The sequence below is a fragment of the Chaetodon trifascialis genome, chromosome 21 (assembly GCF_039877785.1).
Source record: "Chaetodon trifascialis isolate fChaTrf1 chromosome 21, fChaTrf1.hap1, whole genome shotgun sequence".
Classification (NCBI taxonomy): domain Eukaryota; kingdom Metazoa; phylum Chordata; class Actinopteri; order Chaetodontiformes; family Chaetodontidae; genus Chaetodon; species Chaetodon trifascialis.
In genome coordinates this window covers 16448659-16559654 of record NC_092076.1, presented here as the reverse complement: position 1 = coordinate 16559654, position 110996 = coordinate 16448659, and the positions used below count along the sequence as shown (strand labels likewise).

General features: G+C 43.8%; 10 protein-coding genes and 1 non-coding gene across 15 annotated transcripts; 10 read left to right on the top strand and 1 right to left on the bottom strand.

Moving 5' to 3' along the window:
• The first annotated feature begins 977 nt into the window (after nt 1-977).
• On the top strand, nt 978-12087 carry csnk1e (casein kinase 1, epsilon). 2 transcript variants are annotated; one of them, XM_070990578.1, is made up of 11 exons: nt 978-1316; nt 2676-2773; nt 2941-3051; nt 4318-4466; nt 6435-6663; nt 6908-7078; nt 7172-7320; nt 7423-7621; nt 7721-7866; nt 9660-9725; nt 10656-12087. In XM_070990578.1, the coding sequence occupies exons 2-10, from the start codon at nt 2698-2700 to the stop codon at nt 9690-9692; spliced, it is 1263 nt and encodes a 420-aa protein (XP_070846679.1). In that variant the 5' UTR covers nt 978-1316; nt 2676-2697; the 3' UTR covers nt 9693-9725; nt 10656-12087. The 2 variants fall into 2 exon arrangements, with proteins under 2 accessions (XP_070846679.1, XP_070846680.1); XM_070990579.1 differs by having other exon boundaries at nt 10659-11000.
• Nucleotides 12088-13499: 1412 nt separating this feature from the next.
• Nucleotides 13500-26773, top strand: tmem184ba (transmembrane protein 184ba). Of its 2 annotated transcripts, XM_070990971.1 has the most exons (10): nt 13712-13826; nt 13917-13963; nt 15902-16135; nt 17077-17242; nt 21288-21378; nt 21480-21647; nt 21962-22131; nt 22219-22413; nt 22724-22750; nt 23459-26773. In XM_070990971.1, the coding sequence occupies exons 3-10, from the start codon at nt 15902-15904 to the stop codon at nt 23686-23688; spliced, it is 1281 nt and encodes a 426-aa protein (XP_070847072.1). In that variant the 5' UTR covers nt 13712-13826; nt 13917-13963; the 3' UTR covers nt 23689-26773. The 2 variants fall into 2 exon arrangements, with proteins under 2 accessions (XP_070847073.1, XP_070847072.1); XM_070990972.1 differs by lacking the exon at nt 22724-22750 and having other exon boundaries at nt 13500-13826.
• Nucleotides 26774-27761: 988 nt separating this feature from the next.
• maff (v-maf avian musculoaponeurotic fibrosarcoma oncogene homolog F) lies at nt 27762-33963 on the bottom strand. The gene is made up of 3 exons (XM_070991170.1): nt 33875-33963; nt 30864-30957; nt 27762-30673 (listed from the first exon to the last, which is right to left on the bottom strand). The coding sequence occupies exons 1-3, from the start codon at nt 33961-33963 to the stop codon at nt 30230-30232; spliced, it is 627 nt and encodes a 208-aa protein (XP_070847271.1). The 3' UTR covers nt 27762-30229.
• A 1160-nt stretch (nt 33964-35123) lies between these two features.
• Nucleotides 35124-36967, top strand: tomm22 (translocase of outer mitochondrial membrane 22 homolog (yeast)). Its single transcript, XM_070990442.1, has 4 exons — nt 35124-35452; nt 35928-36046; nt 36300-36417; nt 36588-36967. Exons 1-4 carry the CDS (start codon nt 35363-35365, stop codon nt 36660-36662), a joined length of 402 nt encoding a protein of 133 aa, XP_070846543.1. The 5' UTR covers nt 35124-35362; the 3' UTR covers nt 36663-36967.
• A 1782-nt stretch (nt 36968-38749) lies between these two features.
• Nucleotides 38750-43080, top strand: dmc1 (DNA meiotic recombinase 1). Its single transcript, XM_070990072.1, has 13 exons — nt 38750-38806; nt 39323-39367; nt 39539-39685; nt 39809-39891; nt 40135-40187; nt 40277-40318; nt 40403-40475; nt 40621-40712; nt 40824-40897; nt 41129-41243; nt 41772-41832; nt 41923-42039; nt 42956-43080. Exons 1-13 carry the CDS (start codon nt 38750-38752, stop codon nt 43023-43025), a joined length of 1029 nt encoding a protein of 342 aa, XP_070846173.1. The 3' UTR covers nt 43026-43080.
• Nucleotides 43081-43696: 616 nt separating this feature from the next.
• gspt1 (G1 to S phase transition 1) lies at nt 43697-51446 on the top strand. The gene is made up of 14 exons (XM_070990070.1): nt 43697-44107; nt 44391-44435; nt 46334-46600; nt 46689-46722; nt 47036-47113; nt 47294-47474; nt 47684-47838; nt 48075-48215; nt 48671-48764; nt 49985-50065; nt 50302-50475; nt 50711-50800; nt 50905-51073; nt 51225-51446. Exons 1-14 carry the CDS (start codon nt 43912-43914, stop codon nt 51275-51277), a joined length of 1758 nt encoding a protein of 585 aa, XP_070846171.1. The 5' UTR covers nt 43697-43911; the 3' UTR covers nt 51278-51446.
• Nucleotides 51447-52248: 802 nt separating this feature from the next.
• Nucleotides 52249-55217, top strand: rsl1d1 (ribosomal L1 domain containing 1). Its single transcript, XM_070990071.1, has 9 exons — nt 52249-52327; nt 52597-52736; nt 52836-52974; nt 53180-53328; nt 53436-53537; nt 53850-53943; nt 54428-54559; nt 54641-54805; nt 54934-55217. The coding sequence occupies exons 1-9, from the start codon at nt 52289-52291 to the stop codon at nt 55069-55071; spliced, it is 1098 nt and encodes a 365-aa protein (XP_070846172.1). The 5' UTR covers nt 52249-52288; the 3' UTR covers nt 55072-55217.
• Nucleotides 53615-53746, top strand: LOC139350251 (small nucleolar RNA SNORA55). The gene has a single exon (XR_011603501.1). It is a non-coding gene; the product is annotated as a small nucleolar RNA SNORA55 (small nucleolar RNA).
• A 2093-nt stretch (nt 55218-57310) lies between the features above and the next one.
• Nucleotides 57311-58308, top strand: LOC139350051 (transmembrane protein 238-like). Its single transcript, XM_070991144.1, has one exon. The coding sequence runs from the start codon at nt 57406-57408 to the stop codon at nt 57913-57915; it is 510 nt and encodes a 169-aa protein (XP_070847245.1). The 5' UTR covers nt 57311-57405; the 3' UTR covers nt 57916-58308.
• Nucleotides 58309-71128: 12820 nt separating this feature from the next.
• galk1 (galactokinase 1) lies at nt 71129-80950 on the top strand. Of its 2 annotated transcripts, none has more exons than XM_070991283.1 (8): nt 71129-71471; nt 71876-72065; nt 72323-72442; nt 72633-72768; nt 72860-73041; nt 73154-73304; nt 73402-73564; nt 80766-80950. In XM_070991283.1, exons 1-8 carry the CDS (start codon nt 71307-71309, stop codon nt 80838-80840), a joined length of 1182 nt encoding a protein of 393 aa, XP_070847384.1. In that variant the 5' UTR covers nt 71129-71306; the 3' UTR covers nt 80841-80950. The 2 variants fall into 2 exon arrangements, with proteins under 2 accessions (XP_070847384.1, XP_070847383.1); XM_070991282.1 differs by lacking the exon at nt 80766-80950 and adding an exon at nt 78227-78813 and having other exon boundaries at nt 71177-71471.
• Nucleotides 80951-82204: 1254 nt separating this feature from the next.
• llgl2 (LLGL scribble cell polarity complex component 2) lies at nt 82205-107015 on the top strand. 2 transcript variants are annotated; one of them, XM_070990775.1, is made up of 27 exons: nt 82205-82513; nt 93212-93331; nt 94305-94402; nt 95568-95649; nt 95818-95933; nt 96173-96331; nt 97214-97376; nt 97486-97618; nt 97708-97762; nt 97963-98117; nt 99041-99252; nt 100042-100109; nt 100205-100358; nt 100509-100613; nt 100861-100956; nt 101164-101360; nt 102071-102218; nt 102345-102492; nt 102587-102703; nt 102796-102962; nt 103042-103306; nt 104532-104682; nt 104768-104796; nt 105078-105125; nt 105487-105529; nt 106431-106492; nt 106592-107015. In XM_070990775.1, exons 2-26 carry the CDS (start codon nt 93257-93259, stop codon nt 106468-106470), a joined length of 3024 nt encoding a protein of 1007 aa, XP_070846876.1. In that variant the 5' UTR covers nt 82205-82513; nt 93212-93256; the 3' UTR covers nt 106471-106492; nt 106592-107015. The 2 variants fall into 2 exon arrangements, with proteins under 2 accessions (XP_070846876.1, XP_070846875.1); XM_070990774.1 differs by having other exon boundaries at nt 106431-106505.
• The last annotated feature ends 3981 nt before the right edge of the window (nt 107016-110996 follow it).

Below are 110996 nucleotides of genomic sequence, written 5' to 3'. Positions count from 1 at the left end.
AGAACACACGGGTGCAAAATTCGGATGAGAACCTCTTAAAATACACAATGAAACTTTTTTTTTTCTGGTGAATGTTTTAATAAATTAAGCTAGCTGTCAGGCTAGGAAAGCAGTGTTTTTGGTTGCACGGCAGGCAGCAAGTTAGCCTATTAGCCATCACACGTCACTAATGCTCTGTGAAATTGTCATTTTGGCTGTAGCTTTGCAAAAACTAATGTATGCTGGCAAAAAATGTCTCTGGGTGCTACTTTTTATCTAGTCATACCAGTAGTTTTTAGTCCAACACGTGAAATAAATTTTTTAGCTAACGAAGGTCCCACTTTGACATCCAATTTGTAGCCATAAGAAAGCGCCTTAAAGTTGCCCCCTGGTGGTAAATTTGCACAGAAATGCAGCTTCCACGTATTGTTGGCAGACATTTCCCATGTATTCACCATTCAGTTATTTAATTGTTACTCCCCAGTTGTGACACTGAAAATGATTGAACTGTTCTTTCCTTGAGTTGTCCAGTCACAAACAACAAAACTGTTATCTGTCGTTTTTATCGTGGGGCTGCAGTTTGTTGGTCATCCTGAATAATACAAAAAATCTGCAGCTACTGTGCAAACAGGTTATCAAATGTTAACATTAAATAAAAAGTGTCAGGTAAAAAAGGCATATTTTTATAGGAACCACCACTAGAGGGCGTTGACACTTTCCCTAAACACACCGGTTAATCCATGCACATCATGCATCCCCTATGAATCAATGATCGTGCTGTAAGAATCTAATCTTACATTATACATTATGTGACCTTACATTATGTTTGCTTATATTATATTGGCGTAAAGACAAGGAGCAGCTGTGAGGGCAGAGGGCTGCAGCTGCTGGCTTAGCGCGCTTCATTCATGCCTGCAGAAAGCAGCAGCAGCACCGCGGCGGCTTTAAGACAATCCGGGCATCTCTTCAAGTCTGCGGATGACATCATTGATATTGTCAATGGTGTAAACTGAGAGAGGGCTGGGTGGGGGTGTGTGAGGGGGGAGAGAGAGACGAGCAGCCACAGAGGAGAGAGAGAAGGACCCCGGTGTCTGGTTTCGGCGTTTTTCCTCCCCAAAAAAGAAAAAAAACGTGACTGTGGATCTTCCAGAGACGGATCTAACTCGGGTCGACTCGGATCAGCTGTGTTTTTGTTTTGTTTTTTTCCGGGGGGGTGGGGGGGTTCGGGTCACAGATCTGCGAGGTTATGAGCCGTCCTAAGCCGCGTCGGTGCGTCGCTGTCCAGGGTCCTGAGTGAGACAGAGCCAACGGGCGGCCACGGAGCCTGACACAACCCGGTGAGGAGGAGGAGGGGAAGGAGGAGGAGGAGGTGGGGTGTGTGTGTGGGGGGGGGTGTATGTCGGCTAGTCAAGGTGTCTGGAGGCTTGTGTGTGTGATGATGTGTGTGAGGTGGTTCGGGTTGGGCTAATCGAGTCCACATAGAGTCGTATTTGCGGCGGGGGGGTGCGCCTATTCAGAGGTCCTACCTGTGTGTGGAGGGTGCGGTTGTGGGAATTATTACCACATTTGATGGCCAGTGAGGGGTGGACGGTGTGTTGTTTGCATTCAGCGCCCTCCTCACTTCCTCTCCTGTGGTGTCACGGGCCACTGCATGAAGAATCCTTTCTGAAAATGGAACGTCTTGCCTGTTTTTGCGGTCCTTTGCAGCTGTGGAGGGTCTCAGTTTTGTAACACTGGCCCTGTGGCAGCTCTGGGGAGGCTGTGAGAGGTGGTGATGGTGAAGGCTTTGGTAATGTGCAGCAGTGGCTTGCTCTGCCTCATTTTCCCTGCACCGTGTATGTGGATGGGGTGTATGTAGGTCTACAGAGCAGAAAAATGAACTTAGTCAGCGTTTAGTGCAACGTCAGACTGGCTTTTAAAGCTCAGCCTGTGCCGAAAAAAAGCCCTCAGTCATTTCCTACTTTTAAGTCCCCTATTTCATGGCTGTTCAGACAGACAGGGCTTGGGTGAGGACAACATGACTCATTCGAATTTAGTCAGGGGACTCCAGTCAGAAATTGGGAGTTTATGCAAATCTCTTGTACAGAGAACCAGACCTCCCTTGAAGTGCTATGGGAAGAGTGTGTGAGATGCTCATCCAGCCACCACCACCACCACCAGCACCACCCGCAGCTCTGAATAAATCCCATTATACAACTACACACTCTGCTCGTCATCGCTCTCACCTTTTCCCCATGCACTTTCTAAACACTTCTCTGGCCTACATTGTCGTCCTCTGAGACACCAGAATTTATTAGCGCGTCCTCTTAAGGTGTGACAGCTCTAACTCAACAAAACATGGCGGGTTACATGAGATCATGTGCACTGAAAAATGTTTTGCTTCCACAGTGGGTTTGGTCACACAAAGTCACTTTATAGCAGCAAGTGAGGAACACTGTCTGTCCCAGTTCCAGTGGTTCACCTCAGGCTGCACTACGTCACTGTTGTGGCTCAGTCATTTGCACCTCTTTCTCATCTCCCCTGTCCATTTGTCCCAAGCTTCCGGTTTCATTTTCTTTCATGATGCAGCAGCCCCAGGGCTCATAGATTTGACTTCAAAGTCTGCATCTTTGCACCACTGTCCTTGCACTCTATTGATCACCAGTGATTGATGACAGCTTTGCGTGTGCTTGTATCTGCGTGTGTTCCCCCTTCAGTGAGTTAAAAAGCTCAGGAGCCATGGAGTTGAGGGTGGGGAACAAGTACCGCCTCGGGAGGAAGATAGGGAGCGGATCCTTTGGAGATATTTACCTCGGTAAGTAAGAACCTCGGTTCTGAAGTAGCCAGAAGCAGATAATGTACTGTGCATATTGCAGTTTTTTGAACTGTGTTGAATAAATCTCCCTCACAGGTCAAAAGAGACTTTCAGTGTTGGAAATCACTGGTATGTTGTGACTGCATCTCTGGTATTTCTCCCATCAGGTTCTAACATCGCTACAGGAGAGGAAGTAGCCATCAAACTGGAATGTGTGAAGACCAAACATCCACAGCTCCACATCGAGAGCAAATTTTACAAGATGATGCAGGGCGGAGGTGAGCACCAAGAAGTATTTCAAGCTTTACTAGGGGGCACTGAGAGGCAGTGAAGAGCGTGAGGGGCACTGAGGGGTATTTAAGACTGCTGAGGGGTGTTACAATGATTACAGTCATTTAAGAGCCATTGCAGTGTATTTAGAGACATTTCAGGACATTGAAGGGCATTTGAGGTGCATTTAGGGTCACGCGGGGACAGCGAGAGGCATTTTTTTTGCTGGAATGAAGGAGCACTGCAGTCAGTTTAGGGTTGTTGAGAGATATTAATGGTCATTCAGTAGCACTCAGGTGTCATGGCTGTTGATGGGTGCTGAAGCTTTACATGTTCATGACAATATAAGACTTTAGACAGGCTAAGGTTACAAAACCAGGAAATTACTATTTGAATGAAATAAATAAAAAAAAAGAAATGGTGATGATTTGTGAAACATTAAAATCTGTATGTGTACTGTACATTACAATACAACTTCAGTAAAATTTACCAGGCTTGCCATAAAGGTCGGTTTGTGCCGCGAGATGTTTGTAGTGAAACATCTTGACCTGAGCATGAAGGGCAGAGTGGCACTTTGCTCAGGACGTCAATCAGTTTTTATCACTGATGAATACGTGTACGAGCATTTTAATGTTGTAGTTCGTCAGCATGGAGCCAAGTTTGGATTCTTTATATACTAGTAGGTAGGTTAGCAGTTTAGTACTGCGTCATATTATATAGAAGAGTATTGTGTGTGTTTTTTAATATATAAAGTAACTTAGTGTAAACAAAAGTAGTAGAGTGAAAAGTGCTATATTTACCTCTGAAATGTTGTGCATTAGATGTATACAGTTGCATAGAATAGAACAAGTCAAGCAAAGTACAAAGTATATCAAAAATGTACTCAAGTAGGCTGCAAAACGAGTAAATGTACTTACTGACTTTACACAACAGTAATTTGGAAATGGATAAATAGTCAATGTATGTTAAAAGGATGAACGATTAAAATACTTATCTTAAAGTAATGGAAAAACGACTGAAATAGCTAAAAGTAGTGAATGAATGGTAGAAATCGTTAGCTAAGATTAATGAATAAACGCTGATAAACCTGAAAGTGATGTTCATGTTTATCTCCTGTTACAGCAGTGGCAGGAGGACAAACGTACCCAGCAAGTGAAGTCAGATAAAGCAGTGAACACTGATGGATTATTACCAGTGTATCCACTAGTTTCTGTGTTATTACTCATTATTCTGTTTCCTAACCCTTGTTCCTCCTCTTCCTCCCTTCCCAACAGTGGGAATCCCGTCTATTAAGTGGTGTGGTGCAGAGGGTGACTACAATGTTATGGTAATGGAGCTGCTGGGCCCCAGTCTGGAGGACCTGTTCAACTTCTGCTCCCGCAAGTTCAGCCTGAAAACAGTCCTGCTGCTGGCAGACCAGATGGTGAGACAGACTGACTGACTCCTGTTCACACTGTAAAACATGGTAGTTCACTGGGGACGTTTCCTGAGAGCCACAGCCAATAATTGACACACAGTCCCAACGTTGAAACAAAGAGCTCGTTGAAGAACACTGCTATGTTTATAAAGAGGTCTCTCATTGCATCTAAGGCTGAGAAACAACACATAAACAGTCAGAGTTATGGATAAATATATGAAATCGGGCAATTCCAATCAGATAATGCACTGAAGTCAACCTCAAGATGACAAGTTACACAGATTTCAACAAATGGATGCAGCTATTTTTAGAGCGGAACGAAATGGATCATTTGAAATCGGAGAATAATTCTCATCTAAACCTCTGAAACTCGTTTCTTGGCTCGAGACAAAGCTTATCCCCTCGCTATCTTCGACCGTGCGGCTCTTCCATAAAAGTCACTTCCAATCCAGGACGTGGAAACTCGGCAAGATGTCCTAATCCTTGTCGCAGGGGTCGGCCCGCGGTGTCTTTTCTGAGCCTCTTTAATCCCTCATATGTCATCCTTTAGTCTACGGCTGGCACGTTCCTTCTTTTCATCCCATTTTCTCTCGGCCACTTTGACCTCCTTCCTTGAACGCTCTTTCTGCTGTCGTTGGAGCGTCTGTCCTCTCCTGTCCTCTCCTCTCCTCTAAAGGAGCAATAACTAAGATTTTAACTGTCCCATAACATAAAACGACCTCTATATATCTGCACACAAGCTGACAGGATTATTGATCAATACCAATGACTCGACTAGTATTTCACCGGCCAATGAGGCTTTAAAACTTACTTTCAGTTTTGGACCAAACACTCTGTAACTGAGGGAATATACAGACTCCAGGCAGTGTGACCCCACCAATCACGACCAGCAAAGCTAATTCCTTATCTGAAAAGGAGTAACTGTTGGGCAAGCGTTCAGCCTGAAGTACTCAACTGAACTGGAAACCTGAGGAAAGATGGATTCCAAACAAAACTTCAGATTAGTCAGATTTTCAGTTTAATTTCCCACTTTTTTTCTGGGTTGAGCAGCATCCCTTTGCTTTGGGGCAATGCAGAAAAGATCAATCCTGCACTGAATAGATGATTTAAAGGACCATACCCTGCAATCGCATTAGATTGGATTAATTCTCCACTTTATAGGCGTCCATTGACCTCCTCTTCTTTTAATACGCTGTGGAGAGATGTGAACGGTGATCCATCACTGTAAAGATTTCGCTGTGCTCCTTTTTTTATGTTAAAGTTTGTGATTGGTTGTGCAGTTGTGAGCGCAGAGTGTTTTTCTCCTTGTTGGTGCATTCAAGGACACTATGACATTATAGCTATTATAGTTGCCTGCAAGATGCAACGCAAGAAGCACCCAGAGCACACACAGTTTGGTCCTTTTACATTGTCCATGTGTTATTTTTGTCTGCTGGCTTTGATTTCATAAAACTTTTGGATTTTAGAGTTTTTTAAAATGGGCACTCCACTGATTTTGCACGTGAAGATTAGTACACTTGTCACAAGTTTAACTCAGCCTGTGAACACAGCTGTGTAATGTCCTCTGAAGGTTAGAGAAAATAACCCTGATGATGTCATCAGTGTATCTCAAAGTGGACTTTAGAGTCTGATTTTTAAAAGACTGCAGTACAAACTTGATCTTTAAAACTCTGCATTTACTCAGCAGGGAAAATATCCTGTTGAGTCTTTTGAGCTTAAACCATACTCAGCACAAATAGTCAATACATTTTGTGCTCTGCTGCTTCGATTTGACCATTTCTCTCTAAAATCTGTCATTTTTGACTCCTCCAATTTTATGTCAGTGCAGTGCTAAAATGCTGGATGATTCATTTTGTGGCTCGAGCCAGGTTCACGTCTCTGTAAACCCGCTGTCAGAGCGTACTGACGTGGCTTCCTGGAAGATCTAAACCGAAAAACTCAAAGTAAGAAATGTTCTCCGTCTCTGCACTCCAGATTAGCAGGATTGAATACATCCACTCCAAGAACTTCATCCACAGAGATGTGAAGCCTGACAACTTCCTGATGGGGCTCGGCAAGAAGGGCAACCTGGTCTACATCATAGACTTTGGCCTGGCCAAGAAATACCGTGACGCCCGAACGCACCAGCACATCCCCTACCGTGAGAATAAGAACCTCACAGGCACCGCCCGCTACGCCTCCATCAACACCCATCTGGGCATCGGTAAGCCAGCGTACAGGCAGAGGCTGGCCTAGATATCTGTGTGAATGTGTGTGTTCCACAAACCCCGCTGTGGTTTCTGTGTGTGTTCACAGCAGAATGTCAGCAGAATGTGCTGCAATATGCATGTTTATTGATCAGGGCTGGATCCTCTGAACTGCAGCTTCCTGTCATTCCCCCTTCTTCTCCGTTTCCCTTCCCTTTCCTCCTCTCCCTCACTCTCCCCGCTCTCTGTTTTCTGCCACAGAGCAGTCGAGGCGAGACGACCTGGAGTCTCTGGGCTACGTTCTCATGTACTTCAACCTGGGCTCTCTGCCCTGGCAGGGGCTCAAGGCTGCCACCAAGAGGCAGAAGTATGAACGCATCAGTGAGAAGAAAATGTCCACCCCCATTGAGGTGCTCTGCAAGGGATACCCCTGTGAGTGAAAAGGCAGTGTTAACAGACGTTAGCCTCTCGACACCTCGCCTGTTTGCTTAAAATCCACTTCCTTTTCTCTCCTCTGTGTCCCAGCTGAGTTCTCCACTTATTTGAATTTGTGTCGCTCGCTGCGGTTCGATGACAAGCCGGACTACTCGTATCTGAGGCAGCTCTTCAGGAACCTTTTCCACCGACAGGGCTTCTCCTATGACTACGTCTTTGACTGGAACATGCTGAAGTTTGTGAGTCGTCCGGAGTTCATACCCGTCACACTAACAGCCGCAAACTGCTTCCAGCTTAGGGGTTTAAAAAACTTTTCCACTCGTATCTGCACTGTGTTTCAGGGGGCCAGCAGGACCACCGAGGATGGAGAGAGGGAGAGGAGGGAGGGAAAAGAGGGCGAGGAGCGGGCAGGAGGAGGCCAAAGAGGAGCCGGAGGCCGAGCTTTGCCGCCTGGTCCGAACCCTTCAGCAGCCAACAGGGTGAGGAACGAGGCAGATGCTGCTCCGTCGAACCCGGCCACGCGTGGGGTCCAGCAGTCAGGTCAGGAAGTGCTTCTGGGTGTCTGGAAGTCACTGTGAGATACAGCCGGAGCAGAATTAGAGCTTTTCCATTCATACATGAATCTTTGCGTGAGCGCAGGCAACCGCTCTCCTCAGGCGGGGAGAGCAGAGCGAGCCGAGCGAGAGAGGAAGGTGGCCATGAGGCTTCATCGCGGGGCCCCCGCCAACGTCTCCTCCTCCGACCTCACTGCACGCCTCGACCAATCACGCATCACTGCATCACAGGTAGGAGGATTGTGGCTTTACAGGTTCAGCGAGACTTTGTCGTGAAGGGAGTTGCTGCGTGTTTTATGCGCATCCGTTGCTTCAGATGAGAGCGTTTGCATTTTTTTTCATTCAGATTAAGGTGGAGGTTCATAGAAGACACTGCTAGCAAACAGTCCCACCCTGTCACGACCGGCTGCAGCTTCAAAATACATGTTTTAGATTTCATACTGCGTGCACCTAAGATTTAGAGAGGGCCATGACATCTCGTTGTTGAAGGATCAAAGACTTTGTGTGTTTCCTGAATCATTTTAAGCTATGCTAGCAGCCATGCTAATCGGTTGGTCTCATTAACTGTTTGACAGATTGTTATGAAATTTACTGACTTTGGTGATCCTTACGTTTCCTTTAGAGCCATTAGCAGTTCAGACTTGTTACTTATCCTATAAAATATCATCACATCTACTGGATGGATTGACATGAAATCATTTGATGCACATTCATGGTTCCCACATGCTGTATCTTAATGACTCCCCAAATTTTCCACAATGAAATTCACAGTTGTGTTTTTTAATTTATCCACTACTTTGATTTATGACCAAGTGTTGCAAAACTAATAGCATGTCCATCAACCTCAAGTGCTTATTCCTATTTAGCAAATGTTAGCATGCTAACGTGCTAAACTAAGATGGCGAACATGGTAAATCTTCAATCTGCTTCGCTTCAGCATGTTGACATTGTCATTGTGAGCATGTTAGTAAGCTAGCATTTAGCTCAGAGCATCGCTGTGCCTGCGTTGGCTGTGGATTCGACCATAAATAAACTGCAGCAGACATTATTCTCTTCTCCGATGTAGCATTAATAGCTTTTCTTGTGAATGAAATGCTTCAGAAGGAATCTCATTACCTTGTTTTGCTACCACTGCCGGATTCTCTTTCATGCTTGCCACTCATATTGATACAAATTCATAATTCATGATGCCATCTTGGACATATTGGGGCTGGGAAAATATTCAGACATAATCTAGTCATAATTACCACCACCAATATATTGATGTGAAGAGTTTTGGTTATTGTGCAGTTTAAGTCTGACATGATACAAGCACAGAATAGACTAATCCACCAAGGCTGGCTCCTTGTGTCCCAAAGCCTCATTATAATTTGTAATTGGAGTCTTTCCAGTGCTCTTTCATTTAGTAGGGATCATGTCTGCATCCTGCAGAAATGGCAGCAGCTATTCTAAATATCCAGACTCACTGTGCTGCATCTTTATGTCACCATTTAAGAATCTTACATGCAGCTAGAATAATTTGGTGGAGCAGATGTTCTAAATTCAAATAGATACAAACTCAATTTACAGTGTACAGTCTGAAATTGCATAATTTAACTCTGATGGTTACAAAACAAGGGCATTGGCGTATCATCCTCCCGTGATCTTGACAGTTATAAATAGTTCAGATGCTGTTCATTAGCCACTGATTGCACCAGTGAATACAATTACTCAGTGATGTTCTGATTTGGCCTCTGCTCCAATTTGTGTGCTTGTGTTTCTTTGTGTGTCGACCTGTCATTTGATTTTTTTCTATGAACGTAGCAGCTTTTATGAGAGGAAAACAAACCTGGTGAAACTGCTAACAGATCACGAACAGCCATATTCTGCCCATAGAGCCCAAAGAACTCAATGAGGAAGTAAATCGAGAGATAAGTGAGCTCACTGGTTTGTCCTTGGAAGAGCTCAAATGTTAAATACAGTGTTTTCCTCAGGCCTCTGTCCTCGGTCTGCTTCAAGCTTCTCATATTTCTCTCCGCTCTCAGGTCAGTGTGCCGTTTGAACATCTGGCAAAGTGAGTTCCTCCTGGCTGGCTGGCAGGTCAGTGGCAGGTATGGGCATGTCACACACACACACACACACACACACACACACACACACACACACACACACACACACACACACACACACACACACACACACACACACACAGGCTTTAACAGCTATCCGTGTCTTTTGTCCTTGATGACCCCGGACCCCCCACAACACACCCTCCCCCCACACCATATCCTGGTGGAAAAAGAAATAGAATAAAAAGAGAGATGGTCAGAGATGACATGTTCTTTTTTAAAATGTCAAGTGAAAAAAACATTTAACGTCGTCCTCTCACAGGTTTATAATGAAACGACTTTTCATTATAAAAAAAAGCTGACATTTTTCCTGAAGAGTGAACGCCACTTATCCTCTTGCTGGCGCAATTTAGAGCAATGCAGCCACAAAACATGGTTTTCACTGTGGAAGAAATGCATGCGTGATCATGAACTCAGTGTTCACAAACTACAGGTAGGCTAGGCAGGCTATATTTTGATTAAGTCATTCGGGAAAATGTAGAAAATCCAAATAAATTACAATACAATGAACTGTCAGATAAACATCATGGAACTTTCACAGTGTATTTGAGGATAGATGCAACAATCGTGGCATTAAAAAGTGTCCTTTTTGTAACCCTGTGTATTTAAAGGATATGTCTGATGAGATTCTATATTTTCCTTATTGTTTGCCAAAAACTACCAGCTGTTTTAGCCTTTTTCAAAGATATATTTGTGAACTATTCTTAAAGATTAATGTCTTCAGTAGGAGCCAAGGCTTCAGGCCACAGACAGGGTAAAGAGGCTAGACAGTACTGGTACAGGCTAATGCCTGGTTTGGATCTTTTCATGGGCTTTGTTGACATAATAAAAACATGGAAAATGTCCAGTTTTATCCTTTCATCAACCCAAAAAGTGACATTTCTCTTCCTCGTTCTGTTCCTTGTGCTTCAGCAGCTGCAGGGTATCAAATACCCCTTACTTTTCAAATGGATGAATGAAAACATGAATGAGTGGAGGAGGGCAAGAGGAGCGGGAGGAGGCGTTGCAGGCCCTTAAGAGGGGGATCAGGGCCATCCGTGAATCTGTCAGAATGCTGTGTGAACACTGGTGACCAGGAAGAGCCGATGGAAACGCTGTGATGAGAGACAAATGAACTCTTGGAACGCTGGAACTGGTTGGGACTGCTTTTCGGGTTGGGGCCGGAGAGGGAAGGAGGTGAAACAAACCAGAGGTCCCACCCCTTCTTTATCATACTCACCTGCCCATCGACTCAGAGGCTCAACTTGAAAAAACAAACAAACAAAAAAAAACATCAAAGTGCACAAAAAGGACTAAATTTCAGATATTCTGTGGTTTACACCTGTGATGAATTTAAAAAAAAAAAAAAATCAGCTATCAACCTGCTAACATTTGAGATCTACATCCGCTGCTTCTGGTGTTCTTGATTATAACTAAATATGTAAACAGCTGTGGAGACGAACACAAAACAAAAGTGTATTCAGGCCTAAAACAGACCGGAGAGGGCTTGAACCTGGAGCAGGAAGGTGTGGAGGGACTGTGAGAGTGTGCAGTTTGTGGATGGGAGTGAGGCTGCTTTTTGTCAATAAATGTCAGCGTCTGTCTGTGTGTTGTCTTCAGTGTTTGTTTTTGCCTTTAGCTCTGCTTCAGAGAGTCTGAGGAGAGGAGGGACGGAGGAGCGAGACGTGACTGTCGATGAATTACCCCTGAATGCAACGGAAAGCTCGTCCCCGATAGAAACTCCCTCTTCCTCCACACACTTTCTTACCTATGAGAGACTGATGTGGGAAACATTGAATGTGAAGGAAGGCCGCTTTGAGTAGAATAGAGTAGTAAAGCTAAAAGGGAAAGCCATGAGGATTGTATGATATGATTAAAGCCTTAGTCCAGCTTGTAACTCCAAGTGTGAAAAGACTTGAGAAAGTTAGACGATCTTGGTGGTGAACAGGTCTGGTGTAACGTTTGCTGTTTGTTCTTTTGCCCTTTTCCTTTGTTTTATGATACATGTAAAATGTGTACATAACCAGAATGTGACAGAGTGTTTAAAGATGAGGCTGGAGGGAAGAGTACTGTTTACTTCCTGGCAGCCCTGGGGAAAAAGTGAAGCAGAATTTTTTACCAGTAACCTTTAGAGTCTGCCAGAAGTGTGTGTGTTTTGGTTTCCACTGTGGCAGGCAATGACAGAGAGGTTCTTGTTAATGTTTCAAGGAGGCGTTTTGACCCGGGACTGCCAGGACGGACAGGTGTCACTGAGGGGAGTGAGCTGTCTGATGTCCTGTACATTTCTTTGCCACGCTTCAACTTTACTACTATGATATTTGTGAATATTTTCTGAATCAATAAAAATATACACAGCTTACACAGACTTCTAATCGCACGTTTCATTTGATATATTAACCCCTTGAAATTTCATTTTACACATTTTTGGCATTTGGTCTTCCTTGGGCTGTGGAGTGTGACAGGAAACAGGAGGGCGAGGGGCAACATACATCATACTGTAGGACCCATGTCAGAATCTAACATGCATCTTAGACCCCTAGGCACATTGTTTGTCTGTTGGTTTATTGATTATGTCTTTACGTATTTGTTGCAGTATGGAGTTCACCACAACTCCCATTACTCCAATTACATGTGGCAGAAATACATTAAAGGGCCCCTTTAATAACAGATATTGGACAAGTCATAGCAAGAGGCTGCAGGTGTACAGTAATTAATAACAATAACAAATATTGGACACACTCCATTTAATTTTACTAGTTCCAGGGCCCGGATATTGTTCTTGCTAGCTTAGCATAGCTCACTATGGCACTTTAATTGGACCTTGCTGTCATTAATGAAGTACTTTTCAGCTTTATTTTTGTGTTACACCTTTAAACAAGACAATTTAAAGTGCTTAATGAGAGAGAAAAAAAATCACAAAATTTTATGTGATTCATTCATTCATTCCACTGGTGATGTAAATTTATCTGGTCTAAATGTTCTCATTGACCAGTACAATGCATGTACTTCTGGTGGAGAATGCTTTATTTATTTATTTTATTGCCTACAACTGTCAATTGGAATTGTGATGGACTGCGCTTACGAGAGGAAAAGGACAACTGTGCTGAGGTAAGAACGATGAATAAATCATCAAATGAATAAGACAAGGAACTCAACAGATAATATGACTCATTGCTCGTATTTATCACTACACTGCTGACTTAGCTGTCCCAGTGGCCTAAATTGTTACATGCCTCATGAGAATTATGGCCTAATCTGGTTCACATCTGGTAAAAATGGTTTGTCTCATGAAAGTCTGACTATTTTCTCGCTTTCAAAATGTATTTTCTGTGAGTCCTGCAGCTTTATGGAAATGCCATACTAAATTGCTGGAGTGAATGCTCTTTAATGTCATCAGGCCTCAAACTGCCCTCAAGAGTAGCTATGACCTTGATGAAAAAAATCTGGGGAGACTTCCTCAAAACTTAGAAAGGACAATAAAAAATAACAAAAGTACCCACTATTACTGTGGTGAGTATTTTTTACCCGCACACTGAATACACAGAACAAATAATTCATCACTGAGTGTGTGGGAGCAGCTCTCTACAGTAGTCACTGTCCCACTACTGCGGGACCCGAGAATAGACCTGCGCATGCTCAGTGTTCAATAATCAAACCACGCCTTTTTCCGGGTTATTAATGGTCCTCTGTGTGTGATTGGCCGAACGGACTCGTCCTCGCGGAGTGGGCGGAGCTCGTGCGATCTGCCGTTAATCCGACAGGGATTGGTATGAAGTCAGCGGAGTGGAGAAAGAAGAGCGGCGAGGAATGACGGGGTTCACTTTTTTAACTCTAAAAACACCGACTTAAGACGAAGTTAATGCACAGACTGGAGCACTAAAATGATTGTGTAGAAGGAGTTTAACATGAGTGACAAACTTTAGAGGTGAGTTTTTGGGGGAGACGCAGAAATTGACGGGGCAGTCCGCCGTGGGCTCAACATGGATGTCCGGGGAGCAACGGTGCGGCTCTGAGGAGGAATTAAGGCCGTTTCTGATTTATTTCTGGTCGTGACTTTGTGTGACGGTGTTGAGGAGGATTTTAAAGCAGCACGTTATTTACCAGGTGAGCCTGGCTGTAAAACATGTCGGAAATACTTTGCCTTTCTATAACTCCTTTTACCCTACTCATAAAGTGTCTCCTTCGTCATTCCAGGTTTACAGTTCGGGTCAATCAGTGGATTGCTGAGGCTACTAGCTAAGGTAAGTCTCCAAGCTTTGCTACCTGTGGTCCATTTGTTTGAATTTACTCAAACTTCTTTGGTCAGACTGACCGGCAGTAATAAATTACAATAAAGCCACTGTTATGGAAGTATTAGTGCCCAAATGTTTTAGTGGATTTCTGCTGAATAAATAAACGCCAGTGTTATTGTTGTTGTTGCTTCAGTCAGTATGATAATCCAGCCTGGCTGTCACCCCATAGCTCTACTTCTTGTGAATTATAAACACAGTCAGTCTGGGCCCCATCACCCCTTTCCATCTGTTGCTTTATTGCTGACCCCCTGCCTGTCTGATATATTATTCCTGTGTGTGTGTGTGTGTGTGTGTGTGTGTGTGTGAGAGAGAGAGAGAGAGAGAGAGAGAGTGCTTCTTCACAGACTGACCTTTTTTGCCTTTCAAATGAAACACACAGATGTCCCTTTACTCCAGCACAGCATTTCACTGCCACTGGTATTGTGTGGATGCTGATGCCTTCACTTCTCCTTGTTGACATGTGGATCTGCTGATCACTGGCAAACCAATACAAATGACCTGCTGTCTGACACACACACACACACACACACACACACACACTAACAGCAAAACCATAACTCCTCTCAGTCTGTCTCACATTTAAAAGCAGCCTAATTCATTATGTCAAAGCACCAAATTCGATCACTTGATTTTAACGTAATTAAAGTAAATGGTGTTGTGTGCGTGTGTTTGTGTGTGTGTAACATTATGGCAGCCTATCATTGTCCTCGCTGGCTGTTTAATGTGCTATGTGACTTCTGGTTGCCATGCTACGCTGGCAGATGATGACACGATTGGTCAGAATAAAGGATTCCCTCTCTTTCTCATCCAGTGACCTTTTTTAGCATTTATGTCCACTCTTTTATAATTCATTTTCTCTGTTTGTGTCTGAAAATATGTCTGTGTGCTCTTGTGTCAGCCCCCACACCGCCTCCATAAAATCAAGGTCTCTGTCTCCCCCAAGCTTGGTCCTCTATGACGACTGTCTGTCGGTGTGCTAGAACAAATGCACCCTGAAAACATGTATGTGTCACGATGGAGACAGTGGCAAGCTGCTGCTTATGTAATGTGTCTTCTGGCCACTTCAAGTCCACTCATCTCCTGTTCATCTCCACCTAAATGTGGTCAGGTTGTCAGATATGTGAATATCAGAGATGGGAAAACATGCCAAAATGTGACAATTTCACATCATCTCCAGGTTTTGAGAGCACGTATGTGATGGAGTTTGATTGCAGAAAAATGTCAGTGATTGAAAACATTTGCTTTAAATGCCAGGTTGTGTTGTCAGTCCTGCAAAACAAAGAGCATTTTCTTACAGTTCTCATTGTTTTTTCCCAGTCCTCAATTAACATAAAAGGAGGAATCAATGGAGCTTCAAAATACCAGTATGCCTTGCAACTCAATGACATGTTGCTTTTTGTAAACTTGAAAAAGACAGTATGTCATCAAGCTTGCACGCTCAGCTGAAGAGTTGATGTTTGGGCACGTTATCTGGGAACGAACACAAATTTGTTTTCTTCTCCATGAAGCCCAACACAGATACCATTGTACAAATGACACGCACACATCCTTTGCTCGTTGTGAAATGTTAACCTGCAGTGGATCAGTGTTTACTCTCTCTCTGCCTTCCTGTCTCAGATTATACATTACACTGATGACACAGAGAGTGTGATCTATAGTCTAAGTTGATGATTACTAGTTGAGGTTTATGTTCATACCTTATGAATGATGTCACAGTATAGTCACTGTTTGAGTTTCACTTCACTGGGTTCCATATTGATACACACACACACAAACACACACACACACACACACACACACACACACACACACACACACACACGCACACAGACTAACAGATATGTCACCTTCTCCTGACTGACAGCCTCTCTATTGTGTCACTTCCAGATGTTGAGGTTGTGGAGGCGAGATGTGCCTCTCTCAGAGAGGCTGGGTGAGGACGCTCCTCTGGCTGCAGCACCCGGCCCCTCGCCAACAGCAGCCCCGACGGGCCCCAACATTTCATGGCTCCCTGAAGCCCCGCTGCTGAACACAGACCAGCCCATCTTCCTCATGACCCCGGCGGCGCAGGCTGTGTCTGGCTTTTTTGTCTGGACGGCACTCATCCTCACCTGCCACCAGGTAACGGCCTTCACACACCGTATGGGGGGGTGTTACATCATCTGGGCTTTAATTTTTCTTGTTCTGCTATGTGTTATTGCTGGAGATAGAAACTGAGCAGAGTGCTCACAAAGTGCATGTGTGTGTTTACATGAATTACACACGTTATGGACTTAAACCACATTGTGGGCTAACCATAGGTTTAAGTTAAGGGTAGGGTAAGAGTAAGTCTCCGGGAAATGAATGTAAATTAATATCATTTCCTCTGACGTGATCGAAAGCACGTGCGTGCGTGCGTGTCTGTGTGTGTGTTGGTTAATGCACAGGTGACATGATCCTGTAAACATACACATCTGCTCAGGCCCAGAGAAGGGCAGGGGTTGCTTGGCAACATCCCTCAGCAGGTGTTTGTGATACAGAGCATGAATGCACACAAACACACACACACACACACACACACACACACACACACACACACACACACACACACACACACACACACACAAAGGTGAAACTTGATGCGGGTGGATGAAAAGGCTGTATGAAATGTGGCTGAAAAAGACAAACAAAAGCTGAATGGAGTCAGAGTTTGTTTTCTTTCATATGTTCCTGTGAGAGGATGTCAGGTAGCACATTGACTGTCAGGTCAGTGACTGAGACATTATTAATACACAGCAGAAAGATCTGAATATTATCAGGAATCTATATAATTAAAGCTCAGAAATCTTTTTATTTTGACATTTTCTTAAGCCTCGGAACAGCTCAGCACCAGCCTGACTCGACTTATCTCCCTTCAGCCCTTTGATACAGGCTCACTTGTCGACAGCCGTCCACTTTATTTTATTCTGACAAAGTGCTGATGTTTTAAACATTTTACAGAAGTTCTAAATAGTCTGTTAGAGAAGACCAGTTTTCCATATTTGATCTGTGAATATTTACAGCATCTCTTCTGTCTGTCCCAGATCTACATGCACCTGCGTTTCTACAGCTCGCCTCGGGAGCAGCGCCACATCGTACGGATCCTCTTCATTGTCCCAATCTACGCCTTCGATTCATGGCTCAGCCTCCTCTTCTTCACCAACGACCAGTACTACGTGTACTTCGACACCGTCAGGGACTGCTATGAGGGTAAATACATGCTTTCGCCTTCATCCTGTGGCGTTCAGTCTGTGACTTGCAGTTTTGTCAATGCCACCGATTTAGCAGACGATGGCAAAGGCAAAAAAAAAGAAAAATCAATAAGCTGCAGGCAGTTGTGGGCAACTTTTCCAGCTGGGTTGTTGAAACACGTTGTGATCAAATCAGACTAGAGATCAGCAGTCTTTCCCTAACAGATTATTCCCCCCACATGCTCAGTGTTTATTTTGCAAAGTGCTCTCTCACTCTGACTAGATTCCCATATTTTTTGTCGTATACTGAACTAAATTTTTACACTATTCTTGGACAGAGAGGCTTGCAACCTTGGAGGATGTTGGCAATTGATGTGAGACTAGGCGTTCACCTTCTGAAGCTTGATGTTCTGCATTTGTAGATAAGCCAAAAGGAACGTCCTCTCACTGAAATGACCAGCGATTGGCCGCAGTCTTCCATTCCAGGCTAGATTTTCTAAAACCTGAAAACAGAGCCAAAAAAGAGGTGCAGAGATCTAGTTTTCTCTCAGACAACTTGAATTGCAATATGCTGAACGGTTATAGGCACAACCTGCCACAGCCTTAATTTGCTCTTTAACTGTGAGTTTGTGTGGGTTTTGTTTATTCATGTCAGGTCAGAAAAGTCGAATTTGGTGGTGAGCTGGCTGAGCGGATGCATGACGCAAATAAAACAAATGCCGCCTGATGCTTGGATTATTCATAAACTCTTGAATTGGCAGAACGTGGTGAAAGGCAGCAGACTGCCCACGCTCCTTTTTCTCCAGAGTCAGCTGTGACGATCAGGATGGAAATAGTCTGCTCACTCTGACACTTAGCTCGGGCGTCACTTTCTGCGTTGGCGAATTGGTGATCACGCATGCGTTCGAACGTGTATCGGGGGGCACTCTATGTATGGCTCTGCTTGTGGCAGGAAGTATTGTGACGCTCCCCCAGACAAATGACTCTCCGCCTCCTTTCTTCTGACATGATCCTCGTCCCTCCACTGTTTTTTTCCACTCTTCTACGTCACTCTCAACCAATTCTTTTCCAGTACCTTTCCTCCTTCTCCCCCTCATATTATTGTCTGCTCCTTCCCCTCTTCCTCTTCGCTTCCTTCCGTTTGCCTTCCCCTCCTCACAATGCTCCTGAGCCCTGCCCAGGTCTTCTCCTGAGCGAGCTTGTTCCGACCTGTTGCATGGCAACTGCGCTCACAAATCTTCCTCATCAGCCAGAATGGCTGCGTCAGATAATGAGTTTCTGTCAGCCGAACTTCCTGCAAAGTTCCCGTTCTCATTGTGTGTAAGCCTACTGTATCACCGTGGCAACTAGCACTGCTGATGGAGGTCCTTGGAGAGAAGTGAGAGAGCATGATGGTAAACAGCTGAGACACAGACAGAGCTGCTCACAGCAGATCAGCCAGCTCTCATCACTCAGCTCTGTATGCTAGCATACCTCTTTACATTAGACAGTAAACTGGCATCATGGTTTTTAATTCCTGAGTACTGACTGACAAGCATCTGACATCACACTGGAGACCACAAAAGGTAGTGATGAAGTTGAAGTGTGTGTGTGTGGGGGGGGGGGGGTAGAGCTGAGCTGAGGTCAGAGCAAGAGAAAGAGAATCTATTAGCTCAGCTGATGTAACAAGAATTACTGCCAGCAGTGCAGCTGCTTTGAGATCAGTGTTGTGACAAAACAGTGCAACATACACACACACACACACACACACACACACACACACAGACACTCAGACACTCACTCTCCTGAACTTACCTCCCACACACCCACTATGGCACACACCCAACATACACCGCATTTTCACACTTTCATGGTTAGCTGATACACACCCGTCACGCTCACCTTATTTTACCTCACATGCACACTCACACAAACACTTCCCCCCTCTGAGAGAATGTGTGTGTGTGTGTGTGTGTGTGTGTGTGTGTGTGTGTGTGTGTGTGTGTGTGTGTGTGTGTGTGTGTGTGTGTGTGTGTGTGTGTGTGTTAACAGGATTAGCCTGGCTGTGTTTTTATGAGCTCCTTGGTCGTCATCGCCCTCTCACTGAAGCGGCACAGAGGAGAGATAATCCACTGGTCACAAGAGACAGTCAGGTGGATATCAGTCACACAGGGAGAGGGGTGTGTGTGTGTGTGTGTGTGTGTGTGTGTGTGTGTGTGTGTGTGTGTGTGTGTGTGTGTGTGTGTGTGTGTGTGTGTGTGTGTGTGTGTGTGTGTGTGTGTGTGTGTGTGTGTGTGTGTGTGTGTGTAGGTTTTGATCCATCCTCGTGAGAACCAGCTTTGAGATAGTCACCCAGTGATGATTCTGCGGCTTGTTGTTCTAGTGTACTATATAAACATATTAGTGTTTATAGTGAAGGGAAGATTCATGGTGAGGCTCTGAGTAACAATCTTGAAGATTTTCATTTAACTAAATGTCTGTTAAGTCACTTTCTATTGAATGAGGAAATGGTGACTGAGTCTATGGCTCACTCAGAAAAGCCCTTACATTCGCAGTATTATGAACTGGTTGTATGTGGCAACATTTCCACAAAAAAAAACGAACAAACCGAACATTTCCTGCTTCATAACTTCACATTAAGAGCATTTAACTGGTGGAACAAGAGTTGACTTTTATTATGCAGTCGTCGCAGGAAATGCAATGTTTGTCGATAAGCTTGCACTGGCCTCTATTGTTCATCAAAAACGTGTCGACAAAACAAGACAGCTGTGATTTTCAGCATTTTTGGACAGCGGATCAGTTTGGAACACTGCAGGGAGGGATGAAAGAAGAAGGAGCAGCCACAGTGAGCTGTTAGAGCTGTAGGCAGCACACCTTCAACTGCTCATTTCTGTGTGCCTGGCTGTTCCACACTCAACTTGATGTTCAAGAACTGAAACTATACGTTTTATCAGGTTCTAAACGAATAGGACTTGACTGAAATCATGTATTATTTGCAGAATTATGTTCCCAACATGTGCTGGCCCAGTGTGTGGCAGCATAGAAGTAGCACAATGAAACTTGGTTGAAGCGTGGTTCAATAATAACTCGGTCAGTCATGAACCTTTTGTGATGCTGCTGGAGGTCAATAATAAAACAGATCAAAGACTATAGTAAACTGATCTCATATTGCTTTAGGAACACTGTTCAGTACTTGTCTTGACTACTTGCTGTTGGCGTTGCAAATGTGTGAAGATAGTGATAGTGATGTGTTTTAACACTGCATCAAGCGATGGTGTGTAAACTGATTTCAGACTTTGAGGTCGTGCCTTCCCGTCAAACCATGTGTGACAGGAAGTGATTTTGGGCTTGTTTGATTGCTGGGGGGGCAGGGGGTCTGTGGGTGACTGAATGATTCACTGTGCTGTACTTTTGACTTTGTGGTTTTTAAACAGTTTTCTCACACTTACTGTCAGCGACCATTTGGAGTTGCCGTTGTGTAAAGTTTCTCGGTGCAGCTTGAATATTTCATTCATAACACATGTTATTAAACCTGTTTTCACGGGTTACAAAAAGTATAAACATGTTTTCAATAATAATTCATGTGACAATTTGAGGATTATAGCTTAAATCTACAATACAGAGAACAGGCTTCATTGTAACCATGTGACGCGACACAGTGGGTGAAGCACAGATAGAAGCTGTAAAATTAGTAATGGCTGATTTCTGTTGAGTTGCTTCATTTTCAGGGTCCTGGTCTTGTGCTGCTGGCTCACTGTCACACTGTCGTGGCGTACGGGGACACTTGAACACAACATCGTTAATGTTATTCATAATATTTTCCACAGTGACAAGTCAAAGTGTCTGCTCTGCTGTGAGAAGGGCTTAAACAGTTATTATAGAATTATAAGTAGCAGTGTTTTTTTCCTCTGGTATGTTTTGTCAAGACCAATAAATAGAAAACAACAAATTAAAAGGCCACTGGAAAAAAATTGTACTGCTTTAAACATCTTGGCAGCCTGTGCAGGGCTAATGATTAGCAGAGTAAGTCAATAATGGCTGCATAGAGATCACAACCAACCCTTTCTCTCCTTGTTTCTCCCCAGCATTTGTCATTTACAACTTCCTGAGCCTGTGCTACGAATACCTGGGTGGAGAGAGCGCCATCATGGCTGAGATCAGAGGGAAACCCATCGAGTAAGTCTCAAATTACCCTCCAAGTTTTGCAGCTAAAACACATAATTCCCCTCCAGTGTCAGAGCCAACGTGAAGTGTGAAACCGTGTTTTGTCTTGCCAGGTCCAGCTGTATGTACGGCACCTGCTGCCTGAGGGGAAAGGCCTACTCCATCGGCTTCCTGCGCTTCTGTAAGCAGGCCACTCTGCAGTTCTGTGTGGTCAAACCGCTCATGGCCATCATCACCGTCATCCTGCAGGCCTACGGCAAATACAAGGACGGGGACTTCAAGTAAGTGTCGCAAACATGGTTGACTTTCAGGGTAAAACGTTGCTTCTGACTGGTGGAGCTGGTAATGAGAACAGGAGGCGTTACCCTTCCTCAGTACAGAGAAAGTGTTAACAAAGATGCTGCTAGATTACTCCTTTCATTTTCAGATTAATTGAACGTCCCAGATTCATCACCACCTCCTCCCTTTGTCGCTTGGTTCATCTCTAATGGGAGATTGAGGCTTTGAGCGTGACCTGAAACAATAGTAATCTGAACAAAACCCACCTCTAAACGGACGCTAACATCCGCCTCTCTGACTTCTTCTCTCTCCGCAGTGTCGCCAGCGGTTACCTGTACGTGACCATCATCTACAACATCTCGGTCAGCTTGTCTTTGTACGCCCTCTTCCTGTTTTACTTCTCCACCCGGGAGCTGCTCAGCCCTTACAGCCCCATGCTCAAGTTCCTGATGGTCAAGTCGGTCATCTTCCTGTCGTTCTGGCAGGGTAGGCGCACTGCACGGTTTTTTATCAGTGTGAGTATGCAAGGATAGTTTTATCTTCATTAAGCACCGTCTTATCATTCGTGGTCAGGCATGTTGCTCGCCATCCTGGAGAAGTGCGGGGCCATCCCTCAGATTAACTCAGTGGAGGTGTCCGTCGGCGAGGGGACAGTGGCCGCCGGTTACCAGAACTTCATCATTTGCATCGAGATGTTTTTCGCGGCGCTTGCTCTGCGCCACGCCTTCACGTACAGGGTCTACATGGACAAGAGTCTGGACTCCCAAGGTGAGAGCGAGACGAGAGAAGGAGTGATGCGGCGAGTGTGATGACCTCTAACACCACGCCACAGTTGACTGCATGTGCACTCACACGTTTGATGTGTTACAAAAGGACAATCTTCTGCAGTAGAAAATAGAAAAAAAATCGTTTAATTTCCGTCTCTTCACACCTCTTCTTCTTCTCATTTATTCTTTTCTTCATTTTTCACCTTTTACGTCTGGCGCTCTTCTGTCCCTCCCTCATGTTTTGGTCTGGGTCGTCCTGTTTCTACACCTCCATCTTTACTTGTCTCTTTCCTCTCTGCTGCGTCATAAAGGACCTGTTCCTACATATGGAGAGTTTGGTAGGTTAAACACTGACAATGTTTACTCTATAACCACCCCCCCCCCCCAGCTCCAGCTCCTCCACGGTTTGATGATGATTTCACTCTGTTCACCTGGAACTCTTCTTCCTCCTGTCCCTAAAATCGTTCCCATCCTCCTTAACTTTTCCTTTTTTTTTACTTCTTTTTTCTTTTCGTCTTGTATCTCTCTCCATCCTGTGAACCCTTTTTCCCTTTCCGTTCCACCAGCCCTCCTTTCTCTTTCGCCCCTTGCCTCCTATAAAGGTTTACCACCCTTTAAATCACTGATCCCCCATTCTTCTCTCTTCCCCATTTTTCATCCCTTCTTTTCTTCTCTCACCCTTTCTTCCTTCCACTAAATCACTTTTCTTCTCACTCTCCTCTGACTTTATTCTCTCTTATCCTTCCCCTTTTTCCTCCTCCTCCTTTCCTCTTCATTTGATTTGCTCCCACAGCCCTCCTTGAATCACCATAAATCCACCCTTCCTTAATGTTTCTCCCCCTTTTATTCTTTTTATTTTCACCCATTTCCTTCCTCTTCATACTCTCCCCTCCTTTAAATCACTCCTGCACCTTTCTACATCCTTTATTTCCTCTCCCCACTGTCCTTTTTTTTACCCCTCTTCCGCTCTTCCTTTAGACCCCATTGATTTCTCTTTCACATGCCCTCCTGACCTCTAACTCTCTCGTCTCACCCGCCTCCCACAGGCCGCTGTGCCCCCATGAAGAGCATCTCCAGCAGCCTGAAGGAGACCATGAACCCGGGCGACATGGTCCAGGACGCCATCCACAACTTCTCCCCCGCCTACCAGCAGTACACCCAGCAGTCCACGCTGGAGCAGGGGGCGCCACCGCCCGTCTCCCGCACCCACAGCACCGTCAGCGGGCGCGGGGACACGGAGAAGACCCTCCTGCTCAGCTCCGATGACGAATTCTAGAGCAGGAAAAGTGACGCTTGCAGCTGAATCAGATTCAGACTGATGTAATGGAGGATGGCGCTTCATCCTCCTGTGCAGCTGGCCTTCTTCACTGCGTGAATGATCAGAGGGGCGTTTGTTTTTCCTGTTTTTGAGACTGATCGTGAACGCGAGGACCTTCCTGCTGAAACATCTCCAGGCATCTTAGGAACGCTGATTTGGTGCTCAGACCTTTGGGCAGAAAGTGAACAGAGTTGACTGTTTTTGGAAAGTTTGTGAGTCACACTTGTACATACTGAATCATACTCGACTTCTGGAATGCAAGTTTTCCAGCTCGGATTGAAGCCTCGTTTCAGATTTAAGCTCAGTCATGTTTGCTTCGTCCTAATGGATGTTGTTGTTTTGTTGTGGTTTGGGATCGGTTTTATTTTGAAGGTCTCGTTGTTTTCAGATGATCATTGGCTGTGTTCATTAAGGTTTCCTTAATTTGAACTTTTAATCTTTTGACCGGAAATAGAAAATATCCTCAAAACATTAATAAAAGTTTTAATTTTCTGAGCTTGAAACAAATATTTAGATGTTAATTTTGCAACAGTTTAACAAATTAGTTGGTCTGCACCTACATTAATGTGCTGCTTCCAGTATCATAGCAGTCACGTCTGGTGTATTGTGGGATTTTAAGGGACACCTTTCACTGCAGTGGATGGATTTAAAGGGAAGCCAAGTCAGAAAACTTGAGCTAATGTGAGTTATATGGATCAATGTTGTTATTGATAGGACTGGGGCGGATGAGAGCGAGACAGAGCAGATTATAGATTATACAGTATGTGGTCCAGTAGCAGCAGAGCCGCGCAGGATTACACTGGTGTAATTGGGGCGCTGTTTGAATGGATGGGATTAAAGCTCGAGCTGGTTCACACTGGCAGAAGACCTCTGCAGACCACAATGTAGGTTAACTGGATTGAGGTAAAAACAGAAGAGGAATATAGGTTAAAGCTAACTTTAGATGGCTGATCTCAGTAGAGGAGCTCAATCATAAACCTTCTTCTGTTCAGGCGAGTGTTTAAAGTCAAACTGATTTAAGGCCTCTTGCTTTTTACACAAGGAAATAATTGAGCAATTGTTCCGAATTTTCTGTTTTTCAAAAGAATGAACTCATTTTTGGACTCGCGGGTGGAAATAGCATCTCAGCTTCAAGCCTTTGGGTGGGCGTGTCCCTTTGCAGCAGGCGACTGACATCCGAGACGCCCTGTCGGCTTCAGCTGACTGGAGCCCGGCATAACTCAGTGATAAGTGTCTGTTTTCCAACTCTTTCAGCAAGCACTGATTATCAATAGTGCTGGACCAATAGATAACGATCAGGCTTAAAAAAGAAGTTCACACATTAAAACCAGCACAGAGGGTAAACAAACACACTGATGTCTTAGCAAAACTGAACTTAGAGCTACAACAATTAATCGATTAATTATCAACTATGATAGTCAGTGAGGTCTCTGATTCCAGCCTCTTAAATGTGAATATTCTCTGGTTTCTTCACTCCTCCATGACAGGAAATTGAATATCTTTAGGTTGTGGTCAGAATAAGATATTTGCAGACGTCATCTTGGGCTTTAGGAAACACTGATTGACAGTTTTCATAATTTTCTGACATTTTATAGACCAAACTATTCAATTAATCGAGAAAATAATCGTAATTTCAGTAATAATAATAATTTGAATTTCCTGCGCTGGCCCTGACGCCCTCACTGGAGGGCCGAATTCTTCAGCTGAACTACATTTCTCACACATCACACAGTTGTTATGCTGAGCCGCGGTACATTTGAAAGCTTAGAAAAGCTGAATATTAGGACAATAACATGAGAAGAAACACCCTGTGCATCACCTTTTCATCCTCTGAAAGTTAAAAAGAACATGTAAAGCAGAAACGTGACATTGTTTCTTTAACCTGGATGCTCCTCTGTTCTTCCAGGCAGTCTTTTTTTGTGTTTGTTGTTGTTGTTTTTTTTTTTGTTGGATTTAACTCCACCGCAGCCAGAGCTGCTTATTTTGTCCACATAATTGAAGTTCTTGAGTCATCCGAATGAGTCATAGTGAGTCTGCCAGCGTGTTTACTGTAAGTGCTTTCACTGCTCTGCTGTAGCAGCGTGTGAACAGCAGGGGGCCGTGTGGAGGGGCCGTGAACACATCGCCGCTCTTATCTACAAGCAGACAGGCAGTTATCACACGCTTTAAGCTTGGCCTGTGTGTAACAGAAGAAACGCTTTGTCTGAGCAGCAGTCTGTCACTTTTTTTTTTTCATCCTCTCATTACTCTGTGTTTTCATCGGAAAATTGGAGGCGAGCCCCAGCCTCAGACGGTGGTCAGGGGTGTTTATTTCTGCTTCTGCCCGACATAATATTGCTTTTTAAACAGGAGAGAAGCCATGTCTGTGCACAGGAGCGCTGGCTTATTTTTAGACGTTGCTGAGAGTTGTCTGGGTAATTGGTTTGCCACACAGATACAAACTGGATTATTCTGACCATGACTGAGCTCCCTCCAGCTCCAAATGCAAGCCTGTATTCCTTTATAAGAGCAGCGGTCAGTTCATTGTGTTGCACTTACACTACACTGTATGTACATACAGTATTCAGTGCTGATGTCTTCTGCAGGTGTGCGTTTTTGGTGAATTACAGCTCCTGAAGAGAGATGTCGCTAACTGATATTCCAATAATTTACGATTGAAAGTCAGGGTAGACGGTGTGTCGGTCATACCGCACTTTGAATGTCATAAATCGAGCTGAGGACACTCTTCATCCTTTGTGAGACACGTTCTCGTCAGATGTATGTGAACATAGCTGAGGAACTGCTGTAGACTAATGTAAGTACAGCTTTAAGTGCTGTCCGCACGAGGAGCAGAAGTGATGTATGTTGAAATAGTCATGTGTGCTGTGAAGGTGGAGCACGGCAGAAAAATAAGACCTAGTTTTCTATTTTTCATTCATAACTGTCTTTTTTTTTTATTTCAGTGGCTGTTCTGGTTTACTGTTCTTTGTATATTATAAAGCTCCTCATGATGCTACTATTTCATGTCAAATGGATCTTAAGAAATAAAGGATATTTAGTCTGATATGTAGATTAAAGTGTATTTTTGGTGAAGTAGAAGTTCTCACTGTATTAACATGCATGATTCCAGTGAATAATGTCCAGAGAAACATGCTGTCTTCACTCTGAGACTGTTCTTCCAGAGGAGGACAGAGGACTGACAGAGAGCTTCATCACATGGTGCAACGACTATCACCTCAAGCTCAATATCAGCTAAACCAGTGAGTTTGTGGTGACTACAATGCTTCAAATATGGATGTTGCTGCACAAAAGCTACAAACTGTAAAACATGGATGCTTCACACACATCTTAAACCAGCAGCACAGAAGATCTAAACAATCAGCACAGTTTGAAGACCAATTCAGTATCACCAATCTGCTCTTCTGTTCCTGAGCTGCGGTGATGAATAATGGCCAGAAAAGTCACAGTGAAGTTGACCTTTGATCTCTGAGATATAAAATGTCATCACTTCTTTTTTCATCCTGTGAGACATGTGTGGGAAATCTTGTCATAATTCGTGAATGAGTTCTTGCGTTATGGTCAAAAAATGTAATGTCTAATGTAAGGTTTGTAAGGTCACAGCGACCTTTGACCTCCAAAATCTAATCAATTCATCCTTGAGTCCAGTCCAAGGTGTGCCTGAGATACTGTGATCACAAGAATGGACAGAGGGATGGACGGACAGACTGAAAACATGCCTCTGTGTGTGGCCACAGCTGAAGCAGCGCCGGTGTATGAGTCAGCAGTATTTAGCATTGTTTGTACGGTGTAACAGCCTGACTCACACTTTATTTGCTCTGAATGTCCCAATATGAGGAGAAATATTGCCTCTGACATTCAGAAGATGAACATGGTCATGTCAACCTTGGTCAAAAAGTCTATTTATACCCAACCTTAAAGTTATCTTCTGATCTGCAGAGATAACTTGTGCAACACATCCTGTAGATCCACTTCCTGTCTCTGTTGCGTGTGCATCAACTGTTCCAATCCAGCCCACGACCACAAACACGCCATTTTATGTACAATATGTACAACATTTATTATAATTAATATATAAAATAGACAATGTACTTAAATTTTCACAATAGAAAAAATACAAGTAATAAATACAAAAACCATTTTTGTTTTGCAAGTATTACAAAACATCCAGCACAGTTTGACAGATGTGAGACGTTAAAATATTGAGAATAAATGCTTTTCCACATTGATATTCATATAGCTAAATATATGCCTCATATCTTTAAGAGTTATTTGTCAACACAGTCTAATACATGACAACGCCTGCTTATGGATGACACTGCTAGCACTACTCGGCGGCCTCGGCTCCACGAGGTCCAAGCCCGCCCGAGCACGTCTTGGCTGAAACGTGCATGTGACTGATGGAGGTTTTCAAGCGAATAAAAGCACCACCTCTTTCCACCTTCTTTCCCAGTCCGCCTCACTTTCTTTCTCCGTCGTTCAACTCCTCGCCGACCTTCTTATCTCCTCCTCATCACCATCTCTCTTTCCATGTCCCACTTCCTTTAACATCCCCTTGGTCTTCCCATCCCACCAATTCAGAAGTGACCTTAATTCTTCACACAAACAACATAGAAGTCATCATAGAAAAATAATATCCCTCCAAGAATCCACTATGACAAGCCAGTACAAACATGGCAAAAACACACACACAGAAATCATCATACAGCAATATGGCCATTGGCTTTGAGCATATTTCTACATAGCTAATAATTAACATTTTGTAAAGTAATCATCGTCGCCACATAACACAATAATTAGACGTGAGAATATCCCCGGACTAGTCATATGTAAGTACTTCTGAAAACATATAGAACATCACAGCACTCGTTAGCTTGTCTTTTCATAATATCTACCTTTAAATACAAATAAAATATAGAATATATCTCTGATAAATGTCACTCAACATTTTCGTCTCTCAACGGCACGTACAAACATTACAAATAAGAACATGGAACGGGAATGTATGCAGAGGATTTGCATCGACTTGAGTGTAATTCCTACCAGATGCGTCTCTGCTTTTACACGTTTTTAGCAAAATGACCAACATCTGTTGTTGGGAGTCGACCAGATGTGAGAAACAAAAAAAAAAAAAAGGGAAGCCACAGCAGACTGCAGCGAAGTTACTGCACAGTAGGAATTGTGAAATGAGCAGTGAGGGATTAGAGCACAGAAAACAGGAGGATCCCAAACAAAGAAATGTGCGGTCGTGAACAGTCAAGTAGGAGCGATTACAGTCTGCTCTGAGCCTTTTCCCTCTTAGGTTTGCATTCTCTTAACTCCAACAGACGCTGAAGGCACTGCATTAATGTGAGAAATGTGTGCACGAGCAGTAGAAAACTGCCCCCCCCCATGTGGAGGGGTAGAATTGGGAGGGAGTAGTGGCAGGTGAAGACATTTCACTGAATGGACAGCTTAAAGGAATTCATGACCCACAAATGCAGCGTTTCTCAACCTTTTTCCAGACTGTGTGACCGTTTCTGTAAGTGAATGTGAGCGTGGCCTAGTGTTAGCAGAAAATCCAGAGATGATCCTGCTGAGTCTATGAAACACAGACCCACAAATATGTCACTACATCAGCCTCTCCTGTGAACACCCAGGTTGAGAAACTCTTCATTAATGGCTAACGGTGACTCACGCTTTGGGACGCTTCCTAGCGCAGCAGGAGGCACGCGTGCGCCCAGGCTGGTATAAGGAACAGCTTGTGGCTGCAGACTACAACTGTACCAGGAAGGGAAGACGTTGCAGAGCTGGAGGAAGCTGCACACACGTTTGCGCCACCCTGGCATGCTGTTGTTGGTCAGGTGCCATTAACCGATGCTGAGGGAAGCCCCGGTCTTTTTGTAGTCCAATCAGAGAGCTGTATTTGTCGAGCAGTGAGGATGTACAGTAACTCTGGGTCGGTCTGGCTTCAGTCAAATTAGTCAATGTCTACACCCCACATGGATTGGGGAATGAGGGTTTGGTGTGTGTATGTGTGTGTGTGTGATGACCGAGTGCGTTAGTACTCCAACACCTCGTTCACATTAAATCTGCTGCATCTTTCTCGTCCTGATTCTAAACTTTGACAGCTTCTAAACAAACGCGCTTTGCTAAGTTTCAGTCAACTAAACTGCAGTGTCACAAAAGAGCATTGAGTGGAGGACACGTGCCACCGTCCTTCGTGATGTTTCAACTGTTCCTGGCCCCTGCTTTGGAAAGCGGGGCGTAGCTGTTGTTTGTTCGGTGACGTTACACACCGCTCCGTCAACACCGTATCACACAGGAATGAATGACTCCTGCGTATATGATGCAGCAGAATGTGGACATGTGAACGAGGCATAACTCGAACAAGTGTTTAGTATTTTCCTTCTAATATTCCTGTTCTCGGCATGTGTGTGTATGGTATATGTATGCATGTGTGTGTGTTTGCATTGCAGGTTGTGCGTCCCCCCCACCCCCAGTCTGGTTCCAGCAGCTCCTTCTAAGACGGCTCCTGTTCTCTCTGTGGCTGAGGCTGTGGTGGACTCTTCACGATGGTGATCACTGAGGCGGTGTTGAGGCGCGGGGCCGTAGCCAGCAGGTGGCCCCCTCCGGCCTCCAGGCCCCTGGCAAACCTCTGAAGCGCTGCCAGGCGCGCGCCCAACCCCTCCAGCTCTTTCCTCATGCCGGCGTTCTCTGCCCCGAGCCTCTCCACCTCCCTCTGGAGCTCCATTTTCTGCTGCTCCAGGGCTTCGCGCTGGGACACTCGTTTGACCCGGCAACTGGCAGCGTAGCCTCTGTTCTTCAGCGTGCGGCGGCGCTGCTTCAGCTTCTGGATCTCGTCACGGGACAGGCCGCGCAGGTGGAGATTCAGCTCTCGCACCGAGAGGGACATGAGATCGCTGTCCGACAGGATGGGCACGTTCTCGCCACATTCCTGCTTGATCTGAAGAGGAAGGAAGAGAGGGGGAAATAGGATAGGAAGGGAGGAAGCATTTGTGAGGAAGGGAAGAAAAATAAAATGACCGGTGATGTTAAAAATTAACTAATTGTGAGAGTCAGACTTCTCTTCAGCATTGTCGTTCCCTCTTGTAAAAATCAAGATAATAAAGCCGTTTTGTTTCTGGGTTTGTTACCTTCAGGGCTTTGCTGCTTCTTTCTGTCGTCATGATGCGACTATCTTCAGCTCTCTTCCCCCCCAAAACACCAGCCGACACAGATACAGACACTCTGGAAGAGAAAACGGGACACAAAACAAAAAAGGTATGTTATCACATGTGACTCAGGACATCATGCTGTTCAGGCCTAAGTCTGGCTTGACATTTACCATCTGCTCACAAGACAACCAGTCATGCACGACAAAGCAAAGGAGAAGCCACAGATCTTTCATGCTTCTCCAAATGTGCTCTCTCATTAAGCTCTGTGGTTTGATATGAAAGGAAGGGGAGGTTTTGAAAGCAACGTGCCTTTCTCTGTTAGCTGGAATAGTGAGGAGGAAGTTATCATGTGTCTGCCCTTTGGTTGCTCAAAGCAGGTGTCCCAACTAACACTTCCTCTTGTCAACACAACACCAACGGTTCAAAACTTTCATTGTGGAAAAAGTAACTATTTTTATGGGGCCTGTTTCTCACCATTTCAAGTCATATTTAAGTGAGGAAGGAACACAGCTATGTCACAATAGCTTCTATGTGTAAAATGCTTTTTTTAACTGAACCTAAAATGAAATGCTATTAAATCCTTTGCTGTGCTCTGACATTAAACCAACACGGGAGACTAAAACAGCGAAATTAGGTAACTTTACACTCTTAAATTGGTGCTTCCAGTAACAAGCTGTAATAACAGCAGTAAGCGTGTTTCTTTAAGTCTGTGCTGTCTTCACACTACTGTATTAGGAAGTTTTCTCCCATTCTTCGTGCTGAACAGTTCACACAGACTGTGTGGGGACTTCCTACACTCCTCTTAAGGTCAGCTCACAAATGTTGTTGCGTGGGATTAAAGTCCAACACCAGAGTGGCCCAACTTGAACTGCTTTTCCCCCCTAGTCACTTCTTTGTTGGTTTGGCTGCGCTCTTCAGATCGCTGCCGTGTTGATAAAAATGACTCTGCACTTCAGCTTGAGGACATTTTAGCTGCATCAGGTTCACCTCCATCCTGACCAGAGCGCACCAGCCGTCAGCATGCTGATGAGAAGCCACGCTGTGTTGACTGCACAGCAAAAATATTGGCATTAACAGTGAATTGAGGCTGGCGAGTTCTACCTTGACATCACCAAACCACGGGGTGTTTTCCCCACACAGCTTTTGGAGAGTCAATGTGTTCACTGTTTCAGCATTGGATTTTCTTTTCAGAGTGAACGGGCTTTCATTAAGTTAATTTGTGGCCCGTGTAGAAAAGAACATGACAAAACTACAGTCCAGTGGCTGCTGTTGACCTCTGGGCAGCTTCACTGATGAGCTAACTGCTGAGTAACAGACAGATCTAGACAGGATCATGCTGCAGTTGAATTTCACCACTTCTTGATTACAGTCTTTGCTGGATTCCAGCGTGTATTTATGATCCCTGACACTTTTTTCATCTCTTCCCTCTTGTGAATATATCAACAACAAAATCTTAAGGGTGAGATCGCGCTCTCTAAAAGTAGTGTGTGGCAGAGCCTGTGGGGAAATCTGCTGTTGTCAGGATCTTTGTGTCCAACTGACTTAACGTGAATTACTCAACATGATCTAAAGTTAAGGCAGGTTGGCGTTCTGCTTTTCATTTTCAGTGTTACTTCTCTGGGACTGAACACCTGTTTACTTTTTACCTCAGTTTGCTTGATAAAGTTTACTCTGATGGCCTTTTCTTCCAGGGCTCAAAACGTGTGTAGACAAGAGGAACCTAAAGAACCAGTGGATATACACAGAAGACTTCATTTGTACTGAACATTTCAGAGAACAAACCGGACTCCCAACAAGCTAACCATGCAGCCGGGCAAGAGGAGGAACAACACGAGCAAAAGGAGCCATTTAAGTCACAATATCGTATTTCCTCAGCTCCATTTTTCGTGACCGCCAGGCGATTTGGATTTGGATTTTGGTCTACGAACCAAAATGCAACTGTCGCGAAACACTTGACTTCATGACAGTACAAATGGGCTTAAAGGGCACATGTAGGCCTACAACGCGTGTACAGCGGGTGTAGATCCATGTCAGCTAAATAAAACACCTGTTAAAGCGGTTTGCAGTCTGCTGACAACCAACTGCATTTCCCGAAACGCGTGGGAAGTGAAGGCAGCAGCGGCCGTGGTTGTCCAACCAGCCGGTGGACTCCGGCTGTAAACCGACGAGACCGCCGCCGTTTCGTAAAGTCATGGTGATTCAGCAATAAACTGTATGCTGAGCTCCGCCAAGGCTGCCAGTCAGTCCAAACCCAGGCAAAATAGCTGTGACCACTCTGTCTGTATTTATCCAAACAGCACAGGGTATCCACGTTTGTACTTTCCTATAAATATCACTTTAGAGGACGTAGTTGTTCCGGAATATCGCCACCTCAGTAGAACGCAACAAGTGAACGCAACACCGCCGTACGCAAGCTACTAGTTAACCGGGCTTATAACGTTAAAACAGCCTAATATCTACTCTGTTTAATGTGTAATGGCTAAATAACAAATAGGTAACACAGACCACTCCTGGAAACCGTATTTATTCATCTAGCTACATCCAGAATCCACCCTTATCCTTATAGGGAGAGGAGCTGGACAGCTTGGGGTAAAGGCGCTGCTGCTATAGTAAACAGCCATCACGAGTGCCTTCGACATCCATTTTAGTAAGACTTTAAATAAGCAATTTAAATTGTATTACAGCATACAGTTAAACAAGGAAGTGAGAACAGCCCTCTGTCTGTCAAATGTTACGAGTATGGAGGCATAAATATGAAGAGCTGGGCCAAAATATCCACATCATCCTAATCATGCTAGTAATGTTAACTGTTAGCGTTTAGCATCAACGGTTCTGACCAGCTAACAGAGATTAAAGCAAACAGCTGCCTTGTCCTTGGTTAGTTGGCAAATCCCCGGTGGATACAAATCCTCCAGTGTTCGGCTGTTATCAAGGAATTCCAGCTAAATATTTAAACGTTTAATATATTGTATAAAATAGACAGAATTTACCTGCAGGGTCGAAGCGACTCTGGCGACAAAATGTCAGTCCGCCTTTTCCCGGAATTACTCCGCTGCTCTCTGAGGTTGGATTCCTTCATTCATAAAAAACACAAGCGACAATGACGTCAGGGCGAAAGAATGAGGGCGGAGCTAACCCCGCCCCCGCGGCGTACTCCGGGAGGATGTAAACAAGGAATCCCTGCGTCCCAGAACTTTTCCATTACCAGCCCCCTATTCGCTATTCCCAGCAACAGCAATTTCTCTGGAAAAAGATTAAGAAAAGAAAAAAACAAAAAAACAGCTATGGCTCACACTTTACTGACACTATCAATTTTCGGAGCCATATGACTGTGAAGTAAAAAATCAAACAGAGAACACAACATTCAACAAATACTGTAGCTAAAACCCTCAGACCCACGCAAACACATATTCACTTCCACTGTAAGTGCTGTATATGCTGAAATAGTGTATTTCACTGCTGCACCATAGATACCTATGTGGAGGTTGTACATTATGTGCCTGCTGGTGGCTATTCCATTTTAATTAGTTACAAGTTATACACTGTATACAGCATGACCTTGTGACCTGACCTGAAACCTTATGGGGCTGACAATAATAATAAAAAAAATTAAAAAAGAAAAAAAGTACACAATTGAAAATCCACAGGGGAAAAACATGAAATGACCAAAATGATGAGGAGCAAAAGCTCCACTTTGTACCTATTTGAATAAATGCTTTCATTGGTTTGTCCTAGGTGGCTAGTAGGCTCCCATTGAAAAGACTCCTCATTGACCCATAAGGGAATATTTATAGTTATATTTCCTGGCAGTTGTCCTGCTCCCTTCAGTGGCAAAACACTGACAAATTTTGTGATGTCATGTACAAAATAGAACATATAATAATACAACCAAAAATGTGATCGCCTTCCTTTTATGTTGTGCTTAATTATTGTTAGAACAATGTAGTGGTGGACATTAACTACACTCCATTAACTATTTTATGGTGTTACACCAAGCCTTTATAAGTGCTGGAACTATGGATTAGAATTCAAACAATATAAAGGTGCTTAATTAGTGATATATCAATATATACTGGTACACTGTTGTCATTTTTTCAAGTGACCGTTTTGTAAGAAAGCAGTTGTAGCTGTAATTAAAATAAGATTTTCACATCTAAGTTCAGAGAAATGCTGTGTCCGCAGTCTATTGAATACTTGCTGTTAGACCGTCGCTGCGGCAGGGGGCGCAGTTTACTTTTTAGTGAGCTAGAAGCTGACCCCTGCCCTACTACCGTCATCCGTCCCTGACCAGCCTCACGTTTTCCCACTGTGACCTCAGATTGTCGTTGCATCGAAAGAACGCCTTCAAGCATTAACTTTAATGAAAACCGGTTGGAAATCACCAGAAATACAATAAACTGACCGCGTTTTCCAGCAACCTGCTCGACGCGCGCACAGCTGATCCACCTCGACAAAGAAGAGCGGGCTAACTAGGAGACATGGCCGGAATCGAGGAGCTATCCCCCGCTGCGGGCCCGGTGTCTACCCGGCCTCCGGAGGACGAGATTGACGACGATGAAGATGAAGACGTAAGTGGCTAGTCATTCTGGGTTACTTCCAAAATGTGGTTGAGAGCAGAAAATCAATGTAGGTGGCGATGTCTCGCTTTCAGCATGTTCCTTTCTTGGATAACATGGCTGGCTAATATGGCTGTACCAATGCTAACTAGCTAAATACCTACCTGAGTTGTGTGCTCTGGGTTTGACAAACCCTGTCTGAGTCCGTGGTCTGTTGTAAGCATCAGATAAAAGGTAACTAAAATTGTTATTTCATCTGACAAGGGGTTAATTGCAGCATCGTGTTATTATCTTGAATGTTATGACAGCAACAAGAGAATTCCTGACCGTTAATACCAGCTGTTGCGTAATTCAGGATGGACAAACTGTATTTGCCAAAATTCAAAAACGAATGTGGGTTTGTTTTTTCTGCATGCTTTTAATTAGTAGAGATGCTGCTTGATTCCTTACCCACAGCCATGTCTGATCTGTATCTTGTCCCCTTTAGCTGGATGAGACCCTGATGGAGAGGTTGTGGGGCCTGACAGAGATGTTTCCTGACACAGTTCGCTCTGCTGCTGAGGTGTCTGCACAGTGCTCTGTCTCACTGGCCAAGAAGTTTTACAGGTATCCTTTACGTGTTTTCATCCCACCTTATTGTTGCATTTATGCAGTGTGTCATGGTAGCCCAGGAGATAAAGGGATTAACTGCTCATTTGCAGGTTTGATCCCAGCAGCAGCCATTAGTCCAGGCTTTGTTTTCTTGAGTTAGATGCACTTCTCAAACTGTAAATCATTGGAAAATTATTTTCCTTGGTCCATACCTTGTACTGGCGTATCTACAACAACAGAAACTAATCAAGTTGTCATCCTGTTTCAGCTTTTCCCGCTCAGCACTCTGGGTGGGAACTACCTCCTTCATGATCCTGGTGCTGCCTGTTGTGTTTGAGACAGAAAGACTACAGTTGGAGCAGCAGCAGCTACAACAGCAGAGGCAGGTGGGTGTTCATGTGCGCTGAGCAACAGCTGAGAGACTCAGGAGGCATTTCAGGTTTGGAAGCACATATTGACATGAGCTGAGGAGCGAATGCAGTATGAACAGAAAAATGTGCTGTACCTGAAAAGTACATCAATGAACAACCTGTATGATTGACTCTTTCCTTTCTAGATCCTGTTGGGCCCCAACACTGGAATGTCTGGGGGGATGCCAGGCATGATGCCTCCCGCACCTGGCAAGATGTGATAGATAGGAAGGGCTAACATCAACCTGAGATCGTCCACTGGCAACACAGCGTGGCCGGTTGCAAGGAGAGACAGAGGGACCATGGAGAAGGGCAAAGAACTGCAGTTAAAATAAAAGAAGCAAAAGCTGTATTCCAGCAGCGTGACATTAGGCTCACTCCAAGGTTTCGGATTGGCTGATCGGACTGGAGGAGGAGGATGTGATGCGTTTCTAACACTTCTCTCTCGCTGTCTCTCCTTACTCCAACATCGTGCAGAGACTTTTTCCAGGAGCACTGCTTCTAGCTTCTGTCTCTGTCTTTTTTTTTAAAATAAATACTTCTATCAACATTAATGATGTGTTCTTTAGGGGATAGCAGGCACAGGTGGACAAATCTGGAAAATCTGGAGGTTACCAAATGTATGTCTTGGTGTTTGCGGTCTGAAGAACGTTGCAGTGCTTGCAGCATGTTGGCAGTTTTGTCCATCGTCATGTGTTTGCTGGTTACACCTCTGTGGAGAGTTTTGGGAATAAAATATCTGACAGACTGGTCCACGTCCTGGAGGGTACTGTAGATAATAACTGATCGGAATGTGGTCTGCGGAATGGCCTCTGTAGACTCTGTCATAGTTCATTGTTGTACTATGGATGTACTTTATGTCATAGTGCAATGCCTCTCATGTCAAATTGGTTTTAGTACACTTTTCTGGTTTTAAGCAATTGATTGTATAATGCAGCAACACCAGATTCTGTGTTGTTCAATCATCCAAAGATTGCTGTGTCCTTTTCCATAGAAAGCATGTGAAGTGCAAAATTGTTCATTTAAGACAGGAATCCCGTCATGAGTTTTGGACAAATGTTTTCGTGGTGGTTGATAAAGTTATGATGCTAAATGCCTCAATATTACTGTGACGTGTCCTGTCTTAAGAGAATGGTCTTTTCTCTTGTTATCCATGTGATAATTTAGAATCTCTTCACACAGTTCAGCAAGCAACCTCATGTGTCTGTTTTGAGTTCCACATGACTTCAGAAATTAAAACACCAAATCAAATGGCAAGTCAAGTGCTTCCTGTCAGAATGTTGGCCGTGTGCTTGCAATTATAAAACTGCCCATAAAGCGAATGAAAGTCCAGACGAAAAGATTGTATTAGTAATGATAAGTTAGCAATAGAATTATAATCTCTAATCTTAAGAAGGAAAAGCACAGGTGCAGCTAATAACATTAATGATCCTAATTACTTGACAGCTGGAACTGGAGTGTCAACAACACCTCATGTGTCTGCAGTGAAAAACATCCATTATTGTAGTGATGATGCTGAAGTTTTGTTTTGTCATTGTGTCATGCATACAACTATGCCCAGCCCCCATGGGCTTACAAGACACCACCAATTAATATAAACCAAATCCGGGATGCTGCATATGCATTTTTAAACAGTACTGCAGACACTGACATTTTTTAAGAATGTCAGTGTCTGGTGCTGCATTCACTGCTCTTTTTTGGCACCTGGGGTGCAGAGGGTTTAAATGAGAACATGTTCCCATACTCATAGCAGCACCTAATGAGCCTTTTTGGAAAATTCAGACCTGCTACATATCTTTGGAGATGTTGAAGTTCGTTAAGGTTACTAAGTCCGACATTAACGCCTCCACGCGAAAGCGGTAAACATTACACATGGGTAGTCATGTTCATGTCATGATACATCCATTTTTTTTTCCGCTCAACTAATACGTAATAATTTCCTACTGCACTTGAATGGAACATAAATCGCGTTTTCCCGCCAGTCGCTGCTCGTAGCACTTCACAAACCAAGCGCTTTCCTTTTTAACTGAAAGGTACATTTATTCAACCAGTATCTCAAAAGTACTCTCCGTTTCTGCCAAAAGTAATTTGCAATGCCAGTGTTCTAGTCTTTATATTTTAGTAACCGTCTAGTTTATATCAGAACAGTTGAAAGACCAGAATATTGCTAGCTAAGTTAAGCTAGCAATGTATGCTATGCAAGCTAACTGAACTGACCTTGGCTAAAGACCCTTATTGATTGACAGGAGCTAACTGGACCAGCAAAATCCATCTTAGTCTTCGACATTTAGCTTTTACTACCCTGAAAATGAAAACAGCAGAGGATCAGGTTGTTGAAGTTGATACTGGTTTCCAGGATGACGAGGTAAGATAATAGTGAAGCAGGGTTCAGCTTGGGGGGGGGGGGTTGGAGTTCAGTGTGACATCTTGGCGAAGGCTGCGGGGGGCTTTGATATGACAAATGGCACATAAATTCGCGACCTACACATCACTTATTCCTCTACCTGTTCCACTGTTATAACAAATAGCGGCGCAACTTGGTGGGCGTTATCCCGGTCATTTCTCTGCGAGAGAAATACAATGTGTGGCGTGAGTGCGTGAGAAAAGACAGAAAAGCATGACTGTCACCGTCAATGCGTGAGACTTGAGAGCCCTGGTGAAGCATTTCAGTTCAGCTTGGTTTTACCCTACAGGTATATGAAATGTGAATAAGCTGCTAGCAGTGTCAGATATGATGTCATGTCTAAACACAAGTTATAAAGCTAGTGTGACAGGCTTACAGGCTTAATACGTTATACCACGGATGTTTTTCACATAAAAGCTGTATTCATCTCTTCATTGACCTTCTCATGTAGATTTTCTTTGTCCCTGGTCCAAACAGGAGTCCTTCTTCCAAGACATTGACCTCCTGCAGAAACATGGGATTGTGAGTAAACAGCACTGCTGAAGGACACATAGCACATCTTGAACCCTCACCGTGTTGTGAACCACCATACGACATGACACATGCAGTTTGGTTGGTGTTTAAATCGCCTGTATCCCGTCAGATGGACAGTCAGTTGTCTGTTTGAGTGTCCCTCTCCATCTGTGACCACAGAACATGGCAGACATCAAAAAGTTGAGGTCGGTGGGTATCTGCACTGTGAAGGGGATCCAGATGACAACTCGCAAGGCTTTGTGCAACATCAAGGGCCTGACTGAGGCAAAAGTGGAAAAAATCAAGGAGGCTGCTGGGAAAATGCTGGTAAGGCTGGATATGCTGCTGTGAAGTGAAGTGCAGGTCATTCTTCAACCTGCACTACTTCATCTTTGTGGCATTAGGCCAAAATAACATTTTATGTATCAGCTGGTTTTCTTTTCATTATAGACTGTCGGTTTCCAGACCGCCTTCGAGTACAGTGTGAAGAGGAAGCTGGTGTTCCACATCACAACTGGGAGCCAGGAGTTTGAGCTAAGATTTACTTTGATTGTTGATACCATGTAGACTGTATGAATTACCCCACTGAACATATTCCAGTGGTTTGCATTTTGACCATTTGCAATTGCATATAGCGTATACTGGAGGTGGTAAAATGGTAAAGTGACTGGCAAACATTAAGGTCAGTGGCTAGTAAGTTTCTCTGATGGTACATTTCTTTAAATATTCCTAATTCACAGCACAGATGTTACAACATATATCTTTTATCTCTGCAGTAAACTTTTGGGTGGAGGTATGCAGAGTATGGCTATCACAGAGGCCTTTGGAGGTGAGGAGTTGTTTACCTGCGGTTAAATATAATATGGTTGTTTAAATATCACTCAATTTTGCAGCTCCCGACATTATTTCATCTTACAGAGTTTCGCACAGGAAAAACCCAGCTGTCTCACACACTCTGCGGTGAGTAAGGAGCCTTTTGAAAATGGCAGCAATGCGTAAGTCAGATAAACTGAATAAAACAGATTCTGTGTTGTTTTTGTCCAGTCACTGCTCAGCTGCCGGGCGAGGACGGCTACTCAGGCGGGAAAGTCATCTTCATCGACACAGAGAACACCTTGTATCCTCACATCGATCAACATTTGACATGCAGTTTTAAACTGACTGTATCTCAGACTTACCTGACGTATCCTGTGCATGTGTGTATCAGTATGTTTCCCTCTTGTTTGTTTGTTTCACATCATCCTTGACTTGTCTGCTTCCAGTCGTCCAGACAGACTGAGAGACATAGCTGAGAGGTTTAATGTGGACCAGGATGCTGTGCTGGACAACGTGCTCTACGCCCGGGCCTATACCAGTGCGCACATACAGTTCATTTAGACCAGAGCATGCTGACACGTGGAACGCTGTCTCCTGGCAAAGTTAGAATATTTTGATGGCTTCGTCTTTTGTCTTGCTGGCTGATCAGGTGAACACCAGATGGAGCTGTTGGACTTTGTTGCAGCCAAATTCCACGAGGAAGGAGGAGTGTTCAAACTGCTGGTGAGGAAAAGAATGAAAACTAAAACATGCTTTCACATATTCATCATTTCTTTGGTTTCTTCCCCGTCTATTTGAGACACTGACTGTGTGAAGCTATTTGACAGTGAGAATGAACGCTTGTTTTTTTCAAGGGAATGTCTGTGTTGAACATCAGGCATACTTTTTTAAAGTAGCAATTCCATCCTGACTGTCAGCCCATCACTCTCCTTGTCTGCACCTCCCTGTTGTCAGATCATCGACTCCATCATGGCTCTGTTCAGAGTAGACTTTTCTGGTCGAGGTGAGCTGGCTGAGCGGCAGCAGAAACTGGCCCAGATGCTCTCCAGGCTGCAGAAGATCTCTGAAGGTCTGAACCAGGAGTGTCCTTATGTGCATTTATGTGAAATCTACAAACATCAGCCCTACATCTTACCTGGTGTTTACACATGGTGACCTCAAAGTATGAAAGAGAATAACTTTAGCATTTTGCCCTTGTCTGCACGGTGGCGCAGCAAGTAGTGCGCGTGCCTCACAGCAAGGTCACCAGTTCAATTCCCGGGTCAGGCCTTTCTGTGTGAAGTTTGCATGTTCTTCCCGTGCATGCGTGGGTTCTCTCCAGGCACTCCGGCTTCCTCCCACAGACCAAAAACATGCTCATTAGGTTAATTGGTGACTCTAAATTGCCCCTAGGTGTGAGTGTGAGTGTGAATGGTTGTTTGTCTTGTGTGTTGCCCTGCGATCGACTGGTCCAGGGTGTACCCCGCCTCTCGCCCGTTGACAGCTGGGATAGGCTCCAGCCCCCCCGTGACCCCGAAAGGGAAAAGCGGTATAGAAAATGGATGGATGGATGGATTTTGCCCATGTGTCTTACTGGCTTTTATTTATGTTTTCTTAGAGTACAACGTAGCAGTGTTTGTCACCAACCAAATGACAGCTGATCCCGGAGCAGGAATGACGTAAGAGTTGAAAATCTGTCTTGATACTGACACATCAGGTGCAACATTTTTTCTAGCTTTGATGAGATTTTTTTGTTGTTGTTATTTTAGGTTTCAAGCTGATCCCAAGAAGCCAATTGGTGGGCATATCCTGGCCCATGCCTCCACCACACGGATCAGCCTGAGGAAGGGGCGTGGAGAGATAAGGATTGCCAAAATATTTGACAGGTGAGTCGCAGTATTTGTTTATGATAGTCATAATGCAGCATTTTTCAATTTAATGAGTCATAGTACACAATTTGGACAGCCGAGATAGGCTCCGGCCCCCCCGTGACCCCAAAGGGATGAGCGGCATAGAAAATGGATGGATGGATGGATGGATGGATGGAGGACACAATTTGTTGTCTAAAATGATGACACAAAGCAGAATACTTGAGAAAGTTGGCTGCAAATGACACTTGAAGTTTTACTTCCTATAACCGTGGTCAGATGAGATAAACATCAGCCAAGCACACTGACGAGTGATTTTCCACATCCGAACAGATGCGATATTACAACAAGGTCTTCCTACCTGTCAAGTTATTTTTGTTTTCCAATGGTCATATTGTAGATATTATATTGATCCATAGGTCATTCTCAATTTTCAGTTTTCAATTTCTGCGTCTTGATTTGCAGTACTTGCCTTCATCTGTATTTTTTCATACTTGTATGTGAAAAACCTACCTGATCCTGATATCACCAAACTCAAAGCATGAAAGCATCTTGTTTAACACTTTTTTTGTGTCATAAAATGATATTCCACCTCAAATTACTCCTATAATTGGAGTATTGAACACACTTTCAAGATGAAGCTATCTTCCCGCTCATCATCAGCATAGGCCTACTTGTAGATATGCTGAGGTGAAAATGTATATTTAACACACTTTAAGTAGGGTGATTTGACATAGTGGTGAGCACGCAGCGCATGGTGAAGGAGTGGATTTCATATTAACTGGCAGGAGAAGCTGCAAAATGTATAACATGCCAAAAAAACCACTGAAAATGTTCCAGCGTGTATCAGTACAGCTAAAAATGGTTGCTTAGATTTGATTGTTGAGGACTTGAATCTGGGCAAGACACACATTTATCTGTTGATTTCCTCTAGTCCCGACATGCCTGAGAACGAGGCCACGTTCGCCATCTCTGCTGGAGGAGTTACTGATGCCAAAGAGTGAAGGACAAAAGGAAGAGATCAGCATGTTGTCACAGTTCCCTGATCCTGTCCATTCAATGTTATTTAACATATTTAATTAATTTATTTAATGAATTTTTATAACTTCTTGTACTGTTGTACTTTTGATATATTTATTCTATTGACATGCTTTGTGGCATTTTTCCTGTGGTTCAGAGATGTTAAAATAAACAACAGCAGACAGCAGATTGTTTATCCTGATGATAGTGAGGTTGCTCACATTCAGTGGACGAATGGAAAGATGAAAACAGGGCTGCTGCTCTGAGCTCATGAAAAGTTTATTTTTTAAGAAATAAGTGTTTCTCACAGGACGTAACAAACATGATCTTATAGAATATGACACATTGCTGTAGATTAAACTACCCAACAGTATATAAAGTAGTTAAAATGAGATCAGTCTTAAATATATACAGCAGTAAAATACAATATACACATTAATGCAGAAGTAATACTAATCCAAAATCAGCTATAACAGTAAAGCACTGCCAGGGAACATTTATTGCACAATGAGGACTTTTCATACTTTTTGAATGCAAGACTTCTACTTCAGAAGTACTTGTCTGCTCAGATGACCTGCAGAGATGAGGAGGAAAGTGAAGTTCATGGCAACACGATGGTACAGTAAGCGGCAGCTCGGTGCTGCCCTCTAGCGGTGCTCGCCGGACGTGCAGCTGCTGAACGCCACTTCTCGTCGAATACGCGATCCATATGCTTGCCAAAGCAAGGCTTAACAAAGCGATGGGAACTTCACTCAATGTGCTGCTAAGAGTCTTAAAACACACCAGCAACTAAACGCGTTTTAACAGAAGTGTACAGATCATCCACCTTCTCCGGCAGTGGACAGCTTGTCAACTCAGGAAAAAGGAGCGATGGACCCGAGAGACACAGCCCCGGATTCGTGGGAGCTGGAGGAGGATGCCGAGGCCCCGGCTGCCGCGGCGGGGCTCCCGTCAGCCTTCGCCGCCCTCAACGTCAATGCCAAGCCGTTTGTCCCCAACGTAAACGCCCCGGTGTTTGTTCCGAGCTTCCTTCAAGCCAGCGTTGAGGAAATGCCGGCTTCCTACGGTAGGTGTGTGCCAGACAGTCAGCTGGATGGAAGTTAGCTTAACTTGCTAGCTTGCCTGCTAATCCAGCTAAGTTAACTGTTAGCATGCTGACTGGAGCCCAGCCTGTGCCACAGTGATCCACTAACTAATCAACAAGTCGGTTTGAGTGTTACTCGTGTGGTGTAATAGTGCAATATCTTGTTAATGACGCCGTAACAGTTGCAACAAATCGTAAAACGTGACCATCCTTGGCTAATAAATATGTATGGAAGTTTGACATGCTGTGTTTTTTCTCCTCAAAGGTGCCCCTGATCCGGTTGCCAGCATGGAGGTGGCAGAAACAGTCGGTATGCACCCATAGACTACTGCAGACTCTGCATGCTCAGGTTATTAAATGACTAATCTGGCTGTCAGGCTGGATGTCACCTCGGGACAGGTGTGGTTGTCGGCTCAGGTGTGCACATGCACCTGAGATTTGAAATGTCAGGCCAAACCTCATGCAGACTACGGAAGCCTGGATGCTCACTTTGGAGTTCCTGCTTGTATGTTCACTTACTGAGCCATATTTGGATTGCTGGCATGGGTGCACCCATGTGCATGGGCTTTCGTTTAATATGATGCAACCTCACTTGACCATGCCTGAAATAGACGTCCCGTTGGCTGTGTTATGTTTCCAGTGCTGAATGTCCAAGGCCTTGGCCAGCTGCGTGTCAGAGCAGTGTGAATGTATGTGATTACTCCAGTAAACCACAGACAGCTTGTGCTGACTAGTTACAGATTGCCTGAGTCCGATTCATTCACACTTACGGGCTGACCCTGGAGGCCGTTTGCCTTGACTCAAGTTACAGGGAACCGATGGTGTTTTTGTTTTTTGACAGAGCGGCTGAGCGCTGCAGCTGGAGCAGAGTGAGTGACAAAGGGAGGAAAGCAAAATAAACAGATGTAGTGCATGTAGAGGACAAGACAGTGAGTGTGGTCACATTCCCTCCGGTCTGCGTGTTCATGGAGATGCTCGCTCTGATACTTCAGATCGCTCTGATCATTTCTGATAGACATATTCTGAGCAAGATGAGACTGTTGACAGAGCCAAGGCAGGACTGAGCTTCCAGCAGCAGTAACTCACAGGCTGATTACAAACTGAGAGGGCTGAAATGAAAATAGGCTCTGTAAATGACTGCTGGCCTGCATAATGTCATAGTTATGGAAATGGGAGGCTTATTTGTGTGTTACCATGGGAAGACGCTCCTTCTGCCGGACTCAGCAGATTTCACTGCGCTTGCCTTACTGCTTTTTGTTGTTCGTGTGTCGGGTCTGTTTGCTCGGCAGAACGTCGCCTTGATCGTGTTTCTAACAAGTGAATGAGCCCGATGAACGATGAACTGCAGACCACACAATCCTGTTTAGATGATCTCTGAAGGCTGCCCTCCAGGTCTTTGTGTGACCCGCGTGACATTTATCTACAGCTGCAATGATTGATTGATTAGTTTTCTGACTATTAAATCAGTTGCCAGCTATTTTGATAGTTGATCAATTGGTGTGAGTCATTTTTTAAGATGAAAAAGTTTCTTAAATGTGAACATTTTCTGGTTTCTGTAACAAGAAACTGAATGTCTTTGGGTTGTGGACAAAACAAGACACCAGAGGACGTCATCTTGGGCTTTGGGAAACACAGATCAACGCTTTTTACCATTTTATAGTCCAAAAAATTCATTAATTAAAGGAGAAAACAATCATCAAGATGAATTGACAGACTGGGTGTTGATGTCACAGTTGGTAAAAACTGGTAAAGGTCGTTTTACAGCAGGTTCCCTAAAATCAAGATCACATTACAGTAGAATAAAATGACATAATGAGACCTGCATGATTCACAGTCATTAGTAATTATCATGTGAATGATAACGGTGTAAGATATCATGATAATGTGGGAATAAGAGGACTTCACTCAGGGCAGTTTCCGTGTGTGTTTGAAGTTTGCAGGAGAAATTTCTGTGCAAATGTGGTAAAAGGATTTAAGTTCGGTACAAACATAAAACTGGCAGAAAATGTCGCAGCTTGAACGAAGTCCAGGGTTTAGAATCAATCAGGGCTCGTGATGAGGGAATCGTGGTGAGGCTGCAGGTTTTCATTCCACCCAAAAAGCCTGTTATATCACGGAGGAGCTGCTCCTCCCTCCAAGCTGTGGGTTGTCTGTAGCATCCAGACATTACAGAGAAATAACAGGTGGAGTAAATGTCATTGGTTCCAGCTCCGGTGGAGAATGGAAGCACAGAGGCAGACATGACCACAGAGGAAGAGACGTGGGAGCAGAAGGAGGAGCCGGGGGGAGGCGGAGGAGGTGGAGGACAGGAGGACCTGGGTTCAGGAGGAGCCTGCGAGGAGGGCGCCGTGAGGAAGGAGGACGAGGAGATGATGGAGGAGGAAGAGGAGGAGATGCCCTTGCCCAAAGTGGCTCCGGCACCGCCCGATGCACCCAAGAAAGAGCACGTGAACGTGGTCTTCATCGGTCACGTGGGTGCGTCTCATTCGCGTGTGTGAACGTCATTTTATCTCAGATGATTAGAAAGCTGTCTCATAATGCTTGTGGCTGTTTTGTCCCTCAGATGCCGGTAAATCAACCATCGGAGGACAGATCATGTGAGTAATCTGTTTTTCTTCCTGTGTGGTGGCTCATCACCGCGCACACACGTCTCTTAACCTTAAGCTTTGCTCAGTCCCAGAAAACCAAAAACAAAAAAACTCAGAAAAGCATGTATGTGCGCTGTAAAAACAATGCCTCTGCGTCTGCCCGCTGCACTGCAACAGGTTGCCTCGTGCACAGAGGTGTTTTTCAGTTCGAGCCTCCGCTTCACTCCTGCTCCCATGATGCCGCAGGAAACAATACATATAAGGTCATTTGCGTGGCCGACTGTTTTGTCAGCTCTCCCTCTCCGTGTCTTCTCCTTGCTAGGTACTTAACTGGAATGGTTGACAAGCGAACCCTGGAGAAGTATGAAAGAGAAGCGAAGGAAAAGAACAGGGAGACGTGGTGAGGACGGCTTGTCCGACAGTTGTCCACAGCGGCTGATTTCATGGAGCCGTCCCCTGGCGTTCCTTTGCTAATCACCAAATCAGATACTGCAATTACAAGATACTTGTTTTGTCCCACATACAGTCAATTGAAGCGCTTTGCGGAACTGAAATGAGAAGACTGACGTGCTCGTTGCAGGTATCTGTCGTGGGCTCTGGACACAAACCAGGAGGAGAGAGACAAGGGGAAGACAGTGGAGGTCGGGAGAGCTTACTTTGAGACTGAGAAGAAACATTTCACCATCCTGGATGCCCCCGGTCACAAGAGCTTTGTCCCCAACATGATTGGTGGAGCATCACAAGCCGACCTGGCCGTCCTGGTGAGATGGACAGCCCTAATCCTCAGACACACAGATTAAGTCGTGCACTGGCACATTTTTTTTAAAACAACGTCCATGAAAACGTCCCTCACACCTCTTTACATCTTCAGTATGCATGTCTTAGAAGTACGTTGACAGACAGCGATTTCTCCAAACCTCGGTCACTGAACGTGGAATGACTCCCGTCTCCCTCTGTTGGTTTGGATCAGGTGATTTCAGCGAGGAAGGGCGAGTTCGAGACGGGCTTCGAGAAGGGCGGACAGACGCGGGAGCACGCCATGCTGGCTAAAACAGCAGGAGTCAAGCATCTCATCGTCCTCATCAACAAGATGGACGACCCCACTGTCAACTGGAGCCTCGAGAGGTGAAAATAGATCTGCCTTTACACGCTTTTTTTTTGAGTGTTAAAGTAGTTGATTGTGAAGATGTGGCAGATCGGTGCCAAAACACTGCCTGTCAGCAGTAGTAATCAGCCGTCTGTTTTATTCAGATGTTCACAACAAATGTTCCTTTCGGGTCCCGTGTGACTGCTCCGTCTTCAAAATCCACGCTGTTACACATCAAAGTAAATAAACCCGCTGTTTCTTCACCGCTCTGCAGGTATGAAGAGTGTAAGGAGAAGCTTGTGCCATTTCTGAAGAAGGTGGGATTCAACCCCAAGAAGGACATCCACTTTATGCCTTGCTCCGGACTCACAGGTGCCAACCTCAAGGACCCCGTACCTGAATGCCCCTGGTACACGTAAGTGGGCTCTGTGTTGTCAGCTTGTCTGAGCCGCAGGGACAATCTTAGATGGACCTCTGAAGCCTTTATTTACCGCACACGCTCAGCTTTATGTTCCAGTCGAGTCATAGAATAGAAAATCCTCATCCTTCATGCTACAGCACAGTCAGGATAGCTGCTTCACCTGCAAGCAGCGGCGCCATTTATTTCTTTCAGCACAGTTTTAATAATGTTTCCCTCTGATGTGTCTCTTTTGCACATTAGTGGCACTGACACAATGTCGGTGTCTGTCTTCATGATGGGACATCTCTGCTGCCAGCAGCAGCAGCATCAGCATCATCTGTATACTCAGCTGTGTGCGCTCGATCAGAAGTTTAATAAAGACGTCTGACTCACAGGCTGTCACACGTCACAAGGAGCAGGCGTGTGCACTGCGTGGTGATGGACGGTTTTTCCTTTTTGTTCTTTACCAGGGGTTTGCCATTTATTGCCCATCTGGACAGTTTGCCAAACTTCACCAGATCCAGCGACGGACCAGTCAGACTACCTATTGTAGACAAGTACAAGGTGAGCAGCCGGAGGCCGTCCATTCTCTTTCCAAAGACAGGAGCACAGATCTGTTGCAGCTCTTCTCCGCTGCTCTGTCCTCGGTGGATGAGTGGGCGTTAAATTTCTTTTGGTTTTTGTTCACTTGGCTTCCTTCTTTTTTTTTTTCTTTTTTTTTTCTTTTTTCTTTTTTTTGTTCCGGCCTCTCCGGTTTGTCATTCTCCTTCCTTGCGGGAGGGTTTCCAAGAGCACACCAGCATGCTTACGCACACGCTGCAGCCACTGCGTAGTCATTCTTCTTTAGGATAATTCAGCTTCTTGGCACTCGCCTCAGTATAGATGTTGGAAGCAGTTCAACACACAAGTGTTGGTGGGATTGAGTTATTTTGGAGCTCTCTCTCTCTCTCTCTCTCTCTCTCTCTCTCAGTCGTCCCTACATTAATCATCGCCTTTCTTCACATCACTCATCTTTTCTCTTTATCCTCGTGTCTTTAAGTTGTTTAAATGCTCCTCTCTGGCAGAGATTGCATAAGAGCCTTATGTAGTGGTTATATGATTAAGTCCTCCCAACTGGTGTTCTCCTGATGTAAGGGGATTATGGCTCAGCTAGCTGGGTGCTGCATACTAATATCCCAGCCAAGGCTTCCATACAGCTGTCTGCAGATCCACACCACTGTGGATAAAACAACTGTTATTATTTTGGTTTTAATTAACCAAGCAGCAATGTCAAAGTGCCAAAAACTGCAGTTCCTTGAATGGCCACTGGAGGCTGGCTCCAAAAGTGAGTCAATCCCCGTAGACGTCCATATCATAATGCCCAAAGTTACAACCAAAATCAACATGTTTGGTCTGTATAGCTAATTTTCCTGTTTCTGACGACAGCACGGGCTGAATTCTTATCAAACCTTTTTGCTTTCTTTGCTGAGATCGATGTCCTCTTCATGTCTGTCAGTTGTCTGTCTGAAGCCAACTCCAGCAGCTTGTTCGCTTAGCTTAGCTCAAAGAAAAGAAACTGGCATGTTAATGAAATTACTTCAGCTGCTGGGCATGTGATGGTGCTGGTTGGCAGATTTTTCTTATATTTAGAGAGAATCTGGCTAGTTGATGATTTTTTTTGATGAGCCAATTAGTCATTTACTCCATAAAAGTAATGATTAATATGCATCAGAGGTTACTGCCAACACTGCATTGCTCTGATCCTTCTCAACATGTGTGTGCATGTGGTGTGTGTGCGCTTGCAGGACATGGGCACAGTTATCCTCGGAAAGCTGGAGTCTGGATCCATCAGCAAAGCCCAGCAGCTGGTCATGATGCCAAACCGGGTGAGATCTCCTCTGTGTGACTTTGCTCCTTCTCACAAGGGACCAATAAACCCTGTCCTAGAAATAACTTCAAGGCCTCATTCTTGTATTAAGCAGATCCTGGATCCAGAAGGGTTGAGTCTCAGTTGTAACACCAGCCATGCATCCTGTTTCCATACAGCAATGACGTTTTTATTGAAAGCTTTTATTTCAAATATGTACAAATTGCTGTGTGTGTGTGTGTGTGTGTGTTGCAGCACACAGTGGAAGTATTGAGCCTGCTGAGCGACGACGTGGAGACGGACGACGCAAGCCCCGGAGAGAATCTGAAGCTGAGGCTGAAGGGCATCGAGGAGGAAGAAATCCTCCCTGGTTTCATCCTCTGTAGTCCCGACAACCTCTGCCACTCCGGCCGCACCTTTGATGCACAGGTAATGTCGACCAAAGACAGTGCGTGCTGCCGTCAGAGGTCTCTGTACAGTGCTTCTGACTTCCAGGATAAACCCTCCACCACACACTCCTGTATTTAATCCATTGAGTGAGTAATGAACTAACCTGTGAAGTCATACATGCTGCTTCGTTTAAATACATGCATATTATGAATCAACTGTTTCTAAAAGGACTCTCTGAACTTCGCATGTCGCTCATTTGCTCCTTTTATTTCAGATCGTCATCATTGAGCACAAATCAATTATTTGTCCTGGTTACAACGCGGTCCTTCACATCCACACCTGCATCGAAGAAGTGCAAATCACAGTAAGTTTGACTTTTTTTTTACTCTTTATCGTATTTGTTCAACCAGCGTTAGTTTGTGGGCGGCCTGCTGGACTCTGCTTCAACTTTTAAAAATCCGACTGCAGGCCTTAATCTGTCTTGTGGACAAGAAGACGGGGGAGAAAAGCAAAACTCGACCACGCTTTGTTAAGCAGGACCAGGTGTGTATCGCCAGGCTGCGGGCAGCGGGTGTCATCTGCTTAGAGACGTTCAAGGACTTCCCTCAGATGGGACGATTCACGCTGAGAGACGAAGGTGAGGGAGAGTTTGAGTATGTCTCACTAGTAGATCTTACACCGCTTGTTTTATGGACACAGATGTTATAGCAGAGTCTGTCTGTCTTATTTTTCCTCTGATCCAACCAAAAATCTTGAATCGCTCTTTTGTCTCTCACTTCTCTCCTCAGGGAAAACTATCGCCATCGGCAAAGTGCTGAAGCTGGTGCCAGAAAAGGACTAAATGCAACAGTGGCAGCATGCATGGAGTTCTTCCACTCGTTACCAGAGGAGAAACGCTGCTAGAGCCGACCCAAACAGCTACTCTCTCTTTACACACAACTATGCTGAAGAGGAGAAACATGAAAAGGAGGAAAGAAAGAGAATAAAATTGCAACAAATGAAGAAAATAAGACTGAATCAGTTTTTATGATGAACAATATGAAGTGAGAGACCAAGTCCAGTGTGTCAGCTTTCTCATATTGAGAGCTCAGCTATGCCACTAATGTAGCTACATGTTCCCCCCTCTGTACTCCCACGGCTAACCGCGCTGTCGGCTGGCCACGCCATTTGTTTTTAGAATGGAGATGGATGCAGTGTTACTGAGATTGGGGAAGAAAAACAAAAAACTACGGAAAGATTTCATATCCTGCAAAAGACCAGAGTTATCCTATAATTATAATTTGAAAGTGCGTCTCCCTTTCTAAGAGTGGGATTAAGAATCCAATGGACAGCTATTTGGTTTTAAGGATTGCTGTACCAAAATTTTTAGTTTGGTCTCTCTCCACATGAGATGGTTTAATTGGATTGAGCTCACCTACTTCTCTGATGAACCATGGATAAACACACTCACACAAACAGACAGACACACAGCTGTTACATAATCTAAAATGAAAATAAATGATCAAGCTGCAAAAGAAAGGTGTACTTGTTTTTCTTTTAATGTGGGCAATGCCAAATCCTGACATTTCCTGTTCATTATTGTAGTGTCAAAATATGTCTGTACAAATGCTTTGTTGATTTATGCATTTTAATATTTTTATATTTTAAAAGGTATTGATTTTCAGAGCTTTACGTTACTTTATTATTAAGATTAAAATATCTGAATCCATTATTTGAACTTAAATTCCTGTCAGGAGACTTTTATTCACGAGTGTTCAAAGATGGTGTACAAATAAAGTTTGTTTTGTAGTGTGTGACGTAGAAGATGCCAAATGCGCATGCGTGGCTGCAGATAACACGTGAAGCAGACAGCATGGCTGAGGAAAGAAGAGTCGTGTTAGAGCGAGTTCAGGTAAAAACTGTCTTTATGCTGCAAAACATTTCAACTCTGTGTAGATATATTGTCTGCTAATAGAGGTTCCCGTGACCGTAACAAATTATTTTGTTATGAATCGGCCGGAGGTATGAAATAGCCTTAGCTAGCTTGTTAGGTTTAGCAACGGAGCTAATTCTCAGTGTAACAGCGACAAGTTTTATAGCCTGGAAAAAATGGAAGGAAATTAGAGCTTGTCGGTGAGTTTCTATTGTCTGTTATAACTGTTGACTTAATGCACCTGTCAGGTGAAAAAGGCCGTCCAAGCCTTGCAGGCTTTCCTGAAAACCAAGTCGACCAGTGACTCCCTGTTCCTGGACGACACTCAGCACATCAGCCTGCTCTTCACCCTCTGGAAGATCCCCAAAGAGGCACAGACCATCCGCATGTGAGTCCTCCACACAGGAGCATAAAGCTGCTTTCACGCCTGACCTGCACTTTTTCTGTAGCAGTTGTTGTTGATACTGACTTTTCGTTTCGCCCTCAGTCCTCTGCCCCATGGCCAGCGGACTGACACAGACGAGGTTTGCCTCTTCACCAGAGATGAGCCCAAAATGACCCCAGAACAGACCCAGAGGTTTTATCAGAAGCTGCTGGAGGTGAAGGGAGTCAAAAATGTCACCCAGGTATCTACCAGCATGGATAAATCTACATTGGATTATAACAAATATTATATACATTCATGACCATGAAGTTGGTTGACTCGCCACAGTGATCTGACAAGTCTTAAATCTAACAAAGTGATTTACCAGCCAGCAAGGTTTTTGGTCTACATGAAGGCCTCCTATTTATGCTAACCGTAGTCACAATGTGTCCCTGTGTCCGGAACAGATCATCCCTTACAAGGTCCTAAAGACAGAGTACAAACCGTATGAAGCTAAGCGCCGTCTGCTGGGGAACTTTGACATGTTCCTTTCTGACGAGCGTGTCCGCCGCCTTCTGCCATCCCACCTCGGAAAACATTTCTACGAGAGGAAAAAGTAAGAATTTTCCTCTATGCCATTGGAGTTTTTGCCTGGATCTGCATCATCTTGGTGGTTCTGTAGCTGCAGTAGATGCCTCCTTAACCCCATTTCTGTTTTTCCAGAGAGCCACTATGTGTGAACCTGCAGAGCAAGCATCTGGCCAGAGACATCCAGCGCATTATCCAGGGCACCAGCTTGAAGGTGAACAACAAGGGCTGCTGCTGGTGAGATTCACTCTCGTGCTCTGAAACCACAACAAAACAATTAGAGAATGTTTTCATGTCTTGTGGCAAAACAAACGGCACCTCTCAGCAACCCTGTCAATTCTGTGAAGTGTTTGATACGGGCAGCAGCTGGTGCTATAGAGATTCAATGTAAATCCAGATGGACCTCCTCTTCCTGTGGAGCCTGTCTCTACAACTTTGATACACAATGTCATGTTCACGTGAAATACAAAAAATACTTGCTTTTACGTTACTTGTGCTGATGCTGTTTGCTTTGTTGCCTTTATCTCACGTGATTGGCCTGTTTTGTAGCATGGCACGTGTTGGTCACTCCGGCATGACTGCAGATGAGGTGACAGAGAACATCGAGGCTGCTGTCCAAACAGTGGTGGCCAAACTACGTATGGTGAGTGTAGCTCCCCAGAAAGTTGTCTGGTGTTCTCAGGGTTGGTTTAGTGAGTTTGACCAATTCACCACAGATGATTACTGCGGTGTTTCCCAGCCTTTTTGAGCCCTGGCACATATTTTACATTAGAAAAATCACAAGGCACACCACCAAACAAAACCGTCAAAAAGTATATTTATTGAAATATAATAAAAAAACTACTCTCAATTTACTTACTCAGTGTGAAACCTGGGCCTCTTTAGTTGAACACAAAGCTGATATTCTTGCAGGAATTGGAGAAAGACACACAGGAAGATTTCACCTAATTGGCGCTCTAAGCCTTGGAGCACCAATCAGGTGAAACTGATAATCCTCCATGGCACACTTGATGATTTCTCACAGCACAGTGGTTGGGAAACACTGATTACATTCTCTGGGCAACTTTAAATCCTTGATCTTTGGCAGTTAAATAGGTTCTTTGTCATATTTGTATTACTGTTTACAGAAAGGACCAGTGATGAAGCTCATCCACTTAAAGAGTCAGACGTCAGTGGCCCTGCCCATCTACACGTCAGACCTGGGCCACCTCGCTGTGCTGGAGGAGGCAGAGAAACAAGCTCAGACTCCCAAGAAGAAGGTGAGAGCAAGTTCGTGCTTGAATGTTCCTCAAGTGTCGGAGCCAGATTCACGTGTAAAATAACAGCTTGTGTGTTCTCAGGGAGCCGCAGACAAAAAAAAGGCAAAGAAGAACAAGACGGAGGACGTAAAAGAAACAGATACCACTGTAAAAGAAGAGGAGAAAAAGGTGGAGAAGGAAGAAGAGGATGAAGAAATCCCACAGCTGGTTCCCATAGCAACACCGAGCAAACAGCCCAAACTGGAGGTCAGTACGTCTCACAGCTGCCAGATTGAAATGCTTGAACTAATTTAAATATTTCAGCTGGCAGAAGAAATCAGGCAGTGCTGTGCCTTAGTTGAGCCGCAGACCCTCATTGTCTTTCTTTTTCGCAGAAACCATCAAAAAAGAAGCAGCTGGAGAAAGCACCCAAATCTTCTGTAGCGAAGGAGAAAAAAACAGCAAGCAGACGGACCAAGAACGCCGGCAAGACTGACGCCAAAGTCAAACGAAAAGTGCCTAAAGTGAAGTGATTCTCAGCAGAGCGTCTTCACACATTTCCCTCTCACCATGGACATTTTACACCGCACACAGGACTTGATCGTTCACAGAATGGTCAACATGTTCAGTCTGTTTTGTTTCCTTGATTGAAGCGGATTATAAACATTGTTATATGAAATTAATTGTGGCTTTGTTGTGTTCTCTAAATGTAAATATATCCATACAAGGCTTCTAATAGCTAGACTGTTCATATATAGTAAAAGTGGTGATTTATATAATGTCTTGCTTACTTCTGATGCAGGTATTATTCTTAAGAAAAGAAAATATTTCTTAAATCTTTACTGTAGTGACTTGATTTTCTACAAAACAAAAAACCACTGAGGGGCTGCTATCGGGAATTACTAGTTGACACGTCATCTGTGGTGGCTCCAATGAATAAACCAGAGTCCATGCAGTTGTGCTCAAACGCAGGCAATTTATTACAACAATTGGTTCACATAGCCTGTCGATCTACATAAACTTACATGCAAAACAAACAAAAGGCTCAAAGTTAAGCCACTAAACAGCAGTCAAAAAACTGCTTCTCCCCAGTAAGCAGCACACCTCTTCCTCTACTTGTAGGTTACCTGCAGACACCACTGCATGTGCGCCACCTACTGTGGAAACCAGTAACCAACACGTCATTGCACATAACTACAAAACACAAAAATGGCTCTAACATTTACCCTGACCTTTTATTATTTTAGGATAGTCAGGCGGTCCTTGGGTTAGCTAATTCTTGTCAGAATCCAAGTGATCATACATATGTATTAAATAACTGATTCAAGCAAAGGTAAAGTAACATCTGCTGTCTTTTAGATGCTCTAAGAATTAATTTCTCGGAAGGCGAGTGAGCACATGGAGACATTGCAAAACGCCCGCATTGAACCTAAGTAGGCAATTAGCTTTTGTGACTGAAGAATTTGTACCATCAATTTTTTTAAACACTTCCATAAACTGTTCTGCACTTTCCCATCTGCCACACTAGCTTTGAAGTCAGCATTACCATCAGGCGATACAGAATACTGCTTTCATACACTTTATTTTTTGCTGTTTAACATCTGAAGTGCATTAGCCTTGAGAACTGCAGAGCCATCAGAGCTGTGCATGTATAGCTGCCAGCTGTATCAGATGACATGCCTATTGTCAGTGAGATTATACTCAGGCTTGTACAGCTGCTGCTCGCATACAATAATACTACATGGGCACGACTATCCACGACAAGGCTTTGCATCTTCACAACATCCTTCTGTTTTTTGTATTGTTGATGCCAAACACACATTCTACACGCAATCCGATCCATGACATTGAAATACAGGTTTTCCTGCACTTCAATAGACACTATATTTGTTTTAGAAGAACAAGATAATCACTTAGTGGCCAGCCAATCAGTGGTGATGATATTGTTGTCAACAGGTGGGCTGGGTCTGTCTATTCATCCAAGACCTCCCTCTGCTGTGTGGGTGCGGTGGGCCATCTGGAATTACAGTGTGTTCACGGGTTACTGGGCAGGAGAATGAGAGATGCATCACGCAGACACTCTCTGATCATACAGATAGAACTCCTTCATACGGCTGTTGGGAGGTGGTTGCATTGGTTTCAGTAGGGACTGGCCGAGCGGACTGGACGGCTCACGGACAAAGTTGGGGAGCTGTGGATGTTCAGTTCTCAGAGGGGAGATACAAAGCAGTGACGTAATTTTTCTGCAGAGCCATGGAGGCAACTGGAGAAACTTCACTTCCAGATGACTCTGGGAGTCAAAGCCTGTGTCCAGACCCTGACACCGGCGCTGCAGTGGCACCAGGCTGGGCATACCTCCACAAACCCATCACGGTGATGGTGATGGGATCTCTGATGTCTGCTGTAGGTGGACTCCTCTTCCTGCTCCAGTCACGGGGGGTGACTGAAGGATCCCGCTCTGTGGCCTCGGCCTGCCTGTCCATAGGCCTGATGTTTGTTGTGATGGGGCTGGTGTGGATCCCCATACTGAAAGAGAAGCAGAGGCGGAAACGGTACAGCCAGGGGGCTTGAACTGAGGATGGAAATGACCCTTTAATGTGAAAGTGGAAACACTATTTCTGTCAGTGATGATGCAGCTGCTTCCTTTGAAACATCTAATACAGCCACAAAGCTGGCGTGGTTGTTGCTGATAACCGCTTGTGTACATTGCACTTTGACCAGAGTCACCGCAGGCTGTTTCATGTGTTTCTGACAGTCAGTGAGGATTACACTTCACTGTCCTGCAGCTCCATCAGCTGTGAGCACCTGTTGCTTTTTCCACATCTGGATTCACTCTTGGAAAGGACGGACTGTTTCTGGTTTGGAGAATGTCCACTGCGCCCGTGTCTACATTTGTGCAGGTGGAGCCAGTCATGGAGACTAGGCATGGAGGAGTCGGCCGCTGCAAGTGCTCATTCTGGTTCGCAGTGGCCCATGACATACTGGGCGTCTTCATCATGATGGTGGGGGTGTTCGGAGGCCTGGTCATCCACGACTTGTTCGTCTACGCCGGGGCTATCATCATCTTCCTCAGCCTGATCTGGTGGGTGTTCTGGTACACCGGGAACATCGACGTGCCACCCGAGGAGCTGGAGGACGACGTGGGCATGATCAAGCTGAGGAACCGCAGACTCAGCCAGGCGGTGAGGCGCATGTCCGACCGCCTCTCCAGCAGGATCAGGAACTCTTTCAGAAAGACTGGCCAGTCCATCAGCGAGGCCCCCGCAGGCAACAACAGATCTTCAAACAATGGTACAGATGTGTCGCTCTTCACCATCTTTGATAACCCCCTCACCTCCTCACCTAAGGATCCCGTGAGAGAGTCTTTGTCATTGTGAACGAAACCATCACAGACTGTCAGTGACATCAAGAGACGCTGAACTTGGATCTCTATGTTTGTTTCCTTTGCTTGTTTATTCTAATGAAAGGGATTTTGTGTATGCTCTGCTTCACTGTGCTGCTAATGATTAGACAACTCTGAAGTCTCATCAACAGTAGATAAGGTCCACATGTTCTTATCTAACTGATAAGATTTAAACTTTGCACACTACAACACAGTGTCGCAAATGGCTCTGAGCACAGACTTTCCATCAGTCACTATTTTGTTATCAGTCATGTTTGGTTGATTGACAGATTTTGCAGAGTAAGGATGTGGTGGTTGTAAATACACAAATAAAAGGTGTAATGAGAGATTTGTTATGATGAGGATGAATCTTATAGCTGATTTTTTTTTTTTTTTTTTGCAAAAAGACATCAGTAGAAATTCACCAAATGCAGCCAGAAGGATAAGTTGCACAGTTTTTACTTATTTATTTTATGTATAAAGGTAAATTTAAACTTTTCGATGTCTATTGTGTCACCCGTCTTACAGATAAAGTGCACCGAAACATGCCAGTCATTTAAAGGATGTTTGTATTTTATTTCAACAAATGCTTCCTATTAGAAATGTAAAACCTGAACTCTCTCCTGATTCTGGTGCCTTCATAAACACCAGAAAGCTGTGAGCTTCATCGTCTGTCAGGTTGCTTGATGCCACCTGTCTCCAGTTCCAGGGGGTTTCAACTCTCGCTATATGCTTGTGTATGTTGAATGTATTGAAATATTGGACCATGATTGGCTTTTGCAATATTTGTGATGTCATTAATTGTATGTCAGGAAGTTCAGATAAATCTTCCTCCTCCTGCAAAGGCGCGTGAAACAGCCTTGTGGTTACAGCTTGTGTACAAACCAGTCTGTATCAAGGGGAAGTAAACAAAACAGAAGCATATTTTTTAATAAAGCGGTGTTTAAGTGTTTGACAGAAACACTCCTACATTTAGTTGTTAAATAAAGTTCCAATGCTTCTGTGTCATAAATAAATATACAGGACATGTTTGTGTTTGAAACCATGACACCACCACACCTCTGGGAAATATTTGATGAGCCATTAAAGCCTCTAAAACAACTGTAAAATATTCTTATTGATGAAGTTTTTCAAACATTTTGTTTCATTTAACTGTTCAATTCTATTTTCTGAAAATGCATCTCAATATGTATTGTTTTAAAGGTTGTTTCATAGCCATAATACCAAATCCCTTCATGCAATACCTTTCCTGAATTCACCAAAACACTTTTTGAATAGGATACAAACACTTACAGCAGTGTAATACACAAATTATTCTCTATCAAGCAGTGTGAAAAAAGAGTTAAGCGATTCTTCCTTTGTCTTCCTCTAGTTCAGCCAATGTTTTAACATTAAGAGCTGTGTAGCTGAAATCACGTGCTGTTTCAATTGTCTTCAAAGGCCCACATCAGCAGCAGGTCACATTCACAGTATGCGCTTCAAATGTGTAAGTCCTCCAACAGATGAACAACGACAGATCTAACCATTTAAAAGCCTAAAAGTCTGTTCAAGTGTCCGAAACGTAGCCTCCAGTGAAAACAGAGTTGTCTGAATCACAGAGAATCTCTTCAGCTCTGGTCTGACAATATCGAATAAAACTACCAACACACATTGCGCATATGAATATACGCAGACAATAAAAACCTTAGACTGGATGTGACCGGACCGATCAGAGTGCAGATTTCAGCAGACTGTGATGAACTCATCAGGTCATCTGATTATCGCTGATCAGGTTATGTGATACCAGCAATTCTGTGGTTTAGCTCTGAGGGAAGAAAATGAACTGTCACACACACTTTAGCTTTATGTATTACATACACTGCAAGGCTCTGCTGGAATGGAGGCTCTGTCTGAGCTTACAGAAGGATGTGTTTTCACAGGGGCCAAAGGCGTGGAGGAGACCGACGAGGAGGCTCACAATGAGTCTTGCTTCTGCTGTTTATTCGTCACTTAAGCCTTGGCTAATCCTAAATGCCACTGTAAAAAGTCTGGCATTGGTATTTAAACACGACTAAGTGAGTCTACAGCCACATGCGATCAGCCCTGTGTGGCTGTACTGAGGCACAGTGACTCTTTGAGGGAAATGCTAACACATCTGTTTCATTTGTTAGCATGCTAACATTTGGGGATTAGCAGTAACCCCAAAGTACAGCCAAAGATGATGATGATGATGATGATGATGATGATGTCAGTGTAATTTGGTCGTAAAGCAATTCAATTTTGCAATTCAATATTCCTTTATTGTCCCGCGGGGGGAAATTCCAAAATGTTGGATGGACTGAAATTTGACCTGATGAGATTAAAAAAAAAGTATTATCATCAAAGTGATGACAATTCATCTTGAGCCTGATTAAAATAAAGAAAAGAAGAAGAAGAAAGTTGTGTAAATAAATTAAAATGCCAGACTTCAAATAGACAGCAATTATGTCATTGGATATTGATTTATCTTGGATATATATTTGATATACTTGTTTATTTAGTTATTTAGGTGGTATTTGATTTTATAATTCCATATTCATTTATTAATTTTGTGTAATTTTGTCTTGTAATATCACAGAGACCATTAATCTGTCGCTGAACCTAAAATTAGAACAGGAACATCTGTCAGGTTCTACCTCAAGTTTTGCTTAATGCTGATAAATAATAATAATAATAATAATAATAATAATAATAATAATAATAATAATAATAACACTAAATCCAGTTACAATATTTTAAAATGAGAGAGGAGATAATGAGTGAAATTATTATACAACGTTTTACATTTTACATTATGTTTTCATTATTATCATTATTGTTATTGTTATTATTTAATTTATTGTTATTTTTTAAAGCCAGGAGGATTCTCTGGCCGCCGTGTTATCGAGGAATTCGCGCGCGATAGGCACCATTTCACGACCTGCGCGTGGAGAGAGACACAGACAGCGAGCGAGCGAGCGAGCGACAAGTGACAGAGAAAAGTTGAGCGAGCAGCGACAGGAAGAAGCAGCGACCAGAGAGGACAGCGAAGCAGCAGCGATACTCCTGAATAACAGTTTGGGCACGAAAAAGGTAAGAATATGAATCCTTTCAAATCACTGAAAATCATTTTATTCCTTCTCCATTGGTTTTGTAGCTTGTTAGCTAACGTTAATATTAGCCGACGAGGGTAGCAAGTTCAAATTCAGGACTTTCGTGTAAAGTTAAATCATGAAAAAAATCGACAACAGTAACACTAGTTCTGTAAAGTAGTATTTCTGAGGCTTTTTTTGGACACCGTGAGTACATTTGAAGCTCAAAATGAATGAATTTGGTGTAACTTAACTAACATTTGGTGTAACTTAGCTAACATTAATGTTAGCTTAATGACAAAGATTTCAGTGTAACTGTTAAGTAAATAATTGAAATTTGACAAAGACAGAAATAAGCATGCAACATAATGAGTGAACAAGCAAACTGACAATGTTTTATCTTTTAAACACTGTTTGGCGCAAGTAAAATATTGCATACTGCACATAATCGTGTACTTTTTACAAGTGCTTTTCAGTGCAGCATGAAATGGCGAATTAAGAACTCCTTGTATTTAATTTCTCTTTGTTAGGAATTGAAACTGTTTACTTAACTGTTTTAATGTGAGGTATTTGGAGAGTATTTGCCTTGCAGTGTCTGTTGAGGACCAGAGGCAGCTGTTAAGAGCAGAGCCTTTGAATGTGTCAAGTCCTGACGGCATTTCTGTACATAATCCGCACTAAGCAAAGATTTGAACGCATCATTTCCAGGTAAGTCATATTTCATGTGGATTTCTGCAGAAGAGACAAATTCACCAGAGACTGGACAGGTGGTTTGTGTTGAGATCTGTCAGAGTTTTTAATGTTAAAAAGAGTCAATGCCCTTGAGTCTGTTAGGTGAAAAGAATCAGAAGTTAAAGTTTTTAAAGTTCATAAGGTAACAAAGGTTTGCAAAATTCATTTTTCATTTTATTGTGATAGCAGATAATGTCTCAATTAAAAAGACAAATCCAAAAAGTTTGCTGAAAAAACATTGTTCTTCAAGAAAGGGATTTTATTTTGGATTTTAAGTACCAAAAAAAAAAGAAAGCTGTAGAAAGCATCTCATGACAGATAATATGAATTGTATAAACAACAAGGAAGTAGGTGCTTTTTCCCCCAAACATGATGTGAAAGTGTATCCTGAACAGAGGATTTCCTTTTCTGGAGGTTGTTTAAAGTGCTTCTGGGAAATGTAGGAAATCCCCATCAGAGTAATCAGACTAGACAAAGTGAGGGAGTGTGGGTAAACCTCAGAAGTAACTTGTGGAAGGCAGTGAACATTACAAATGGATGATATTAATCTGTGCGCTGTCCTATCAGGATCTTACATTGGGTTTGATGCCAGACATAGATTTATCCAACTGTACAACATCAGTCAGAGAGAGACTGAACTGAACACACTTCCTAATTCCATCTTTGTTGCCCTCTGTCCATTTCTGTGACAGGAACCCATGAAGAGGAGGAGAGAGGAGGAGAGCAGCCCCCAGCCCTCCACCTCTGGCTCGCAGGTGGTCCCTGTCCAGCCAGAGAGGAGTGGCAGCCCCCTGCCCTCTACCTCTGGCTCGCAGGTGATCCCTGTCCAGCCAGAGAGGAGCTCCAGGCCCCGGCCGTCCACCAGTGGCGCACGGCGAAGATTGCTGGAGATGACCGAGCGGCGGGTAAGCAGTCCACCCCAAACACTCTGCTGACATGTAGACACACAGAGAGCTGCTTTCTGGAGAGGTGACCTCTAGTCATGAGTGACCTCCAGGCTCTCTCTCCACCCAAATGACTTGTCTCTGTCTTCTTACTGAGGAAGTTTGACCTGTTTCTTTTTTTCTCCTCTGTCCATCTCTCTAACAGGCTCGGGAGAGGAGGAGGAGGAGGAGGCAGAGGGAGCGGCAGGCGAGAGCCCGCAGACTGAGAGATGGCTACTTCGACGTGGAGGTTGTCTTCAGCGGGCCCAGACCCTCCGTCCGCATGCCCCCCTGGGTTCCACCAGCCACTGCACGGGAGGTGCTGGCAGAGGTAAGCGCGTGGTGGAACGATTCTCCGCTCAACCCGGAGATGTAGGACCCTCACAGGTAAAGTGCCGGGCTGAGCTGGAGGAGCAGGTAGGTATCATTCTTGGCAGTTCCACCGCCACTCACTCACTCATATTCTCCATCTTTCTGTCCAACTCTTTACTTTCCTCCTTTACAAAAAAAAAAAAAAAAAAAAAAATTAAGTGTTGTTTGGTGAATATATAAGTTTCAGTTATTCTTAAGTGTTGTTTTGTGAATGTGTAATTTTCAGATATTTATAAGTGTTGTTTGGTGAATATATAAGTTTCAGTTATTTATAAGTGTTGTTTGGTGAATATATAAGTTTCAGTTATTTATAAGTGTTGTTTGGTGAATATATAAGTTTCAGTTATTTATAAGTGTTGTTTGGTGAATATATAAGTTTCAGTTATTTATAAGTGTTGTTTGATGAATATATAAGTTTCAGTTATTTATAAGTGTTGTTTGGTGAATGTGATAAAAAAGTAAAGGGCTTCAAGAGGGTCTCAAGGAAATGTTCAATTCAAATTCTTTATTCCTTTTGTGTTTCGGTTTAACGGCTCAAGAACAAGAGAAATCAAATGTGTTAGCATGATTTCTCTATTTGACTCATATCTCAGTGTATTCACTGACCAGCATCTTAATGAACTGGAAGACATCATTGGCCAGTGTCTTCTTTCTTGTTAAATTAGTCTCGTTCTGTCATTGCACTGCAGTCTGAGCAGCAGGAAGTGTGTGTTTGGATGGAACGTTTCCAAAGGGTTAGGGTCAGGGTGGGTGAGACCCTCTTGAAGCCCTTTACCTCTCTCAAGGTTTCTTTTCCTGTGTTACAACAGCATGGTTAATCACAAATTTATTGAAGATTATTCTGTTACATAGATATATTAGCACTATTCAAAACTGCAGGAAGTGCATAGTCACCACATTGTATGACCTAATGAGATAAAATTATTGAATAATAAGTACCCTGGCCACAAACGTGCTGTTGCTAATGCAGGTTTTGCTTTACCTTCAATGTAGCACTAAAAGCAAAAGGCACTGGTAATGGTACTCCTGGTTATACTGGGATGGGGTTCGATTCCCTGCAGTGTCCTGCTGATTATTTTGGCATGTACATGAAGGCATCTTTAATTACTACTCCATATCACTTTTCACGTCAGTGTTTTAAATATTGTTACATAAAGGTGTATGTCATACGTTAATACTGAATTCCTGCTCAGTAAAATGTACATTCAATGGCAATCCATTGTCCATTAGCTGGCCCTAAAAAACACATTCTTTATGTATTAGCTTTATGTCCATTGGCTGTAAACCACATTGTATACAGAACACAAACCACACTGTGCATTGAACAAACTTGCGTCTGATCAATCTTTTACAGATTTGTACAGCTCTGCTCATGTCGACCACACTTATAGCAAGTACTTGGGCTGCCAACAGGGGTCGCTATGATTGCTCTTATATATATATATATACATATATATATAATTTTTTTTAGATCTAATATGTATACTGTCTATAGGATTACATTTATATGTGTCTGGACAGTGAAACCCATCCACCAGAATGATGACTGTCTTGAAGGACTGTGAGCCTAACAACAGAACACTAGTATTTAAAGTTAGCAGTCAGCCTACATTAATTCATTAGAATAAATTTGTGATTGGCCTCATGCTGCACTGTCCTATCTTGTGGACTGTCTCTCCCCCTTTTGAGGAGTGTGAAGGACAGATCAGCCAACCTCAGAAGGGCTTACCCCCTCCACCCCTCCCCTTTGTTGTTTTCACACCTCCTTATAAGGCAACTGCATCAGAGTGAATGGCTGAAAAATACATCGTCTTCTATCAATCATTTCTCAATAACCGCTCAAGCTATTCGCATGCCCTTCGACAGAATTTACCACGGACTCTCAGGCAACATGCTCATTCATTTTGGTTGAATTTGAAGCAAGACTTTGGGAAATATTAATATTTGATGAATATGAACATAATTTGAAAAATTTAGAGTGACGGACTTCAAAATAGACCATGGGTTGCAGTGTATGAAAGTTTGGCCTTGGCCTGGTGGTTAACTTGAGAAAATTTCAGGTCATTTGGATGTTCTGGTGAATTTTGGGAATTATTTTTTCATCCACTTCCTGTGTCACGGCATGACCTAAAATGAATTGGACAGCTGGATCCAAAACCGTTTCACGAAATCTCAGAATTCTCACAGGGGTTCATCATCAAGGTCTGAACTCTAGTCATGTCAACTTTGAGGATGATACAATCAACCATCTTGGAAATATGTCTGCAAATACTGGAACAGTAAATCAAAGCCGACAACATGTCATTTCCTGTCACCAGCGTGTAGCGCTGTGACTTTTACTGAATTTTGACATACAGACGTCTTCAGGGCAAGACCCTCATCATACCTGTGAAGTTTCAGGCAGATTCGATCATGTATAGCAGAGTTATAACAACTTACGTGTCATGGCGAACATCAAAGTTCGCCACGCCACCACGGCCACGCCCTTCCACTGTCGCGAAAGCTTTTGATAACTTTTGCTCTCAAAGGTCTTATGATGACACAGACCAAATTGGAAGTTGATCAGATTAATGCTGTAGGAGGAGTTCCTTCAAATACGACACATGGAAATTGCCATAAAATTACCACTAAATTCAAAATGGCCGACTTCCTGTTGGGTTTACGATATGGCACCAAGAGACTTTTTTGTAGAAATTGATAAAATACACATGGGTGGCAAATTTCATACGTCTAGGTGAAACGTACAGCTGGAGCTGCTTACAAAACAGAAGTTGAAAAGTTCAAGGGGGCGCTATAGAGACTCATTGCCACACCCATGGGCCAGTTGCCCCATAGATGTGTTCAGGCCATGACTCTTGGTAATCATGTAAAATTTGCAAGTGATTCAACAAAGTATGATGGAGTTATGACAACAAAAAGTTGTCATAACTTGTTGTTGTTGTGGCGAAGGATGGAAGTTTGTCGTGCCGGTGCGACCACGCCCCTCAGTGAAGCCTAACCATATTCACCACAGTGCTTCAACAAGGTGTTATCGATCAACTGAGTGACTTTGAAGGACATCGGAGTAGTCGTCACTGAAAACGGCTTGATACCGTGAAACATGTCATTTCCTGTCACCAGTAGGGGGCACTATGACAATTCCAAAATTTCTGCATATAGATGTGTTCAGGGTGGGACTACTATCCATCATGTGAAGTTTGGTGCAGATCGGACCTTTAACCCCAAAGTTATAGCAATTTCATGTTTTATGGCGAGACATCAAAACTCAACCTCAGTGTGCGATTGTATACTTTGGAATACGCACATTCTTTTGATAACTTTTGATCACAAGGTAGTTGAGCTCGCACAAACCAATTTTGAAGTCAATTCGATGAAATCTGTAGGAGGAGTTCATCCAAACACAACACGTGGACACGGCCAACAATGGCCGCCAAATTCAAAATGGCTGACTTCCTGTTGGGTTTAGCCAATGGCTCCAAGAGACTTTTTTGTGCGTCTAGATTTGATACACATGTGTGCCAAATTTCATACACCTCAGTAGAACCTGCTGGCGGGGCTGTTGTTTAGGGGGCGCTAGGGAGCCAATTTGACACGCCCATATTCGAAAGCATTAATATACGTAAATTTTCACCATGACTGATATGCGTGCAAAAGTCTGTGAGTTTTTGAGTATGTTAAAGCCCCCAAATAAGCGATTTACTATTGCTCGTAAAAATAACGGAGAAGAAAAATTCCTGCGGATGCAATAGGGTCCTCGCAGCAGTTGCTGCTCGGGCCCTAACAAGCAGAAGTGTTGAGCTCGGCGGTAGCTGAAGTGCTCTGTTCCTGACACTTTTCTCTTTCCAGTTATCCTCAGCGGTCGGGAGGACGCTGTGGCATCCAACCAGGAAAACACCAGTAACTCCAGTAACAGAAACACTGGAGCGCTTGGACAATTGGGACTCAGCCCACTTGGACGTGGACCCTCACACACTGACCAGCAGGGCTCAGACTGCTCAGACGTGGACCAGGGGGACTCAGACTCCTCGTCTAACAGCGCTGTTAGTTTGAATCAGCATATTGAATTTAACTTTGACTTAAATCACAATACATTGAATTTGAGCTGTTTTGCTCTGTGTTGTATTCGAGAATAAATGCACTCATCATCTTTGAAAAGCTCATTCTGGTCATGTGACAAAGGCAACAACTACATGTAGAAAATAAGTGCTACGACCTGATGAAGCTCCAGAGGACGTTCAGTCAGGAAGACTCTTCTTTTACAAGCTCAGGCCTGAAGTTTCTTCCTCAAACCATCCGACATTCACTCCTCTCACACATGCTCATTCAGAATTTCTTTGCCTTCATCGTCTGCAGCAGTCAATTAAGACATCAGCTGTTCTCGTCAGCTTTAGTCAAGAAAACTGGGCAATCCTTTGCTGGTGTATGAACAATAACTGCAGGAATGAGTACATGGCATTTCAGTGTGACAGCATGAAACTCAGATGAAGTAAAAATGTGAAAAGAAATATCCCTCGGGCTCATAAAATCAGTACATATGTCAGTATCTTGTCTGATGGAGGAGGAAAAAATATAATTTTGTGGGGCAGTTTCAATTAGAGCAGCAGGTCCGACTTCTGCTGCTGTTGTTCATGTTTCTTCCAGCTCAGGTTAATCTCTAAAATTTGGTCATACGAATCAAATGTTGTTTTCAAAAAGTTGTCCATGGTTTTATCTATTGTTGTCCTGATTACTGTTATGCACTTAATTGGGGATCAGCAAGGGCTCCCAACACCGTCTGCAGTCGGTTCAAAATGCTGTCACACTGTAAGAAGAGCACTCAGAAATGAAATAAGACCTTGCAAACGACAGTGGATAACACTGTGGATTACTGACCCTCTGTCATCTGTAAGAATACAGCTCTTTAGACAGTCAGCCGTCAGTTCTGTTGCTCTAATCGCAGTTGTTTGGTTTATTTTTCATTTGTTCGACACTGTCTTTTTTTTTCTGGTATAGTTTCTTCTCTCTGCATTCTTTGTTATAATTTACTGTAAACAGCATAAGTGTGATTCTCAACACACCAAAGCAACCACTGGAATATTAAATAGTCACATGTTTAACCTTTTTCTTCCTTCTCAATAATGAGACACACACTGAAAAAACAACAAAAGACAACAATAAGTTAAAATCAGACAAAAAAATCTTCAAATTAACAATATATATAGAGAATGGCGAGGCAGTAAACAATAAACACAACTGTAAAAATCCAACACAACTGGATGTTTTGTGGGTAGAAGTGGTCTTTGTGTCTGGTTGTTTTGGCATTGACCTGTGGCTCCTCTCACAGGGGAGAAGATGGAACATGTTGTGTCCAGGATGTGAAGCGTCTGCAGCGATGCTTCCTGCCTGTTTCCTCCATCTGGAGGCGTGTCGGTCCTAAATGGAGGGCAGGGTGGCACCAATGATTTTCTCAGCAGTCCTTCCAGTCAGCTATAACTGAGACGAGGCTGAGACAGTGATGAGTGCACGCAGACTCGTTACTATTGCATCGTAACAGGCAGTCAAACATTCTGCTGTAGACTGACTGAATCAGTTTGAGCCATCATATACAGGTGTCACATTCCCTCGCTCACCTGCTCAGTCTGTAGCTTTCCACTCCCCTGTCCAGCCACGCCTACCTGCCCCCTCACCTGATCACACACCTCAGATTCATTCCCAGGTGTCCAGTATTTAAGCTGCTGTCCCACATTCACTCAATGCCAGATGGTTCTTCACATCATGGAGGACTCTGCAGCGTTCATGTTTGGACTGATCTCTCGTTACCGGACCTGCCTGCCTGTGACTTCACCTGATCTTCTGTTCTCCGGTAAATACCTCTGTCTTCAGTATCTCATTCAGTGTTTTGCCCTGCACTTCCTGGATCTCTGCCAGTCTGTGACTGCTGAATGTTTGGCTCATGCCTGAGATCGAAGTCAGTGAAAGTGACTTCTGTGCACCGGTGGTACTGCAACTGGATCCTAAAGCAACCAGTTACAACATGTGTCTGATGACTGTATTAGAGCCTGAAGAAAATGGCATTGGTATGATATTTAATCTGGGGAAATTAAATCTGAGGTTACAAGTCTCTGTGTTATCTTAGACTCAGATCTAAGCTTCAGGTCCCACATCAACAAGGTGACTAAAACTTCATTTTTTCACCTTTAGAAACAGCTAAAGTACAATTTCTAAACAAGAAGATGCTGAAAAACTGATTCATGCCTTTATTTCAAGCCAACTTGATTACTGTAACACAATATTTACCAGAAAAAAACCACTGAGACTTCAGCTCATTCAAAACTCTGCAGCTTGGCTCGAGAAGCAAGAGGATAGAGCACATTAGTCCAGTTCAAGCTGCTCTGCACTGGTTTCCTGTGACACTCAGGATTGATTTTAAGGTCCTCCTCCTCGTATACAAAGCCCTTAATGGACTGGGACCAAGCTTCATCACTAACTCGTTTCCAGCAACAGTTCAAAGAAAATCAGGGATGCAGCCTTTGTCCATTATGCCTCAAAGCTTTGGAACACACTACCCACAGATATCAGAGAATATTTTCAGGAGAAAGCTAAAAACTTATCTCTTCACTTCACCCTTCAACCAGGTCTGAACCTTTAGTGCTTTGCCTCGCTCTTATCCACGGCTGCACTTCTTTTAAAATGATGTTTGTCTTTATTCCATCTTATTCTACATTCACTTTTTATCTGTTTTTTTGTTTTTTTAATGTCCATCCTGTTACCCTTATTCTCCTCTGTTTTTACCCAGATTATGATATTTTACTGTGTGGTTTTATGCATTGTCTTTATTTTCAACATTATTTCAATCGTATTTTGCATGATCTGTTTCTATGTCCATTCTGTCTTTTCTGCATGTGGTTCCTTTCATGTAAAGCACTTTGAGCTGCAACTCCTGTATTAAAGCTGCTGTCACTCATGTCTTTTAGTTTAGTGTATCCAAAAACAGTGTTTTAAAAGAAAAGTTTGAAGCAAAAATGACCATGGACAAAAAGCCCACCAACAGAGAAACATGCTGATACCTTTTATATGGTTTGGCTGTTTAATATCAAACCCATGTGATTTGGTTTTTACCATCATGACCTTGAATATAGAATAGCAGCAGCAGCAGCAGCAGCAGCAGCAGCAGCAGCAGCAGCAGCTACAAGCATCAAGGATTAAAACACATTGAAGCCCTAAAAGCCTTGTTGCCTCTGTGGTTCTCCATCAAACAAAACAACAACAACATGACTTCCTCTTCTCTTTATAAAGGCAGACATTCTTTATAGACAAACCCGATAAATGTAGTTTCAGGTCAATTTCCTTTTAAGGAAACTCAAAATAGAAAAAAACAAACAAACACCAAAATATTACTTGAGTATTGAAATGATGGCACAACTAAGCAGAGGTCTTCACATTTGCTCCTCTGGTGGCTCCATGGAGGGTAAAGGGCCCTCAGCAGCTGCTGAGTTTGATTATTCCTCTATTAATGAGAAGTACTGCTGATGTCTGGAGATGTTCCATCCTGCATGTGAAGGTTCCTCGGTGCAAATAAAGCTGTGCGTAACGAACATCTGACTAACTTTTACGCATGGGGCAAATAACAGTAAACAATGATACTGTCAACAAATTATTATTATTATTCTTTTCTTCTATCACCCAGTCTGAACAGATAATACATGGTTTAACAGCTCCTTAAAGAGGTGCTTGAACACATCGGCCACCAGGTGCCACCATCACACTACTTTTCCCAACCACAGGCTGAGAGACGATGCTGCTGCACGGAGAGCGCCACCCATAGCGTCCAGGCCTGCGGAGGCTTTGAGTCCTCCACCTTTCCTCTTCAGTGCAAAGGCAGCTGCTCCATTAATGCAAAGGCAAAGAGGAGTTAATTTTATTATTAAGGAGAGGAAACTGAGGCAAGTGAAAAAAGTGCCATGGCTGAGCCAGAAAAAGTCTATCCTGATCTCTGCTCGGCTCATATGGACCACTCTGGCCCCACTCAGCAAATAATCGAGCTGAAGTTGCGAAGTGATGTGTCATGTGACGTCTTTTCACCAATCAAACCCTCACAACAAACTCTTTAGCCACACAACCAGGAAATAAAAATCACCTGACATGTCAAACGCCCCAGCCGTCGATTACACGAGTTAAAGCGTTTTGACAGAAGTTGTCAGGATCATTAAGGCGGATTTTGCGCGCATGTTTCATTCTGTCGTTGCCATAATTTGCGTTAGAAGTAGCGGTTTAAATCTGTGTGTTGCTCAATGGCCAGTTCCTTTCCATCTGTGTCCGAGCTGGTGGGGCAGGCTCGCCGTCTGTATGGCCAGGTGTTCGGCGAAGAGGCTCCTCAGACGGCGGTCTGTGCTCCTGGAAGAGTCAACCTGATAGGGGAGCACACTGACTACAACCAGGGATTTGTGCTTCCGATGGTAATTTTATGACTGGGTGAAGGGAAACAGTACTGTTTGTCCCACCAAATGTCATTCAAAAATCTGTCACTTAAATGTTCCCTTGCTTGTTGGCTTGTTGTTCTTTCATGACATAACTGTAAGCCTCTTCAGAAGTATAGAAGCAGTCTCTCTCTGCTGTTCGGCATGCATGAGTGCACCCAGGAACAATAAGTTCATGCAAAAATACAACTTTCCTCCCAGTTCTGCGGTGTTACACTAATCACAGCGCTGCGGTTCAAAACCTCGAGATTTCCTCTAATGTTTGGTGGGTCACGTGCATGTCGAATAACCAAGGATTGGCACATGTACTGCACTTCTGTAGACCATCAATAAGAATGAAACTGATTTGAGCTGTGTGGGCCTTTTTGTGTTCGGTGACCCAGGCTCTGCCCCTGGTGACTGTGGTGGTCGGGAGGCAAACCTCTGGCCGGGATGTTACCGTGGTAACAGCAGCGAAGGATGCTGACGAGCCTGAGAGGGTGGACTTCAGCCTGCCCAGTGATGGATCACCGCTGTCTCCAGGGTTACCCAGCTGGGCAAACTATGTAAAGGGTGTTATACAGCATTACAGAGGTAAACAAGAGAGCAATACACAGCTACAAAAAAGCAAGCCGGGATTTATTGTAATTGGGTTTTATAATTTAAAAACATAAATATTAGTTGGAAAACCCCTTTTTATTTTTCACTTCATATATGAATCATGTTCTGTTAAAATGAAGGAGAACAGATGTAAAGCATAAGCTTGTTAATCTTACAAATATATTATCCTTGCTTGTTTGGACACCACAAGATATTTCATGAGTACGCTCTCTGTGGCTGGCATGCTTCAGCTCCTCCTGTCCCAGGATTCAGGGCGGTAATAGCCAGCAGTGTCCCCCTGGGAGGAGGTCTGTCCAGCTCTGCCTCTCTGGAGGTGGCTTTCTACACATTCCTGCAGCAGCTCAAGCCAGGTCAGAATCTGATTACAGAGACTACAATGTGTGTATCAGTGTGATTTACATTCAGTTAGTGCAGTCAGTCCAGTGATCTTCACAGAAAGATTAATTGGACACACCAGCAAACTGATGTATCGGTGATAACATAAACTGATATTGATATTGTGCTGCAGCTGATGTATCCATCTTTGTCTTTTTCCCACAGATGATGGTGACAAGGTATCTAAAGCAGTAGCCTGTCAGCAGGCAGAACACACTCATGCTGGCGTGCCCTGTGGCATTATGGATCAGTTTGTGTCTGTCCTCGGCAGGGAGGGCCATGCTTTGCTCATTGACTGCAGGTATATTTTACCAAAACATTTACAAACGCAGGAAATTCTGCGTATGTACATCCACCGTTATCAGCCGTGTACTTCTGGTGGTTTCATTCAGGTCCCTGGAAGCCACCCCTGTCCCTCTGTCAGACCCCAGCCTGGTCATTCTCATCACCAACTCCAATGTGAAGCACTCTCTGACCGGCAGTGAGTACCCCATGAGACGCAGGCAGTGTGAGGAGGCTGCCTCCATCCTGGGAAAGGACAGTCTCAGAGATGCCTCCATGAAGGACCTGGAGGGTGTGAAGTTTAGTTTTTACACACAACATTTAATATACAGAGCAGATCTTTAGAGTGTAAAATTATTACAGTTTAATTCCAGGGGCTATAACATCAAATGCTTTCGTTTCAGAGGCGAGGGGCAGACTGGATGATGTAACCTATCGAAGAGCTCGTCATGTGATTGAGGAGATAGACAGAACTGTCCAGGCTGCTGAGGCCCTGAAGAGAGGAGCCTACAAAGACTTTGGCAAGCTGATGGTGGAGAGCCACAACTCCCTGAGGTACAATTAAAGCAGCTGTATCACATCTGTTTGCCCGAGAGTCACTGTTTAGGGCAGACTGGGGCAGGTGTGTGATAACTTGATGTCCCGGTGTCAGAGACTTGTATGAGGTGAGCTGCAGGGAGCTGGATGAGCTGGTGTCTGCAGCCATGGAGGTGGAGGGGGTGTTCGGCAGCCGGATGACAGGTGGAGGCTTCGGCGGATGTACTGTGACTTTGCTCCAGGCCCACACCATTGACAGGACGATACTCCACATACAGGTTAGAAAAAATGCTCACACACGTGCACACATACATCATATACTGTATGTAGATTATTATCATCAGTAAAGTATTTTTAAATCTGTATGTGGGAAGCTTGTACAGATATGCTGATATCAGGCAAAAGCTAACTTTATTAAAGGTCCATTTCTCTGCTAATGTAGTTAAAGCTGCAGTCGGTAAGACCAAGAAGAGAGCAGACTTAGCCTGACAATTTGAACCAACACAAGTTCACGTCACTCCCCCTCCCTCTCCGCTGCACTCATGCCCTGCCTCCAAGCCCCTCCTCCCTGCAGTGTCTGCGCGGCTGCCGTGACAACTAGTGACGTTAGCCTTAGCATCGAAAACAAGCTAACTCTGCCCAGCTGCTACATCACAGTCGCTAACATACTGTACTTGCTGTGGAGTGTTACTGTAACAATCACCTCATTAGCTTTATGGTTATTTGTTGTCTTAGCTGTATCTGCCGTTGTTGGCAGCGATGGTATGAGCAGTTTCTCCTTTGCGGGTGGCTGTTGCTCCACCGTAGCTTTCACTCGCCTCCTGACGCCGCTCACAGAGCTGTTTGACTGAGCGGCAGCCGGCAGCATGAGCGGAGGGAGGGGGCGGTTTGCAGCGTGTGAATAGTGATTGACAGATGTCAGACACTCCCTCAAATGCTCCTCTGGCTCTGATTGGTTGTTTTGTGTTAGGCGCGGTGGATTCTTGCAAATTGCAGTAGGAGCAGTAGGTGGGACCAATGTAGCCATTCTTTTTCACAGATTACATGTTTCACATACTGCTGTCTGGGCTCAGGGACACTTTTAGCAAATATGACAAAAAATGACTTTTATACAAGTTACCTACTGCAGCTTTAATATCTACAGGAAGACTACTTCAAAGTTTCATCCACATGCATGGCACTTGATACTATTACACTAACTTTTTAACCTTTTTGCAAACATCATCTTGTCTCAGGTGGTTTTCTCTTGCTCCTTGTGTAATTCTGAGTGGATTGTAGATGAATTTAGTCCATTAATTTGTTTCTTCCTAGAATGTCAGATCACATTACTGACAGACAGAATGCCTCTGAATGTAAGACGCAGGTCAAACCACTAAATCAACTTCTGAACAAGGGGTATTTTGAGAGGCACAGGAAACTGTGCTGCTAATGAAGAGCTGCAGTGTTTGACTCTGCAGATGCATGCAGGCCACTGAATAAGACTTTGCATTAAAATAGGAATTAGTTACCATTTGTCTTATCTTGTAATATAAAACATTTCACCATTGTTCTCATTTCAAAGGTAACTTTGGTAAACACCAAAGAATATTTAGATTACTCTCATCCTGCAACATAATGCAGCAGGTGCAACAGAGTCAGTTTTGCTGTCAACTTTCCTACTTTTATGATTCGGTTTTCTGGAAAATCTTTCCATTCCTCAGGGCATTTAAAATCAAAAGTGTCTGAGGACATTGTTCATGTGTTCACCGGGGATAAAAAGCACTTCTCAGTGTTCTGGCTGTCACTTTAAGGGGGGGGCATGTCAGACAAATTGCCCAGTCCCCCGTGTCTTGCTCAGACAGCTCCACAGTGTGTGTGTGTGTGTGTGTGTGTGTGTGTGTGTGTGTGTGTGTGTGTGTGTGTGTGTGTGTGTGTGTGTGTGTGTGTGTGTGTGTGTGTGTGAGAGAGAGAGAGATCAGGGGGTTCGAGCTGAGAATAAAAGAGAGCTTCGTGGAGACGGAGCCAGAAGTGTCCAGTTATTAGCATGCTGGTCTGGTCACTGTGGCCCTGCTGCCTTTCTGCTTTAACACAGCCAGACTGAAGGCCTGCTGTTGGCATTCAGAATCCTGCAGGAGGTACGTCAACAAAGATGTAAACTTCACCACAGAAAGTCACGGGGAACAGGCGTTTGTAAGGATGACATGGCTGCTTTGAAGAAACAGTGAGAAGGTAAAGAACAGCAGCCTCTTATCGCCTCGAAACCGCTGTTTTATGAATCTTCAGCTTTGGAAGCAGACTTGGCAAAGTTCCTCGCATCTTTCCTGACTTGGTCGTATCCTGGCTACTGCTGTGGCTCGCTGGCTGACAAAGGAAACAAATCTTTCTTGGAAACAAAAGGAACACTTGAAACTTCCTCATCCCTCCGTCCTCAGCATTCCTGACCAGAGCAGAAGGATCCTTCTCCTCTCGACAACAACATCAGAGAAGGCTTCTCAGGATCACAGAAATCACTGCTTCGCCTCCAAGATGTTGAACCTCAACTCACCGGACGACAACAGGAACTCTCTCCAGGACCCGGTGTCATTAAATGTCGGGGGAGAAATTTATACTACAACCCGGGACACTCTGACACGCTGCCGTGACTCAATGCTAGGTGCTATGTTCACCGGACAAATCCCAGTGCTTAGAGACAACAGAGGACATGTTTTCATAGACCGTGATGGAAAAGTGTTCAGGCACATTCTGAACTACCTGCGCTCCAGCTCCCTGGACCTGCCGGATGGCTTTTCAGAGCTGGCGCTGCTGCGGAGAGAGGCCGATTTCTTCCAAATACGCCCCCTGCTGGAGGAGATTCGCCACTACGAGGCATCTGTGCCTCTCAGCCTTAGAGGAGGGCCAATAGGAGCCATGATTATGGTGAATGTTGATTCCAAGGTACGTGTTTTAAAGTTAGACCAGTATGTCTGTCTGACAGTGAATCACGTCAGTGGGCCTCATGCAAGAGCCACAAATTTGTCCTGAAGTAGCATGAGGGGTTCAGATCTGTAGCTTTCATGTCAGTGAATTTAAATATGCTGGCAAAATCAAGTAAGACATAACAATAATAATTATATATAACAACAAAAATCAGAGAGGTTTTGAGGAAATTGATGCCACTGTTGGCACCAGCAGCCTAAAGGCTACATCTCGCCAGTTTGGAAAATAGGAAACTTCTGCCATGTTGACAGCAGCCTTGGGCTGTTTATGCAGACTGATGTCAGGGGAATGTGGCAAATCAATAATAACAGCTGGCAGTGACATGAACTGCTGCGTAATATTCTCTTTATTTCTGTCATAGTACAGCGCTGCTGACAACATGTTGACAGCTCTATTAGTATTTTGTAATTTGTAATTGTTGTCACTGCTAAATGTGTTCTCTTTGCTTGGGAATGAAATTACATACAGCCATGAAAATGAACGTCCACCACATGATGACATTCATCAGGCTGAAACTAGTAATTTATAGCAAGTTTGTCCAAAAGAGTGTGGTGAACACAAGCAATCCAAAAAGAAAAGGTTAAGAGTAAGAAAATGTTCTCTTGCATGAGGCCCAGTATTTGAGTTTAAATAAAGAGGAGATATTGACGAGGCAGTCCAACATGGACACAGTTGTTATGACTCAGAGTTACTGCAGAGTTGTCAATAGAAGGTATAATTAGTGTAATCAGACCTGGAAAACTGATTTAAAACACAGTACATCTATGTAGGACGATGCACAGCATATAGAAATTTAGCTGATTTGATCCGTAAAGCACTTTCAGACAGCGAGCGCTTACAGCTATGACCTCATGCAACCTCACTGCTGCAGCTTCCAGTTATCCTCCCATAACAGCCTGTACCATACGCTACTGGTTGCTGCTGTTCACCAGCTCTACTCTCATCTCTCAGGCAAATGGACTTGGTTGAGTGTGGTTTATTGGTTACACGCTGCACAGCATCACAGATTCGGGTCAGTGAAAGCGGCCTGTGTTGGAGCTCACCTGCTGGAAACAGTTGAGGTATCAGCAGCAGCTGCCCTCTGTCTGAAAGTGATTTATAATTGAATTTCCTCCAGAGTTTATCCATATGACCCACTGGACGTAATTAGACCCAGAAGTGTGCTAAAGTTCCCATGAAATCCAAATTAATGTTTGAGTGTTTCATTATCTCTTGTGTGAGACGTCGCCTGCACACCAGTATCTGATCCAACAATGGCAAAAAAAACCCCACTTTACTGTTTGTCATTTCCTGGAGAAAGCTAAAAAAACATGTTGATGACTGATGACATCCTGTTGTCCGGGAGTATGCTAATTTTGTGCCCTATGAATAGCCTTTTTCTAAGTGGCTCTAACTGACCCACCAGGCCTCATTAATTACAGTACAAAAACAACTTTATTCACTGATTTTGTTGAAACTGGATCGTCTGACTATAGCTGCCGTTAGCTCAGTTAGCCATGCAGCTAACATTATCGGGTCTTTTAGCTGCACTCTGCCTTGTGTTTCATGGGAACTTTATGAGGCCAGTAGGCAGATTTTATTAGCTTTGGACAGAGCCAGGCTTAGCTTTGGACAGAGCCAGGCTCGCTGTTTCCAGCCTTTGTGCTCTGTGAAATTACTGGCTGCTGACAGTAGCTTCATCTTTCGCATACAGACATGAAAATGTTGAACTTTTTCTATGACCAGAATTGATATTGACCTTCAATGGAAAATTGTGAAACTTGAGAAAATACTGGTCTTCAGTAACCTTTTGAGCTAATGTTTAGCATGTATACAGCCTTCTGTGTGTGTGTGTGTGTGTGTGTGTGTGTGTGTGTGTGTGTGTGTGTGTGTGTGTGTGTGTGTGTGTGTGTTTACATGTTCAGAGACATGGAAAGACCGGTTCTTTGTTTGTGTGCCACACTCCAGAGAAAGTGGAGTCAGCATGTTCTGCCCTCTCGTTCCAGGTCCGCGTTCTCCACTTTAACTTGCGCCATGGGCCAGAAAACTATGAGCTTCGCACATGCTCTGTGCGAGCCTTCACAGTTGACCTCTTCTGTACCTGGAGAGCCTTCCTGACTCTGCTTTGTGAGCGCTTCTCTTATAGAACATCACAGGGTCTCACTAGCCCCCATCTATGCAACCCGAGGCAGAACAGGCTGAAGCTGGAGTGGGTCCCGAGACCTGACGAACTCCCGCAGGATCAGTACGACAAGCAGCGCTACCGGGGGCTAACCGTCTCTTACCCTGAGGTTGCGCCGTCGGATGACATCATGAACATGCACTGGAGTCCCTGTGAAATCACAGACATGCAGGGGTTTGTGGAGGAGCTGCTGAAGGTGTCTCTGGCTGAAGGATTCAAGGTCGATCTGGTGACTCCTGACCCAGCGGAAATACTGAACTGCACCTCACTCCGGCTCGTCAAGTGCTGAGCTCGAGGCAAAGAACATAAACTAAAAGCACCAGAATCTGCTAAGTTGGTGAACTGTGGATGGTTCCTTCTCATCACAGCTGGAACAATTATCCCTATGACTTCATCTGTTTAATCAAACCTTGTATGCATTAGGTTTAGGGTTAACTTTGTAACATGGAAATGTAAAAGGCACAGATTATGACGAGGGGGCTTTTGTAGGAAATAATAAACTGTTATGTTAGAAATTAGTATTTACAAATCCTTTCATGTCATATTGTCTACATGTAATTTGACTCATTCCAGACATAGAATCTAAAACATTACTGGCTTCATCTGTCTGTTAATGTGATGGCTTTTAAACGTAGGTGTCTGCTATGGAAATGCTCCACGCTGACTGTACAGGACTGTTACAGATAGAGCTGCAATGCAGTGGCAGAAATACTGGGCAACAGCAAAGATTTGGAAATGATTTCATGTTATCAGGTCTGAAAATGCCCTGTGGGCTGTTTAGAAAAGAAACAAGAGAATTTGAAACTTGCACGTTTGCGTGTTAGCAGTCTTCCTCCTCCCTGCTTTTATTGCTGAGCTGATACGTTTCTTGACACACTACTGCTACCAACTGTCAGTCCGTGTGTGTGTGTGTGTGTGTGTGTGTGTGTGTGCGCGCGCACAAAAATATGAAGTGCATACCCAGTCTCAAAGCATTTTTCCATTTTGCCACTAGTGGCCAGAAAATCCACTTGGTACCTTTTAACTGTTGAGTTAGAGCTGGGAGTCAATTAGCTTACCTTACCATAAACTCTGGAAGCAGACGGGACGTTACAGACTGGAACTATTTATCATCAGACGCAATGAATTCCTGCACCATCACAGTGAGGTTGACAGACAATCAGCTGTCACTTCAGTCAGACTGGCTGATTGCCAAGAAACCGCTCCGACAGGGCCAGGCTCAGTGTTTCCAGTCTTTACGCTAAGCTTAGCTCCCTGCTCGAGCTCCAGTTAGTGCACAGACATGAGAGTGAACAACCTCTCATCTGACACAGCAAATGAGTATATTTCCCCAAATTTCAAACCATTGCTTTAAGCTAAATTTATAGTTGCTGCAAAGAAACAACCATGTCTGAGTCTTTAGAAACAAGCAGCAAAAGATGACTAATCACAGTTCTTGGAGTCTACACGTGGTATCTCTGAAGCGGCAGCAGCCCCGATGTGTAGTTACATTTATGAGGAGTTGTAGTAGGTGTAGTAAGTAGGCGACTTGACGGGTGATGCTATATCCTTTGTGGACAACATGACCAAACTGCTGTCCCTCCTCTCTGCCCCCTCTATTGTTAAGTTTAATGTGTTGGTCTAGTCTGCCTGACTCACAGATGCTTTATCTGACTGAGGTTTGTGCACGTTAGAATCTACGACCGTGACCATGCCTCTGAAATCTCACTCGCTGGCGCTGGCTAACTGGTCCTGTCCTTCTGGCAGTTCCATCTGAGATCTGTTATGTTCTGTAAGTGATATACTGTAAATACTCAATTCTGTACTATGTTTAGCCTATATAGTGCAGTACTCTATATAGTGTCACCTTCATGATCAAAGTGACAATGTGTCGTCGCAGAAGAGCCTAAATATTAAACCTAAATATTAAAATTGCATATTCACAGCATTTCTCGCTTAATTAAACTGACTATTTCCTTGTGGGAGGACTATATCCGTTTGCCCTTTGAATGCCTTACAGGGGAGTCAGATGAGTTATGGACTGACTGTGTAATTTTAGTCTGGAGGAAGCAGTAGTAAAGGAAGTTTGGAGGAGGAAAAGATGTGTCTGGACTGAAGAGGAAAGGTCTAGTTGCAAAAACAAGCCCGCTGGTTCTTCCCTCTTGCTCCCTCTCTGAACTTCCTTCCTATGACTGTAAGAGTGAATGGTCCTGCAGCCCTTCTTGATGGACAGTCTGCTTAGTGGTTATTCACATCATGCACAGGGGATGCTCACATGCAGTTATACTGCGTACATCTCAGATTTGGTGATTTGTTTCAGATTCATCATTGGTTCAAGGTTTAATGTAGTTACTGTGTGTGTGCTTGTGTTTTTTCCTCAACAGGAGCGGTACAGTGGAACCCCGACTTTCTATGTCACAACTCCTTCAGAGGGAGCTCGGCCTGTCAGCCTGTCCTGACTTTTGTCAGCACATCTCTGCTATATGAGCACAACAGATTAATTCCTCTTTATACGCCTTTATCTTTTTCACAATAAATAAAAAATAAAAATAAAATTGTGTTGTTATGCAGAATGGAGATAATTGAAAAGCGTTAAAAGTGTTAATGCAGGTAAAAGATTGCTTTCTGGTAATATTTTTTATAGAATTCTCACGAATGCATTGCTTTATCATCCAGATAACTTGCAGCACCTTTCTATACTTCTGACTGACATACTCGAGTTCGTTCTGGTTTTACAGAATATGTATCTGTGTTCAGTGTCAGTGCTTTTAGCAGCAAGGCACAGCTGATTTCAGCAGGAAAAAAGCTCTGATAAACCCTCTGTACACTACCCGCACAGCAAACGGACACGGTAGCGACTTGCTGGTGAACATTTAGCAGCTGAAGAGCCAGATACATGTTTTTTTTCAAGAGTTGGTGGAGACCAACAATGGATCAAGGGAGAGTGCATATTGTTATGACATTAATCAGGGTCACACAAAGCTGTCTCCATTGGGATGATAATGTTTCTCTGTGTCTTCTGGATGTGTAAGCAAGACACTGTCTGCAAACACATTGCCAATAATAACTTTGGATGGCAATACTGTAAAAATGCCCTGACTGTGTGCTGGTCAGTTTTATTTTGAGATCTTCTGTCCAATGATGGCCTAAAATGAAGTAGCATTAATACTTTTCTACTGTAAGGAACTCAGAAGCTGTCATATCCATAGACATTTTCATAGACCTTCATTTTGACTGAAAAGAAAGGTCAGATAAATTTAGTGGCTTCATCAATGGGATTTTCATCTAATAGCATTTATCTAATGGTACAGTTTGTTTACAAATCCAATCCAAAACAGAGGTACAACACAGCAAAGTTATAACTCACTTCTCTCTCTCTATCACATTTCAGTTGGAAAGTAACAGTTGTGAGTGCAGAACAATTTTTTGTTAAAATTGAATGTACAATGAGATAGCACTGCAGCAGTATAGAATAAGAGGAATTTGCCAATAAACACTAAAAATAAGTATTTACATTAACGCATACATTAACAGAGGGTCCTCATTGGTCCTTCTGACATCATATTGGCATTTTCTATCCATATTCTATATTGACCAACTCATTTAACAAACAAAACACTTGTTAGCGTTCAACAACCACATTTCCCAGCGGACAAGCTCAAAGCCTCATGGGAGCTGTAGTTGTGGAATTATTAGAGGCCATTTATGAAAAACTGCACTGAGCTAAGAAAGCTTTTGAGAAACAAGCTAACACGGAAGTGGGGCGGGACTTGATTTGTTGGTAGGAGTTTGCCAGAGTTTACAAGGTGCACTTGAATGCATCATAAGGGAGGAGTTAGCAAAGCTGTGAAGTTTAGCCTAGCAGGAAACACCAAGGCTACCGCCGCAGCGGTGGAGAAAGAAGGAGCAGTTTTTACTTTTAAACCGGTGCACAGACGTGATATTTCCTCGGCAAACACGCTGTCCCTTGGATCCTGGGAGTACTCGCCTTCGGTTTGGTTACATTTCCCTCGACTTTGTATGAGGAGAGCGCTCCTAGCCAACTAAAACACCGGACACTGGCCGGAGGTGGAATCTTATCCAGCGTCTGTAAACGGTGGACATCGGCTGAGCAACGGCCGTTGTGAATCAGGTGGGTTGGGAGGTGGGCCCCTATTTCACGTTTACATAGAGCTGGTGCCCACAGGTGTTTGCTTGTGAGCCAGTTGGCTAACAATTGAACTACCCTGTTTATCACAGCCACCTGTTTTCCGTTCAACACCTGAACGGTTCCAACTCAAGCTAGCTGAAGTTCCTTGTTTAGCCAGACATCATTCTTGTAATTGCTCTTTGGCTAGCTGGCTAATTTTTACTCCTGATTTTCCACCCAGAAATCAGACAGCTTATTGTTGTTGCCTCTTATATATAAGCTAATGTGCACATTTCGTTCAAATAAGGTTTACGTTACATTTTTCTCCTTGTAAATGATTCTGTAGCTGGCGTTAGCCTTCTTAATAACAACCAGCAAAAGGTTGTTTGCCTTAATGTTAAAGTTTCAGCAATTCTCTTAAGTTACCTGCTCTCTCATAAACATATTCTACCGGTAAAACATACGGGGATTGTCGCTGCCACTACTAGCTAATCTCATGTCTTACAGGTTTTATTGTGCATGAACACTTTTCTTGTTGGATTGCTTTCATGCCGAATGCACCACATTACCTGAATGACTCGTAAAAACTGGTCAGTCATGTTCTATGAGCTAACTACGTCTGTCTGTATCGAGGCCAATATTAAATCCTCTTTTTTTTTTTTTTGCATAGAGATTGATAAGGGTGAGTTTTAATTAAATCTCGTCTTCGGGTTGGCTAACCGCTGATTAGTTTACTGAAACTCTAACGTGCAGCAAACAATGCGTTCAGTCAAAATAACTAGCTTAGGTCGACATTAGCGCACACCTGGGCATAGACATCAACTTTGAAGCCGTTCATTTAGCATGACACAAGTCCAGAACAGAAAATAAGAAAGAGCACGATTTGTAGTTTAACTTATTATATCGGTCATAAACAAACAAACAAAAAAACTGGCGTTTCCTATTAACCTCGGTGTGCAGGCAGGTGAGTACTTTGAAGATAGTGTTGCATAATTACGGAAACATAGAGCTTCAGCAAGGTGTGTCTCCCCAGCAGGTATGTTAGTAAGACCTTTGAGTCAACGGTCTGGTTTCAAGCGTGAGTAATTGGTGCATTTTGGGGGGTTGTGAGGAAGAAGCCGGTTTGGCTAGTTTCAGGAAAATTCACAACGAAATGACAACAGAGAAAAATAATAATTGACATTACACACCCACACGCACATTGTTTCAATTTAACCAGTTAACTCTTAGTTAGCTCAATCGTAGTACTGAAATGTGTGATCTTTGAGTCATCATGTGTCAGCTGCATGCAAACGTCTGCAACAATAACTTGGTCCTCTGCCTCTTCAAATCACCATATGATTAACTTTGACAGACAAAGTGGGACAGCAGTCACGCTGTTGAGCCCAAGCAGCAAAAAAGTCCCATAATCTGGACAGGATACAGCTGAAGGGCACGCAGGCTGCGTCCTTCCAACTCCAGCACCTGCATCAGGGCAAGTCTGGCCAAACAAAAAGCCTTTGTTCTCAGTGGACTCAGTGCTGTTCCACCTGCATAGTAAAGTCCACCTGAAACTATTATGGAGGCAAAATAAATGGCCCCTCCCAAATGTAGGGCATGCCAAAGAGGCTCTTACCTGCTGTGTGTCCAGTATATTTTCGAGAAGTAGGCGAGAACAAAAGGATTTAGCAGCTGTCTGCGTTGTACAAATATGCATACACATGCAAGACTGTCAGTGTTGTCTTCAAAGGCGTCCTCCTTTTTAAACTTTGAGCAGGACAGTTAAGTTATCTAAACCTGTGCAGGTAAGATGTCCAAGAGGCGTACCTTGCTTGTAAACTTCAAACAGAGCAGTTGGCTCAGACTGTCATGCTGTGTTTAGCATTGTTAACTGATAAACTTACTCTGGGTTTACCTCTCTCAGTGTGCAACACATTATCATGGAGGAGAACAAACTTTTTCGGAGGTTTGCAAATTGGATGGCAAAGGAAGTAGAAATGGCATAAATTATTTTTGGACAAGTAATTAATGAGTTTTTAGTCTTAAAACAGACAGAACACATGCCATGATGTCTTGTTGAATAGGATTATAAGATTTTTTTAGTATAAACTCAACATGCAAGCTGCCAGTGCTGCATCTGGTGTCAAGCTTCAGCCTTGTTCAAAATCAGACAGAGGTGGGATCCTTAATCTTGAGGCAGACTATGCACACTTGGATTCAAAGCAGAGCCAAGTATTTGATCTTTGGACCTTCATCAGCAAATGTTTGACCAAAAGGAATCAAAGAGCTCATAAAGACATCAAATGGAACACGATTCCTGAAAATGCACTTTGCGTTTGTGTTTCCTGATGTCTGAATGAATTTGAAGCTTGACAACAAAAAAAAGTCAAAGCAGAAAACAACTTCACAGTTTTCTTACAATTTATAGACCAGATGATATATTGATTTACAGCCTGTATTTGTAGTCTACATAGTATAAACAAGGCGTGATTATATTAAGCATGCAAACTTATGTTTTTTCTTTTAATAATATTAATTTTTAACTTAATTTAGATGTAATCAAGATATGTTAGAGTGGTGTTATATCTATTCATAACAGCTGCTTAGTTGACCCATTACAGTAATAATGGCAGGGTGCTGGTAAGTCATATATGAGGTTATTTTATTATCTGACTAATGCTACCTAATACTGCAGCTGTAGCTGCTTGAGCCACGCAACATGAGTGATTCAGCCCGGGCAAATAAGGAAATTGCTTAGCCAAATGAAAATATTACAAAGGCAAACATTTTACCGAGCTCCTCATCTGTTAAAATGCGGAAATATTTTACATTAGTTTGCTTTGTTGTTTTTTCTTACTGTACTGATTTGAAAAGTGTACAGAGACTCTCTGGATGATGCACACTTCAAATAAAATCAAGTTAAAGTTAAAATACAGTTAATCTAATCTGTGTAATGAATCAAATAATGTCCATTACAACAATCCCCCATGGACTTCTCTAAACATTCCTGTTCTGAATTGTAGTTGTCAGTGTTAGAGAGGTATTGACAGCACTCTCAGGCAGTGGATCCTGTGTGTTGCTGTATTGTTGAATTGAATTTCATTATGCTGAAAGGTGTTTCTAACTTGTGCATTGATGTTGGCCAATATATATTGAGAAAAATAAGTTGAGCAGCAGTAGGAGACCAACAAATATCTGTTGCATGCATGTAAATACATGGTTCCAAATGAATATGGTTGTATTATTTATACAAAACAGCTGTTCAGCAGTCAGTTTTGGAAACGCAGGGTGGTTTGGTGGCAACATAATTGGCACTTTGGCTCATAATTTGTTTTTGACAATGGTGTTGTTTCTGTGTGCAGATTTAAATTTTTATTTTTCCACATTCAAAACCAATGGCTGCTGTACATGCATGTATTTTAACAAGACAAGACAACAATATTCACAACAGCAAAATGTTATGGACCGTTTTCAATCACTGCAGGCCAATACATTTAGACAAGTCATGAGTTTATTCCAGTCTTTCCCCCGACCACTGCCTTGCCTGCCACCCCCCAAGAAACAAATCATTTGATCTGTTATTTACCTTATTTGTGTGCTCTTGTTTCCATTTCAGTGTGAGAGTCTCTACTGTGTTTTGCTGTTATTTGTGGTTGTGCCAGTGTCTCTCCTCCCCTCTGCTCTCTGTTTGACCCATGGGACGACTGAGCCCCCCTGCAGTTGTTTTTTTCTAGTCACAAACCGGCTCAGAAGTGAACAACATGCATAGGCGCTGATGGATTCTGTGTTTTAAGGCGGGCTATACCAGAGAATATTACATTTAAATAGATCGGTGATGTTGTTGTGCCCTGTTATCTGTGAAGTTTGCTGGAAGTGATGTAATGTAGCCCTGGTGTGCTTTATATGCAGTAAACATTGTACTGGACTATGTTTAAATAATTGCCTTTTAAATAATACATTGCTAGTCAGCGAGTGGTCATAAAGTACCTTGGGAGGCAGTTTGGTCTTGTGTGCTCTGATTAATTCAGCATGCAATTAACACACCAGTCATAATTCCGCTTAAGTGAAAACTCAACTGCTGGCATTTGCTCTTCACTATTGTGAAAGAATGAAATACTGTGAGTAATGATCCATTTCCCTTTTAAATAAGTGCTGTGCAGTGGGTCCATGTGAAGAGTGGATTTGAAAAAGTCAATTGATGAATATTCTTCGGTGAATCAGCACAGCATGTTAGTAAAGAAATGTCAAAGTGTTGACTGTGAGAACTGAATTTGGTGTGGTGGTAGGTGACAGAATGAGGCTAATGGTGCTAGGTGTTATGGAATCTGTTCTTGGTTAATGAGGTTTGTTTGCTGTGATGCATTAAATTCAACACTCTAGCAGTTAGGCTCAGGTCAAAACAGCCTGACTCCCCACTGTCAGTGACAGCCTGAGCTTGACTTATGTAAATGTTGTGCTCCTGATCACCCCCCCCCACCCCACCCCCACCCCTTTGTCTCCCTGGTTCTGATTACAGGAAAGAGGGAGTGAGTTGGTGGGAGAAATGATATCCTGCCAGCCACACCCGCAGCTGACAAGATCTCATTTTCTGTTTTGTCAGTGGAAGGAAGCATCTCTGTAATGTTGGTGTTTTGGATATGACAGATTCCCCCCTGCTCTGTCTTGTTCGCCTAAATACCCAGGAAAACGCTTCCTATTTCACGTGTATTCACCAGTGCTTGGTCTTAGCCAAGTGTGAGCATGACACCTGATGATATCATATTCATGCCCCCTCCTCCCCTCCCACTGCATTGACCTGATACCCGTCACACCCTTAAAGCAGCACACCATCCAATGCTGACTTGAGAGGACTCGGTTTTTATCACCACAACCAGGAATAGCTCAGTGATGTCCAGCTCTAGATCATGGAGAGGTGTCAGGCCGTATATTTTCAGTTTCATTTAGTGCCTCATCAACTGTCTGTGTGTGTGAGAGAGAGCGATATGGAGAGAGCAGGAGGTGTTTTCTGTGAGCAGACCATGTGTGCGAGCCAGCTCTCTCAGGCTGTACAGTCTAGCAGCAGCAGCCAAACAGGTTCTGCTCCACCTGTCTCAATATGGTCTACTTTCTAGCTGCATTTTTTTGACACCTTGAATGTGAGTGTCTGTACTTGAAGTTTATGACTTGATCAGATGTCAGTCAGGGAGGGGTGATTATCTTTCCCCCTGTTTTTTTTTTTCCTGTCTTGCAGCAAGTGCTGACATAGCTGCTGATTGCATAAGTCCATACGTAGAATGTTTTGGATGCCAGGCATTTCCTGGCCATTCATTCTTACTCTGAGGCACCGGGCTGGCTACTATGTCGTTGAGAGACGCAGTGCGTGTAGCAGCTTTGCCGGTCGAGCCGCCTTCTCTTTGGTTGTTCTCGTCCTGTCCGGGCATGTTTACACACATTTTTTCCCCTCCATTGACTCCCTGTTCAGATGGGTTGATATGTTGGGAATTTGATGACATCACTGAACTGTGAAAGATAACAAATGGCACCCTGCTAAGTGAGAGTGAACACGTTTTAAATGAAGGACACATAGTGTATTGGACAGCAGAGACAACATGTTTTAGGCAGCCTGTCTTGCTGAATGTGACCTTGTGAGAAGAGTCAATAAGCCCAGTGACTTTGCTATCATAGGTAAATACTGTATGTTCACTTATCTCGTTGAAAGGTGAGCTCACTGTAGATCAAACAATGAAGCCAGTGTGACGAAAGACGTTCACTTCTGTTGATTAAATCTTAACAAAATTATATTGCTGCTCCTCTGCCAAATGAAATTCCTGGGGAAATCCATATGTGAGAGTTAAACTGGGGCACGCCACTGTGCAGGGCTCGGCTGAAACTGGTCTGATCTGCTGTGTTTCTGACCTGTCATTGTTCTCCTGATTAACCTGAAACTATGGTACTTCCCTGTTACAGTAACAGCCACGTCCATAGTCTCATCAATGTAAACTAACCTGTGTGTGCGTGTGAGAAACCTGAGAAATCACACAAATTAATCTGCCATTATGTGTTAATCTTAGGTGAAACCTTTAAAAAACACCAGCTACAAAATGACTTTATGACAACAAAGTACAGTTTAGGCAACTTGTAAAAAATAATGCCTTGCAAAATACTATGTTTTTGGAGAGGGTCATCTTTGTTAAGACGTAGTTGGCAGGCCAATAGAATTTTTCCAATATTGATAAATGAAGTATTTGCAATTAGGGCTTTTTGACTTGGCAAAACTTACCATCATTATTTTGGTCAATATTGAGAAACATCATCCATTAATGAAACTTTTATGAAAAACTTACCTTTAAATATAATTCAGCAGGAATGAATAAATCATCTTGTGATGATGATGATGATGATGATGATGATGATAATAATAATTGATGTGTGTATCATAATGTCATTGTTAAAGCATGTGTAAATTGTGAGGAAGGATTGCTCAGCAGCTGGTTAGCCTAGCTTAGCTTAAAGACTATACATGGGGGAAACAGCGAGCCAGTCTCTCTCCAAAGGTGAAGAAAATCTGTTGAACATGCCTAAAACTCCCTATTTAACACATTACACGTTGTTTGTTTAATCTGTAATCTGTTAAAATCATAAGAGTTAAAATGACACGTTACCCATTGCACTGTGAGTGAGCGGAGGCGGGCCTCTGTGGGCGCTGCAGCGGCGTGTGTGTCAACTCGCTGTCAGAGAGAAGAGAGAGTGAGAAAGCTTAGGTGTGTTGACAGTGGGAAAGTGACTATTGAAACAGATCCAAATGTTCAGAATCAATCTGAAACTCTCTTGTCCTTTTTTGTTGCTAAATCAAAATACTTGAGTCTGTGTGTCTACTGATGTAACACCTCAGCTCTCACCTCAGGCTTAGGCAGAGAGAGAGGTGGCTAACTTTCCTTCCTCAAATTAAGTCAGTCTTAAAAATTTATGCAACAGACAGGCTTAATTGAACACTTCGAGACCAGTCTAAAGCCAAGACTAGTCTTAAGATAAGTTTATGCAACTGTCCCCTGGCTGCTAATGCTCTGTGACCTGCCCTCTGATGAAAGTACATGTGTCTCATAGAGAATAAAAAAGACACCTGTATAGCAATCAGACGCTCCAGTCTACAGCATTTAAAACGGCTAAATTGTCGCCTTGTTAGCTCGGCTTGTCGAATATTCGGTCGTTTCTTCTAGGCCACTGCCAGACTGTGCAAGATGCTGAGGGGGAGCAGGTTAATCTAACTGTCTGAACTAACAGCCTTAAACATCACTGCAGTTCACATAATTGCGATGTTCATTCCCAGCCATGGCCCTTGATAAGTAGCTGGTGTAGAAATAACACTTGAGTGCATTTAATGAGTGGGTAATTTGTGCTCTAATGTCTGTCACATTACTTGAAAGGCCACAATTAATCTGGTCGGAGAGAAACAACTGTGGGATTAGGATGTCTGAAGACTGCAGAGAGAAACTCACACCTGACATGCGTTGGTGGCTGGTTTTATAGGAGAAACCCAACATTTCCATACTGGCTGTTTGCTTCAGTGTTTACATGCGTGCATATGTGAGGGTTGTATTCCTGCTCGGCTTTTCCATCAGCAGATTCCTCTCGTAGCCCTTAGAAGCCATTGTGTTTGTGAAGCAGACCTCCCACCCTGCCATTGTCTGCAGAACTTATGGCTCTGAGCTCCCTCTTTCTGCTCCGCTGCTTCTCCTGGGACCCTCTCTCTCACTCTCTCTCTCTCTCCCCCGCACACACACACATGCACACACACAGTGTCTATAAGGACAGCAAGCTTGTGACCTGCTGCAACAACAAGCATGCCACTTGTTGACGAACCTCCAGTTGTGCTTATTTTATCAGTGAGAGTTGTAATTGGCTGCTTAGTACTCACAGTGTTGTTATAAGAAAGAGTTTATGCTAATATTAAAATCCATCTGAATTAACTTTTTCTAAGAAATCATTCTAGATCTCTTTGGCGCTTTGGTGTTTGGCTCTAATTGTTAGTTGCAGCTCTGTACTACAGTATTGAATTGAAGCTGGAGGACAGACTGATATGCTGAACATCGCTTCATGATTAGCATCCCAGAGTAATCTAATCACTGCTAATGTTATAACGTATGAATCCAAGCAAGCATTTGATTTTTGAAGTTGAATAACCAGCACTGCTGCCAAGAGTGTAACGGTCTTAATGAATCTAAAATGCATTTTAAGATTCGTACAAGCTGCAGAATGAACATCAGTCAACCATATCATACTTTAGCAGTTACCTAGTGTTTCAGTCCAAGGCCATCACGCAGTGGCTGTGCCGTATGATTGAGACACATATGCTGCCAATCAGTGTGGTACACGGCGAGGAATTCAAAGAACTAGTTCGGTACTGTGAGCCCTTGTGTGTTATGCCATCCAGAGCTACTGTGACTAAACACACTGAAACAGACGAAGGAGGAGATAAAAGTCAAGCTAGCTCTGTCTGCCAAAGTCTGGCATATGTAGAGTTACATGCTGATTCCCCCACTGCTTCTCTGATGTCCTCGCTCCTCTCCTGATTCGGTCAGTCGAGAGTTTATTTAGACCAAAGCGGACTCAGTGGTGATTGTTAGAACAGTGAAAAAAATGAACCATGAAGATTTTGTTTCTGTCGAGTCTGAATGGAGTGTGTTTTATGATGATAAAATAACTGTTTCTCTGAATGGAGTCTGTTGGCTTTGGCAGGAGCAATATAGCAGCTGTTTCAGGTTAAACAAAAATGTTTTCAGACACTTACAATAGCAATCTGAAATTGTGTTTTATAAGGTGAAAATATCATAATAGATGTAGCTGTGTTAAAATGCTCAGTACCGTTACAGTCAAGAGTGATGCGACAAGAATTTGATTAGAACTGTTTGTCAAGGTGAGAAAGGTCCTCATGAGAGTTTGAGACCAGTAACCACTGAGCCCAGTACAGCCTGCTGTATCAGAGAAGTGTTGACTTTTTCTTTGAGGAAGCTGGACTTGGAAATATGTGACGCAGCCCAGCAGTGACTCAAGGCAGCACTGCTGATATGAGGGTAATACCAGAACTACGCATGTCTCAATTTGGACCCAAGCAAATGAGCTGGTTCAGACGGAAAACTGTGACTCATGGTGCAGGCCTTTGTCATGGACTTGTGACACTGTGGATCATATGTCTGACTGCTGCTGTGAGTTTTCCTGCGCCTCTGTCTGAAATACTGTGCACTGAGCTGCTTTCTTTTGCATAGCTGAGTGTCAGTGAGTGAAGCAGCCAGGGAGCTGAGGGCCTTTATGCTGCGCTGTGGCTGACCCCTTCCTTCACGTGGTGGAGCTTAGTGAGTCAGTCTCTCTGTATAATGTGGAGCCCATCAGTTAACCACAAGTTGTCTTTACAAAGCTCAGTCAGTGACTTCCTGTGTTACCTTTCTGTTGTCTGTCTTCTCCCCCTTTCCTTTCTTGTCCTCTTTTTGGCGTCTATGGAAACCGTCTGGATGTGTGACAGGTGTTTTCATCAGCTGGTTTGTGCTGCTAGAAGGGCCCACCATGAGCCTGTGAAACAATGGTTTCTTAGCTGTGGCCTGACTGACCTCAGGCCCTTATCTTTGTGTGTGCATGTGTGCGCATTCGCTTGTTCGTCGGTTCATTGATGGCATGGGATGAAGTGCCAGATTCGGCCATTAGAATTCCTTTCTCTCATCAGTCTTGTTAGAGAAAACGGTCAGCTACCTGAGGCTCCATAGATTTGAGGCTGTGGTCCCACATTCCTCTGACTCTTTGTAGCGTTGAGGCGGGCACACATTTACAGACAGGACTGTCCCAAGTTGTCCCAGCACTCAAAGCCTAATCCTAAACTCTGATGTAAAAATGAAGTTGTTCATCAGTGTTTCCTCTGCTGTCTCGCTTTGCTTAGCTCTGGCTGTGTGAGACAACACGAACAGCAACACGGAAAAACGGTTTCCCACGTCCAACCAACTACTCTGGTTATTGAACTGGCTTCAAATGAACAATTTCTCTTGACTGTTGGTCAGTATTAAACACACCAGCATCACTCCAGTCTGTGTCAACAGTAGATGCTGCCAGCCATGTAAAGCGACATAAAAATGTCAGAACTTAAAGGTTCTAAGTTTGACGTTGGTATCAATCCGTCCCTCAGCTTCAGTTTTCAAGTGAATCCTGCTTTGGCCCTCAAAACAGTCCAAAGTAAAATGATTAGTACATGCATAACATTACAGCTGTTAGCCTGAGAGTTTCCCAGTTGTTGAGGAGACGTTTACATCAAGTTAATCTACTGGGTCTCCACTTCTTTGAATGATGGCAGTAGATGAAGACTTTTAATGTAGGATCTTGCAGCCAACTACAGAGAAATAGACCTTTGCCCATAATGGTACCTTCCACATCTTCATGTTACTGGAGTCATCACTTGAGTCAGCGTTATAGCAAGGGAGACTTCTGCCTGCATGTCGTCACAGCCACAGTGAAGCACATTATTTTAATGTGCTAAAACTTCTGTCACGATTGTGACAGTATTGCAAGATCTGGGTTATGCAGAACATGTGAGCAACACAACCGGTATACCGCCCACCCTTAACTAGGACCAGATAAATTCTAGTAAAAATACTTGCTTTTACACTGTTAAAAACATGCTGATAATGTGCATATCCTGAGAAACAAACTGTAGAACATGAACTTGTGGATTCATGGTTTAACACTGTTCTTTCCTCCTTGCAGCGTGCGTCAGTGGGCCCGCAGGCTCCACGGTGGTGCTGAGACGAGATGAAGAGGTTCAGGCGACATGGCCAGGAGTCCCAGAGAGATCGGCTCAAACAGGAGCTCTTCCAGTTCAACAAGGCGAGCGAACCGTGACACAACACACAATGCAGGACACGTCACAACAGCTGACACCATGACAAAATATAAAGTGAAAGCAAGATTCATCACTTGGAATGTTGCTAAATGTTGAACATAAAAGTGCACTTAAACAGCCAAAGAACTGCTTCTGCACTTTTTCGTTTACACTGTTTATATGCTCTACAGTCACAAACCAATAAGAGTGGTTCTCTAATCTGTGAGACCAGATCCTGCACTCCACCATGAGCAAACTTTGGACAAGGATGGGGCTGCTTTGTGTGTTAGCACAAAGCAGCACCATTACTGGAACTGGAACTAAAAAGTAGAGCTTGATAATCATAATAATAGATGATACACACAGCCGACACATATTTCAGACCACGTGTGCATACGGTTTTCAAGTGCATGCTCAGGCCAGTATGATGATGATGATGGTGATGATGAAAAATATATTAAAAAAAGATTCTTAACTAATTTTGCTGGTTACGTGTGGATTTTGAGGTGGCGACCTTTCATTTTAGCCTGTATTGTTTTAAGTGCTATAACCTAAATCGTTGATTACCTCTCGGACTTTGACAACGATGGCTGTGATGTCACTGCTGTTGTTGGTTAAGCATTAACCAATTAATGATAAATCCCATGCTTTGAATAGGCACAGATATGGGTAACGGTCATGTCTAATGACTGCGTCTTTTGCCTTGTTGGGGGACCATATGCAGTTGATAAAAGTGTGCCCCTTCTTCTCTGTTCTCTTAATTAACTGTTATAAAGACTGGTGTATCATACACAGGTATTGAAATGCAAACAGCAGGATTCATGTTTCCTTGTTGCCATCCTTCCTGTTTCTTGTCCACCTGCTGTTATCTGCAGGGTGTTTTGCTTCAGTCTCTTGTCTCCGTCCTATCCTGTCATTGTCTCTGCTGTCACAGCTCAGTCTCACCCTCCCCCTGTCGGTCCTCTGTCTCCTCCTCAGACAGTGGAGCATGGATTCCCCCACCAGCCCAGCGCTCTGAGCTACAGTCCCGCCCTGCAGCTGCTGGCCATCGGCACCCGCTCCGGGGCCATCAAACTGTATCCTTCACTGTACCTGTGTGTAAATAGTCGTCAGGGAGGAATCTGTGCGTCATGTTTGAACTTGAGGCAGGCAGTGCTAATGAACGGCTGTGACGCTGGTAAATCCTAGTCTGCAGTTCACATGGGCACCTGGTGCAGGTATTTCATTTTCCCACGCTATTGCTCAACGCCGCCTCTTATTGTCAGACAGTAGAGTTGGTGTCGCCGTTGCCTTTCACACAATTATGCTCATTGACAGTGCAGTGGAGCCAGTCGGTACACTCTCCCCATTGACGCAGAGGCACACAGTGGTTTTGATAACCGCGATACCTTCACTCAGTAGCGTAATCCATTCGTACAATGCAGCAGATTGTTCGGGGGTAGAACAGCAGGAGGGCACAGATAAAGGAAAATGTCTGTATGAATATTACGAGTCAAAGTGCAGGATGCTTCAGGCGAAGTCAAAGAACAGAGCAGCTTCTGTTGTTTTTATGTAGCACGCCAATCATTTGATAATGTGACACTTGAATCGGCCTCTGTAGGGGCATTGTTTTTCCACAGCGAGGTCGGGGTCAGATACACTGCTGCAGCCTTGGAGCTGCAGTGTATCTGACACACATGGACAGACGGATTCCCTACTCGCTGTCTTTCCAGGCTCTGTGTGACTTAATTGCATGAGCAGGTTAGCCAGCTATCTTTATGCCAGTAAATGTTAATAAGTTGTTTCTAAAATTGCTCTTTCAAATAATGTTTTTGATAGAAAAACAGTTGTCAATCCTGCCTTCAGTGACTTTGTTGGCACCTGTCTGCATTACAACCACCTGTAGATGAGTGGAATAGTGTGAAAGCATTCAGCCTTTTCTTCCACGATTCTGTTTCTATGCATCTGTCTACCAGATGTGCATTAGATAACATTTAGAGTGAGACAAAAAATTAAGTTTCACTAAATGTCACTCAACACATCACCATCAATCTGAATGGCTTGTAATCGAGAGCTCTGCCTGTTTAAAGTGAATGTTCTCATGGCTGGATAGGAAAACCTGACTGAACTAAGCCAGTTGGTAACCTGCCTAATGATTCCAGGTATCCAGGATCACCAGTATCAGACTCAGCGACAAAACTGATACAGGCCCCTGGTATATTTTAGCTCTTGTTGTACCGTCTGACCTTGACCAGTGGTCAGATATGGAGCTCCAGGTGTGGAGTTCATGGGTCTGCACGATGAGAATGCTGCCGTCACACAGGTGCACTTCCTCCCCCACCAGGTACAGTCAGACAACATTGGCAACACACTCTCAGCAGCATTTCTGTCTTTTTTGTTGATCACACAGCAGACCATCTTTCATATGGATCAGCATTCCCTGCCAGTATGGAGGAAATGCCTTTTGTGACTTTTAATAAGACAATATTGATTTATTGTGGCTTATGTCCAGGTTGAACTGGTGACTCTGCTGGATGACAACAGTCTGCACATGTGGACTCTCAAAGCCCACAAGGGACTGTCTGAACTTCTGGAGATAGGACGCTTCACTCTCACTGGACCACCTGGGTAAAACACACAGATACACACCAACACATTTTTCCAGAGCAGTTAGTTTTCAAGGAACCTTTTTAGGAACTTGGGAATTTGTGCAGATTTGCATCTTTTCTGTCATTTTATAGAAGCACTGAGAAAATAGTTGCAGATTGACAGATAATGATTGGTTAGTTGCAGCCCTACTTCAACCAAACAGTAGCTGCCCATCTTTCTGCCGAGTGACCTCACCTCCCCCTTCTTTTCCACCTCAGTGCCCCTCCAAGTGTGACCAGAGTGACAGCAGTGCTGGCTCACTCCTTAGGGGAGCTGCTGCTGCTGGGGACAGAAGGAGGACATGTCTTCATCGTTGAAGTCCCGGGCTTCAGAGAACTGGAAGAGAGAAACATCAGTCTTGATCAAGTTGCCAGCAGGTCGGCAACTACAACACACAAATACACTGCACACTGTTTGTAGGCTTAGTTATGGGTGCACAGTGGATTCATGTTGGATCAGTAGTTTGAGAGCTGTCTCTTGATCTGACTGTTGTACTCTTTTTTTTGTCCAGGAAGCAGGCATGTATTTTTTTTCTAAGTCCTGGTACGATAGGACAGTAGCGTTACATAACTGGAATCCAGAGACCTACAAAAGCATATTTGGGGTCAAAGTTCAGTTAGTTGAAAATTAGGGCTATTATGCCTCACGCGGCGAGAGTGCAGCAACTTTATTGGAAGTAATGGACAAGCTCTTATCAATGTTTAACATGTGCCGTTGGCATCAAAGCCCAGTGGGAATCTGAAGCACTTATTGATCCGACCTTGGCGGCGGCATGAGAGCACTTGATTTCCCAAGATTGAGTTGAGATCTGTTGTTTTTGATCCCTGAACCATGCCTCTGTTGCACAAGACAAAGATTGCCTGTTGGTTCCAGTTAATGGTGTTGTGTTTGGGCTTTTTACAGTTTGTTCAGGTAAATGTTGTGTCCCTGTCTTTAAATGGTTTGCCATGGAAGTCAGGGATTTACCACCAGATGCACTCAGCACAAGCTTACATTAATACTCAGTGGTTTTTCGTTGTGTATCAGGTTCTTTCATGTTTATTTTCCCCCTTTGGAAAACCCAGTAGCCTGTATTTCAAATGGACTGATCATAAACAACATAAATGTGCATTGAACATTCAGGCTAAAGTGGCTTCACATACACAATACATCTCTGTGTGTACACTGCCTCTCAGTCCCTACAGATCAACGAGGTTGATGTTTCTGTTGTCTCTCTCACTCATTCTTTCTCCTCACTCTCACTCTCCTGTCTCCTCCAGTGTACCGGACGACTACATCGGCCGCAGGAATCTGGAACACGTAGAGGCCTTACAGGAGAATCCAGTTAACCCAAACCAGGTCGTTATTGGTTACGGACGAGGTCTCATGGTTATCTGGGATCTGGAGAAACAGCGTGCCCTCCAGCACATCCCTGCCACACAGGTAACTGTTCTGTACCTCAGTGTAAGGCCTGAACAGAATAAAAGCCAACCGGCATGTTAAATGTTGACATTTGCCTGGTCAATTTTCCATGTAACACGTGCATCCATAGCAACTGGAGAGTGTGTGGTGGACAGAGGACGGAGGTTACATTCTCAGTTCGCACAGTGATGGAAGTTACTGTCGATGGATGGTGGGCGGAGAGGATGTGAATGAGGAGGAGGAGAAATCGGACATTCCTTATGGTGAGGAACACCTGCACGTTTGTCTTTACTGGCAGGCATGAAATGGGTTTTTCTGGAGGCTGATGATGGCTCCTCTTTTATCTCTGCAGGACATTTCCCCTGCAAGGCCATTTCTAAAATAGTTCAGCTACCAACAGCAGAAGGGTGAGTTCACTTTTTTCACCAGAGAGATTCATTTGTGATGTCTGTTACTTGTCCTCCCCTCAGTGAAAGTGGTTGCAACATTCTAACTGTTCTAATATTTAACTTTATTTCCCAGATGCATCGCGTAACCCATTGTTACACATTAATCTCTGGGTAAACTGAACTGAACTGAACTTCAACGTGTGTGTTTGTGTGTGTAGGCCTCCATATCTGCTGTTCAGTGGTGGTATGCCCAGGGCCAGCTACGGGGATAGACACTGCATCACAGTGATCCACAGTAAAACACACGTGGCTCTGGACTTCACCTCCAGGATCATCGACTTCTTCGTCATCAGAGATGGACCTCAGCACACAGGCAGGGGAACACACACCATTACAAACGACTGACGTATGGCAGGCACACTCATGTGTATGGGAAGAAGGCTGTTTAGTAAATCTTGAAAGGCTTATAGTCAATATCCATCCAAAACAAAAATGCTTAGCTTCTACTATGAGCATAAAGTAAGAAGCAAAAAGGAGAACATGGAGCTGCCGATGGCTGGACCATGCACAGAATATTGTGTCTGTTCTGCAGTGAAGTTCTGTGTTATATTACAGACGTCTTAGTCAAAACCATGTTACTCCAATAATATGAAAACAAGCTCACCATCATTTATATCAGCAGCCATGAGGGAAATCAGACCATGGAACTGCTCAAGCTGCACACACAACCAGAATTTTGGATCTGGCAGAAATCCAACCAGTCGGCCGACAGCCAGGTCGTGGATCATACAGACAGTTAATCAGGCACCGTGACCACCCTCAAACCGCACGTCTGGCAGAAATCAAAATCCTGCTTAATCCTTGCAGTGTGTGCCTGGGTTAAGGCCCACTCTGTCAGTTTTACACATCGCACTGTGGAGATCTACTCAGTAATAGTATCTTCTTAGGTTTCTTGTGTCCGTGGAAAAAGCTCATTGTGAACTCCCACTGTTGTCCTGGGGAGGGTGTAAACACCCTGAAGGCCATGCAACCAGTTTGGCAAAGGAAAATGTTACAAGAGACATTTTGAGTGTGCTCGTTTTTGGTTTTGCTTTCAAAGAAGTGGTTCAGATCATTCCTTTAAATTGGGTCTTTGTTTTAGTGTGATTTCCTAGAGATATTTAGAGCCCTAAAACCTTTTCACAGACACTGGCATAGCGCTGCAAAGTCTAGAAAAGTGAGTCTAACCCATCCCAGGTCAGTGTGTATAATATGATTCTTTAACTACTGGTATTGCTCTGCACTGTCCATCTGCAGGAGATCCCAGTGCGCTGGTGGTTCTGGTCGAGGAGGAGCTGGTAGTGATTGACCTGCAGACAGAGGGCTGGCCAGTCATTCAGACACCGTACCTGGTTCCCCTCCACAGCTCAGCCATCACCTGTTCCCACCACGTCTCCGCTATCCCCCTCAAACTGTGGGAGAGGGTCATCGCAGCTGGAGACCTGCAGAAGACACACTATTCTAAAAAGGTACACCTAAAGTGTTGCCTCAAATAACAGTGGACTTAAATGTAGATCTTTGATTTAAAAATAAGAGTTGTCATGTGTGCTCATTTCCTGCCATACCTCTGTCATGGTCATTGTTCACTGCTTTTGTTGCATTCTGAGGAATTTCAAAATAGATATTAGTAATAGATTTTGTTGAAATTTCCTCTTTTCAGTGACGAGCACTGCTATTTTAAGCTTTGTGTAAACTCTATTTAATTCTAATGATTCATAAGCAGAAGTCAGTGCAGTCTCTATTGTCCGTATTTATTAAGCATGTCTATGTCTTAGTATTACCTGCCTCAAACAATGCTATATTTTCTCCAGTCACAAGTTAATAAAGCCAGAAATGTCTTAGATTTTATTCCCATCTCACTGAGCACAACACCAACCTTATTAGAAATGTCTTTTCTCCTCAGAAAGTCGTGTGTTTCAAACTTTGACTCTACAGTTTCTGCTTGTTTTACTAGAACCATGGGTCTAAATAAATGGACATTTTGATTTCCAACCAAGATTAAGGCTACATTACCCTCTAACAGTATGTTAAAACACACATTGGTGTACAATACAATACAAATCAGCATATAATCACCACATATAGACTTACCTCTGCTGAGAGCCATATAACACTTACCCACATACGAAACCTGTATGTGACTCTAAAGCTCTTCATCGTATATGGTATGCTGCATCCACATTCCTTTATTTCTGCCTGAACAGATGCCATTAAGTTAGTCTTATTGTTAAACTTTCATTTCCCCTCTCTCCATGCAGCCATGGCCAATAACAGGAGGGCAGAACCTGGCCCCAGACCCTCCACAGAGAGACCTGCTGCTCACAGGGTCAGTGCATCTGAACTTTGGAAATATCTACTGGAACTTTTTTTTTTTTTTTTTGGGCAGATTTAACAATATCCTGTTTATTTGTGTGTGTGCAGGCATGAAGATGGGACGGTGCGTTTCTGGGACGCATCAGGAGTCTGTCTGTATCCCATGTATAAGTTAAGCACAGCTGGAGTGTTCCACACAGACGCTGACCCCAATGACAACATGAACCAAGGCACTGAAGGAGAGTGGCCGCCATTCAGAAAGGTGTGTGTACAGAAAAGTGCCTTTGTGTGTGTGCACATTAACACTGAAGCCGCATTGAGGCAACCAAATCTTCACAGTACTACTGCTCAGCCTGTGGAAACGTAACCCTGATGATGTCATGACTAATTTGCGGGTGTACCTGTTGTCCAGGTTGGCTGTTTTGATCCCTACAGTGATGACCCGAGGCTCGGCGTTCAGAAGATCCACCTTTGTAAATACAGTGGTTATCTAACTGTGGCTGGCACTGCTGGACAGGTGAGATGAGTGTCATTTATAGCACAGGTAACATACCAAACGTCTCTCACTTTGATTTATCCCCACTGCTGCAGCACTACCACAGTGACAGTGCTACGAAGTCATGATCACAGCTGTGAAGGGCTATCCACAGTGGCCAGAATGGGCCTGTGCTTTTCTTCTTCAGCCAAGTTGACATCAGTTCTCACAGAGGCTTTGTTCTACTTATTCACTCACGTTCGGCCGTGTCTCATGCTTGTCTTTGCAGATCCTGGTGCTCGAGCTGAACGACGAGGCAGCAGAGCAGACGGTGGAGGCTAAAGTTGTGGATTTACTGCAGGGCCAAGAGGGATTCCGCTGGAAGGTAATGAGCAGTATTGGACTGGTTATTGAAAAAACAAATCCGTTACTCATCTCCCCCTGAAATCTGTAATATCTTACAGAGCTTGTCACAGTGCATTCTTTCCCTTGTGTCATTATTTTTTAACACACTGTACTGCCCAACAATAGAACACTGCCAGCACCACAGAGTTAAAGTGATTGGTACATTGTTGGTGTTTGTTTTGATTAGGGCCACACTAGACTGGAGGTGCGAGAGGAACCGGTGCTTTTTCCTGCAGGCTTCCAGCCTTTTTCTCTGGTCCAGTGCCAGCCTCCCGCTGTGGTCACCGCCCTCACCCTGCACTCAGAGTGGAAACTGGTAGCCTTTGGCACCAGCCACGGCTTTGGCCTGTATGATTACCAACAGAAGAACAACGTCCTCATCAAGTAAGGAGGCTCAGACTCTGAATCAATGTACAGATGCATCTTGAATCTGAGTTTTCACATTCTGGGAATTCCCTGCTTCTTGTTTTTAGCACTTGCATAGTCACATCTGATGGTTTCTGTTTACAGCCACAAGTTTTGGCCGTGTAGGTTTTCCCAGCTGGTTTGTGTAGTCTTTGTCCTGAGCCACAGTTCCCCTGAGGCTGCTGTATCACAGCACTCATAAACACGTCTTTTCACAAGCAAAAGGACTGAGAGATTCCCTCAGGTTAAAATGTAGCAAGATATGGAGGGAAATGCAGCATCTACATACATGGAATGAGAAAGAGGTGTATTCACTCACTGATTCAGGGAGTATTCCCTCTCCATTGTCATGAGAAGCACACAAAGCATAAATGTCAGTTCAAATAAATGGTTTTCAACCTTTAGACTCAAAACAAACATACAACAAAGCTTTAAAAAAACAGCATTGATTTCCAATTTGCAGGATGAGTGACTGAGCTGCAGGACACCTTTGTGACTGTGAGGGCTCTGCTGCTCAAGGACATTTCAGCAGTGGTTATATAATATCTCTGTCAAAGGGTTTTAATTCAGGCTGTCCTTTAAATGGATCAGATTTCTCTTAAAGTTCACAAAAATATCTTCGTATTTTGAAGTTCATCATCTGTGCATTCAGCACTGTGTGTATTAACTCCCTATTTTCCCAATTGCAGGTGCACCCTAAACCCCAGTGACCAACTGGCCATGGAGGGTCCTCTGTCCAGAGTGAAGAGCATAAAGAAATCCCTCCGACAGTCCTTCAGGAGAATCAGACGCAGCAGAGTCTCGCTAAGGAAACATCACGTCAACAACGCTGCCAAGGTAGATCTGTGTACATCTCTTCTGTCCATTGGCACTCAATAGAGAAGCGCTGCTGAGTGGATCACAGGCGACACTGCTTAACACCACAGGTGTTTTTGAACCTTCATCACTCGTCTCTTTGCGTAGCTCCAGGAGGCGAACGCTCGTCTGGAGGCTGAACTGGCAGAGATGGAGCTGGCTCCTGTCCAGAGGAAGATCGAGGCTCGCTCCTCAGATGACTCCTTCACCGGTCTTGTACGGACGCTCTACTTCGCTGACACCTTTCTCTCAGACAGTGAGTTACACCAGCAAATAGTAAATGTGGCCAAATTAAAAAAGAAAAAAAAGTTTACCTCAGATTTTTCTAATGTCTTCTAATTTTCTTGTAGGTTCACATAACACACCCTCCCTATGGGCAGGGACCAATGGCGGCTGCGTGTTTGCATACATGCTCCGCCTTCCACCTGTAGAGCACAGAGCAGATGAGCCAGTCACAGCACAGCAGGGTGAGGAGCAACGTTTTTGATGTTTTGGGAGGACTGTTTTCTCATCTCTTTACCCTCTTTGTAACAATCTTTCTCTCCCTCCTTTCCTCCAGCTAAGGAGATCCAGCTGATGCACCGGGCTCCTGTTGTTGGCATAGTGGTGCTGGACGGTCATGGCGCTCCTCTCCCTGAGCCCCTGGAGGTGGCCCACGACCTGGCTCGCTCTCCTGACATGCAGGGCTCACACCACCTCCTGGTCATATCCGAGGAACAGTTTAAGGTCAGAATCACACACACTCAAACACACACACTCATACGCTCACAGACACTTGGGAAACTGATCACAGTCTTTTGTTCAGGTTTTCACCCTGCCAAAGGTGAGCGCTAAGATGAAGCTGAAGCTGACCGCCACCGACGGCTCCAGAGTGCGGAGGGTAGGTGTCGCCTGGTTCGGCAGCAGCCGATCGGAGGACTACGGTGAGAGCGGTCTGGTGGTGCTGACCAATCAGGGCGACCTCCATGTGGTGTCGCTGCCGACAGTCAAGATGCAAGTCCAGTACCCCTGCATCCGCCGAGAGGATGTCAGCGGCATCGCTTCCTGTGTGTTCACCAAGCATGGCCAGGGTAAGGTCATACCTGCACACACATTTGAGCTATACGTGTATAAATGTGTTCAGTGATAAAATGCCTTTCCTACCTCTCTGCCTTGACCATCACAACTACAGGCCTAACCCTAGCATTTACTTTAGCCTAACCTCATTTTAACCTAAGCCCTCAAACCAAGCCTTAAGCCTCAACAGCCCTTTGAAGAAGTGAGGAGCAGACATAGTGTGTTGACTTTCTAAAAATGTCCTGTCTTTAGGCCTAAAACTCTACTTTATCCTCACAAAGATTTAATTACAAGAAAACCCTCTCCCGGGCCTCCAGTCTCATCGCGGTAAACTGACAGAAACAGGCTGTAAAGCCACAGCCCTGTGTGTTTTCCCTTTGCACTGGCACACACCATCAGGCTGAGTGTGTCCATCCTGACGTTGGCTTGTAATGAATAATCCGCCTTCAACGTTCAGCTCTGACGGCTGCAGTCGCACCCCTGACAGACAAACCTGTTCCTCTGGACACACTGTGGACATGACTCACAGACGGACGGTCACTATAATATCATGTTGATACCATATGATAAAGCTGTCATTGGCTCATGTTTGTTCAAAGGTTCATAATATAACGTATCTTCAGCTGCTTTCATTAAACATATGTGCTATAATTGATAGTAATTAAGTAACAACTTTCACATTTAGGCTTTTTTTTAAACACAGAGTTTAGAACTGCTTAAATACGCCACGAATACTAAGACGCATCTCAGTGTAAGTGTTTGTCCTCAGGTTTGTGTCAGCAGCTGGAGGTAAATATGAGCTTGTGGCGAAGTGAAATGTCACAGATAAACTTGCGCTAGCTGTGGTGAGGCCCTTGATGTCAGCAGTTGAGGTGGTTGGTAGAGGGACAAATTACACGCTGTCGTTACCGCCAGCTTCGCACATACCACGGCTGCTCCGTCTGCCAGCTCAAACCGCTGTGGATCTACAGGCTGCAGTGCTTTGACTGATCCTCAGCTTGTGTAGTCTACTCGCTGTAATCAAGTCATTTGAAGAATAAAGAGTTTTCTTACAGAGATGCTCTTCCAAAAAAGGAAATGTTAGCGTTTTTGCCTTCAAGTCCACGAACACAGTAAAATGGCCAGTTTACAGGCTGTACTCGTCTTTTTTGTCCTGAAGTTTTTCAGAGCTCAGAGCCAAATGAGTCCCATTTTGATTGCGCCTCTCAGAAACCCACTGTGTGCTGTTGTCTTCTTCAGGCTTCTACCTGATCTCCCCATCCGAGTTTGAACGTTTCTCCCTCTCCACCCGCTACCTGGTGGAGCCTCGCTGTCTGGTGGAGGTTCCTCTTCATTCCGGCTCCTCCAACAAACACAGGTCACAGCCGGACGGAGCTTCATCTGCTCACAGGTGCATATACCCTCTGAGTTTGTGCATCTTATGCTGGAGACTCTCCGTTTCTTTCAGTGCTCATTTGTCTTCTCTGTCCTTCCAGGAACACGAGAGAAGATGGAGAAGATGCAGGTAAAATGCTTCAGAGTTACAGGAAAAACAGAAACCGCATCATACTTAAGCGTGCATGTGCCAGTGGCTGAGAGAACACTACATGTGCAGATGTAGTGTTCTGTTTGATGTTGTCAAACTGTGCTTGTGCTGTCTGTTTTTGCACACACACACACACACACACACACACACACACACACACACACACACACACACACACACACACACACACACACACACACACACCTTGTTTGTGGCTAACTGTATTGACTTGTCCTCTGCCTGCTGCCTGTGTGTTCCAGAAAGTGCAGCTAGACGTGTTATGGAGCATGCTTTGCTGAATGATGAGAGTGAGTACTCAGAAAGAGGAGAGAGTATTAAAACTGTGCCGTAGAACTCTGATGCTGGAGGCCCCTCTGTTACCCTGTTTGAACCCTTAAAGTGTGGCTTCAGCTGTAATGGCACCATGTGCTGCCTCTCCTAACTGGAATGTCAGCTTTCTGCTCCCGTTGTCATTAGAAACGGCTCTATCAGCAGCTTGGGGAACCTACAGTGTTCACCAAATGTCATCCCATCGCATGATTTCTAGAACTACTCTTGAATCCCAGCAAGCTGCATTTAGTGTGACTGAACTGCTGCTGCAGGTCCCACACTAAGTGTAAAGTGTTGTGTTGAGAACACGGTTTAGTTACAATCATGTTCTGTTTGCAGAAGTGCTTCAAGAGATCCAGAAGTCACTAGAAGGAGACCAGACGTAAGTAAAGGAAGTCCCTTTCATGATGTAAATATAGTTTTAGATGATACCACAAGACCAAGACTGAATACAGGAAGGAGGAAAATAACAGTGAACTAGTAGACAAAAAAAAATCAAATCATAATGTAGGGTTCACTTACTCGCCTTTTTAGGGGCTTTCAGCCACGCCGCGCCTCATTTGTCATCACAAATGACTGATCCTGAGGTCAAATTGAGCTGTCATGCATCATAAATAGCTTTAAATTCTTTGTTGACATTGACTTTAGTCCCCTGAGCAGAAGTGATGGACAAAAATTCACATCATCAGAGTTCAAAATATGGCGACTGTCAGTCTAATTGTGAACAAGAAGAAAATAGACAGAGAAATACATGAACTTCAGGTTTTAAGGCTACAGTAATCAATATGTAACAAAGAATCAAATGGCTGTAATGTGAAGGCGTTTCTCCTTGTGATGAACCCACAGAGAATAATCACCGGCTCTGCAGTTCCTCTCAGCTTTCTGAAGCGTTTGGCCTCTTTTGCTCATTGTTGTGCTTTGTTTTGACTCAAACTCAGCTCTCATTAACCTCCTTTCTGACAGCAGCAGGCAGCTGTTTTCTGTAGGCAATCGCCATAACAATTTCATCTGTACTGTATGTGATGTGTTGGCTTTCCAGCTTGTTCTGCTGCCCCCAAGTGGACTAAAGTCAGTGAATGCAGCTTTGAAAGTATTAGAAGTGATACTACTAACTAACACTCTAGTAATGTCTACTAATATTAACTGTAGTATGAAGGTGAATAGTGATGATAATCTGACATTGATTGACATTTTTAACCCCTAGCTGATTGTATTCCAGTCATAATTGGATCCAGCCACCTTAAAGCTTCATGCTGATGGGAGCTGTTGTCTGTTTGCCGCAGGTCATTCCTGGAGAATAATGTGAAGAGTGCTGTAGCGTGAGACGCATCTGTGGAGAGTTGAGGTGTGTGACTAAGGTAGAGGCACATTTCCACGCTTAAAAACTGTTGTGCGTTTGGTGGATTTGTAATCAGCATAGTGTTTTTCTGCTGTCTGCCCTCAGTGAGCTGACACGTGTATGAAGCGTACTGCAGTCCCCGCAGCAGCACTCGCCTCCTGCTCGGCTGACACGACCACTACTGACCCCCGACCCCTCGCCTCAGAGACTGACCTCCCCACTCTCAGCTGGCAGCAGCCCCTCACAGAGAGACACCAAAGGGCTCTTGGCAGTCGTGCTTTTTGAGCACCACGAGGCCGCTTGAAGGCTCACTCACGGTGCAGACAGAGGGTGAAGGAAGAGACGCCACCTGTGCCTAAAGACCACACGCTGTACACAAGCCACCCGAGCACGGTCACAGCCATTTAACCCAAAGCTACATGAAGCACATTCCTGACACGCGACCAACGCCATCATGCATTACACTAAGATCGGCGCCAGCATCCAGCCAGCATCTCACATCTACCACAGATAGCACTGTTGAAGCTGTTTGACTTAATTATCAGCCGCTTCATTCTGAAAGCCTTTATCACCGCCAGCCTTTTCATGTGGATTCAGCGGAAAAGGGTTCGTCCAATCATCACGCTCTGTGCTGTGCAGTCTCACTGGCCTTCATCTCCCCACACGGACATACAAGCTGGAAGGAACGTGGGGGATGATTCCAATATGTGGATGAAAATGTTTTCTGTCTCAAATTTGATGTGATTTGTGGCTTTTTTTTTGTTCTTGTTGTTGTTTTAAGAAACCTCAGATTTGTACCGTGGAAGCAAATTTCAGCCAGGAAAAGAAAAGATGGATGAAAAGTTAGGAATGACTCAGAGAAACCTCAGTGAAAATTATATGATAGTGACTCAAAAATGAGACAAAGTCCAATTTCTGGGATATTAAGATGCTGCTGAACAGCGCTCTCATGATTTGGACTCATCACTTTACAGTCTTTTTTTTTTTTTTTGACTATCACATAATTTTGACCTCAAAAATTCACTGTGCTAAATCAAAGCCTCGATTTGGCAGAAATATTTTCCTTTTTGTCATTCCTTCTATTTTTTTGTGTAAATGAGTTTCCATACTTATTCAGATGAACCATCAATGATGCCCCAATGAGGAGAAAAAAAAAAAAAACGATGAATGTTCACTTGTTTTTACTCTTCAGTCCACATCGACTAAATTAGTAATAGCATTACAAGGTGCGTAGCGCTGGCACAGCCCTGCCCCCTCCCGTCCACTCTGTACCCTTGTAACCGGCCGTCGGTACTTCTCCACTGCTGCGGAGCACACAATGCTGTACTTTTTTGGGGGAACAGCTTTCTTATGGGGTTTGGTTTTTAATTATTTTTATGTACACCATTTTTTTTATGCCAGCAACGAGTGATGTAATTTAGAACTGTAATTGTAAGCTATTGTAGTGAAATGTTTTTAATATATACAGTATGTATGTGACAGTCTGTACCTGTGGGCCTGTTGTGACGGGGTTGGCTGCTAATTAGATCGTACAAGGAAATATTTTGGTACTGTGTCTCAGAATGCTGGGTATTTTAGCGTCAGCCTAGAATATATTTTTGTAGTGAACTGATTAAGAAGCCTAATTTTTTTTGATTTGTAACTTCACACTACAGTTTTCTTGTGTATAATTATTACATGTTTTTTTCCCAAGAATGAATGTGTCTGTTTTTATTTTCCTGCGACACTGATGTCATGTTTTCCACTTCATGTGTCTTCAGCAAACGTTGTTTCAGAGTCTCCGTGTGCTCCGCTGAAACCTGAGGAAAGGGCAAAACATTTCGACTCCCAACCCGTCATTTTGGCCCGTCTGATTATATTCCAAGACTCAGTGTTCATTTTCAATTTCTGGTTTCTGCTAAAAGCCCGGCTATAATCTTGGTCTTTGTGAGCCACAGTGGCCGGGCCATCTCTGGTGAAGTGGATAAAAGAGGGATCAGTTGTCATACATGCACAGCCGAGAGTTTTGGTCATCCATTATAGAATGAGGCGCTTTGTCCACTAATTGCCTCGAGCCACGGTGGCTTCGCTGCAACCTGAGCTCTCTGAGGACCTGGCTGAGGCTGCGCCTGCTAACAGCAGCAGCTCTGTTAGAGGATGACCCTGCAAGATGACTCATTGTCATGTGCAACCTGAAGATGTTAAATGAGCTTGAAAATGGCGCCTGGGTACTTGGGCCTTTCGTATTGAGCTTTATGTGCTGTTATGACGGTGCCGTCCCCCTTTTTATAATAGAGCTCAGTAATTTAATATTGAACTGAAAAGTTGTTTTTCCTTCTGACAGAAAGTTCCATTGAGTTGGCATCAGTTTTAATTTGAGGGTTTTAACCTCCACATCAATTTTACAGGAGGAATTTTTAGTCATTTTCACATATTATCACCCAATTAAAGGAACAGTTCAATATTTTATGAAACTGCTTTCTCATAAACAATCCTACCACTGTGAGGTTTAAAGGACTTATTTTTACCCCGTGGCAGAGCTAGGCTAGCTGTTTCCCGCCTGCCTCCAGTCTTCATAATAAGCTAAGGCTAACTATGTTCTGACTCCAGCTCTGTACTTCATACACAGAGATGAGAGTGATGTCAGCGTTCTCATGGAAAAAACGTTTCACACAATTTTGAACTGTACCATTAGCATAAATGTAGTCATTATGTTTAATATGTACTTCCAAACCCTTAGCAGTCTGGTCTCCAGCAGTGGAAAAGCTATTGTTTGGCCTGAAAAACTGCTTTGTTTCCTTGGCTGTACTTGTAAGATAATTGTCCTGCTGTGAGTGTGCACTGTTGTGATTGATGTGTGTGCTACGTATAACTGCTGTTCCATCATCAGTTATATGTGACCTAAACATGCAAAATGTTTTCAACCAAATTCACCCTGGTTTGAACCCGACATCGCACCAAATTGGTGCAAACTTAAACATCTGTCCATGAAAAACATCCGATTACTCCTGGAATATGGCAACTATACTATAAAATGGAGCTTTAAAATACCACGGTTTAGTAAGATGGATGGAAGATGGAACTCTGTTCCTGTTGTTAATGTAGTTGCAACTGATTTCTGCATTGTTCGTCCATGCTTAGTCAATGAGGTAATAAGTGGTATATTTGACAACTTTACCTAATTTATCTTCTGTCACTTGCTGCAATCTGATCTGTTTGGATATTTTCAAATTTGGAATTCACACGAATTTCAGAGTCCACGTCCTCGTCTGTGGCTTTGGGTTGGTTAGGAGGATTGGGTTAGGAGCAGGAATCAGGGAGGACCTTGTCACACTCCTGGTAGTTTAGAAGCACTAAACGCATCTTGTGCAAGATTCTCGAAGATAGAATCATCATCAATTTACTCTGATGTTGTCTACAAGTGTGATGAGTTCCCCCAAACTCCATGAAATACAGCCCAGTCACCTGAAACTGCATTCCAACCCTAACCCTTCAAACGGGAGTTGGGCACTTACTTTGATTAATGTTGGTATTTTGGCATCCTTAATTGTGTGCAAAAGAAAGCTCTGCTTCAGTAGAAATCACCAACTCCACCTTTATCTAATTCCTGCCTATGAGATTGTTTGTCATCTCTGAAAACTGAAGAAATATTCCCTCGCTGCCAACCAGTGCTTGTCAACTGACTTTTCTTGTATTAGGCCTAGTCAGCCCATCATTAATGTTGGAAAAGACTATATTCTTGGAATACTGTGCATTGCTGACCAGGGGTTAGGGGTAAGTGATGGTGGAGTGAAGGCGTCATGGGGAATATTAAAATGTAAAATGTTAGAATTTAAATCTAGGCTGCCCAAAGTGGGTCTTTGAATATATAGAATCCCTAATTTTAAATTATTTTTCACAGTCTGAGCATGGCGGGCAGAGTAACATGTTGTGCTGATGAGCGGAGCTTGGAATCCTAGTACCATTTTGAATCTTAACAATACAATTTTTGAAGAAATGTGTCTCTGTCTAAATACTTATCGCCTGCACTGAGAATGTAGAAGAGTCCAGCATTCCAGCACGCGCTGACAGAAAATCCCTCTCCCTGAGGAGAACGCCAGGTAATGAACCCGTTTGATCTCTCCTCCCTCTGTCTCTCCCTCTCTTCTCCATCAGCACCTATTGTTGATCACTCTGAGCCGCACCTCTCACCTTTCCTCCCAAGCATTCACCAGATGGCCCTATGAACGGCAGCAGAGCTGTGCGACCTGCCAGATAGAGCTGTATTATTCAGAAGGCACTTTGTGTTTGTGTGTGTGTGTGTGTCGGTGCACGCCAGCTCAGCTTTGATGACGGGGGCATTGTGTGTATGCTTAAACCACACACAAACTTGTATTGCATATGTGGCTGTGTGCCTTTGTGTACAATGTTAGTGGGTGGGATAGTGGTGTGTAACTTCCCCTCATTTCTGAGCATGGGTGCATGTTTGTATCAGTGACACCAGCTCTTGAGGACAAGCCGGAGCACTTTGCAGCCCCCCAGCTATGCCTGG

Excerpts from the sequence above, each read along its gene's own strand:
- LOC139350051 (XM_070991144.1), top strand. The coding sequence starts at position 57,406 with ATGTCCACTGCGCCCGTGTCTACATTTGTGCAGGTGGAGCCAGTCATG.
- llgl2 (XM_070990775.1), top strand. The coding sequence starts at position 93,257 with ATGAAGAGGTTCAGGCGACATGGCCAGGAGTCCCAGAGAGATCGGCTC. Across the intron at positions 96,332-97,213 it reads CTTGATCAAGTTGCCAGCAG|TGTACCGGACGACTACATCG; the intron begins GTCGGCAACTAC and ends TGTCTCCTCCAG. Across the intron at positions 100,957-101,163 it reads AAGAGGGATTCCGCTGGAAG|GGCCACACTAGACTGGAGGT; the intron begins GTAATGAGCAGT and ends TGTTTTGATTAG.
- gspt1 (XM_070990070.1), top strand. The coding sequence starts at position 43,912 with ATGGACCCGAGAGACACAGCCCCGGATTCGTGGGAGCTGGAGGAGGAT. Across the intron at positions 46,723-47,035 it reads ACCATCGGAGGACAGATCAT|GTACTTAACTGGAATGGTTG; the intron begins GTGAGTAATCTG and ends TCTCCTTGCTAG. Across the intron at positions 50,476-50,710 it reads GCCGCACCTTTGATGCACAG|ATCGTCATCATTGAGCACAA; the intron begins GTAATGTCGACC and ends CTTTTATTTCAG.
- galk1 (XM_070991282.1), top strand. The coding sequence starts at position 71,307 with ATGGCCAGTTCCTTTCCATCTGTGTCCGAGCTGGTGGGGCAGGCTCGC. Across the intron at positions 71,472-71,875 it reads AGGGATTTGTGCTTCCGATG|GCTCTGCCCCTGGTGACTGT; the intron begins GTAATTTTATGA and ends TCGGTGACCCAG. Across the intron at positions 73,565-78,226 it reads GGACGATACTCCACATACAG|GTCCGCGTTCTCCACTTTAA; the intron begins GTTAGAAAAAAT and ends CTCTCGTTCCAG.
- tomm22 (XM_070990442.1), top strand. The coding sequence starts at position 35,363 with ATGGCCGGAATCGAGGAGCTATCCCCCGCTGCGGGCCCGGTGTCTACC. Across the intron at positions 36,047-36,299 it reads CTGGCCAAGAAGTTTTACAG|CTTTTCCCGCTCAGCACTCT; the intron begins GTATCCTTTACG and ends ATCCTGTTTCAG. Across the intron at positions 36,418-36,587 it reads AGCTACAACAGCAGAGGCAG|ATCCTGTTGGGCCCCAACAC; the intron begins GTGGGTGTTCAT and ends TTTCCTTTCTAG.
- dmc1 (XM_070990072.1), top strand. The coding sequence starts at position 38,750 with ATGAAAACAGCAGAGGATCAGGTTGTTGAAGTTGATACTGGTTTCCAG. Across the intron at positions 39,686-39,808 it reads AGGCTGCTGGGAAAATGCTG|ACTGTCGGTTTCCAGACCGC; the intron begins GTAAGGCTGGAT and ends TTTTCATTATAG. Across the intron at positions 40,713-40,823 it reads CTACGCCCGGGCCTATACCA|GTGAACACCAGATGGAGCTG; the intron begins GTGCGCACATAC and ends CTGGCTGATCAG.
- rsl1d1 (XM_070990071.1), top strand. The coding sequence starts at position 52,289 with ATGGCTGAGGAAAGAAGAGTCGTGTTAGAGCGAGTTCAG. Across the intron at positions 52,737-52,835 it reads GAGGCACAGACCATCCGCAT|TCCTCTGCCCCATGGCCAGC; the intron begins GTGAGTCCTCCA and ends TTTCGCCCTCAG. Across the intron at positions 52,975-53,179 it reads GAGTCAAAAATGTCACCCAG|ATCATCCCTTACAAGGTCCT; the intron begins GTATCTACCAGC and ends TGTCCGGAACAG.
- tmem184ba (XM_070990971.1), top strand. The coding sequence starts at position 15,902 with ATGTTGAGGTTGTGGAGGCGAGATGTGCCTCTCTCAGAGAGGCTGGGT. Across the intron at positions 17,243-21,287 it reads CGTCAGGGACTGCTATGAGG|CATTTGTCATTTACAACTTC; the intron begins GTAAATACATGC and ends GTTTCTCCCCAG. Across the intron at positions 22,751-23,458 it reads TCCTACATATGGAGAGTTTG|GCCGCTGTGCCCCCATGAAG; the intron begins GTAGGTTAAACA and ends CGCCTCCCACAG.
- csnk1e (XM_070990578.1), top strand. The coding sequence starts at position 2,698 with ATGGAGTTGAGGGTGGGGAACAAGTACCGCCTCGGGAGGAAGATAGGG. Across the intron at positions 3,052-4,317 it reads CAAGATGATGCAGGGCGGAG|TGGGAATCCCGTCTATTAAG; the intron begins GTGAGCACCAAG and ends CCTTCCCAACAG. Across the intron at positions 7,321-7,422 it reads ACTGGAACATGCTGAAGTTT|GGGGCCAGCAGGACCACCGA; the intron begins GTGAGTCGTCCG and ends ACTGTGTTTCAG.
- maff (XM_070991170.1), bottom strand. The coding sequence starts at position 33,963 with ATGAAGGAATCCAACCTCAGAGAGCAGCGGAGTAATTCCGGGAAAAGG. Across the intron at positions 30,958-33,874 it reads GAGTCGCTTCGACCCTGCAG|AGTGTCTGTATCTGTGTCGG; the intron begins GTAAATTCTGTC and ends TTTCTCTTCCAG. Across the intron at positions 30,674-30,863 it reads GAAGCAGCAAAGCCCTGAAG|ATCAAGCAGGAATGTGGCGA; the intron begins GTAACAAACCCA and ends CTTCCTCTTCAG.